At 38.6% G+C, this 144,179-nt stretch overlaps 22 non-coding genes across 22 annotated transcripts; 18 read left to right on the forward strand and 4 right to left on the reverse strand.

The window, feature by feature from the left end:
• The first annotated feature begins 2,097 nt into the window (after nt 1–2,097).
• On the forward strand, nt 2,098–2,171 carry TRNAS-ACU (transfer RNA serine (anticodon ACU)). The gene has a single exon. It is a non-coding gene; the product is annotated as a tRNA-Ser (tRNA).
• A 5,740-nt stretch (nt 2,172–7,911) lies between these two features.
• On the forward strand, nt 7,912–7,985 carry TRNAS-ACU (transfer RNA serine (anticodon ACU)). Its single transcript has one exon. It is a non-coding gene; the product is annotated as a tRNA-Ser (tRNA).
• Nucleotides 7,986–20,754: 12,769 nt separating this feature from the next.
• TRNAS-ACU (transfer RNA serine (anticodon ACU)) lies at nt 20,755–20,828 on the forward strand. The gene has a single exon. It is a non-coding gene; the product is annotated as a tRNA-Ser (tRNA).
• An 11,584-nt stretch (nt 20,829–32,412) lies between these two features.
• On the forward strand, nt 32,413–32,486 carry TRNAS-ACU (transfer RNA serine (anticodon ACU)). Its single transcript has one exon. It is a non-coding gene; the product is annotated as a tRNA-Ser (tRNA).
• A 2,264-nt stretch (nt 32,487–34,750) lies between these two features.
• Nucleotides 34,751–34,824, forward strand: TRNAS-ACU (transfer RNA serine (anticodon ACU)). The gene has a single exon. It is a non-coding gene; the product is annotated as a tRNA-Ser (tRNA).
• Nucleotides 34,825–37,091: 2,267 nt separating this feature from the next.
• On the forward strand, nt 37,092–37,165 carry TRNAS-ACU (transfer RNA serine (anticodon ACU)). The gene has a single exon. It is a non-coding gene; the product is annotated as a tRNA-Ser (tRNA).
• Nucleotides 37,166–42,936: 5,771 nt separating this feature from the next.
• Nucleotides 42,937–43,010, forward strand: TRNAS-ACU (transfer RNA serine (anticodon ACU)). The gene has a single exon. It is a non-coding gene; the product is annotated as a tRNA-Ser (tRNA).
• A 1,096-nt stretch (nt 43,011–44,106) lies between these two features.
• Nucleotides 44,107–44,180, forward strand: TRNAS-ACU (transfer RNA serine (anticodon ACU)). The gene has a single exon. It is a non-coding gene; the product is annotated as a tRNA-Ser (tRNA).
• A 2,264-nt stretch (nt 44,181–46,444) lies between these two features.
• On the forward strand, nt 46,445–46,518 carry TRNAS-ACU (transfer RNA serine (anticodon ACU)). Its single transcript has one exon. It is a non-coding gene; the product is annotated as a tRNA-Ser (tRNA).
• A 3,434-nt stretch (nt 46,519–49,952) lies between these two features.
• TRNAS-ACU (transfer RNA serine (anticodon ACU)) lies at nt 49,953–50,026 on the forward strand. The gene has a single exon. It is a non-coding gene; the product is annotated as a tRNA-Ser (tRNA).
• Nucleotides 50,027–53,455: 3,429 nt separating this feature from the next.
• TRNAS-ACU (transfer RNA serine (anticodon ACU)) lies at nt 53,456–53,529 on the forward strand. The gene has a single exon. It is a non-coding gene; the product is annotated as a tRNA-Ser (tRNA).
• Nucleotides 53,530–59,300: 5,771 nt separating this feature from the next.
• On the forward strand, nt 59,301–59,374 carry TRNAS-ACU (transfer RNA serine (anticodon ACU)). Its single transcript has one exon. It is a non-coding gene; the product is annotated as a tRNA-Ser (tRNA).
• A 3,433-nt stretch (nt 59,375–62,807) lies between these two features.
• On the forward strand, nt 62,808–62,881 carry TRNAS-ACU (transfer RNA serine (anticodon ACU)). Its single transcript has one exon. It is a non-coding gene; the product is annotated as a tRNA-Ser (tRNA).
• Nucleotides 62,882–66,315: 3,434 nt separating this feature from the next.
• On the forward strand, nt 66,316–66,389 carry TRNAS-ACU (transfer RNA serine (anticodon ACU)). The gene has a single exon. It is a non-coding gene; the product is annotated as a tRNA-Ser (tRNA).
• A 9,280-nt stretch (nt 66,390–75,669) lies between these two features.
• On the forward strand, nt 75,670–75,743 carry TRNAS-ACU (transfer RNA serine (anticodon ACU)). The gene has a single exon. It is a non-coding gene; the product is annotated as a tRNA-Ser (tRNA).
• Nucleotides 75,744–80,349: 4,606 nt separating this feature from the next.
• On the forward strand, nt 80,350–80,423 carry TRNAS-ACU (transfer RNA serine (anticodon ACU)). Its single transcript has one exon. It is a non-coding gene; the product is annotated as a tRNA-Ser (tRNA).
• An 11,598-nt stretch (nt 80,424–92,021) lies between these two features.
• TRNAS-ACU (transfer RNA serine (anticodon ACU)) lies at nt 92,022–92,095 on the forward strand. Its single transcript has one exon. It is a non-coding gene; the product is annotated as a tRNA-Ser (tRNA).
• Nucleotides 92,096–97,741: 5,646 nt separating this feature from the next.
• Nucleotides 97,742–97,815, reverse strand: TRNAS-ACU (transfer RNA serine (anticodon ACU)). Its single transcript has one exon. It is a non-coding gene; the product is annotated as a tRNA-Ser (tRNA).
• A 1,096-nt stretch (nt 97,816–98,911) lies between these two features.
• TRNAS-ACU (transfer RNA serine (anticodon ACU)) lies at nt 98,912–98,985 on the reverse strand. Its single transcript has one exon. It is a non-coding gene; the product is annotated as a tRNA-Ser (tRNA).
• A 1,096-nt stretch (nt 98,986–100,081) lies between these two features.
• TRNAS-ACU (transfer RNA serine (anticodon ACU)) lies at nt 100,082–100,155 on the reverse strand. Its single transcript has one exon. It is a non-coding gene; the product is annotated as a tRNA-Ser (tRNA).
• A 2,266-nt stretch (nt 100,156–102,421) lies between these two features.
• TRNAS-ACU (transfer RNA serine (anticodon ACU)) lies at nt 102,422–102,495 on the reverse strand. Its single transcript has one exon. It is a non-coding gene; the product is annotated as a tRNA-Ser (tRNA).
• An 11,508-nt stretch (nt 102,496–114,003) lies between these two features.
• LOC134951178 (U1 spliceosomal RNA) lies at nt 114,004–114,170 on the forward strand. Its single transcript, XR_010183966.1, has one exon. It is a non-coding gene; the product is annotated as a U1 spliceosomal RNA (small nuclear RNA).
• Nucleotides 114,171–144,179: the final 30,009 nt, after the last annotated feature.

The raw sequence follows: 144,179 nt of genomic DNA on the forward strand, positions 1-144,179 counted from the left end.
AGCAGATCCCTGCCTCACTGGCAGCAGCAGATCCCTGCCTCACTGGCAGCAGCAGATCCCTGCCTTACTGACAGCTGTATATAGGGCCTAATTCAGACCTGATCTCTGCTGTGCATATTCACACAACAGGAGATCAGGTCTGAAGTGTGTGTGTGTGCTGGTGCCGCAGTGCACCGGCACATGCCAGAGATGCGATCAGCATCTCTGCCCAGTGAGCGCCTCTGCCAACACATACTTATCTTGCATATGAGATCTCTTGATCATAAAGATAGTTCTCACAGGGTGAGGTTCATCCATTACATTTTAAAGTAGGAAGGTACAAATTACATATTCAAATTACATATATGTGCTGGATTCAAATGTTTTCCCCCCTTCCTTTCTCAATTGTGCCCATCAGCAGCTATTCTAATGTTGCTGCCAATGGGTGTGACACATTCATTTCTTCTGTGGGGTACACTGGACTCCACAAGGATTCACATTGGGGTGTAGAGTAGGATCTTGATCTGAGGCACCAACAGGCTCAAAGCTTTTGACTGTTCCCAAGATGCTCAGCGCCCCCTGCTCTATAACCTCGCTTCCATGAACAGGGAGCTCAGTTTGTAGTTGGTGCCTTCAGTAGCAGGCCACTTAACAGGGGGCTGCCTCAGGCAGCCTATTCTTAGCTATTAATTTTGACAAGAAAAGAAGAACTTTTTTTATAAGAATCTCCAAGGGCTGCAGCAGGCTAGGTCTAATAGACATCTTTACTGCAGCTCCATCACTCCAAGCGGCGCAGTATACTCCCGTGCCCTGGTTGCTGGGTCACTGCAGCGGAGGCTCCGGTTTCTTCCTAAGGTCAGTCACACACACACCGCCCTCCGGGATCACGAGGCCGCTGATGAAAGGGAGGTAAGGGGCTTCTGTGCCCACACTATACCGAGATCCAGCGTGGCTGTAGGGGGCGGGCCGTGTGCGCACTGGCGTGGACACTGATTACTGGGCAGCCGCTCCACTAGCCACCAGGGACAGTTAAGGAGCACAGCTCTGGGGGTTTTTCTCCTATATTAACCCCATTTTGTACTACCTGCACTGCATTGTGATAGGTAATAGAGCCTGATTCAGGTTGGATTGTAATCGCAAAGAGCTGCGCATTGGAAAATTCAGGGCTATGCCGTGTAGATGATGGCCTAACAGGAGGCTTTAAAATTTTCTTTCTAGTGTCCTTCGTTTGGAATTTTAAAGCCTCCTGTTAGGCCATCATCTACACGGCATAGCCCTGAATTTTCCAATGCGCAGCTCTTTGCAAAAGAGAGATATTGGCAAGGAAAAGCTGTCTTGTACCTTTGCATTTTTCTCCCAAACGAAGGACACTAGAAAGAAAATTTTAAAGCCTCCTGTTAGGCCATCATCTACACGGCATAGCCCTGAATTTTCCAATGCGCAGCTCTTTGCAAAAGAGAGATATTGGCAAGGAAAAGCTGTCTTGTACCATTGGATTTTTCTCCCAAACGAAGGACACTAGAAAGAAAATTTTAAAGCCTCCTGTTAGTGCTTCATCTACACGGTATAGCCCTGAATTTTCCAATGCGTAGCTCTTTGCAAAAGAGAGATATTGGCAAGGAAAAGCTGTCTTGTACCTTTGCATTTTTCTCCCAAACAAATGTAGTTTGTTTTTGTCAATTACCATTTTAATAATAGGGTAAAAAAAATTAAGTAGATTTTTGAAAGAAAACAATACTGTCAATATACTATTAAAACAAATTAAAATGGTAAAAGTTATTGTACTTTAAGAAAACATAAAAGAGCTAACATATCAATCCCAGTTTTGGATTACTTTAATTAACAAAAAAAATGCATATAGCAGAGGATAGTTTCAATCTGCCTACCTCTGGGTAATGGGCCCAGCATGCTTCCATTGCAGTACTCTGCTGCACATGTAAGTGCAAGAGATCCTAAAGCACTCACTCATCATGGGAAAGTACCAATGTGTTTCTTCGTTGGTTGATGGAAGAAACATCTTAAAAAAACTCTCCAGATTATTGACTTTTTAAAGTTTTTCTAGGAAAAGTTTTAGATGTATGCTTATTAGCCTTTGTCAGTAGGTACTTTTTGCGAAGTGTCTCTGTGGCGCAATCGGTTAGTGTGTCCGGCTACTAACCAAAAGGTTGGTGGTTCAATCCCACCCAGGGACGTAATTGACCTTGTTATCAGATTTTGGTGATCTTTAAGTAGACAAGTCAAAATTTCAAACCCCCTGTTATGGTGTAGGGTACCTAGCCTTTTCTGATGTAATCAGAGTTAGATTTGATTCAGTGATTTAATAAAAACAGCTAGGAAGCACAATTTAGCAGTGGGTTGCAGAGAAAAAGAAATATGCTGGCAAAAAAAATCCAATTGAGTGATTAAACAGCTCTTCATTTTCTGGCTTTATTTTTATGCTAACAAATTTGTTCTCTGAAAAGTGTCCACAAAGCCAAGTCTCTGATTAACACCTTTGTAGGGATGGTTTTTCACCTATTACTAAATTAAACTTGCTTCATTGGAAAGGCAGCAAGATGCATCCTCATTTCAATGTCTACTGAAATAATACAGGTTGACACCAGGAAACATTAACGCCACTGCATCCTTGCTGCTTTCTCATGTAGAAGTCTGTTTAATGTGAAAACAAGGTGATATCTAATTAGCACACAGGTAAGGAATTAAGAAAATCTTTATTTAAGGGTGAAGATGTTTCTCACAAAATCGTTGCCCCAATGCATCATTGAAATTCAAGCTGGAAAGATGATTTTAATATATCACTTGTACATTTTGTATTGCTCTTCTGGTGACAATGTAGTTTGTTTTTGTCAATTACCCTTTTAATAATAGGGTAAAGAAAATGAAGTGGATTTTTTAAAGAAAACTATACTGTCAATATACTATTAAAACAAATTAAAATGGTAAAAGTTATTGTACTTTAAGTAAAAATAAAAGAGCAAAAATATCAATCCCAGTTTTGATTACTTAAATTAACAAAAAAAAATGCATATAGCAAAGGATAGTTTCAATCTGCCTACCTCTGGGTTATGGGCCCAGCATGCTTCCATTGCAGTACTCTGCTGCACATGTAAGTGCAAGAGATCCTGAAGCACTCACTCATCATGGGAAAGTACCAATGTGTTTCTTCATTGGTTGATGGAAGAAACATCTTACAAAAACTCTCCAGATTATTGACTTTTTAAAGTTTTTCTAGGAAACGTTCTAGATGTATGCTTATTAGACTTTGTCAGTACATACTTTTTGCAAAGTGTCTCTGTGGCGCAATCGGTTAGTGTGTCCGGCTACTAACCAAAAGGTTAGTGGTTCAAGCCCAACCAGGGACGTAATTGACCTTGTTTACAGATTTTGGTGATCTTTAAGTAGACAAGTCAAAATTTCAAACCCCCTGTTATGGTGTAGGGTACCTGGCCTTCTCTGATGTAATCAGAGTTAGATTTGATTCAGTGATTTTATAAAAACAGCTAGGAAGCACAATTTAGCAGTGGGTTGCAGAGAAAAAGAAATATGCTGGCAAAAAAAATCCAATTGAGTGATTAAACAGCTCTTCATTTTCTGGCTTTATTTTTATGCTAACAAATTTGTTCTTTGAAAAGTGTCCACAAAGCCAAGTCTCTGATTAACACCTTTGTAGGGATGGTTTTTAACCTATTACTAAATTAAACTTGCTTCATTGGAAAGGCAGCAAGATGCATCCTCATTTCAATGTCTACTGAAATAATACAGGTTGACACCAGGAAACATTAACGCCACTGCATCCTTGCTGCTTTCTCATGTGGAAGTCTGTTTAATGTGAAAACAAGGTGATATCTAATTAGCACACAGGTAAGGAATTAAGAAAATCTTTATTTAAGGGTGAAAATGTTTCTCACAAAATCGTTGCCCCAATGCATCATTGAAATTCAAGCTGGAAAGATGATTTTAATATATCACTTGTACATTTTGTATTGCTCTTCTGGTGACAATGTAGTTTGTTTTTGTCAATTACCATTTTAATAATAGGGTAAAGAAAATTAAGTGGATTTTTGAAAGAAAACAATACTGTCAATATACTATTAAAACAAATTAAAATGGTAAAAGTTATTGTACTGTAAGTAAAAATAAAAGAGCCAACATATCAATCCCAGTTTTGGATTACTTTAATTAACAAAAAAAAATGCATATAGCAGAGGATAGTTTCAATCTGCCTACCTCTGGGTTATGTGCCCAGCATGCTTCCATTGCTGTACTCTGCTGCACATGTAAGTGCAATAGATCCTGAAGCACTCACTCATCATGGGAAAGTACCAATGTGTTTCTTCGTTGGTGGATGGAAGAAACATCTTACAAAAACTCTCCAGATTATTGACTTTTTAAAGTTTTTCTAGGAAACGTTTTAGATGAATGCTTATTAGCCTTTGTCAGTACGTACTTTTGCAAAGTGTCTCTGTGGCGCAATCAGTTAGTGTGTACGGCTATAAACCAAAAGGTTGGTGGTTCAATCCCACCCAGGGACGTAATTGACCTTGTTATCAGATTTTGGTGATCTTTAAGTAGACAAGTCAAAATTTCAAACCCCCTCTTATGGTGTAGGGTACCTGGCCTTCTCTGATGTAATCAGAGTTAGATTTGATTCAGTGATTTTATAAAAACAGCTAGGAAGCACAATTTAGCAGTGGGTTGCAGAGAAAAAGAAATATGCTGGCAAAAAAATCCAATTGAGTGATTAAACAGCTCTTCATTTTCTGGCTTTATTTTTATGCTAACAAATTTGTTCTCTGAAAAGTGTCCACAAAGCCAAGTCTCTGATTAACACCTTTGTAGGGATGGTTTTTCACCTATTACTAAATTAAATTTGCTTCATTGGAAAGGCAGCAAGATGCATCCTCATTTCAATGTCTACTGAAATAATACGGGTTGACACCAGGAAACATTAACGCCACTGCATCCTTGCTGCTTTCTCATGTGGAAGTCTGTTTAATGTGAAAACAAGGTGATATCTAATTAGCACACAGGTAAGGAATTAAGAAAATCTTTATTTAAGGGTGAAGATGTTTCTCACAAAATCGTTGCCCCAATGCATCATTGAAATTCAAGCTGGAAAGATGATTTTAATATATCACTTGTACATTTTGTATTGCTCTTCTGGTGACAATGTAGTTTGTTTTTGTCAATTACCCTTTTAATAATAGGGTAAAGAAAATTAAGTGGATTTAAACAAATTAAAATGGTAAAAGTTATTGTACTTCAAGTAAAAATAAAAGAGCAAAAATATCAATCCCAGTTTTGATTACTTAAATTAACAAAAAAAATGCATATAGCAAAGGATAGTTTCAATCTGCCTACCTCTGGGTTATGGGCCCAGCATGCTTCCATTGCAGTACTCTGCTGCACATGTAAGTGCAAGAGATCCTGAAGCACTCACTCATCATGGGAAAGTACCAATGTGTTTCTTCGTTGGTTGATGGAAGAAACATTTTACAAAAACTCTCCAGATTATTGACTTTTTAAAGTTTTTCTAGGAAACGTTCTAGATGTATGCTTATTAGTCTTTGTCAGTAGGGACTTTTTGTGAAGTATCTCTGTGGCGCAATGGGTTAGTGTGTCCGGCTACTAACCAAAAGGTTGGTGGTTCAATCCCACCCAGGGACGTAATTGACCTTGTGATCAGATTTTGGTGATCTTTAAGTAGACAAGTCAAAATTTCAAACCCCCTGTTATGGTGTAGGGTACTTGGCATTTTCTGATGTAATCAGAGTTAGATTTGATTCAGTGATATAATAAAAACAGCTAGGAAGCACAATTTAGCAGTGGGTTGCAGAGAAAAAGAAATATGCTGGCAAAAAAAATCCAATTGAGTGATTAAACAGCTCTTCATTTTCTGGCTTTATTTTTATGCTAACAAATTTGTTCTCTGAAAAGTGTCCACAAAGCCAAGTCTCTGATTAACACCTTTGTAGGGATGGTTTTTCACCTATTACTAAATTAAACTTGCTTCATTGGAAAGGCAGCAAGATGCATCCTCATTTCAATGTCTACTGAAATAATACAGGTTGACACCAGGAAACATTAACGCCACTGCATCCTTGCTGCTTTCTCATGTAGAAGTCTGTTTAATGTGAAAACAAGGTGATATCTAATTAGCACACAGGTAAGGAATTAAGAAAATCTTTATTTAAGGGTGAAGATGTTTCTCACAAAATCGTTGCCCCAATGCATCATTGAAATTCAAGCTGGAAAGATGATTTTAATATATCACTTGTACATTTTGTATTGCTCTTCTGGTGACAATGTAGTTTGTTTTTGTCAATTACCCTTTTAATAATAGGGTAAAGAAAATTAAGTGGATTTTTTAAAGAAAACTATACTGTCAATATACTATTAAAACAAATTAAAATGGTAAAAGTTATTGTACTTTAATGAAAAATAAAAGAGCAAAAATATCAATCCCAGTTTTGGATTACTTTAATTAACAAAAAAAATGCATATAGCAGAGGATAGTTTCAATCTGCCTACCTCTGGGTTATGGGCCCAGCATGCTTCCATTGCAGTACTCTGCTGCACATGTAAGTGCAAGAGATCCTGAAGCACTCACTCATCATGGGAAAGTACCAATGTGTTTCTTCGTTGGTGGATGGAAGAAACATCTTACAAAAACTCTCCAGATTATTGACTTTTTAAAGTTTTTCTAGGAAATGTTTTAGATGAATGCTTATTAGCCTTTGTCAGTATGTTCTTTTGCAAAGTGTCTCTGTGGTGCAATCAGTTAGTGTGTACGGCTATAAACCAGAAGGTTGGTGGTTCAATCACACCCAGGGACGTAATTGACCTTGTAATCAGATTTTGGTGATCTTTAAGTAGACAAGTCAAAATTTCAAATCCCCTTTTATGGTGTAGGGTACCTGGCCTTCTCTGATGTAATCAGAGTTAGATTTGATTCAGTGATTTTATAAAAACAGCTAGGAAGCACAATTTAGCAGTGGGTTGCAGAGAAAAAGAAATATGCTGGCAAAAAAATCCAATTGAGTGATTAAACAGCTCTTCATTTTCTGGCTTTATTTTTATGCTAACAAATTTGTTCTCTGAAAAGTGTCCACAAAGCCAAGTCTCTGATGAACACCTTTGTAAGGATGGTTTTTCACCTATTACTAAATTAAACTTGCTTCATTGGAAAGGCAGCAAGATGCATCCTCATTTCAATGTCTACTGAAATAATACAGGTTGACACCAGGAAACATTAACGCCAATGCATCCTTGCTGCTTTCTCATGTGGAAGTCTGTTTAATGTGAAAACAAGGTGATATCAAATTAGCACACAGGTAAGGAATTAAGAAAATCTTTATTTAAGGGTGAAGATGTTTCTCACAAAATCGTTGCCCCAATGCATCATTGAAATTCAAGCTGGAAAGATGATTTTAATATATCACTTGTACATTTTGTATTGCTCTTCTGGTGACAATGTAGTTTGTTTTTGTCAATTACCATTTTAATAATAGGGTAAAGAAAATTAAGTGGATTTTTGAAAGAAAACAATACTGTCAATATACTATTAAAACAAATTAAAATGGTAAAAGTTATTGTACTTTAAGTAAACATAAAATAGCTAACATATCAATCCCAGTTTTGGATTACTTTAATTAACAAAAAAAATGCATATAGCAGAGGATAGTTTCAATCTGCCTACCTCAGGGTAATGGGCCCAGCATGCTTCCATTGCAGTACTCTGCTGCACATGTAAGTGCAAGAGATCCTGAAGCACTCATCTCATCATGGGAAAGTACCAATGTGTTTCTTCGTTGGTTGAGTTAAGAAAATTCTTACAAAAACTCTCCAGATTATTGACTTTTTAAAGTTTTTCTAGGAAACGTTCTAGATGAATGCTTATTAGCCTTTGTCAGTATGTACTTTTTGCAAAGTGTCTCTGTGGCGCAATCGGTTAGTGTGTCTGGCTACTAACCAAAAGGTTGGTGGTTCAATCCCACCCAGGGACATAATTGACCTTGTGATCAGGTTTTGGTGATATTTAAGTAGACAAGTCAAAATTTCAAACCCCCTCTTATGGTGTAGGGTACCTGGCCTTCTCTGATGTAATCAGAGTTAGATTTGATTCAGTGATTTTATAAAAAACAGCTAGGAAGCACAATTTAGCAATGGGTTGCAGAGAAAAAAAATATGCTGGCAGAAAAATCCAATTGAGTGATTAAACAGCTCTTCATTTTCTGCCTTTATTTTTATGCTAACAAATTTGTTCTCTAAAAAGTATCCACAAAGCCAAGTCTCTGATTAACACCTTTGTAGGGATGGTTTTTCACCTATAACTAAATTAAACTTGCTTCATTGGAAAGGCAGCAAGATGCATCCTCATTTCAATGTCTACTGAAATAATACAGGTTGACACCAGGAAACATTAACGCCACTGCATCCTTGCTGCTTTCTCATGTAGAAGTCTGTTTAATGTGAAAACAAGGTGATATCTAATTAGCACACAGGTAAGGAATTAAGAAAATCTTTATTTAAGGGTGAAGATGTTTCTCACAAAATCGTTGCCCCAATGCATCATTGAAATTCAAGCTGGAAAGATGATTTTAATATATCACTTGTACATTTTGTATTGCTCTTCTGGTGACAATGTAGTTTGTTTTTGTCAATTACCATTTTAATAATAGGGTAAAGAAAATTAAGTGGATTTTTGAAAGAAAACAATACTGTCAATATACTATTAAAACAAATTAAAATGGTAAAAGTTATTGTACTTTAAGTAAAAATAAAAGAGCAAAAATATCAATCCCAGTTTTGATTACTTAAATTAACAAAAAAAATGCATATAGCAAAGGATAGTTTCAATCTGCCTACCTCTGGGTTATGGGCCCAGCATGCTTCCATTGCAGTACTCTGCTGCACATGTAAGTGCAAGAGATCCTGAAGCACTCACTCATCATGGGAAAGTACCAATGTGTTTCTTCGTTGGTTGATGGAAGAAACATCTTACAAAAACTCTCCAGCTTATTAACTTTTTAAAGTTTTTCTAGGAAACGTTCTAGATGTATGCTTATTAGCCTTTGTCAGTATACACTTTTTGCAAAGTGTCTCTGTGGCGCAATCGGGTAGTGTGTCTGGCTACTAACCAAAAGTTTGGTGGTTCAATCCCACCCAGGGAAGTAATTGAACTTGTTATCAGATTTTGGTGATCTTTAAGTAGACAAGTCAAAATTTCAAACCCCCTCTTATGGTGTAGGGTACCTGGCCTTCTCTGATGTAATCAGAGTTAGATTTGATTCAGTGATTTTATAAAAACAGCTAGGAAGCACAATTTAGCAGTGGGTTGCAGAGAAAAAGAAATATGCTGGCAAAAAAAATCCAATTGAGTGATTAAACAGCTCTTCATTTTCTGGCTTTATTTTTATGCTAACAAATTTGTTCTCTGAAAAGTGTCCACAAAGCCAAGTCTCTGATTAACACCTTTGTAGGGATTGTTTTTCACCTATTACTAAATTAAACTTGCTTCATTGGAAAGGCAGCAAGATGCATCCTCATTTCAATTTCTACTGAAATAATACAGGTTGACACCAGGAAACATTAACGCCACTGCATCCTTGCTGCTTTCTCATGTGGAAGTCTGTTTAATGTGAAAACAAGGTGATATCTAATTAGCACACAGGTAAGGAATTAAGAAAATCTTTATTTAAGGGTGAAGATGTTTCTCACAAAATCGTTGCCCCAATGCATCATTGAAATTCAAGCTGGAAAGATGATTTTAATATATCACTTGTACATTTTGTATTGCTCTTCTGGTGACAATGTAGTTTGTTTTTGTCAATTACCATTTTAATAATAGGGTAAAGAAAATTAAGTGGATTTTTGAAAGAAAACAATACTGTCAATATACTATTAAAACAAATTAAAATGGTAAAAGTTATTGTACTTTAAGTAAACATAAAATAGCTAACATATCAATACCAGTTTTGGATTACTTTAATTAACAAAAAAAATGCATATAGCAGAGGATAGTTTCAATCTGCCTACCTCTGGGTAATGGGCCCAGCATGCTTCCATTGCAGTACTCTGCTGCACATGTAAGTGCAAGAGATCCTGAAGCACTCACTCATCATGGGAAAGTACCAATTTGTTTCTTCGTTGGTTGATTTAAGAAAATTCTTACAAAAACTCTCCAGATTATTGACTTTTTAAAGTTTTTCTAGGAAATGTTCTAGATGAATGCTTATTAGCCTTTGTCAGTATGTACTTTTTGCAAAGTGTCACTGTGGCGCAATCGGTTAGTGTGTCCGGCTACTAACCAAAAGGTTGGTGGTTTAATACCACCCAGGGACATAATTGACCTTGTGATCAGGTTTTGGTGATATTTAAGTAGACAAGTCAAAATTTCAAACCCCCTCTTATGGTGTAGGGTACCTGGCCTTCTCTGATGTAATCAGAGTTAGATTTGATTCAGTGATTTTATAAAAAACAGCTAGGAAGCACAATTTAGCAATGGGTTGCAGAGAAAAAAAATATGCTGGCAGAAAAATCCAATTGAGTGATTAAACAGCTCTTCATTTTCTGCCTTTATTTTTATGCTAACAAATTTGTTCTCTAAAAAGTGTCCACAAAGCCAAGTCTCTGATTAACACCTTTGTAGGGATGGTTTTTCACCTATAACTAAATTAAACTTGCTTCATTGGAAAGGCAGCAAGATGCATCCTCATTTCAATGTCTACTGAAATAATACAGGTTGACACCAGGAAACATTAACGCCACTGCATCCTTGCTGCTTTCTCATGTAGAAGTCTGTTTAATGTGAAAACAAGGTGATATCTAATTAGCACACAGGTAAGGAATTAAGAAAATCTTTATTTAAGGGTGAAGATGTTTCTCACAAAATCGTTGCCCCAATGCATCATTGAAATTCAAGCTGGAAAGATGATTTTAATATATCACTTGTACATTTTGTATTGCTCTTCTGGTGACAATGTAGTTTGTTTTTGTCAATTACCATTTTAATAATAGGGTAAAGAAAATTAAGTGGATTTTTTAAAGAAAATAATACTTTCAATATACTATTAAAACAAATTAAAATGGTAAAAGTTATTGTACTTTAATGAAAAATAAAAGAGCAAAAATATCAATCCCAGTTTTGGATTACTTTAATTAACAAAAAAATATGCATATAGCAGAGGATAGTTTTAATCTGCCTACCTCTGGGTTATGGGCCCAGCATGCTTCCATTGCAGTACTTTGCTGCACATGTAAGTGCAAGAGATCCTGAAGCACTCACTCATCATGGGAAAGTACCAATGTGTTTCTTCGTTGGTGGATGGAAGAAACATCTTACAAAAACTCTCCAGATTATTGACTTTTTAAAGTTTTTCTAGGAAACGTTTTAGATGAATGCTTATTAGCCTTTGTCAGTATATGCTTTTGCAAAGTGTCTCTGTGGTGCAATCAGTTAGTGTGAACGGCTATAAACCAAAAGGTTGGTGGTTCAATCCCACCCAGAGACGTAATTGACCTTGTGATCAGATTTTGGTGATCTTTAAGTAGACAAGTCAACATTTCAAACCCCCTCTTATGGTGTAGGGTACCTGGCCTTCTCTGATGTAATCAGAGTTAGATTTGATTCAGTGATTTTATAAAAACAGCTAGGAAGCACAATTTAGCAGTGGGTTGCAGAGAAAAAGAAATATGCTGGCAAAAAAATCCAATTGAGTGATTAAACAGCTCTTAATTTTCTGGCTTTATTTTTATGCTAACAAATTTGTTCTCTGAAAAGTGTCCACAAAGCCAAGTCTCTGATTAACACCTTTGTAGGGATGGTTTTTCACCTATTACTAAATTAAATTTGCTTCATTGGAAAGGCAGCAAGATGCATCCTCATTTCAATGTCTACTGAAATAATACGGGTTGACACCAGGAAACATTAACGCCACTGCATCCTTGCTGCTTTCTCATGTGGAAGTCTGTTTAATGTGAAAACAAGGTGATATCTAATTAGCACACAGGTAAGGAATTAATAAAATCTTTATTTAAGGGTGAAGATGTTTCTCACAAAATCGTTGCCCCAATGCATCATTGAAATTCAAGCTGGAAAGATGATTTTAATATATCACTTGTACATTTTGTATTGCTCTTCTGGTGACAATGTAGTTTGTTTTTGTCAATTACCATTTTAATAATAGGGTAAAGAAAATTAAGTGGATTTTTGAAAGAAAACAATACTGTCAATATACTATTAAAACAAATTAAAATGGTAAAAGTTATTGTACTTTAAGTAAAAATAAAAGAGCAAAAATATCAATCCCAGTTTTGATTACTTAAATTAACAAAAAAAATGCATATAGCAAAGGATAGTTTCAATCTGCCTACCTCTGGGTTATGGGCCCAGCATGCTTCCATTGCAGTACTCTGCTGCACATGTAAGTGCAAGAGATCCTGAAGCACTCACTCATCATAGGAAAGTACCAATGTGTTTCTTCGTTGGTTGATGGAAGAAACATCTTACAAAAACTCTCCAGATTATTGACTTTTTAAAGTTTTTCTAGGAAACGTTCTAGATGTATGCTTATTAGCCTTTGTCAGTACGTACTTTTTACAAAGTGTCTCTGTGGCGCAATAGGTTAGTGTGTCTGGTTGGTGGTTCAATCCCACCCAGGGACGTAATTGACCTTGTTATCAGATTTTGGTGATCTTTAAGTAGACAAGTCAAAATTTCAAACCCCCTGTTATGGTGTAGGGTACCTGGCCTTCTCTGATGTAATCAGAGTTAGATTTGATTCAGTGATTTTATAAAAACAGATAGGAAGCACAATTTAGCAGTGGGTTGCAGAGAAAAAGAAATATGCTGGGAAAAAAATCCAATTGAGTGATTAAACAGCTCTTCATTTTCTGGCTTTATTTTTATGCTAACATATTTGTTCTCTGAAAAGTGTCCACAAAGCCAAGTCTCTGATTAACACCTTTGTAGGGATGGTTTTTCACCTATTACTAAATTAAACTTGCTTCATTGGAAAGGCAGCAAGATGCATCCTCATTTCAATTTCTACTGAAATAATACAGGTTGACACCAGGAAACATTAACGCCACTGCATCCTTGCTGCTTTCTCATGTGGAAGTCTGTTTAATGTGAAAACAAGGTGATATCTAATTAGCACACAGGTAAGGAATTAAGAAAATCTTTATTTAAGGGTGAAGATGTTTCTCACAAAATCGTTGCCCCAATGCATCATTGAAATTCAAGCTGGAAAGATGATTTTAATATATCACTTGTACATTTTGTATTGCTCTTCTGGTGACAATGTAGTTTGTTTTTGTCAATTACCCTTTTAATATTAGGGTAAAGAAAATTAAGTTGATTTTTTAAAGAAAACTATACTGTCAATATACTATTCAAACAAATTAAAATGGTAAAAGTTATTGTACTTCAAGTAAAAATAAAAGAGCAAAAATATCAATCCCAGTTTTGATTACTTAAATTAACAAAAAAAATGCATATAGCAAAGGATAGTTTCAATCTGCCTACCTCCGGGTTATGGGCCCAGCATGCTTCCGTTGCAGTACTCTGCTGCACATGTAAGTGCAAGAGATCCTGAAGCACTCACTCATCATGGGAAAGTACCAATGTGTTTCTTCGTTGGTTGATGGAAGAAACATTTTACAATAATTCTCCAGATTATTGACTTTTTAAAGTTTTTCTAGGAAACGTTCTAGATGTATGCTTATTAGCCTTTGTCAGTATGTACTTTTTGCGAAGTGTCTCTGTGGCGCAATCGGTTAGTGTGTCCGGCTACTAACCAAAAGGTTGGTGGTTCAATGCCACCCAGGGACGTAATTGACCTTGTTATCAGATTTTGGTGATCTTTAAGTAGACAAGTCAAAATTTCAAACCCCCTGTTATGATGTAGGGTACCTGGCCTTTTCTGATGTAATCAGAGTTAGATTTGATTCAGTGATTTAATAAAAACAGCTAGGAAGCACAATTTAGCAGTGGGTTGCAGAGAAAAAGAAATATGCTGGCAAAAAAAATCCAATTGAGTGATTAAACAGCTCTTCATTTTCTGGCTTTATTTTTATGCTAACAAATTTGTTCTCTGAAAAGTGTCCACAAAGCCAAGTCTCTGATTAACACCTTTGTAGGGATGGTTTTTCACCTATTACTAAATTAAACTTGCTTCATTGGAAAGGCAGCAAGATGCATCTTCATTTCAATGTCTACTGAAATAATACAGGTTGACACCAGGAAACATTACCGCCACTGCATCCTTGCTGCTTTCTCATGTAGAAGTCTGTTTAATGTGAAAACAAGGTGATATCTAATTAGCACACAGGTAAGGAATTAAGAAAATCTTTATTTAAGGGTGAAGATGTTTCTCACAAAATCGTTGCCCCAATGCATCATTGAAATTCAAGCTGGAAAGATGATTTTAATATATCACTTGTACATTTTGTATTGCTCTTCTGGTGACAATGTAGTTTGTTTTTGTCAATTACCATTTTAATAATAGGGTAAAGAAAATTAAGTGGATTTTTGAAAGAAAACAATACTGTCAATATACTATTAAAACAAATTAAAATGGTAAAAGTTATTGTACTTTAAGTAAAAATAAAAGAGCCAAAATATCAATCCCAGTTTTGGATTACTTTAATTAACAAAAAAAAATGCATATAGCAGAGAATAGTTTCAATCTGCTTACCACTGGGTTATGTGCCCAGCATGCTTCCATTGCTGTACTCTGCTGCACATGTAAGTGCAGTAGATCCTGAAGCACTCACTCATCATGGGAAAGTACCAATGTGTTTCTTCGTTGGTTGATGGAAGAAACATCTTACAAAAACTCTCCAGATTATTGATTTTTTAAAGTTTTTCTAGGAAACGTTTTAGATGAATGCTTATTAGCCTTTGTCAGTATGTCCTTTTGCAAAGTGTCTCTGTGGCGCAATCAGTTAGTGTGTATGGCTATTAACCAAAAGGTTGGTGGTTCAATCCCACCCAGGGACGTAATTGACCTTGTTATCAGATTTTGGTGATCTTTAAGTAGACAAGTCAAAATTTCAAACCCCCTCTTATGGTGTAGGGTACCTGGCCTTCTCTGATGTAATCAGAGTTAGATTTGATTCAGTGATTTTATAAAAACAGCTAGGAAGCACAATTTAGCAGTGGGTTGCAGAGAAAAAGAAATATGCTGGCAAAAAAATCCAATTGAGTGATTAAACAGCTCTTCATTTTCTGGCTTTATTTTTATGCTAACAAATTTGTTCTCTGAAAAGTGTCCACAAAGCCAAGTCTCTGATTAACACCTTTGTAGGGATGGTTTTTCACCTATTACTAAATTAAATTTGCTTCATTGGAAAGGCAGCAAGATGCATCCTCATTTCAATGTCTACTGAAATAATACGGGTTGACACCAGGAAACATTAACGCCACTGCATCCTTGCTGCTTTCTCATGTGGAAGTCTGTTTAATGTGAAAACAAGGTGATATCTAATTAGCACACAGGTAAGGAATTAAGAAAATCTTTATTTAAGGGTGAAGATGTTTCTCACAAAATCGTTGCCCCAATGCATCATTGAAATTCAAGCTGGAAAGATGATTTTAATATATCACTTGTACATTTTGTATTGCTCTTCTGGTGACAATGTAGTTTGTTTTTGTCAATTACCCTTTTAATAATAGGGTAAAGAAAATTAAGTGGATTTTTTAAAGAAAACTATACTGTCAATATACTATTAAAACAAATTAAAATGGTAAAAGTTATTGTACTTTAAGTAAAAATAAAAGAGCAAAAATATCAATCCCAGTTTTGATTACTTAAATTAACAAAAAAAAAATGCATATAGCAAAGGATAGTTTCAATCTGCCTACCTCTGGGTTATGGGCCCAGTATGCTTCCATTGCAGTACTCTGCTGCACATGTAAGTGCAAAAGATCCTGAAGCACTCACTCATCATGGGAAAGTACCAATGTGTTTCTTCTTTGGTTGATGGAAGAAACATCTTACAAAAACTCTCCAGATTATTGACTTTTTAAAGTTTTTCTAGGAAACGTTTTAGATGAATGCTTATTAGCCTTTGTCAGTATGGACTTTTGCAAAGTGTCTCTGTGGCGCAATCAGTTAGTGTGTATGGCTATTAACCAAAAGGTTGGTGGTTCAATCCCACCCAGGGACGTAATTGACCTTGTTATCAGATTTTGGTGATCTTTAAGTAGACAAGTCAAAATATCAAACCCCCTCTTATGGTGTAGGGTACCTGGCCTTCTCTGATGTAATCAGAGTTAGATTTGATTCAGTGATTTTATAAAAACAGCTAGGAAGCACAATTTAGCAGTGGGTTGCAGAGAAAAAGAAATATGCTGGCAAAAAAATCCAATTGAGTGATTAAACAGCTCTTCATTTTCTGGCTTTATTTTAATGCTAACAAATTTGTTCTCTGAAAAGTGTCCACAAAGCCAAGTCTCTGATTAACACCTTTGTAAGGATGGTTTTTCACCTATTACTAAATTAAACTTGCTTCTTTGGAAAGGCAGCAAGATGCATCCTCATTTCAATGTCTACTGAAATAATACAGGTTGACACCAGGAAACATTAACGCCACTGCATCCTTGCTGCTTTCTCATGTGGAAGTCTGTTTAATGTGAAAACAAGGTGATATCTAATTAGCACACAGGTAAGGAATTAAGAAAATCTTTATTTAAGGGTGAAAATGTTTCTCACAAAATCGTTGCCCCAATGCATCATTGAAATTCAAGCTGGAAAGATGATTTTAATATATCACTTGTACATTTTGTATTGCTCTTCTGGTGACAATGTAGTTTGTTTTTGTCAATTACCATTTTAATAATAGGGTAAAGAAAATTAAGTGGATTTTTAAAAGAAAACAATTCTTTCAATATACTATTAAAACAAATTAAAATGGTAAAAGTTATTGTACTTTAATGAAAAATAAAAGAGCAAAAATATCAATCCCAGTTTTGGATTACTTTAATTAACAAAAAAAATGCATATAGCAGAGGATAGTTTCAATCTGCCTACCTCTGGGTTATGGGCCCAGCATGCTTCCATTGCAGTACTCTGCTGCACATGTAAGTGCAAGAGATCCTGAAGCACTCACTCATCATGGGAAAGTACCAATGTGTTTCTTCGTTGGTGGATGGAAGAAACATCTTACAAAAACTCTCCAGATTATTGACTTTTTAAAGTTTTTCTAGGAAATGTTTTAGATGAATGCTTATTAGCCTTTGTCAGTATGTACTTTTGCAAAGTGTCTCTGTGGTGCAATCAGTTAGTGTGTACGGCTATAAACCAGAAGGTTGGTGGTTCAATCCCACCCAGGGACGTAATTGACCTTGTGAACAGATTTTGGTGATCTTTAAGTAGACAAGTCAAAATTTCAAATCCCCTCTTATGGTGTAGGGTACCTGGCCTTCTCTGATGTAATCAGAGTTAGATTTGATTCAGTGATTTTATAAAAACAGCTAGGAAGCACAATTTAGCAGTGGGTTGCAGAGAAAAAGAAATATGCTGGCAAAAAAATCCAATTGAGTGATTAAACAGCTCTTCATTTTCTGGCTTTATTTTTATGCTAACAAATTTGTTCTCTGAAAAGTGTCCACAAAGCCAAGTCTCTGATGAACACCTTTGTAAGGATGGTTTTTCACCTATTACTAAATTAAACTTGCTTCATTGGAAAGGCAGCAAGATGCATCCTCATTTCAATGTCTACTGAAATAATACAGGTTGACACCAGGAAACATTAACGCCAATGCATCCTTGCTGCTTTCTCATGTGGAAGTCTGTTTAATGTGAAAACAAGGTGATATCAAATTAGCACACAGGTAAGGAATTAAGAAAATCTTTATTTAAGGGTGAAGATGTTTCTCACAAAATCGTTGCCCCAATGCATCATTGAAATTCAAGCTGGAAAGATGATTTTAATATATCACTTGTACATTTTGTATTGCTCTTCTGGTGACAATGTAGTTTGTTTTTGTCAATTACCATTTTAATAATAGGGTAAAGAAAATTAAGTGGATTTTTGAAAGAAAACAATACTGTCAATATACTATTAAAACAAATTAAAATGGTAAAAGTTATTGTACTTTAAGTAAACATAAAATAGCTAACATATCAATCCCAGTTTTGGATTACTTTAATTAACAAAAAAAATGCATATAGCAGAGGATAGTTTCAATCTGCCTACCTCAGGGTAATGGGCCCAGCATGCTTCCATTGCAGTACTCTGCTGCACATGTAAGTGCAAGAGATCCTGAAGCACTCATCTCATCATGGGAAAGTACCAATGTGTTTCTTCGTTGGTTGAGTTAAGAAAATTCTTACAAAAACTCTCCAGATTATAGACTTTTTAAAGTTTTTCTAGGAAACGTTCTAGATGAATGCTTATTAGCCTTTGTCAGTATGTACTTTTTGCAAAGTGTCTCTGTGGCGCAATCGGTTAGTGTGTCTGGCTACTAACCAAAAGGTTGGTTGTTCAATCCCACCCAGGGACATAATTGACCTTGTGATCAGGTTTTGGTGATATTTAAGTAGACAAGTCAAAATTTCAAACCCCCTCTTATGGTGTAGGGTACCTGGCCTTCTCTGATGTAATCAGAGTTAGATTTGATTCAGTGATTTTATAAAAAACAGCTAGGAAGCACAATTTAGCAATGGGTTGCAGAGAAAAAAAATATGCTGGCAGAAAAATCCAATTGAGTGATTAAACAGCTCTTCATTTTCTGCCTTTATTTTTATGCTAACAAATTTGTTCTCTAAAAAGTATCCACAAAGCCAAGTCTCTGATTAACACCTTTGTAGGGATGGTTTTTCACCTATAACTAAATTAAACTTGCTTCATTGGAAAGGCAGCAAGATGCATCCTCATTTCAATGTCTACTGAAATAATACAGGTTGACACCAGGAAACATTAACGCCACTGCATCCTTGCTGCTTTCTCATGTAGAAGTCTGTTTAATGTGAAAACAAGGTGATATCTAATTAGCACACAGGTAAGGAATTAAGAAAATCTTTATTTAAGGGTGAAGATGTTTCTCACAAAATCGTTGCCCCAATGCATCATTGAAATTCAAGCTGGAAAGATGATTTTAATATATCACTTGTACATTTTGTATTGCTCTTCTGGTGACAATGTAGTTTGTTTTTGTCAATTACCCTTTTAATAATAGGGTAAAGAAAATTAAGTGGATTTTTTAAAGAAAACTATACTGTCAATATACTATTAAAACAAATTAAAATGGTAAAAGTTATTGTACTTTAATGAAAAATAAAAGAGCAAAAATATCAATCCCAGTTTTGATTACTTAAATTAACAAAAAAAATGCATATAGCAAAGGATAGTTTCAATCTGCCTACCTCTGGGTTATGGGCCCAGCATGCTTCCATTGCAGTACTCTGCTGCACATGTAAGTGCAAGAGATCCTGAAGCACTCACTCATCATGGGAAAGTACCAATGTGTTTCTTCGTTGGTTGATGGAAGAAACATCTTACAAAAACTCTCCAGCTTATTAACTTTTTAAAGTTTTTCTAGGAAACGTTCTAGATGTATGCTTATTAGCCTTTGTCAGTATATACTTTTTGCAAAGTGTCTCTGTGGCGCAATCGGGTAGTGTGTCTGGCTACTAACCAAAAGGTTGGTGGTTCAATCCCACCCAGGGAAGTAATTGAACTTGTTATCAGATTTTGGTGATCTTTAAGTAGACAAGTCAAAATTTCAAACCCCCTCTTATGGTGTAGGGTACCTGGCCTTCTCTGATGTAATCAGAGTTAGATTTGATTCAGTGATTTTATAAAAACAGCTAGGAAGCACAATTTAGCAGTGGGTTGCAGAGAAAAAGAAATATGCTGGCAAAAAAAATCCAATTGAGTGATTAAACAGCTCTTCATTTTCTGGCTTTATTTTTATGCTAACAAATTTGTTCTCTGAAAAGTGTCCACAAAGCCAAGTCTCTGATTAACACCTTTGTAGGGATGGTTTTTCACCTATTACTAAATTAAACTTGCTTCATTGGAAAGGCAGTAAGATGCATCCTCATTTCAATGTCTACTGAAATAATACAGGTTGACACCAGGAAACATTAACGCCACTGCATCCTTGCTGCTTTCTCATGTAGAAGTCTGTTTAATGTGAAAACAAGGTGATATCTAATTAGCACACAGGTAAGGAATTAAGAAAATCTTTATTTAAGGGTGAAGATGTTTCTCACAAAATCGTTGCCCCAATGCATCATTGAAATTCAAGCTGGAAAGATGATTTTAATATATCACTTGTACATTTTGTATTGCTCTTCTGGTGACAATGTAGTTTGTTTTTGTCAATTACCCTTTTAATAATAGGGTAAAGAAAATTAAGTGGATTTTTTAAAGAAAACTATACTGTCAATATACTATTAAAACAAATTAAAATGGTAAAAGTTATTGTACTTTAAGTAAAAATAAAAGAGCAAAAATATCAATCCCAGTTTTGATTACTTAAATTAACAAAAAAAAATGCATATAGCAAAGGATAGTTTCAATCTGCCTACCTCTGGGTTATGGGCCCAGCATGCTTCCATTGCAGTACTCTGCTGCACATGTAAGTGCAAGAGATCCTGAAGCACTCACTCATCATGGGAAAGTACCAATGTGTTTCTTCGTTGGTTGATGGAAGAAACATCTTACAAAAACTCTCCAGATTATTGACTTTTTAAAGTTTTTCTAGGAAACGTTCTAGATGTATGCTTATTAGCCTTTGTCAGTACGTACTTTTTACAAAGTGTCTCTGTGGCGCAATCGGTTAGTGTGTCTGGCTACTAACCAAAAGGTTGGTGGTTCAATCCCACCCAGGGACGTAATTGACCTTGTTATCAGATTTTGGTGATCTTTAAGTAGACAAGTCAAAATTTCAAACCCCCTGTTATGGTGTAGGGTACCTGGCCTTCTCTGATGTAATCAGAGTTAGATTTGATTCAGTGATTTTATAAAAACAGCTAGGAAGCACAATTTAGCAGTGGGTTGCAGAGAAAAAGAAATATACTGGAAAAAAAATCCAATTGAGTGATTAAACAGCTCTTCATTTTCTGGCTTTATTTTTATGCTAACAAATTTGTTCTCTGAAAAGTGTCCACAAAGCCAAGTCTCTGATTAACACCTTTGTAGGGATGGTTTTTCACCTATTACTAAATTAAACTTGCTTCATTGGAAAGGCAGCAAGATGCATCCTCATTTCAATTTCTACTGAAATAATACAGGTTGACACCAGGAAACATTAACGCCACTGCATCCTTGCTGCTTTCTCATGTGGAAGTCTGTTTAATGTGAAAACAAGGTGATATCTAATTAGCACACAGGTAAGGAATTAAGAAAATCTTTATTTAAGGGTGAAGATGTTTCTCACAAAATCGTTGCCCCAATGCATCATTGAAATTCAAGCTGGAAAGATGATTTTAATATATCACTTGTACATTTTGTATTGCTCTTCTGGTGACAATGTAGTTTGTTTTTGTCAATTACCATTTTAATAATAGGGTAAAGAAAATTAAGTGGATTGTTGAAAGAAAACAATACTGTCAATATACTATTAAAACAAATTAAAATGGTAAAAGTTATTGTACTTTAAGTAAACATAAAATAGCTAACATATCAATACCAGTTTTGGATTACTTTAATTAACAAAAAAAATGCATATAGCAGAGGATAGTTTCAATCTGCCTACCTCTGGGTAATGGGCCCAGCATGCTTCCATTGCAGTACTCTGCTGCACATGTAAGTGCAAGAGATCCTGAAGCACTCACTCATCATGGGAAAGTACCAATTTGTTTCTTCGTTGGTTGATTTAAGAAAATTCTTACAAAAACTCTCCAGATTATTGACTTTTTAAAGTTTTTCTAGGAAATGTTCTAGATGAATGCTTATTAGCCTTTGTCAGTATGTACTTTTTGCAAAGTGTCACTGTGGCGCAATCGGTTAGTGTGTCCGGCTACTAACCAAAAGGTTGGTGGTTTAATCCCACCCAGGGACATAATTGACCTTGTGATCAGGTTTTGGTGATATTTAAGTAGACAAGTCAAAATTTCAAACCCCCTCTTATGGTGTAGGGTACCTGGCCTTCTCTGATGTAATCAGAGTTAGATTTGATTCAGTGATTTTATAAAAAACAGCTAGGAAGCACAATTTAGCAATGGGTTGCAGAGAAAAAAAAATATGCTGGCAGAAAAATCCAATTGAGTGATTAAACAGCTCTTCATTTTCTGCCTTTATTTTTATGCTAACAAATTTGTTCTCTAAAAAGTGTCCACAAAGCCAAGTCTCTGATTAACACCTTTGTAGGGATGGTTTTTCACCTATAACTAAATTAAACTTGCTTCATTGGAAAGGCAGCAAGATGCATCCTCATTTCAATGTCTACTGAAATAATACAGGTTGACACCAGGAAACATTAACGCCACTGCATCCTTGCTGCTTTCTCATGTAGAAGTCTGTTTAATGTGAAAACAAGGTGATATCTAATTAGCACACAGGTAAGGAATTAAGAAAATCTTTATTTAAGGGTGAAGATGTTTCTCACAAAATCGTTGCCCCAATGCATCATTGAAATTCAAGCTGGAAAGATGATTTTAATATATCACTTGTACATTTTGTATTGCTCTTCTGGTGACAATGTAGTTTGTTTTTGTCAATTACCCTTTTAATAATAGGGTAAAGAAAATTAAGTGGATTTTTTAAAGAAAACTATACTGTCAATATACTATTAAAACAAATTAAAATGGTAAAAGTTATTGTACTTTAAGTAAAAATAAAAGAGCAAAAATATCAATCCCAGTTTTGATTACTTAAATTAACAAAAAAAAAATGCATATAGCAAAGGATAGTTTCAATCTGCCTACCTCTGGGTTATGGGCCCAGCATGCTTCCATTGCAGTACTCTGCTGCACATGTAAGTGCAAGAGATCCTGAAGCACTCACTCATCATGGGAAAGTACCAATGTGTTTCTTCGTTGGTTGATGGAAGAAACATCTTACAAAAACTCTCCAGATTATTGACTTTTTAAAGTTTTTCTAGTAAACGTTTTAGATGAATGCTTATTAGCCTTTGTCAGTATATACTTTTGCAAAGTGTCTCTGTGGCGCAATCAGTTAGTGTGTATGGCTATTAACCAAAAGGTTGGTGGTTCAATCCCACCCAGGGATGTAATTGACCTTGTTATCAGATTTTGGTGATCTTTAAGTAGACAAGTCAAAATTTCAAACCCCCTCTTATGGTGTAGGGTACCTGGCCTTCTCTGATGTAATCAGAGTTAGATTTGATTCAGTGATTTTATAAAAACAGCTAGGAAGCACAATTTAGCAGTGGGTTGCAGAGAAAAAGAAATATGCTGGCAAAAAAATCCAATTGAGTGATTAAACAGCTCTTCATTTTCTGGCTTTATTTTTATGCTAACAAATTTGTTCTCTGAAAAGTGTCCACAAAGCCAAGTCTCTGATTAACACCTTTGTAAGGATGGTTTTTCACCTATTACTAAATTAAACTTGCTTCATTGGAAAGGCAGCAAGATGCATCCTCATTTCAATGTCTACTGAAATAATACAGGTTGACACCAGGAAACATTATCGCCACTGCATCCTTGCTGCTTTCTCATGTGGAAGTCTGTTTAATGTGAAAACAAGGTGATATCTAATTAGCACACAGGTAAGGAATTAAGAAAATCTTTATTTAAGGGTGAAGATGTTTCTCACAAAATCGTTGCCCCAATGCATCATTGAAATTCAAGCTGGAAAGATGATTTTAATATATCACTTGTACATTTTGTATTGCTCTTCTGGTGACAATGTAGTTTGTTTTTGTCAATTACCATTTTAATAATAGGGTAAAGAAAATTAAGTGGATTTTTTAAAGAAAATAATACTTTCAATATACTATTAAAACAAATTAAAATGGTAAAAGTTATTGTACTTTAATGAAAAATAAAAGAGCAAAAATATCAATCCCAGTTTTGGATTACTTTAATTAACAAAAAAATATGCATATAGCAGAGGATAGTTTTAATCTGCCTACGTCTGGGTTATGGGCCCAGCATGCTTCCATTGCAGTACTTTGCTGCACATGTAAGTGCAAGAGATCCTGAAGCACTCACTCATCATGGGAAAGTACCAATGTGTTTCTTCGTTGGTGGATGGAAGAAACATCTTACAAAAACTCTCCAGATTATTGACTTTTTAAAGTTTTTCTAGGAAACGTTTTAGATGAATGCTTATTAGCCTTTGTCAGTATATACTTTTGCAAAGTGTCTCTGTGGCGCAATCAGTTAGTGTGAACGGCTATAAACCAAAAGGTTGGTGGTTCAATCCCACCCAGGGACGTAATTGACCTTGTGATCAGATTTTGGTGATCTTTAAGTAGACAAGTCAAAATTTCAAACCCCCTGTTATGGTGTAGGGTACCTGGCCTTTTCTGATGTAATCAGAGTTAGATTTGATTCAGTGATTTAATAAAAACAGCTAGGAAGCACAATTTAGCAGTGGGTTGCAGAGAAAAAGAAATATGCTGGCAAAAAAATCCAATTGAGTGATTAAACAGCTCTTCATTTTCTGGCTTTATTTTTATGCTAACAAATTTGTTCTCTGAAAAGTGTCCACAAAGCCAAGTCTCTGATTAACACCTTTGTAGGGATGGTTTTTCACCTATTACTAAATTTAACTTGCTTCATTGGAAAGGCAGCAAGATGCATCTTCATTTCAATGTCTACTGAAATAATACAGGTTGACACCAGGAAACATTACCGCCACTGCATCCTTGCTGCTTTCTCATGTAGAAGTCTGTTTAATGTGAAAACAAGGTGATATCTAATTAGCACACAGGTAAGGAATTAAGAAAATCTTTATTTAAGGGTGAAGATGTTTCTCACAAAATCGTTGCCCCAATGCATCATTGAAATTCAAGCTGGAAAGATGATTTTAATATATCACTTGTACATTTTGTATTGCTCTTCTGGTGACAATGTAGTTTGTTTTTGTCAATTACCATTTTAATAATAGGGTAAAGAAAATTAAGTGGATTTTTGAAAGAAAACAATACTGTCAATATACTATTAAAACAAATTAAAATGGTAAAAGTTATTGTACTTTAAGTAAAAATAAAAGAGCCAAAATATCAATCCCAGTTTTGGATTACTTTAATTAACAAAAAAAAAATGCATATAGCAGAGAATAGTTTCAATCTGCTTACCTCTGGGTTATGTGCCCAGCATGCTTCCATTGCTGTACTCTGCTGCACATGTAAGTGCAGTAGATCCTGAAGCACTCACTCATCATGGGAAAGTACCAATGTGTTTCTTCGTTGGTTGATGGAAGAAACATCTTACAAAAACTCTCCAGATTATTGACTTTTTAAAGTTTTTCTAGGAAACGTTTTAGATGAATGCTTATTAGCCTTTGTCAGTATGTACTTTTGCAAAGTGTCTCTGTGGCGCAATCAGTTAGTGTGTATGGCTATTAACCAAAAGGTTGGTGGTTCAATCCCACCCAGGGACGTAATTGACCTTGTTATCAGATTTTGGTGATCTTTAAGTAGACAAGTCAAAATTTCAAACCCCCTCTTATGGTGTAGGGTACCTGGCCTTCTCTGATGTAATCAGAGTTAGATTTGATTCAGTGATTTTATAAAAACAGCTAGGAAGCACAATTTAGCAGTGGGTTGCAGAGAAAAAGAAATATGCTGGCAAAAAAATCCAATTGAGTGATTAAACAGCTCTTCATTTTCTGGCTTTATTTTTATGCTAACAAATTTGTTCTCTGAAAAGTGTCCACAAAGCCAAGTCTCTGATTAACACCTTTGTAGGGATGGTTTTTCACCTATTACTAAATTAAATTTGCTTCATTGGAAAGGCAGCAAGATGCATCCTCATTTCAATGTCTACTGAAATAATACGGGTTGACACCAGGAAACATTAACGCCACTGCATCCTTGCTGCTTTCTCATGTGGAAGTCTGTTTAATGTGAAAACAAGGTGATATCTAATTAGCACACAGGTAAGGAATTAAGAAAATCTTTATTTAAGGGTGAAGATGTTTCTCACAAAATCGTTGCCCCAATGCATCATTGAAATTCAAGCTGGAAAGATGATTTTAATATATCACTTGTACATTTTGTATTGCTCTTCTGGTGACAATGTAGTTTGTTTTTGTCAATTACCCTTTTAATAATAGGGTAAAGAAAATTAAGTGGATTTAAACAAATTAAAATGGTAAAAGTTATTGTACTTCAAGTAAAAATAAAAGAGCAAAAATATCAATCCCAGTTTTGATTACTTAAATTAACAAAAAAAATGCATATAGCAAAGGATAGTTTCAATCTGCCTACCTCTGGGTTATGGGCCCAGCATGCTTCCATTGCAGTACTCTGCTGCACATGTAAGTGCAAGAGATCCTGAAGCACTCACTCATCATGGGAAAGTACCAATGTGTTTCTTCGTTGGTTGATGGAAGAAACATTTTACAAAAACTCTCCAGATTATTGACTTTTTAAAGTTTTTCTAGGAAACGTTCTAGATGTATGCTTATTAGCCTTTGTCAGTAGGGACTTTTTGTGAAGTATCTCTGTGGCGCAATGGGTTAGTGTGTCCGGCTACTAACCAAAAGGTTGGTGGTTCAATCGCACCCAGGGACGTAATTGACCTTGTGATCAGATTTTGGTGATCTTTAAGTAGACAAGTCAAAATTTCAAACCCCCTGTTATGGTGTAGGGTACTTGGCCTTTTCTGATGTAATCAGAGTTAGATTTGATTCAGTGATATAATAAAAACAGCTAGGAAGCACAATTTAGCAGTGGGTTGCAGAGAAAAAGAAATATGCTGGCAAAAAAATCCAATTGAGTGATTAAACAGCTCTTCATTTTCTGGCTTTATTTTTATGCTAACAAATTTGTTCTCTGAAAAGTATCCACAAAGCCAAGTCTCTGATTAACACCTTTGTAGGGATGGTTTTTCACCTATTACTAAATTAAACTTGCTTCATTGGAAAGGCAGCAAGATGCATCCTCATTTCAATGTCTACTGAAATAATACAGGTTGACACCAGGAAACATTAACGCCACTGCATCCTTGCTGCTTTCTCATGTAGAAGTCTGTTTAATGTGAAAACAAGGTGATATCTAATTAGCACACAGGTAAGGAATTAAGAAAATCTTTATTTAAGGGTGAAGATGTTTCTCACAAAATCGTTGCCCCAATGCATCATTGAAATTCAAGCTGGAAAGATGATTTTAATATATCACTTGTACATTTTGTATTGCTCTTCTGGTGACAATGTAGTTTGTTTTTGTCAATTACCCTTTTAATAATAGGGTAAAGAAAATTAAGTGGATTTTTTAAAGAAAACTATACTGTCAATATACTATTAAAACAAATTAAAATGGTAAAAGTTATTGTACTTTAAGTAAAAATAAAAGAGCAAAAATATCAATCCCAGTTTTGATTACTTAAATTAACAAAAAAAAAATGCATATAGCAAAGGATAGTTTCAATCTGCCTACCTCTGGGTTATGGGCCCAGTATGCTTCCATTGCAGTACTCTGCTGCACATGTAAGTGCAAGAGATCCTGAAGCACTCACTCATCATGGGAAAGTACCAATGTGTTTCTTCTTTGGTTGATGGAAGAAACATCTTACAAAAACTCTCCAGATTATTGACTTTTTAAAGTTTTTCTAGGAAACGTTTTAGATGAATGCTTATTAGCCTTTGTCAGTATGGACTTTTGCAAAGTGTCTCTGTGGCGCAATCAGTTAGTGTGTATGGCTATTAACCAAAAGGTTGGTGGTTCAATCCCACCCAGGGGCGTAATTGACCTTGTTATCAGATTTTGGTGATCTTAAAGTAGACAAGTCAAAATATCAAACCCCCTCTTATGGTGTAGGGTACCTGGCCTTCTCTGATGTAATCAGAGTTAGATTTGATTCAGTGATTTTATAAAAACAGCTAGGAAGCACAATTTAGCAGTGGGTTGCAGAGAAAAAGAAATATGCTGGCAAAAAAATCCAATTGAGTGATTAAACAGCTCTTCATTTTCTGGCTTTATTTTTATGCTAACAAATTTGTTCTCTGAAAAGTATCCACAAAGCCAAGTCTCTGATTAACACCTTTGTAAGGATGGTTTTTCACCTATTACTAAACTAAACTTGCTTCATTGGAAAGGCAGCAAGATGCATCCTCATTTCAATGTCTACTGAAATAATACAGGTTGACACCAGGAAACATTAACGCCACTGCATCCTTGCTGCTTTCTCATGTAGAAGTCTGTTTAATGTGAAAACAAGGTGATATCTAATTAGCACACAGGTAAGGAATTAAGAAAATCTTTATTTAAGGGTGAAGATGTTTCTCACAAAATCGTTGCCCCAATGCATCATTGAAATTCAAGCTGGAAAGATGATTTTAATATATCACTTGTACATTTTGTATTGCTCTTCTGGTGACAATGTAGTTTGTTTTTGTCAATTACCCTTTTAATAATAGGGTAAAGAAAATTAAGTGGATTTTTTAAAGAAAACTATACTGTCAATATACTATTAAAACAAATTAAAATGGTAAAAGTTATTGTACTTTAAGTAAAAATAAAAGAGCAAAAATATCAATCCCAGTTTTGATTACTTAAATTAACAAAAAAAAATGCATATAGCAAAGGATAGTTTCAATCTGCCTACCTCTGGGTTATGGGCCCAGTATGCTTCCATTGCAGTACTCTGCTGCACATGTAAGTGCAAGAGATCCTGAAGCACTCACTCATCATGGGAAAGTACCAATGTGTTTCTTCTTTGGTTGATGGAAGAAACATCTTACAAAAACTCTCCAGATTATTGACTTTTTAAAGTTTTTCTAGGAAACGTTTTAGATGAATGCTTATTAGCCTTTGTCAGTATGGACTTTTGCAAAGTGTCTCTGTGGCGCAATCAGTTAGTGTGTATGGCTATTAACCAAAAGGTTGGTGGTTCAATCCCACCCAGGGGTGTAATTGACCTTGTTATCAGATTTTGGTGATCTTAAAGTAGACAAGTCAAAATATCAAACCCCCTCTTATGGTGTAGGGTACCTGGCCTTCTCTGATGTAATCAGAGTTAGATTTGATTCAGTGATTTTATAAAAACAGCTAGGAAGCACAATTTAGCAGTGGGTTGCAGAGAAAAAGAAATATGCTGGCAAAAAAATCCAATTGAGTGATTAAACAGCTCTTCATTTTCTGGGTTTATTTTTATGCTAACAAATTTGTTCTCTGAAAAGTGTCCACAAAGCCAAGTCTCTGATTAACACCTTTGTAAGGATGGTTTTTCACCTATTACTAAATTAAACTTGCTTCATTGGAAAGGCAGCAAGATGCATCCTCATTTCAATGTCTACTGAAATAATACAGGTTGACACCAGGAAACATTAACGCCACTGCATCCTTGCTGCTTTCTCATGTGGAAGTCTGTTTAATGTGAAAACAAGGTGATATCTAATTAGCACACAGGTAAGGAATTAAGAAAATCTTTATTTAAGGGTGAAAATGTTTCTCACAAAATCGTTGCCCCAATGCATCATTGAAATTCAAGCTGGAAAGATGATTTTAATATATCACTTGTACATTTTGTATTGCTCTTCTGGTGACAATGTAGTTTGTTTTTGTCAATTACCATTTTAATAATAGGGTAAAGAAAATTAAGTGGATTTTTAAAAGAAAACAATTCTTTCAATATACTATTAAAACAAATTAAAATGGTAAAAGTTATTGTACTTTAATGAAAAATAAAAGAGCAAAAATATCAATCCCAGTTTTGGATTACTTTAATTAACAAAAAAAATGCATATAGCAGAGGATAGTTTTAATCTGCCTACCTCTGGGTTATGGGCCCAGCATGCTTCCATTGCAGTACTCTGCTGCACATGTAAGTGCAAGAGATCCTGAAGCACTCACTCATCATGGGAAAGTACCAATGTGTTTCTTCGTTGGTGGATGGAAGAAACATCTTACAAAAACTCTCCAGATTATTGACTTTTTAAAGTTTTTCTAGGAAATATTTTAGATGAATGCTTATTAGCCTTTGTCAGTATGTACTTTTGCAAAGTGTCTCTGTGGTGCAATCAGTTAGTGTGTACGGCTATAAACCAGAAGGTTGGTGGTTCAATTCCACCCAGGGACGTAATTGACCTTGTGATCAGATTTTGGTGATCTTTAAGTAGACAAGTCAAAATTTCAAATCCCCTCTTATGGTGTAGGGTACCTGGCCTTCTCTGATGTAATCAGAGTTAGATTTGATTCAGTGATTTTATAAAAACAGCTAGGAAGCACAATTTAGCAGTGGGTTGCAGAGAAAAAGAAATATGCTGGCAAAAAAATCCAATTGAGTGATTAAACAGCTCTTCATTTTCTGGCTTTATTTTTATGCTAACAAATTTGTTCTCTGAAAAGTGTCCACAAAGCCAAGTCTCTGATGAACACCTTTGTAAGGATGGTTTTTCACCTATTACTAAATTAAACTTGCTTCATTGGAAAGGCAGCAAGATGCATCCTCATTTCAATGTCTACTGAAATAATACAGGTTGACACCAGGAAACATTAACGCCAATGCATCCTTGCTGCTTTCTCATGTGGAAGTCTGTTTAATGTGAAAACAAGGTGATATCAAATTAGCACACAGGTAAGGAATTAAGAAAATCTTTATTTAAGGGTGAAGATGTTTCTCACAAAATCGTTGCCCCAATGCATCATTGAAATTCAAGCTGGAAAGATGATTTTAATATATCACTTGTACATTTTGTATTGCTCTTCTGGTGACAATGTAGTTTGTTTTTGTCAATTACCATTTTAATAATAGGGTAAAGAAAATTAAGTGGATTTTTGAAAGAAAACAATACTGTCAATATACTATTAAAACAAATTAAAATGGTAAAAGTTATTGTACTTTAAGTAAACATAAAATAGCTAACATATCAATCCCAGTTTTGGATTACTTTAATTAACAAAAAAAATGCATATAGCAGAGGATAGTTTCAATCTGCCTACCTCAGGGTAATGGGCCCAGCATGCTTCCATTGCAGTACTCTGCTGCACATGTAAGTGCAAGAGATCCTGAAGCACTCATCTCATCATGGGAAAGTACCAATGTGTTTCTTCGTTGGTTGATGGAAGAAACATCTTACAAAAACTCTCCAGCTTATTAACTTTTTAAAGTTTTTCTAGGAAACGTTCTAGATGTATGCTTATTAGCCTTTGTCAGTATATACTTTTTGCAAAGTGTCTCTGTGGCGCAATCGGGTAGTGTGTCTGCCTACTAACCAAAAGGTTGGTGGTTCAATCCCACCCAGGGAAGTAATTGAACTTGTTATCAGATTTTGGTGATCTTTAAGTAGACAAGTCAAAATTTCAAACCCCCTCTTATGGTGTAGGGTACCTGGCCTTCTCTGATGTAATCAGAGTTAGATTTGATTCAGTGATTTTATAAAAACAGCTAGGAAGCACAATTTAGCAGTGGGTTGCAGAGAAAAAGAAATTTGCTGGCAAAAAAAATCCAATTGAGTGATTAAACAGCTCTTCATTTTCTGGCTTTATTTTTATGCTAACAAATTTGTTCTCTGAAAAGTGTCCACAAAGCCAAGTCTCTGATTAACACCTTTGTAGGGATGGTTTTTCACCTATTACTAAATTAAACTTGCTTCATTGGAAAGGCAGTAAGATGCATCCTCATTTCAATGTCTACTGAAATAATACAGGTTGACACCAGGAAACATTAACGCCACTGCATCCTTGCTGCTTTCTCATGTAGAAGTCTGTTTAATGTGAAAACAAGGTGATATCTAATTAGCACACAGGTAAGGAATTAAGAAAATCTTTATTTAAGGGTGAAGATGTTTCTCACAAAATCGTTGCCCCAATGCATCATTGAAATTCAAGCTGGAAAGATGATTTTAATATATCACTTGTACATTTTGTATTGCTCTTCTGGTGACAATGTAGTTTGTTTGTGTCAATTACCCTTTTAATAATAGGGTAAAGAAAATTAAGTGGATTTTTTAAAGAAAACTATACTGTCAATATACTATTAAAACAAATTAAAATGGTAAAAGTTATTGTACTTTAAGTAAAAATAAAAGAGCAAAAATATCAATCCCAGTTTTGATTACTTAAATTAACAAAAAAAAATGCATATAGCAAAGGATAGTTTCAATCTGCCTACCTCTGGGTTATGGGCCCAGCATGCTTCCATTGCAGTACTCTGCTGCACATGTAAGTGCAAGAGATCCTGAAGCACTCACTCATCATGGGAAAGTACCAATGTGTTTCTTCGTTGGTTGATGGAAGAAACATCTTACAAAAACTCTCCAGATTATTGACTTTTTAAAGTTTTTCTAGGAAACGTTCTAGATGTATGCTTATTAGCCTTTGTCAGTACGTACTTTTTACAAAGTGTCTCTGTGGCGCAATCGGTTAGTGTGTCTGGCTACTAACCAAAAGGTTGGTGGTTCAATCCCACCCAGGGACGTAATTGACCTTGTTATCAGATTTTGGTGATCTTTAAGTAGACAAGTCAAAATTTCAAACCCCCTGTTATGGTGTAGGGTACCTGGCCTTCTCTGATGTAATCAGAGTTAGATTTGATTCAGTGATTTTATAAAAACAGCTAGGAAGCACAATTTAGCAGTGGGTTGCAGAGAAAAAGAAATATGCTGGAAAAAAAATCCAATTGAGTGATTAAACAGCTCTTCATTTTCTGGCTTTATTTTTATGCTAACAAATTTGTTCTCTGAAAAGTGTCCACAAAGCCAAGTCTCTGATTAACACCTTTGTAGGGATGGTTTTTCACCTATTACTAAATTAAACTTGCTTCATTGGAAAGGCAGCAAGATGCATCCTCATTTCAATTTCTACTGAAATAATACAGGTTGACACCAGGAAACATTAACGCCACTGCATCCTTGCTGCTTTCTCATGTGGAAGTCTGTTTAATGTGAAAACAAGGTGATATCTAATTAGCACACAGGTAAGGAATTAAGAAAATCTTTATTTAAGGGTGAAGATGTTTCTCACAAAATCGTTGCCCCAATGCATCATTGAAATTCAAGCTGGAAAGATGATTTTAATATATCACTTGTACATTTTGTATTGCTCTTCTGGTGACAATGTAGTTTGTTTTTGTCAATTACCATTTTAATAATAGGGTAAAGAAAATTAAGTGGATTTTTGAAAGAAAACAATACTGTCAATATACTATTAAAACAAATTAAAATGGTAAAAGTTATTGTACTTTAAGTAAACACAAAATAGCTAACATATCAATACCAGTTTTGGATTACTTTAATTAACAAAAAAAATGCATATAGCAGAGGATAGTTTCAATCTGCCTACCTCTGGGTAATGGGCCCAGCATGCTTCCATTGCAGTACTCTGCTGCACATGTAAGTGCAAGAGATCCTGAAGCACTCACTCATCATGGGAAAGTACCAATTTGTTTCTTCGTTGGTTGATTTAAGAAAATTCTTACAAAAACTCTCCAGATTATTGACTTTTTAAAGTTTTTCTAGGAAATGTTCTAGATGAATGCTTATTAGCCTTTGTCAGTATGTACTTTTCGCAAAGTGTCACTGTGGCGCAATCGGTTAGTGTGTCCGGCTACTAACCAAAAGGTTGGTGGTTTAATCCCACCCAGGGACATAATTGACCTTGTGATCAGGTTTTGGTGATATTTAAGTAGACAAGTCAAAATTTTAAACCCCCTCTTATGGTGTAGGGTACCTGGCCTTCTCTGATGTAATCAGAGTTAGATTTGATTCAGTGATTTTATAAAAAACAGCTAGGAAGCACAATTTAGCAATGGGTTGCAGAGAAAAAAAATATGCTGGCAGAAAAATCCAATAGAGTGATTAAACAGCTCTTCATTTTCTGGCTTTATTTTTATGCTAACAAATTTGTTCTCTGAAAAGTGTCCACAAAGCCAAGTCTCTGATTAACACCTTTGTAGGGATGGTTTTTCACCTATTACTAAATTAAACTTGCTTCATTGGAAAGGCAGCAAGATGCATCCTCATTTCAATTTCTACTGAAATAATACAGGTTGACACCAGGAAACATTAACGCCACTGCATCCTTGCTGCTTTCTCATGTGGAAGTCTGTTTAATGTGAAAACAAGGTGATATCTAATTAGCACACAGGTAAGGAATTAAGAAAATCTTTATTTAAGGGTGAAGATGTTTCTCACAAAATCGTTGCCCCAATGCATCATTGAAATTCAAGCTGGAAAGATGATTTTAATATATCACTTGTACATTTTGTATTGCTCTTCTGGTGACAATGTAGTTTGTTTTTGTCAATTACCCTTTTAATATTAGGGTAAAGAAAATTAAGTTGATTTTTTAAAGAAAACTATACTGTCAATATACTATTCAAACAAATTAAAATGGTAAAAGTTATTGTACTTCAAGTAAAAATAAAAGAGCAAAAATATCAATCCCAGTTTTGATTACTTAAATTAACAAAAAAAAATGCATATAGCAAAGGATAGTTTCAATCTGCCTACCTCCGGGTTATGGGCCCAGCATGCTTCCGTTGCAGTACTCTGCTGCACATGTAAGTGCAAGAGATCCTGAAGCACTTACTCATCATGGGAAAGTACCAATGTGTTTCTTCGTTGGTTGATGGAAGAAACATTTTACAATAATTCTCCAGATTATTGACTTTTTAAAGTTTTTCTAGGAAACGTTCTAGATGTATGCTTATTAGCCTTTGTCAGTATATACTTTTCGCGAAGTGTCTCTGTGGCGCAATCGGTTAGTGTGTCCGGCTACTAACCAAAAGGTTGGTGGTTCAATCCCACCCAGGGACGTAATTGACCTTGTTATCAGATTTTGGTGATCTTTAAGTAGACAAGTCAAAATTTCAAACCCCCTGTTATGGTGTAGGGTACCTGGCCTGTTCTGATGTAATCAGAGTTAGATTTGATTCAGTGATTTAATAAAAACAGCTAGGAAGCACAATTTAGCAGTGGGTTGCAGAGAAAAAGAAATATGCTGGCAAAAAAAATCCAATTGAGTGATTAAACAGTTCTTCATTTTCTGGCTTTATTTTTATGCTAACAAATTTGTTCTCTGAAAAGTGTCCACAAAGCCAAGTCTCTGATTAACACCTTTGTAGGGATGGTTTTTCACCTATTACTAAATTAAACTTGCTTCATTGGAAAGGCAGCAAGATGCATCTTCATTTCAATGTCTACTGAAATAATACAGGTTGACACCAGGAAACATTACCGCCACTGCATCCTTGCTGCTTTCTCATGTAGAAGTCTGTTTAATGTGAAAACAAGGTGATATCTAATTAGCACACAGGTAAGGAATTAAGAAAATCTTTATTTAAGGGTGAAGATGTTTCTCACAAAATCGTTGCCCCAATGCATCATTGAAATTCAAGCTGGAAAGATGATTTTAATATATCACTTGTACATTTTGTATTGCTCTTCTGGTGACAATGTAGTTTGTTTTTGTCAATTACCATTTTAATAATAGGGTAAAGAAAATTAAGTGGATTTTTGAAAGAAAACAATACTGTCAATATACTATTAAAACAAATTAAAATGGTAAAAGTTATTGTACTTTAAGTAAAAATAAAAGAACCAAAATATCAATCCCAGTTTTGGATTACTTTAATTAACAAAAAAAAATGCATATAGCAGAGGATAGTTTCAATCTGCCTACCTCTGGGTTATGGGCCCAGCATGCTTCCATTGCAGTACTCTGCTGCACATGTAAGTGCAAGAGATCCTGAAGCACTCACTCATCATGGGAAAGTACCAATGTGTTTCTTCGTTGGTTGATGGAAGAAACATCTTACAAAAACTCTCCAGCTTATTAACTTTTTAAAGTTTTTCTAGGAAACGTTCTAGATGTATGCTTATTAGCCTTTGTCAGTATATACTTTTTGCAAAGTGTCTCTGTGGCGCAATCGGGTAGTGTGTCTGCCTACTAACCAAAAGGTTGGTGGTTCAATCCCACCCAGGGAAGTAATTGAACTTGTTATCAGATTTTGGTGATCTTTAAGTAGACAAGTCAAAATTTCAAACCCCCTCTTATGGTGTAGGGTACCTGGCCTTCTCTGATGTAATCAGAGTTAGATTTGATTCAGTGATTTTATAAAAACAGCTAGGAAGCACAATTTAGCAGTGGGTTGCAGAGAAAAAGAAATTTGCTGGCAAAAAAAATCCAATTGAGTGATTAAACAGCTCTTCATTTTCTGGCTTTATTTTTATGCTAACAAATTTGTTCTCTGAAAAGTGTCCACAAAGCCAAGTCTCTGATTAACACCTTTGTAGGGATGGTTTTTCACCTATTACTAAATTAAACTTGCTTCATTGGAAAGGCAGTAAGATGCATCCTCATTTCAATGTCTACTGAAATAATACAGGTTGACACCAGGAAACATTAACGCCACTGCATCCTTGCTGCTTTCTCATGTAGAAGTCTGTTTAATGTGAAAACAAGGTGATATCTAATTAGCACACAGGTAAGGAATTAAGAAAATCTTTATTTAAGGGTGAAGATGTTTCTCACAAAATCGTTGCCCCAATGCATCATTGAAATTCAAGCTGGAAAGATGATTTTAATATATCACTTGTACATTTTGTATTGCTCTTCTGGTGACAATGTAGTTTGTTTGTGTCAATTACCCTTTTAATAATAGGGTAAAGAAAATTAAGTGGATTTTTTAAAGAAAACTATACTGTCAATATACTATTAAAACAAATTAAAATGGTAAAAGTTATTGTACTTTAAGTAAAAATAAAAGAGCAAAAATATCAATCCCAGTTTTGATTACTTAAAAAAACAAAAAAAAATGCATATAGCAAAGGATAGTTTCAATCTGCCTACCTCTGGGTTATGGGCCCAGCATGCTTCCATTGCAGTACTCTGCTGCACATGTAAGTGCAAGAGATCCTGAAGCACTCACTCATCATGGGAAAGTACCAATGTGTTTCTTCGTTGGTTGATGGAAGAAACATCTTACAAAAACTCTCCAGATTATTGACTTTTTAAAGTTTTTCTAGGAAACGTTCTAGATGTATGCTTATTAGCCTTTGTCAGTACGTACTTTTTACAAAGTGTCTCTGTGGCGCAATCGGTTAGTGTGTCTGGCTACTAACCAAAAGGTTGGTGGTTCAATCCCACCCAGGGACGTAATTGACCTTGTTATCAGATTTTGGTGATCTTTAAGTAGACAAGTCAAAATTTCAAACCCCCTGTTATGGTGTAGGGTACCTGGCCTTCTCTGATGTAATCAGAGTTAGATTTGATTCAGTGATTTTATAAAAACAGCTAGGAAGCACAATTTAGCAGTGGGTTGCAGAGAAAAAGAAATATGCTGGAAAAAAAATCCAATTGAGTGATTAAACAGCTCTTCATTTTCTGGCTTTATTTTTATGCTAACAAATTTGTTCTCTGAAAAGTGTCCACAAAGCCAAGTCTCTGATTAACACCTTTGTAGGGATGGTTTTTCACCTATTACTAAATTAAACTTGCTTCATTGGAAAGGCAGCAAGATGCATCCTCATTTCAATTTCTACTGAAATAATACAGGTTGACACCAGGAAACATTAACGCCACTGCATCCTTGCTGCTTTCTCATGTGGAAGTCTGTTTAATGTGAAAACAAGGTGATATCTAATTAGCACACAGGTAAGGAATTAAGAAAATCTTTATTTAAGGGTGAAGATGTTTCTCACAAAATCGTTGCCCCAATGCATCATTGAAATTCAAGCTGGAAAGATGATTTTAATATATCACTTGTACATTTTGTATTGCTCTTCTGGTGACAATGTAGTTTGTTTTTGTCAATTACCATTTTAATAATAGGGTAAAGAAAATTAAGTGGATTTTTGAAAGAAAACAATACTGTCAATATACTATTAAAACAAATTAAAATGGTAAAAGTTATTGTACTTTAAGTAAACATAAAATAGCTAACATATCAATACCAGTTTTGGATTACTTTAATTAACAAAAAAAATGCATATAGCAGAGGATAGTTTCAATCTGCCTACCTCTGGGTAATGGGCCCAGCATGCTTCCATTGCAGTACTCTGCTGCACATGTAAGTGCAAGAGATCCTGAAGCACTCACTCATCATGGGAAAGTACCAATTTGTTTCTTCGTTGGTTGATTTAAGAAAATTCTTACAAAAACTCTCCAGATTATTGACTTTTTAAAGTTTTTCTAGGAAATGTTCTAGATGAATGCTTATTAGCCTTTGTCAGTATGTACTTTTCGCGAAGTGTCACTGTGGCGCAATCGGTTAGTGTGTCCGGCTACTAACCAAAAGGTTGGTGGTTTAATCCCACCCAGGGACATAATTGACCTTGTGATCAGGTTTTGGTGATATTTAAGTAGACAAGTCAAAATTTTAAACCCCCTCTTATGGTGTAGGGTACCTGGCCTTCTCTGATGTAATCAGAGTTAGATTTGATTCAGTGATTTTATAAAAAACAGCTAGGAAGCACAATTTAGCAATGGGTTGCAGAGAAAAAAAATATGCTGGCAGAAAAATCCAATAGAGTGATTAAACAGCTCTTCATTTTCTGGCTTTATTTTTATGCTAACAAATTTGTTCTCTGAAAAGTGTCCACAAAGCCAAGTCTCTGATTAACACCTTTGTAGGGATGGTTTTTCACCTATTACTAAATTAAACTTGCTTCATTGGAAAGGCAGCAAGATGCATCCTCATTTCAATTTCTACTGAAATAATACAGGTTGACACCAGGAAACATTAACGCCACTGCATCCTTGCTGCTTTCTCATGTGGAAGTCTGTTTAATGTGAAAACAAGGTGATATCTAATTAGCACACAGGTAAGGAATTAAGAAAATCTTTATTTAAGGGTGAAGATGTTTCTCACAAAATCGTTGCCCCAATGCATCATTGAAATTCAAGCTGGAAAGATGATTTTAATATATCACTTGTACATTTTGTATTGCTCTTCTGGTGACAATGTAGTTTGTTTTTGTCAATTACCCTTTTAATATTAGGGTAAAGAAAATTAAGTTGATTTTTTAAAGAAAACTATACTGTCAATATACTATTCAAACAAATTAAAATGGTAAAAGTTATTGTACTTCAAGTAAAAATAAAAGAGCAAAAATATCAATCCCAGTTTTGATTACTTAAATTAACAAAAAAAATGCATATAGCAAAGGATAGTTTCAATCTGCCTACCTCCGGGTTATGGGCCCAGCATGCTTCCGTTGCAGTACTCTGCTGCACATGTAAGTGCAAGAGATCCTGAAGCACTCACTCATCATGGGAAAGTACCAATGTGTTTCTTCGTTGGTTGATGGAAGAAACATTTTACAATAATTCTCCAGATTATTGACTTTTTAAAGTTTTTCTAGGAAACGTTCTAGATGTATGCTTATTAGCCTTTGTCAGTATATACTTTTCGCGAAGTGTCTCTGTGGCGCAATCGGTTAGTGTGTCCAGCTACTAACCAAAAGGTTGGTGGTTCAATCCCACCCAGGGACGTAATTGACCTTGTTATCAGATTTTGGTGATCTTTAAGTAGACAAGTCAAAATTTCAAACCCCCTGTTATGGTGTAGGGTACCTGGCCTGTTCTGATGTAATCAGAGTTAGATTTGATTCAGTGATTTAATAAAAACAGCTAGGAAGCACAATTTAGCAGTGGGTTGCAGAGAAAAAGAAATATGCTGGCAAAAAAAATCCAATTGAGTGATTAAACAGTTCTTCATTTTCTGGCTTTATTTTTATGCTAACAAATTTGTTCTCTGAAAAGTGTCCACAAAGCCAAGTCTCTGATTAACACCTTTGTAGGGATGGTTTTTCACCTATTACTAAATTAAACTTGCTTCATTGGAAAGGCAGCAAGATGCATCTTCATTTCAATGTCTACTGAAATAATACAGGTTGACACCAGGAAACATTACCGCCACTGCATCCTTGCTGCTTTCTCATGTAGAAGTCTGTTTAATGTGAAAACAAGGTGATATCTAATTAGCACACAGGTAAGGAATTAAGAAAATCTTTATTTAAGGGTGAAGATGTTTCTCACAAAATCGTTGCCCCAATGCATCATTGAAATTCAAGCTGGAAAGATGATTTTAATATATCACTTGTACATTTTGTATTGCTCTTCTGGTGACAATGTAGTTTGTTTTTGTCAATTACCATTTTAATAATAGGGTAAAGAAAATTAAGTGGATTTTTGAAAGAAAACAATACTGTCAATATACTATTAAAACAAATTAAAATGGTAAAAGTTATTGTACTTTAAGTAAAAATAAAAGAGCCAAAATATCAATCCCAGTTTTGGATTACTTTAATTAACAAAAAAAAAATGCATATAGCAGAGAATAGTTTCAATCTGCTTACCTCTGGGTTATGTGCCCAGCATGCTTCCATTGCTGTACTCTGCTGCACATGTAAGTGCAGTAGATCCTGAAGCACTCACTCATCATGGGAAAGTACCAATGTGTTTCTTCGTTGGTTGATGGAAGAAACATCTTACAAAAACTCTCCAGATTATTGACTTTTTAAAGTTTTTCTAGGAAACGTTTTAGATGAATGCTTATTAGCCTTTGTCAGTATGTACTTTTGCAAAGTGTCTCTGTGGTGCAATCAGTTAGTGTGTATGGCTATTAACCAAAAGGTTGGTGGTTCAATCCCACCCAGGGACGTAATTGACCTTGTTATCAGATTTTGGTGATCTTTAAGTAGACAAGTCAAAATTTAAAACCCCCTCTTATGGTGTAGGGTACCTGGCCTTCTCTGATGTAATCAGAGTTAGATTTGATTCAGTGATTTTATAAAAACAGCTAGGAAGCACAATTTAGCAGTGGGTTGCAGAGAAAAAGAAATATGCTGGCAAAAAAATCCAATTGAGTGATTAAACAGCTCTTAATTTTCTGGCTTTATTTTTATGCTAACAAATTTGTTCTCTGAAAAGTGTCCACAAAGCCAAGTCTCTGATTAACACCTTTGTAAGGATGGTTTTTCACCTATTACTAAATTAAATTTGCTTAATTGGAAAGGCAGCAAGATGCATCCTCATTTCAATGTCTACTGAAATAATACAGGTTGACACCAGGAAACATTAACGCCACTGCATCCTTGCTGCTTTCTCATATAGAAGTCTGTTTAATGTGAAAACAAGGTGATATCTAATTAGCACACAGGTAAGGAATTAAGAAAATCTTTATTTAAGGGTGAAGATGTTTCTCACAAAATCGTTGCCCCAATGCATCATTGAAATTCAAGCTGGAAAGATGATTTTAATATATCACTTGTACATTTTGTATTGCTCTTCTGGTGACAATGTAGTTTGTTTTTGTCAATTACCATTTTAATAATAGGGTAAAGAAAATTAAGTGGATTTTTTAAAGAAAATAATACTTTCAATATACTATTAAAACAAATTAAAATGGTAAAAGTTATTGTACTTTAATGAAAAATAAAAGAGCAAAAATATCAATCCCAGTTTTGGATTACTTTAATTAACAAAAAAATATGCATATAGCAGAGGATAGTTTTAATCTGCCTACCTCTGGGTTATGGGCCCAGCATGCTTCCATTGCAGTACTTTGCTGCACATGTAAGTGCAAGAGATCCTGAAGCACTCACTCATCATGGGAAAGTACCAATGTGTTTCTTCGTTGGTGGATGGAAGAAACATCTTACAAAAACTCTCCAGATTATTGACTTTTTAAAGTTTTTCTAGGAAACGTTTTAGATGAATGCTTATTAGCCTTTGTCAGTATATACTTTTGCAAAGTGTCTCTGTGGCGCAATCAGTTAGTGTAAACGGCTATAAACCAAAAGGTTGGTGGTTCAATCCCACCCAGGGACGTAATTGACCTTGTGATCAGATTTTGGTGATCTTTAAGTAGACAAGTCAACATTTCAAGCCCCCTCTTATGGTGTAGGGTACCTGGCCTTCTCTGATGTAATCAGAGTTAGATTTGATTCAGTGATTTTATAAAAACAGCTAGGAAGCACAATTTAGCAGTGGGTTGCAGAGAAAAAGAAATATGCTGGCAAAAAAATCCAATTGAGTGATTAAACAGCTCTTAATTTTCTGGCTTTATTTTTATGCTAACAAATTTGTTCTCTGAAAAGTGTCCACAAAGCCAAGTCTCTGATTAACACCTTTGTAAGGATGGTTTTTCACCTATTACTAAATTAAATTTGCTTAATTGGAAAGGCAGCAAGATGCATCCTCATTTCAATGTCTACTGAAATAATACGGGTTGACACCAGGAAACATTAACGCCACTGCATCCTTGCTGCTTTCTCATGTGGAAGTCTGTTTAATGTGAAAACAAGGTGATATCTAATTAGCACACAGGTAAGGAATTAAGAAAATCTTTATTTAAGGGTGAAGATGTTTCTCACAAAATCGTTGCCCCAATGCATCATTGAAATTCAAGCTGGAAAGATGATTTTAATATATCACTTGTACATTTTGTATTGCTCTTCTGGTGACAATGTAGTTTGTTTTTGTCAATTACCATTTTAATAATAGGGTAAAGAAAATTAAGTGGATTTTTGAAAGAAAACAATACTGTCAATATACTATTAAAACAAATTAAAATGGTAAAAGTTATTGTACTTTAAGTAAAAATAAAAGAGCAAAAATATCAATCCCAGTTTTGATTACTTAAATTAACAAAAAAAATGCATATAGCAAAGGATAGTTTCAATCTGCCTACCTCTGGGTTATGGGCCCAGCATGCTTCCATTGCAGTACTCTGCTGCACATGTAAGTGCAAGAGATCCTGAAGCACTCACTCATCATGGGAAAGTACCAATGTGTTTCTTCGTTGGTTGATGGAAGAAACATTTTACAATAATTCTCCAGATTATTGACTTTTTAAAGTTTTTCTAGGAAACGTTCTAGATGTATGCTTATTAGCCTTTGTCAGTATATACTTTTCGCGAAGTGTCTCTGTGGCGCAATCGGTTAGTGTGTCCGGCTACTAACCAAAAGGTTGGTGGTTCAATCCCACCCAGGGACGTAATTGACCTTGTTATCAGATTTTGGTGATCTTTAAGTAGACAAGTCAAAATTTCAAACCCCCTGTTATGGTGTAGGGTACCTGGCCTGTTCTGATGTAATCAGAGTTAGATTTGATTCAGTGATTTAATAAAAACAGCTAGGAAGCACAATTTAGCAGTGGGTTGCAGAGAAAAAGAAATATACTGGCAAAAAAAATCCAATTGAGTGATTAAACAGTTCTTCATTTTCTGGCTTTATTTTTATGCTAACAAATTTGTTCTCTGAAAAGTGTCCACAAAGCCAAGTCTCTGATTAACACCTTTGTAGGGATGGTTTTTCACCTATTACTAAATTAAACTTGCTTCATTGGAAAGGCAGCAAGATGCATCTTCATTTCAATGTCTACTGAAATAATACAGGTTGACACCAGGAAACATTACCGCCACTGCATCCTTGCTGCTTTCTCATGTAGAAGTCTGTTTAATGTGAAAACAAGGTGATATCTAATTAGCACACAGGTAAGGAATTAAGAAAATCTTTATTTAAGGGTGAAGATGTTTCTCACAAAATCGTTGCCCCAATGCATCATTGAAATTCAAGCTGGAAAGATGATTTTAATATATCACTTGTACATTTTGTATTGCTCTTCTGGTGACAATGTAGTTTGTTTGTGTCAATTACCCTTTTAATAATAGGGTAAAGAAAATTAAGTGGATTTTTTAAAGAAAACTATACTGTCAATATACTATTAAAACAAATTAAAATGGTAAAAGTTATTGTACTTTAAGTAAAAATAAAAGAGCAAAAATATCAATCCCAGTTTTGATTACTTAAATTAACAAAAAAAAATGCATATAGCAAAGGATAGTTTCAATCTGCCTACCTCTGGGTTATGGGCCCAGCATGCTTCCATTGCAGTACTCTGCTGCACATGTAAGTGCAAGAGATCCTGAAGCACTCACTCATCATGGGAAAGTACCAATGTGTTTCTTCGTTGGTTGATGGAAGAAACATCTTACAAAAACTCTCCAGATTATTGACTTTTTAAAGTTTTTCTAGGAAATGTTCTAGATGTATGCTTATTAGCCTTTGTCAGTACGTACTTTTTACAAAGTGTCTCTGTGGCGCAATCGGTTAGTGTGTCTGGCTACTAACCAAAAGGTTGGTGGTTCAATCCCACCCAGGGACGTAATTGACCTTGTTATCAGATTTTGGTGATCTTTAAGTAGACAAGTCAAAATTTCAAACCCCCTGTTATGGTGTAGGGTACCTGGCCTTCTCTGATGTAATCAGAGTTAGATTTGATTCAGTGATTTTATAAAAACAGCTAGGAAGCACAATTTAGCAGTGGGTTGCAGAGAAAAAGAAATATGCTGGAAAAAAAATCCAATTGAGTGATTAAACAGCTCTTCATTTTCTGGCTTTATTTTTATGCTAACAAATTTGTTCTCTGAAAAGTGTCCACAAAGCCAAGTCTCTGATTAACACCTTTGTAGGGATGGTTTTTCACCTATTACTAAATTAAACTTGCTTCATTGGAAAGGCAGCAAGATGCATCCTCATTTCAATTTCTACTGAAATAATACAGGTTGACACCAGGAAACATTAACGCCACTGCATCCTTGCTGCTTTCTCATGTGGAAGTCTGTTTAATGTGAAAACAAGGTGATATCTAATTAGCACACAGGTAAGGAATTAAGAAAATCTTTATTTAAGGGTGAAGATGTTTCTCACAAAATCGTTGCCCCAATGCATCATTGAAATTCAAGCTGGAAAGATGATTTTAATATATCACTTGTACATTTTGTATTGCTCTTCTGGTGACAATGTAGTTTGTTTTTGTCAATTACCATTTTAATAATAGGGTAAAGAAAATTAAGTGGATTTTTGAAAGAAAACAATACTGTCAATATACTATTAAAACAAATTAAAATGGTAAAAGTTATTGTACTTTAAGTAAACATAAAATAGCTAACATATCAATACCAGTTTTGGATTACTTTAATTAACAAAAAAAATGCATATAGCAGAGGATAGTTTCAATCTGCCTACCTCTGGGTAATGGGCCCAGCATGCTTCCATTGCAGTACTCTGCTGCACATGTAAGTGCAAGAGATCCTGAAGCACTCACTCATCATGGGAAAGTACCAATTTGTTTCTTCGTTGGTTGATTTAAGAAAATTCTTACAAAAACTCTCCAGATTATTGACTTTTTAAAGTTTTTCTAGGAAATGTTCTAGATGAATGCTTATTAGCCTTTGTCAGTATGTACTTTTCGCAAAGTGTCACTGTGGCGCAATCGGTTAGTGTGTCCGGCTACTAACCAAAAGGTTGGTGGTTTTAATCCCACCCAGGGACATAATTGACCTTGTGATCAGGTTTTGGTGATATTTAAGTAGACAAGTCAAAATTTTAAACCCCCTCTTATGGTGTAGGGTACCTGGCCTTCTCTGATGTAATCAGAGTTAGATTTGATTCAGTGATTTTATAAAAAACAGCTAGGAAGCACAATTTAGCAATGGGTTGCAGAGAAAAAAAATATGCTGGCAGAAAAATCCAATAGAGTGATTAAACAGCTCTTCATTTTCTGGCTTTATTTTTATGCTAACAAATTTGTTCTCTGAAAAGTGTCCACAAAGCCAAGTCTCTGATTAACACCTTTGTAGGGATGGTTTTTCACCTATTACTAAATTAAACTTGCTTCATTGGAAAGGCAGCAAGATGCATCCTCATTTCAATTTCTACTGAAATAATACAGGTTGACACCAGGAAACATTAACGCCACTGCATCCTTGCTGCTTTCTCATGTGGAAGTCTGTTTAATGTGAAAACAAGGTGATATCTAATTAGCACACAGGTAAGGAATTAAGAAAATCTTTATTTAAGGGTGAAGATGTTTCTCACAAAATCGTTGCCCCAATGCATCATTGAAATTCAAGCTGGAAAGATGATTTTAATATATCACTTGTACATTTTGTATTGCTCTTCTGGTGACAATGTAGTTTGTTTTTGTCAATTACCCTTTTAATATTAGGGTAAAGAAAATTAAGTTGATTTTTTAAAGAAAACTATACTGTCAATATACTATTCAAACAAATTAAAATGGTAAAAGTTATTGTACTTCAAGTAAAAATAAAAGAGCAAAAATATCAATCCCAGTTTTGATTACTTAAATTAACAAAAAAAATGCATATAGCAAAGGATAGTTTCAATCTGCCTACCTCCGGGTTATGGGCCCAGCATGCTTCCGTTGCAGTACTCTGCTGCACATGTAAGTGCAAGAGATCCTGAAGCACTCACTCATCATGGGAAAGTACCAATGTGTTTCTTCGTTGGTTGATGGAAGAAACATTTTACAATAATTCTCCAGATTATTGACTTTTTAAAGTTTTTCTAGGAAACGTTCTAGATGTATGCTTATTAGCCTTTGTCAGTATATACTTTTCGCGAAGTGTCTCTGTGGCGCAATCGGTTAGTGTGTCCGGCTACTAACCAAAAGGTTGGTGGTTCAATCCCACCCAGGGACGTAATTGACCTTGTTATCAGATTTTGGTGATCTTTAAGTAGACAAGTCAAAATTTCAAACCCCCTGTTATGGTGTAGGGTACCTGGCCTTTTCTGATGTAATCAGAGTTAGATTTGATTCAGTGATTTAATAAAAACAGCTAGGAAGCACAATTTAGCAGTGGGTTGCAGAGAAAAAGAAATATGCTGGCAAAAAAAATCCAATTGAGTGATTAAACAGTTCTTCATTTTCTGGCTTTATTTTTATGCTAACAAATTTGTTCTCTGAAAAGTGTCCACAAAGCCAAGTCTCTGATTAACACCTTTGTAGGGATGGTTTTTCACCTATTACTAAATTAAACTTGCTTCATTGGAAAGGCAGCAAGATGCATCTTCATTTCAATGTCTACTGAAATAATACAGGTTGACACCAGGAAACATTACCGCCACTGCATCCTTGCTGCTTTCTCATGTAGAAGTCTGTTTAATGTGAAAACAAGGTGATATCTAATTAGCACACAGGTAAGGAATTAAGAAAATCTTTATTTAAGGGTGAAGATGTTTCTCACAAAATCGTTGCCCCAATGCATCATTGAAATTCAAGCTGGAAAGATGATTTTAATATATCACTTGTACATTTTGTATTGCTCTTCTGGTGACAATGTAGTTTGTTTTTGTCAATTACCATTTTAATAATAGGGTAAAGAAAATTAAGTGGATTTTTGAAAGAAAACAATACTGTCAATATACTATTAAAACAAATTAAAATGGTAAAAGTTATTGTACTTTAAGTAAAAATAAAAGAGCCAAAATATCAATCCCAGTTTTGGATTACTTTAATTAACAAAAAAAAAATGCATATAGCAGAGAATAGTTTCAATCTGCTTACCTCTGGGTTATGTGCCCAGCATGCTTCCATTGCTGTACTCTGCTGCACATGTAAGTGCAGTAGATCCTGAAGCACTCACTCATCATGGGAAAGTACCAATGTGTTTCTTCGTTGGTTGATGGAAGAAACATCTTACAAAAACTCTCCAGATTATTGACTTTTTAAAGTTTTTCTAGGAAACGTTTTAGATGAATGCTTATTAGCCTTTGTCAGTATGTACTTTTGCAAAGTGTCTCTGTGGCGCAATCAGTTAGTGTGTATGGCTATTAACCAAAAGGTTGGTGGTTCAATCCCACCCAGGGACGTAATTGACCTTGTTATCAGATTTTGGTGATCTTTAAGTAGACAAGTCAAAATTTCAAACCCCCTCTTATGGTGTAGGGTACCTGGCCTTCTCTGATGTAATCAGAGTTAGATTTGATTCAGTGATTTTATAAAAACAGCTAGGAAGCACAATTTAGCAGTGGGTTGCAGAGAAAAAGAAATATGCTGGCAAAAAAATCCAATTGAGTGATTAAACAGCTCTTCATTTTGTGGCTTTATTTTTATGCTAACAAATTTGTTCTCTGAAAAGTGTCCACAAAGCCAAGTCTCTGATTAACACCTTTGTAAGGATGGTTTTTCACCTATTACTAAATTAAACTTGCTTCATTGGAAAGGCAGCAAGATGCATCCTCATTTCAATGTCTACTGAAATAATACAGGTTGACACCAGGAAACATTATCGCCACTGCATCCTTGCTGCTTTCTCATGTGGAAGTCTGTTTAATGTGAAAACAAGGTGATATCTAATTAGCACACAGGTAAGGAATTAAGAAAATCTTTATTTAAGGGTGAAGATGTTTCTCACAAAATCGTTGCCCCAATGCATCATTGAAATTCAAGCTGGAAAGATGATTTTAATATATCACTTGTACATTTTGTATTGCTCTTCTGGTGACAATGTAGTTTGTTTTTGTCAATTACCATTTTAATAATAGGGTAAAGAAAATTAAGTGGATTTTTTAAAGAAAATAATACTTTCAATATACTATTAAAACAAATTAAAATGGTAAAAGTTATTGTACTTTAATGAAAAATAAAAGAGCAAAAATATCAATCCCAGTTTTGGATTACTTTAATTAACAAAAAAATATGCATATAGCAGAGGATAGTTTTAATCTGCCTACCTCTGGGTTATGGGCCCAGCATGCTTCCATTGCAGTACTTTGCTGCACATGTAAGTGCAAGAGATCCTGAAGCACTCACTCATCATGGGAAAGTACCAATGTGTTTCTTCGTTGGTGGATGGAAGAAACATCTTACAAAAACTCTCCAGATTATTGACTTTTTAAAGTTTTTCTAGGAAACGTTTTAGATGAATGCTTATTAGCCTTTGTCAGTATATACTTTTGCAAAGTGTCTCTGTGGCGCAATCAGTTAGTGTAAACGGCTATAAACCAAAAGGTTGGTGGTTCAATCCCACCCAGGGACGTAATTGACCTTGTGATCAGATTTTGGTGATCTTTAAGTAGACAAGTCAACATTTCAAGCCCCCTCTTATGGTGTAGGGTACCTGGCCTTCTCTGATGTAATCAGAGTTAGATTTGATTCAGTGATTTTATAAAAACAGCTAGGAAGCACAATTTAGCAGTGGGTTGCAGAGAAAAAGAAATATGCTGGCAAAAAAATCCAATTGAGTGATTAAACAGCTCTTAATTTTCTGGCTTTATTTTTATGCTAACAAATTTGTTCTCTGAAAAGTGTCCACAAAGCCAAGTCTCTGATTAACACCTTTGTAAGGATGGTTTTTCACCTATTACTAAATTAAATTTGCTTAATTGGAAAGGCAGCAAGATGCATCCTCATTTCAATGTCTACTGAAATAATACGGGTTGACACCAGGAAACATTAACGCCACTGCATCCTTGCTGCTTTCTCATGTGGAAGTCTGTTTAATGTGAAAACAAGGTGATATCTAATTAGCACACAGGTAAGGAATTAAGAAAATCTTTATTTAAGGGTGAAGATGTTTCTCACAAAATCGTTGCCCCAATGCATCATTGAAATTCAAGCTGGAAAGATGATTTTAATATATCACTTGTACATTTTGTATTGCTCTTCTGGTGACAATGTAGTTTGTTTTTGTCAATTACCATTTTAATAATAGGGTAAAGAAAATTAAGTGGATTTTTGAAAGAAAACAATACTGTCAATATACTATTAAAACAAATTAAAATGGTAAAAGTTATTGTACTTTAAGTAAAAATAAAAGAGCAAAAATATCAATCCCAGTTTTGATTACTTAAATTAACAAAAAAAATGCATATAGCAAAGGATAGTTTCAATCTGCCTACCTCTGGGTTATGGGCCCAGCATGCTTCCATTGCAGTACTCTGCTGCACATGTAAGTGCAAGAGATCCTGAAGCACTCACTCATCATAGGAAAGTACCAATGTGTTTCTTCGTTGGTTGATGGAAGAAACATCTTACAAAAACTCTCCAGATTATTGACTTTTTAAAGTTTTTCTAGGAAACGTTCTAGATGTATGCTTATTAGCCTTTGTCAGTATGTACTTTTTGCGAAGTGTCTCTGTGGCGCAATCGGTTAGTGTGTCCGGCTACTAACCAAAAGGTTGGTGGTTCAATCCCACCCAGGGACGTAATTGACCTTGTTATCAGATTTTGGTGATCTTTAAGTAGACAAGTCAAAATTTCAAACCCCCTGTTATGGTGTAGGGTACCTGGCCTTTTCTGATGTAATCAGAGTTAGATTTGATTCAGTGATTTAATAAAAACAGCTAGGAAGCACAATTTAGCAGTGGGTTGCAGAGAAAAAGAAATATGCTGGCAAAAAAAATCCAATTGAGTGATTAAACAGCTCTTCATTTTCTGGCTTTATTTTTATGCTAACAAATTTGTTCTCTGAAAAGTGTCCACAAAGCCAAGTCTCTGATTAACACCTTTGTAGGGATGGTTTTTCACCTATTACTAAATTAAACTTGCTTCATTGGAAAGGCAGCAAGATGCATCTTCATTTCAATGTCTACTGAAATAATACAGGTTGACACCAGGAAACATTACCGCCACTGCATCCTTGCTGCTTTCTCATGTAGAAGTCTGTTTAATGTGAAAACAAGGTGATATCTAATTAGCACACAGGTAAGGAATTAAGAAAATCTTTATTTAAGGGTGAAGATGTTTCTCACAAAATCGTTGCCCCAATGCATCATTGAAATTCAAGCTGGAAAGATGATTTTAATATATCACTTGTACATTTTGTATTGCTCTTCTGGTGACAATGTAGTTTGTTTTTGTCAATTACCATTTTAATAATAGGGTAAAGAAAATTAAGTGGATTTTTGAAAGAAAACAATACTGTCAATATACTATTAAAACAAATTAAAATGGTAAAAGTTGTTGTACTTTAAGTAAAAATAAAAGAGCCAAAATATCAATCCCAGTTTTGGATTACTTTAATTAACAAAAAAAAATGCATATAGCAGAGGATAGTTTCAATCTGCTTACCTCTGGGTTATGTGCCCAGCATGCTTCCATTGCTGTACTCTGCTGCACATGTAAGTGCAGTAGATCCTGAAGCACTCACTCATCATGGGAAAGTACCAATGTGTTTCTTCGTTGGTTGATGGAAGAAACATCTTACAAAAACTCTCCAGATTATTGACTTTTTAAAGTTTTTCTAGGAAACGTTTTAGATGAATGCTTATTAGCCTTTGTCAGTATGTAATTTTGCAAAGTGTCTCTGTGGCGCAATCAGTTAGTGTGTATGGCTATTAACCAAAAGGTTGGTGGTTCAATCCCACCCAGGGACGTAATTGACCTTGTTATCAGATTTTGGTGATCTTTAAGTAGACAAGTCAAAATTTCAAACCCCCTCTTATGGTGTAGGGTACCTGGCCTTCTCTGATGTAATCAGAGTTAGATTTGATTCAGTGATTTTATAAAAACAGCTAGGAAGCACAATTTAGCAGTGGGTTGCAGAGAAAAAGAAATATGCTGGCAAAAAAATCCAATTGAGTGATTAAACAGCTCTTCATTTTCTGGCTTTATTTTTATGCTAACAAATTTGTTCTCTGAAAAGTGTCCACAAAGCCAAGTCTCTGATTAACACCTTTGTAAGGATGGTTTTTCACCTATTACTAAATTAAACTTGCTTCATTGGAAAGGCAGCAAGATGCATCCTCATTTCAATGTCTACTGAAAAAATACAGGTTGACACCAGGAAACATTATCGCCACTGCATCCTTGCTGCTTTCTCATGTGGAAGTCTGTTTAATGTGAAAACAAGGTGATATCTAATTAGCACACAGGTAAGGAATTAAGAAAATCTTTATTTAAGGGTGAAGATGTTTCTCACAAAATCGTTGCCCCAATGCATCATTGAAATTCAAGCTGGAAAGATGATTTTAATATATCACTTGTACATTTTGTATTGCTCTTCTGGTGACAATGTAGTTTGTTTTTGTCAATTACCCTTTTAATAATAGGGTAAAGAAAATTAAGTGGATTTTTTAAAGAAAACTATACTGTCAATATACTATTAAAACAAATTAAAATGGTAAAAGTTATTGTACTTTAAGTAAAAATAAAAGAGCAAAAATATCAATCCCAGTTTTGATTACTTAAATTAACAAAAAAAATGCATATAGCAAAGGATAGTTTCAATCTGCCTACCTCTAGGTTATGGGCCCAGCATGCTTCCATTGCAGTACTCTGCTGCACATGTAAGTGCAAGAGATCCTGAAGCACTCACTCATCATGGGAAAGTACCAATGTGTTTCTTCGTTGGTTGATGGAAGAAACATCTTACAAAAACTCTCCAGATTACTGACTTTTTAAAGTTTTTCTAGGAAACGTTCTAGATGTATGCTTATTAGCCATTGTCAGTATGTACTTTTTGCAAAGTGTCTCTGTGGCGCAATTGGTTAGTGTGTCCTACTACTAACCAAAAGTTTGGTGGTTCAATCCCACCCAGGGACGTAATTGACCTTGTTATCAGATTTTGGTGATCTTTAAGTAGACAAGTCAAAATTTCAAACCCCCTGTTATGGTGTAGGGTACCTGGCCTTTTCTGATGTAATCAGAGTTAGATTTGATTCAGTGATTTAATAAAAACAGCTAGGAAGCACAATTTAGCAGTGGGTTGCAGAGTAAAAGAAATATGCTGGCAAAAAAAATCCGATTGATTAAACAGCTCTTCATTTTCTGGCTTTATTTTTATGCTAACAAATTTGTTCTCTGAAAAGTGTCCACAAAGCCAAGTCTCTGATTAACACCTTTGTAGGGATGGTTTTTCACCTATTACTAAATTAAACTTGCTTCATTGGAAAGGCAGCAAGATGCATCCTCATTTCAATGTCTACTGAAATAATACAGGTTGACACCAGGAAACATTACCGCCACTGCATCCTTGCTGCTTTCTCATGTAGAAGTCTGTTTAATGTGAAAACAAGGTGATATCTAATTAGCACACAGGTAAGGAATTAAGAAAATCTTTATTTAAGGGTGAAGATGTTTCTCACAAAATCGTTGCCCCAATGCATCATTGAAATTCAAGCTGGAAAGATGATTTTAATATATCACTTGTACATTTTGTATTGCTCTTCTGGTGACAATGTAGTTTGTTTTTGTCAATTACCCTTTTAATAATAGGGTAAAGAAAATTAAGTGGATTTTTTAAAGAAAACTATACTGTCAATATACTATTAAAACAAATTAAAATGGTAAAAGTTATTGTACTTTAAGTAAAAATAAAAGAGCAAAAATATCAATCCCAGTTTTGATTACTTAAATTAACAAAAAAAATGCATATAGCAAAGGATAGTTTCAATCTGCCTACCTCTGGGTTATGGGCCCAGCATGCTTCCATTGCAGTACTCTGCTGCACATGTAAGTGCAAGAGATCCTGAAGCACTCACTCATCATGGGAAAGTACCAATGTGTTTCTTCGTTGGTTGATGGAAGAAACATCTTACAAAAACTCTCCAGATTATTGACTTTTTAAAGTTTTTCTAGGAAACGTTCTAGATGTATGCTTATTAGCCTTTGTCAGTATGTACTTTTTGCAAAGTGTCTCTGTGGCGCAATCGGTTAGTGTGTCCGGCTACTAACCAAAAGGTTGGTGGTTCAATCCCACCCAGGGACGTAATTGACCTTGTTATCAGATTTTGGTGATCTTTAAGTAGACAAGTCAAAATTTCAAACCCCCTGTTATGGTGTAGGGTACCTGGCCTTTTCTGATGTAATCAGAGTTAGATTTGATTCAGTGATTTAATAAAAACAGCTAGGAAGCACAATTTAGCAGTGGGTTGCAGAGTAAAAGAAATATGCTGGCAAAAAAAATCCAATTGAGTGATTAAACAGCTCTTCATTTTCTGGCTTTATTTTTATGCTAACAAATTTGTTCTCTGAAAAGTGTCCACAAAGCCAAGTCTCTGATTAACACCTTTGTAGGGATGGTTTTTCACCTATTACTAAATTAAACTTGCTTCATTGGAAAGGCAGCAAGATGCATCTTCATTTCAATGTCTACTGAAATAATACAGGTTGACACCAGGAAACATTACCGCCACTGCATCCTTGCTGCTTTCTCATGTAGAAGTCTGTTTAATGTGAAAACAAGGTGATATCTAATTAGCACACAGGTAAGGAATTAAGAAAATCTTTATTTAAGGGTGAAGATGTTTCTCACAAAATCGTTGCCCCAATGCATCATTGAAATTCAAGCTGGAAAGATGATTTTAATATATCACTTGTACATTTTGTATTGCTCTTCTGGTGACAATGTAGTTTGTTTTTGTCAATTACCATTTTAATAATAGGGTAAAGAAAATTAAGTGGATTTTTGAAAGAAAACAATACTGTCAATATACTATTAAAACAAATTAAAATGGTAAAAGTTATTGTACTTTAAGTAAAAATAAAAGAGCCAAAATATCAATCCCAGTTTTGAATTACTTTAATTAACAAAAAAAAATGCATATAGCAGAGGATAGTTTCAATCTGCTTACCTCTGGGTTATGTGCCCAGCATGCTTCCATTGCTGTACTCTGCTGCACATGTAAGTGCAGTAGATCCTGAAACACTCACTCATCATGGGAAAGTACCAATGTGTTTCTTCGTTGGTTGATGGAAGAAACATCTTACAAAAACTCTCCAGATTATTGACTTTTTAAAGTTTTTCTAGGAAACGTTTTAGATGAATGCTTATTAGCCTTTGTCAGTATGTACTTTTGCAAAGTGTCTCTGTGGCGCAATCAGTTAGTGTGTATGGCTATTAACCAAAAGGTTGGTGGTTCAATCCCACCCAGGGACGTAATTGACCTTGTTATCAGATTTTGGTGATCTTTAAGTAGACAAGTCAAAATTTCAAACCCCCTCTTATGGTGTAGGGTACCTGGCCTTCTCTGATGTAATCAGAGTTAGATTTGATTCAGTGATTTTATAAAAACAGCTAGGAAGCACAATTTAGCAGTGGGTTGCAGAGAAAAAGAAATATGCTGGCAAAAAAATCAAATTGAGTGATTAAACAGCTCTTCATTTTCTGGCTTTATTTTTATGCTAACAAATTTGTTCTCTGAAAAGTGTCCACAAAGCCAAGTCTCTGATTAACACCTTTGTAAGGATGGTTTTTCACCTATTACTAAATTAAACTTGCTTCATTGGAAAGGCAGCAAGATGCATCCTCATTTCAATGTCTACTGAAATAATACAGGTTGACACCAGGAAACATTATCGCCACTGCATCCTTGCTGCTTTCTCATGTGGAAGTCTGTTTAATGTGAAAACAAGGTGATATCTAATTAGCACACAGGTAAGGAATTAAGAAAATCTTTATTTAAGGGTGAAGATGTTTCTCACAAAATCGTTGCCCCAATGCATCATTGAAATTCAAGCTGGAAAGATGATTTTAATATATCACTTGTACATTTTGTATTGCTCTTCTGGTGACAATGTAGTTTGTTTTTGTCAATTACCATTTTAATAATAGGGTAAAGAAAATTAAGTGGATTTTTTAAAGAAAATAATACTTTCAATATACTATTAAAACAAATTAAAATGGTAAAAGTTATTGTACTTTAATGAAAAATAAAAGAGCAAAAATATCAATCCCAGTTTTGGATTACTTTAATTAACAAAAAAATATGCATATAGCAGAGGATAGTTTTAATCTGCCTACCTCTGGGTTATGGGCCCAGCATGCTTCCATTGCAGTACTTTGCTGCACATGTAAGTGCAAGAGATCCTGAAGCACTCACTCATCATGGGAAAGTACCAATGTGTTTCTTCGTTGGTGGATGGAAGAAACATCTTACAAAAACTCTCCAGATTATTGACTTTTTAAAGTTTTTCTAGGAAACGTTTTAGATGAATGCTTATTAGCCTTTGTCAGTATATACTTTTGCAAAGTGTCTCTGTGGCGCAATCAGTTAGTGTAAACGGCTATAAACCAAAAGGTTGGTGGTTCAATCCCACCCAGGGACGTAATTGACCTTGTGATCAGATTTTGGTGATCTTTAAGTAGACAAGTCAACATTTCAAGCCCCCTCTTATGGTGTAGGGTACCTGGCCTTCTCTGATGTAATCAGAGTTAGATTTGATTCAGTGATTTTATAAAAACAGCTAGGAAGCACAATTTAGCAGTGGGTTGCAGAGAAAAAGAAATATGCTGGCAAAAAAATCCAATTGAGTGATTAAACAGCTCTTAATTTTCTGGCTTTATTTTTATGCTAACAAATTTGTTCTCTGAAAAGTGTCCACAAAGCCAAGTCTCTGATTAACACCTTTGTAAGGATGGTTTTTCACCTATTACTAAATTAAATTTGCTTAATTGGAAAGGCAGCAAGATGCATCCTCATTTCAATGTCTACTGAAATAATACGGGTTGACACCAGGAAACATTAACGCCACTGCATCCTTGCTGCTTTCTCATGTGGAAGTCTGTTTAATGTGAAAACAAGGTGATATCTAATTAGCACACAGGTAAGGAATTAAGAAAATCTTTATTTAAGGGTGAAGATGTTTCTCACAAAATCGTTGCCCCAATGCATCATTGAAATTCAAGCTGGAAAGATGATTTTAATATATCACTTGTACATTTTGTATTGCTCTTCTGGTGACAATGTAGTTTGTTTTTGTCAATTACCATTTTAATAATAGGGTAAAGAAAATTAAGTGGATTTTTGAAAGAAAACAATACTGTCAATATACTATTAAAACAAATTAAAATGGTAAAAGTTGTTGTACTTTAAGTAAAAATAAAAGAGCCAAAATATCAATCCCAGTTTTGGATTACTTTAATTAACAAAAAAAAATGCATATAGCAGAGGATAGTTTCAATCTGCTTACCTCTGGGTTATGTGCCCAGCATGCTTCCATTGCTGTACTCTGCTGCACATGTAAGTGCAGTAGATCCTGAAGCACTCACTCATCATGGGAAAGTACCAATGTGTTTCTTCGTTGGTTGATGGAAGAAACATCTTACAAAAACTCTCCAGATTATTGACTTTTTAAAGTTTTTCTAGGAAACGTTTTAGATGAATGCTTATTAGCCTTTGTCAGTATGTAATTTTGCAAAGTGTCTCTGTGGCGCAATCAGTTAGTGTGTATGGCTATTAACCAAAAGGTTGGTGGTTCAATCCCACCCAGGGACGTAATTGACCTTGTTATCAGATTTTGGTGATCTTTAAGTAGACAAGTCAAAATTTCAAACCCCCTCTTATGGTGTAGGGTACCTGGCCTTCTCTGATGTAATCAGAGTTAGATTTGATTCAGTGATTTTATAAAAACAGCTAGGAAGCACAATTTAGCAGTGGGTTGCAGAGAAAAAGAAATATGCTGGCAAAAAAATCCAATTGAGTGATTAAACAGCTCTTCATTTTCTGGCTTTATTTTTATGCTAACAAATTTGTTCTCTGAAAAGTGTCCACAAAGCCAAGTCTCTGATTAACACCTTTGTAAGGATGGTTTTTCACCTATTACTAAATTAAACTTGCTTCATTGGAAAGGCAGCAAGATGCATCCTCATTTCAATGTCTACTGAAAAAATACAGGTTGACACCAGGAAACATTATCGCCACTGCATCCTTGCTGCTTTCTCATGTGGAAGTCTGTTTAATGTGAAAACAAGGTGATATCTAATTAGCACACAGGTAAGGAATTAAGAAAATCTTTATTTAAGGGTGAAGATGTTTCTCACAAAATCGTTGCCCCAATGCATCATTGAAATTCAAGCTGGAAAGATGATTTTAATATATCACTTGTACATTTTGTATTGCTCTTCTGGTGACAATGTAGTTTGTTTTTGTCAATTACCCTTTTAATAATAGGGTAAAGAAAATTAAGTGGATTTTTTAAAGAAAACTATACTGTCAATATACTATTAAAACAAATTAAAATGGTAAAAGTTATTGTACTTTAAGTAAAAATAAAAGAGCAAAAATATCAATCCCAGTTTTGATTACTTAAATTAACAAAAAAAATGCATATAGCAAAGGATAGTTTCAATCTGCCTACCTCTAGGTTATGGGCCCAGCATGCTTCCATTGCAGTACTCTGCTGCACATGTAAGTGCAAGAGATCCTGAAGCACTCACTCATCATGGGAAAGTACCAATGTGTTTCTTCGTTGGTTGATGGAAGAAACATCTTACAAAAACTCTCCAGATTACTGACTTTTTAAAGTTTTTCTAGGAAACGTTCTAGATGTATGCTTATTAGCCATTGTCAGTATGTACTTTTTGCAAAGTGTCTCTGTGGCGCAATTGGTTAGTGTGTCCGGCTACTAACCAAAAGTTTGGTGGTTCAATCCCACCCAGGGACGTAATTGACCTTGTTATCAGATTTTGGTGATCTTTAAGTAGACAAGTCAAAATTTCAAACCCCCTGTTATGGTGTAGGGTACCTGGCCTTTTCTGATGTAATCAGAGTTAGATTTGATTCAGTGATTTAATAAAAACAGCTAGGAAGCACAATTTAGCAGTGGGTTGCAGAGTAAAAGAAATATGCTGGCAAAAAAAATCCAATTGATTGATTAAACAGCTCTTCATTTTCTGGCTTTATTTTTATGCTAACAAATTTGTTCTCTGAAAAGTGTCCACAAAGCCAAGTCTCTGATTAACACCTTTGTAGGGATGGTTTTTCACCTATTACTAAATTAAACTTGCTTCATTGGAAAGGCAGCAAGATGCATCCTCATTTCAATGTCTACTGAAATAATACAGGTTGACACCAGGAAACATTACCGCCACTGCATCCTTGCTGCTTTCTCATGTAGAAGTCTGTTTAATGTGAAAACAAGGTGATATCTAATTAGCACACAGGTAAGGAATTAAGAAAATCTTTATTTAAGGGTGAAGATGTTTCTCACAAAATCGTTGCCCCAATGCATCATTGAAATTCAAGCTGGAAAGATGATTTTAATATATCACTTGTACATTTTGTATTGCTCTTCTGGTGACAATGTAGTTTGTTTTTGTCAATTACCCTTTTAATAATAGGGTAAAGAAAATTAAGTGGATTTTTTAAAGAAAACTATACTGTCAATATACTATTAAAACAAATTAAAATGGTAAAAGTTATTGTACTTTAAGTAAAAATAAAAGAGCAAAAATATCAATCCCAGTTTTTATTACTTAAATTAACAAAAAAAATGCATATAGCAAAGGATAGTTTCAATCTGCCTACCTCTGGGTTATGGGCCCAGCATGCTTCCATTGCAGTACTCTGCTGCACATGTAAGTGCAAGAGATCCTGAAGCACTCACTCATCATGGGAAAGTACCAATGTGTTTCTTCGTTGGTTGATGGAAGAAACATCTTACAAAAACTCTCCAGATTATTGACTTTTTAAAGTTTTTCTAGGAAACGTTCTAGATGTATGCTTATTAGCCTTTGTCAGTATGTACTTTTTGCAAAGTGTCTCTGTGGCGCAATCGGTTAGTGTGTCCGGCTACTAACCAAAAGGTTGGTGGTTCGATCCCACCCAGGGACGTAATCGACCTTGTTATCAGATTTTGGTGATCTTTAAGTAGACAAGTCAAAATTTCAAACCCCCTGTTATGGTGTAGGGTACCTGGCCTTTTCTGATGTAATCAGAGTTAGATTTGATTCAGTGATTTAATAAAAACAGCTAGGAAGCACAATTTAGCAGTGGGTTGCAGAGTAAAAGAAATATGCTGGCAAAAAAAATCCAATTGAGTGATTAAACAGCTCTTAATTTTCTGGCTTTATTTTTATGCTAACAAATTTGTTCTCTGAAAAGTGTCCACAAAGCCAAGTCTCTGATTAACACCTTTGTAAGGATGGTTTTTCACCTATTACTAAATTAAATTTGCTTAATTGGAAAGGCAGCAAGATGCATCCTCATTTCAATGTCTACTGAAATAATACGGGTTGACACCAGGAAACATTAACGCCACTGCATCCTTGCTGCTTTCTCATGTGGAAGTCTGTTTAATGTGAAAACAAGGTGATATCTAATTAGCACACAGGTAAGGAATTAAGAAAATCTTTATTTAAGGGTGAAGATGTTTCTCACAAAATCGTTGCCCCAATGCATCATTGAAATTCAAGCTGGAAAGATGATTTTAATATATCACTTGTACATTTTGTATTGCTCTTCTGGTGACAATGTAGTTTGTTTTTGTCAATTACCATTTTAATAATAGGGTAAAGAAAATTAAGTGGATTTTTGAAAGAAAACAATACTGTCAATATACTATTAAAACAAATTAAAATGGTAAAAGTTGTTGTACTTTAAGTAAAAATAAAAGAGCCAAAATATCAATCCCAGTTTTGGATTACTTTAATTAACAAAAAAAAATGCATATAGCAGAGGATAGTTTCAATCTGCTTACCTCTGGGTTATGTGCCCAGCATGCTTCCATTGCTGTACTCTGCTGCACATGTAAGTGCAGTAGATCCTGAAGCACTCACTCATCATGGGAAAGTACCAATGTGTTTCTTCGTTGGTTGATGGAAGAAACATCTTACAAAAACTCTCCAGATTATTGACTTTTTAAAGTTTTTCTAGGAAACGTTTTAGATGAATGCTTATTAGCCTTTGTCAGTATGTAATTTTGCAAAGTGTCTCTGTGGCGCAATCAGTTAGTGTGTATGGCTATTAACCAAAAGGTTGGTGGTTCAATCCCACCCAGGGACGTAATTGACCTTGTTATCAGATTTTGGTGATCTTTAAGTAGACAAGTCAAAATTTCAAACCCCCTCTTATGGTGTAGGGTACCTGGCCTTCTCTGATGTAATCAGAGTTAGATTTGATTCAGTGATTTTATAAAAACAGCTAGGAAGCACAATTTAGCAGTGGGTTGCAGAGAAAAAGAAATATGCTGGCAAAAAAATCCAATTGAGTGATTAAACAGCTCTTCATTTTCTGGCTTTATTTTTATGCTAACAAATTTGTTCTCTGAAAAGTGTCCACAAAGCCAAGTCTCTGATTAACACCTTTGTAAGGATGGTTTTTCACCTATTACTAAATTAAACTTGCTTCATTGGAAAGGCAGCAAGATGCATCCTCATTTCAATGTCTACTGAAAAAATACAGGTTGACACCAGGAAACATTATCGCCACTGCATCCTTGCTGCTTTCTCATGTGGAAGTCTGTTTAATGTGAAAACAAGGTGATATCTAATTAGCACACAGGTAAGGAATTAAGAAAATCTTTATTTAAGGGTGAAGATGTTTCTCACAAAATCGTTGCCCCAATGCATCATTGAAATTCAAGCTGGAAAGATGATTTTAATATATCACTTGTACATTTTGTATTGCTCTTCTGGTGACAATGTAGTTTGTTTTTGTCAATTACCCTTTTAATAATAGGGTAAAGAAAATTAAGTGGATTTTTTAAAGAAAACTATACTGTCAATATACTATTAAAACAAATTAAAATGGTAAAAGTTATTGTACTTTAAGTAAAAATAAAAGAGCAAAAATATCAATCCCAGTTTTGATTACTTAAATTAACAAAAAAAATGCATATAGCAAAGGATAGTTTCAATCTGCCTACCTCTAGGTTATGGGCCCAGCATGCTTCCATTGCAGTACTCTGCTGCACATGTAAGTGCAAGAGATCCTGAAGCACTCACTCATCATGGGAAAGTACCAATGTGTTTCTTCGTTGGTTGATGGAAGAAACATCTTACAAAAACTCTCCAGATTACTGACTTTTTAAAGTTTTTCTAGGAAACGTTCTAGATGTATGCTTATTAGCCATTGTCAGTATGTACTTTTTGCAAAGTGTCTCTGTGGCGCAATTGGTTAGTGTGTCCGGCTACTAACCAAAAGTTTGGTGGTTCAATCCCACCCAGGGACGTAATTGACCTTGTTATCAGATTTTGGTGATCTTTAAGTAGACAAGTCAAAATTTCAAACCCCCTGTTATGGTGTAGGGTACCTGGCCTTTTCTGATGTAATCAGAGTTAGATTTGATTCAGTGATTTAATAAAAACAGCTAGGAAGCACAATTTAGCAGTGGGTTGCAGAGTAAAAGAAATATGCTGGCAAAAAAAATCCAATTGATTGATTAAACAGCTCTTCATTTTCTGGCTTTATTTTTATGCTAACAAATTTGTTCTCTGAAAAGTGTCCACAAAGCCAAGTCTCTGATTAACACCTTTGTAGGGATGGTTTTTCACCTATTACTAAATTAAACTTGCTTCATTGGAAAGGCAGCAAGATGCATCCTCATTTCAATGTCTACTGAAATAATACAGGTTGACACCAGGAAACATTACCGCCACTGCATCCTTGCTGCTTTCTCATGTAGAAGTCTGTTTAATGTGAAAACAAGGTGATATCTAATTAGCACACAGGTAAGGAATTAAGAAAATCTTTATTTAAGGGTGAAGATGTTTCTCACAAAATCGTTGCCCCAATGCATCATTGAAATTCAAGCTGGAAAGATGATTTTAATATATCACTTGTACATTTTGTATTGCTCTTCTGGTGACAATGTAGTTTGTTTTTGTCAATTACCCTTTTAATAATAGGGTAAAGAAAATTAAGTGGATTTTTTAAAGAAAACTATACTGTCAATATACTATTAAAACAAATTAAAATGGTAAAAGTTATTGTACTTTAAGTAAAAATAAAAGAGCAAAAATATCAATCCCAGTTTTTATTACTTAAATTAACAAAAAAAATGCATATAGCAAAGGATAGTTTCAATCTGCCTACCTCTGGGTTATGGGCCCAGCATGCTTCCATTGCAGTACTCTGCTGCACATGTAAGTGCAAGAGATCCTGAAGCACTCACTCATCATGGGAAAGTACCAATGTGTTTCTTCGTTGGTTGATGGAAGAAACATCTTACAAAAACTCTCCAGATTATTGACTTTTTAAAGTTTTTCTAGGAAACGTTCTAGATGTATGCTTATTAGCCTTTGTCAGTATGTACTTTTTGCAAAGTGTCTCTGTGGCGCAATCGGTTAGTGTGTCCGGCTACTAACCAAAAGGTTGGTGGTTCGATCCCACCCAGGGACGTAATCGACCTTGTTATCAGATTTTGGTGATCTTTAAGTAGACAAGTCAAAATTTCAAACCCCCTGTTATGGTGTAGGGTACCTGGCCTTTTCTGATGTAATCAGAGTTAGATTTGATTCAGTGATTTAATAAAAACAGCTAGGAAGCACAATTTAGCAGTGGGTTGCAGAGTAAAAGAAATATGCTGGCAAAAAAAATCCAATTGAGTGATTAAACAGCTCTTCATTTTCTGGCTTTATTTTTATGCTAACAAATTTGTTCTCTGAAAAGTGTCCACAAAGCCAAGTCTCTGATTAACACCTTTGTAGGGATGGTTTTTCACCTATTACTAAATTAAACTTGCTTCATTGGAAAGGCAGCAAGATGCATCTTCATTTCAATGTCTACTGAAATAATACAGGTTGACACCAGGAAACATTACCGCCACTGCATCCTTGCTGCTTTCTCATGTAGAAGTCTGTTTAATGTGAAAACAAGGTGATATCTAATTAGCACACAGGTAAGGAATTAAGAAAATCTTTATTTAAGGGTGAAGATGTTTCTCACAAAATCGTTGCCCCAATGCATCATTGAAATTCAAGCTGGAAAGATGATTTTAATATATCACTTGTACATTTTGTATTGCTCTTCTGGTGACAATGTAGTTTGTTTTTGTCAATTACCATTTTAATAATAGGGTAAAGAAAATTAAGTGGATTTTTGAAAGAAAACAATACTGTCAATATACTATTAAAACAAATTAAAATGGTAAAAGTTATTGTACTTTAAGTAAAAATAAAAGAGCCAAAATATCAATCCCAGTTTTGGATTACTTTAATTAACAAAAAAAAATGCATATAGCAGAGGATAGTTTCAATCTGCTTACCTCTGGGTTATGTGCCCAGCATGCTTCCATTGCTGTACTCTGCTGCACATGTAAGTGCAGTAGATCCTGAAACACTCACTCATCATGGGAAAGTACCAATGTGTTTCTTCGTTGGTTGATGGAAGAAACATCTTACAAAAACTCTCCAGATTATTGACTTTTTAAAGTTTTTCTAGGAAACGTTTTAGATGAATGCTTATTAGCCTTTGTCAGTATGTACTTTTGCAAAGTGTCTCTGTGGCGCAATCAGTTAGTGTGTATGGCTATTAACCAAAAGGTTGGTGGTTCAATCCCACCCAGGGACGTAATTGACCTTGTTATCAGATTTTGGTGATCTTTAAGTAGACAAGTCAAAATTTCAAACCCCCTCTTATGGTGTAGGGTACCTGGCCTTCTCTGATGTAATCAGAGTTAGATTTGATTCAGTGATTTTATAAAAACAGCTAGGAAGCACAATTTAGCAGTGGGTTGCAGAGAAAAAGAAATATGCTGGCAAAAAAATCCAATTGAGTGATTAAACAGCTCTTCATTTTCTGGCTTTATTTTTATGCTAACAAATTTGTTCTCTGAAAAGTATCCACAAAGCCAAGTCTCTGATTAACACCTTTGTAAGGATGGTTTTTCACCTATTACTAAATTAAACTTGCTTCATTGGAAAGGCAGCAAGATGCATCCTCATTTCAATGTCTACTGAAATAATACAGGTTGACACCAGGAAACATTATCGCCACTGCATCCTTGCTGCTTTCTCATGTGGAAGTCTGTTTAATGTGAAAACAAGGTGATATCTAATTAGCACACAGGTAAGGAATTAAGAAAATCTTTATTTAAGGGTGAAGATGTTTCTCACAAAATCGTTGCCCCAATGCATCATTGTAATTCAAGCTGGAAAGATGATTTTAATATATCACTTGTACATTTTGTATTGCTCTTCTGGTGACAATGTAGTTTGTTTTTGTCAATTACCATTTTAATAATAGGGTAAAGAAAATTAAGTGGATTTTTTAAAGAAAATAATACTTTCAATATACTATTAAAACAAATTAAAATGGTAAAAGTTATTGTACTTTAATGAAAAATAAAAGAGCAAAAATATCAATCCCAGTTTTGGATTAGTTTAATTAACAAAAAAAATATGCATATAGCAGAGGATAGTTTTAATCTGCCTACCTCTGGGTTATGGGCCCAGCATGCTTCCATTGCAGTACTTTGCTGCACATGTAAGTGCAAGAGATCCTGAAGCACTCACTCATCATGGGAAAGTACCAATGTGTTTCTTCGTTGGTGGATGGAAGAAACATCTTACAAAAACTCTCCATATTATTGACTTTTTAAAGTTTTTCTAGGAAACGTTTTAGATGAATGCTTATTAGCCTTTGTCAGTATATACTTTCGCAAAGTGTCTCTGTGGCGCAATCAGTTAGTGTGAATGGCTATAAACCAAAAGGTTGGTGGTTCAATCCCACCCAGGGACGTAATTGACCTTGTGATCAGATTTTGGTGATCTTTAAGTAGACAAGTCAACATTTCAAACCCCCTCTTATGGTGTAGGGTACCTGGCCTTCTCTGATGTAATCAGAGTTAGATTTGATTCAGTGATTTTATAAAAACAGCTAGGAAGCACAATTTAGCAGTGGGTTGCAGAGAAAAAGAAATATGCTGGCAAAAAAATCCAATTGAGTGATTAAACAGCTCTTAATTTTCTGGCTTTATTTTTATGCTAACAAATTTGTTCTCTGAAAAGTGTCCACAAAGCCAAGTCTCTGATTAACACCTTTGTAGGGATGGTTTTTCACCTATTACTAAATTAAATTTGCTTCATTGGAAAGGCAGCAAGATGCATCCTCATTTCAATGTCTACTGAAATAATACGGGTTGACACCAGGAAACATTAACGCCACTGCATCCTTGCTGCTTTCTCATGTGGAAGTCTGTTTAATGTGAAAACAAGGTGATATCTAATTAGCACACAGGTAAGGAATTAAGAAAATCTTTATTTAAGGGTGAAGATGTTTCTCACAAAATCGTTGCCCCAATGCATCATTGAAATTCAAGCTGGAAAGATGATTTTAATATATCACTTGTACATTTTGTATTGCTCTTCTGGTGACAATGTAGTTTGTTTTTGTCAATTACCATTTTAATAATAGGGTAAAGAAAATTAAGTGGATTTTTGAAAGAAAACAATACTGTCAATATACTATTAAAACAAATTAAAATGGTAAAAGTTATTGTACTTTAAGTAAAAATAAAAGAGCAAAAATATCAATCCCAGTTTTGATTACTTAAATTAACAAAAAAAATGCATATAGCAAAGGATAGTTTCAATCTGCCTACCTCTGGGTTATGGGCCCAGCATGCTTCCATTGCAGTACTCTGCTGCACATGTAAGTGCAAGAGATCCTGAAGCACTCACTCATCATAGGAAAGTACCAATGTGTTTCTTCGTTGGTTGATGGAAGAAACATCTTACAAAAACTCTCCAGATTATTGACTTTTTAAAGTTTTTCTAGGAAACGTTCTAGATGTATGCTTATTAGCCTTTGTCAGTATGTACTTTTTGCAAAGTGTCTCTGTGGCGCAATCGGTTAGTGTGTCCGGCTACTAACCAAAAGGTTGGTGGTTCAATCCCACCCAGGGACGTAATTGACCTTGTTATCAGATTTTGGTGATCTTTAAGTAGACAAGTCAAAATTTCAAACCCCCTGTTATGGTGTAGGGTACCTGGCCTTTTCTGATGTAATCAGAGTTAGATTTGATTCAGTGATTTAATAAAAACAGCTAGGAAGCACAATTTAGCAGTGGGTTGCAGAGAAAAAGAAATATGCTGGCAAAAAAAATCCAATTGAGTGATTAAACAGCTCTTCATTTTCTGGCTTTATTTTTATGCTAACAAATTTGTTCTCTGAAAAGTGTCCACAAAGCCAAGTCTCTGATTAACACCTTTGTAGGGATGGTTTTTCACCTATTACTAAATTAAACTTGCTTCATTGGAAAGGCAGCAAGATGCATCTTCATTTCAATGTCTACTGAAATAATACAGGTTGACACCAGGAAACATTACCGCCACTGCATCCTTGCTGCTTTCTCATGTAGAAGTCTGTTTAATGTGAAAACAAGGTGATATCTAATTAGCACACAGGTAAGGAATTAAGAAAATCTTTATTTAAGGGTGAAGATGTTTCTCACAAAATCGTTGCCCCAATGCATCATTGAAATTCTAGCTGGAAAGATGATTTTAATATATCACTTGTACATTTTGTATTGCTCTTCTGGTGACAATGTAGTTTGTTTTTGTCAATTACCATTTTAATAATAGGGTAAAGAAAATTAAGTGGATTTTTGAAAGAAAACAATACTGTCAATATACTATTAAAACAAATTAAAATGGTAAAAGTTATTGTACTTTAAGTAAAAATAAAAGAGCCAAAATATCAATCCCAGTTTTGGATTACTTTAATTAACAAAAAAAAATGCATATAGCAGAGGATAGTTTCAATCTGCTTACCTCTGGGTTATGTGCCCAGCATGCTTCCATTGCTGTACTCTGCTGCACATGTAAGTGCAGTAGATCCTGAAGCACTCACTCATCATGGGAAAGTACCAATGTGTTTCTTCGTTGGTTGATGGAAGAAACATCTTACAAAAACTCTCCAGATTATTGACTTTTTAAAGTTTTTCTAGGAAACGTTTTAGATGAATGCTTATTAGCCTTTGTCAGTATGTACTTTTGCAAAGTGTCTCTGTGGCGCAATCAGTTAGTGTGTATGGCTATTAACCAAAAGGTTGGTGGTTCAATCCCACCCAGGGACGTAATTGACCTTGTTATCAGATTTTGGTGATCTTTAAGTAGACAAGTCAAAATTTCAAACCCCCTCTTATGGTGTAGGGTACCTGGCCTTCTCTGATGTAATCAGAGTTAGATTTGATTCAGTGATTTTATAAAAACAGCTAGGAAGCACAATTTAGCAGTGGGTTGCAGAGAAAAAGAAATATGCTGGCAAAAAAATCCAATTGAGTGATTAAACAGCTCTTCATTTTCTGGCTTTATTTTTATGCTAACAAATTTGTTCTCTGAAAAGTGTCCACAAAGCCAAGTCTCTGATTAACACCTTTGTAAGGATGGTTTTTCACCTATTACTAAATTAAACTTGCTTCATTGGAAAGGCAGCAAGATGCATCCTCATTTCAATGTCTACTGAAATAATACAGGTTGACACCAGGAAACATTATCGCCACTGCATCCTTGCTGCTTTCTCATGTGGAAGTCTGTTTAATGTGAAAACAAGGTGATATCTAATTAGCACGCAGGTAAGGAATTAAGAAAATCTTTATTTAAGGGTGAAGATGTTTCTCACAAAATCGTTGCCCCAATGCATCATTGAAATTCAAGCTGGAAAGATGATTTTAATATATCACTTGTACATTTTGTATTGCTCTTCTGGTGACAATGTAGTTTGTTTTTGTCAATTACCATTTTAATAATAGGGTAAAGAAAATTAAGTGGATTTTTTAAAGAAAATAATACTTTCAATATACTATTAAAACAAATTAAAATGGTAAAAGTTATTGTACTTTAATGAAAAATAAAAGAGCAAAAATATCAATCCCAGTTTTGGATTACTTTAATTAACAAAAAAATATGCATATAGCAGAGGATAGTTTTAATCTGCCTACCTCTGGGTTATGGGCCCAGCATGCTTCCATTGCAGTACTTTGCTGCACATGTAAGTGCAAGAGATCCTGAAGCACTCACTCATCATGGGAAAGTACCAATGTGTTTCTTCGTTGGTGGATGGAAGAAACATCTTACAAAAACTCTCCAGATTATTGACTTTTTAAAGTTTTTCTAGGAAACGTTTTAGATGAATGCTTATTAGCCTTTGTCAGTATATACTTTTGCAAAGTGTCTCTGTGGCGCAATCAGTTAGTGTGAACGGCTATAAACCAAAAGGTTGGTGGTTCAATCCCACCCAGGGACATAATTGACCTTGTGATCAGATTTTGGTGATCTTTAAGTAGACAAGTCAACATTTCAAACCCCCTCTTATGGTGTAGGGTACCTGGCCTTCTCTGATGTAATCAGAGTTAGATTTGATTCAGTGATTTTATAAAAACAGCTAGGAAGCACAATTTAGCAGTGGGTTGCAGAGAAAAAGAAATATGCTGGCAAAAAAATCCAATTGAGTGATTAAACAGCTCTTAATTTTCTGGCTTTATTTTTATGCTAACAAATTTGTTCTCTGAAAAGTGTCCACAAAGCCAAGTCTCTGATTAACACCTTTGTAGGGATGGTTTTTCACCTATTACTAAATTAAATTTGCTTCATTGGAAAGGCAGCAAGATGCATCCTCATTTCAATGTCTACTGAAATAATACGGGTTGACACCAGGAAACATTAACGCCACTGCATCCTTGCTGCTTTCTCATGTGGAAGTCTGTTTAATGTGAAAACAAGGTGATATCTAATTAGCACACAGGTAAGGAATTAAGAAAATCTTTATTTAAGGGTGAAGATGTTTCTCACAAAATCGTTGCCCCAATGCATCATTGAAATTCAAGCTGGAAAGATGATTTTAATATATCACTTGTACATTTTGTATTGCTCTTCTGGTGACAATGTAGTTTGTTTTTGTCAATTACCATTTTAATAATAGGGTAAAGAAAATTAAGTGGATTTTTGAAAGAAAACAATACTGTCAATATACTATTAAAACAAATTAAAATGGTAAAAGTTATTGTACTTTAAGTAAAAATAAAAGAGCAAAAATATCAATCCCAGTTTTGATTACTTAAATTAACAAAAAAAATGCATATAGCAAAGGATAGTTTCAATCTGCCTACCTCTGGGTTATGGGCCCAGCATGCTTCCATTGCAGTACTCTGCTGCACATGTAAGTGCAAGAGATCCTGAAGCACTCACTCATCATAGGAAAGTACCAATGTGTTTCTTCGTTGGTTGATGGAAGAAACATCTTACAAAAACTCTCCAGATTATTGACTTTTTAAAGTTTTTCTAGGAAACGTTCTAGATGTATGCTTATTAGCCTTTGTCAGTATGTACTTTTTGCAAAGTGTCTCTGTTGCGCAATCGGTTAGTGTGTCCGGCTACTAACCAAAAGGTTGGTGGTTCAATCCCACCCAGGGACGTAATTGACCTTGTTATCAGATTTTGGTGATCTTTAAGTAGACAAGTCAAAATTTCAAACCCCCTGTTATGGTGTAGGGTACCTGGCCTTTTCTGATGTAATCAGAGTTAGATTTGATTCAGTGATTTAATAAAAACAGCTAGGAAGCACAATTTAGCAGTGGGTTGCAGAGAAAAAGAAATATGCTGGCAAAAAAAATCCAATTGAGTGATTAAACAGCTCTTCATTTTCTGGCTTTATTTTTATGCTAACAAATTTGTTCTCTGAAAAGTGTCCACAAAGCCAAGTCTCTGATTAACACCATTGTAGGGATGGTTTTTCACCTATTACTAAATTAAACTTGCTTCATTGGAAAGGCAGCAAGATGCATCTTCATTTCAATGTCTACTGAAATAATACAGGTTGACACCAGGAAACATTACCGCCACTGCATCCTTGCTGCTTTCTCATGTAGAAGTCTGTTTAATGTGAAAACAAGGTGATATCTAATTAGCACACAGGTAAGGAATTAAGAAAATCTTTATTTAAGGGTGAAGATGTTTCTCACAAAATCGTTGCCCCAATGCATCATTGAAATTCAAGCTGGAAAGATGATTTTAATATATCACTTGTACATTTTGTATTGCTCTTCTGGTGACAATGTAGTTTGTTTTTGTCAATTACCATTTTAATAATAGGGTAAAGAAAATTAAGTGGATTTTTGAAAGAAAACAATACTGTCAATATACTATTAAAACAAATTAAAATGGTAAAAGTTATTGTACTTTAAGTAAAAATAAAAGAGCCAAAATATCAATCCCAGTTTTGGATTACTTTAATTAACAAAAAAAAATGCATATAGCAGAGGATAGTTTCAATCTGCTTACCTCTGGGTTATGTGCCCAGCATGCTTCCATTGCTGTACTCTGCTGCACATGTAAGTGCAGTAGATCCTGAAGCACTCACTCATCATGGGAAAGTACCAATGTGTTTCTTCGTTGGTTGATGGAAGAAACATCTTACAAAAACTCTCCAGATTATTGACTTTTTAAAGTTTTTCTAGGAAACGTTTTAGATGAATACTTATTAGCCTTTGTCAGTAAGTACTTTTGCAAAGTGTCTCTGTGGGGCAATCAGTTAGTGTGTATGGCTATTAACCAAAAGGTTGGTGGTTCAATCCCACCCAGGGACGTAATTAACGTTGTTATCAGATTTTGGTGATCTTTAAGTAGACAAGTCAAAATTTCAAACCCCCTCTTATGGTGTAGGGTACCTGGCCTTCTCTGATGTAATCAGAGTTAGATTTGATTCAGTGATTTTATAAAAACAGCTAGGAAGCACAATTTAGCAGTGGGTTGCAGAGAAAAAGAAATATGCTGGCAAAAAAATCCAATTGAGTGATTAAACAGCTCTTCATTTTCTGGCTTTATTTTTATGCTAACAAATTTGTTCTCTGAAAAGTGTCCACAAAGCCAAGTCTCTGATTAACACCTTTGTAAGGATGGTTTTTCACCTATTACTAAATTAAACTTGCTTCATTGGAAAGGCAGCAAGATGCATCCTCATTTCAATGTCTACTGAAATAATACAGGTTGACACCAGGAAACATTATCGCCACTGCATCCTTGCTGCTTTCTCATGTGGAAGTCTGTTTAATGTGAAAACAAGGTGATATCTAATTAGCACACAGGTAAGGAATTAAGAAAATCTTTATTTAAGGGTGAAGATGTTTCTCACAAAATCGTTGCCCCAATGCATCATTGAAATTCAAGCTGGAAAGATGATTTTAATATATCACTTGTACATTTTGTATTGCTCTTCTGGTGACAATGTAGTTTGTTTTTGTCAATTACCATTTTAATAATAGGGTAAAGAAAATTAAGTGGATTTTTTAAAGAAAATAATACTTTCAATATACTATTAAAACAAATTAAAATGGTAAAAGTTATTGTACTTTAATGAAAAATAAAAGAGCAAAAATATCAATCCCAGTTTTGGATTACTTTAATTAACAAAAAAATATGCATATAGCAGAGGATAGTTTTAATCTGCCTACCTCTGGGTTATGGGCCCAGCATGCTTCCATTGCAGTACTTTGCTGCACATGTAAGTGCAAGAGATCCTGAAGCACTCACTCATCATGGGAAAGTACCAATGTGTTTCTTCGTTGGTGGATGGAAGAAACATCTTACAAAAACTCTCCAGATTATTGACTTTTTAAAGTTTTTCTAGGAAACGTTTTAGATGAATGCTTATTAGCCTTTGTCAGTATATACTTTTGCAAAGTGTCTCTGTGGCGCAATCAGTTAGTGTGAACGGCTATAAACCAAGAGGTTGGTGGTTCAATCCCACCCAGGGACATAATTGACCTTGTGATCAGATTTTGGTGATCTTTAAGTAGACAAGTCAACATTTCAAACCCCCTCTTATGGTGTAGGGTACCTGGCCTTCTCTGATGTAATCAGAGTTAGATTTGATTCAGTGATTTTATAAAAACAGCTAGGAAGCACAATTTAGCAGTGGGTTGCAGAGAAAAAGAAATATGCTGGCAAAAAAATCCAATTGAGTGATTAAACAGCTCTTAATTTTCTGGCTTTATTTTTATGCTAACAAATTTGTTCTCTGAAAAGTGTCCACAAAGCCAAGTCTCTGATTAACACCTTTGTAGGGATGGTTTTTCACCTATTACTAAATTAAATTTGCTTCATTGGAAAGGCAGCAAGATGCATCCTCATTTCAATGTCTACTGAAATAATACGGGTTGACACCAGGAAACATTAACGCCACTGCATCCTTGCTGCTTTCTCATGTGGAAGTCTGTTTAATGTGAAAACAAGGTGATATCTAATTAGCACACAGGTAAGGAATTAAGAAAATCTTTATTTAAGGGTGAAGATGTTTCTCACAAAATCGTTGCCCCAATGCATCATTGAAATTCAAGCTGGAAAGATGATTTTAATATATCACTTGTACATTTTGTATTGCTCTTCTGGTGACAATGTAGTTTGTTTTTGTCAATTACCCTTTTAATAATAGGGTAAAGAAAATTAAGTTGATTTTTTAAAGAAAACTATACTGTCAATATACTATTCAAACAAATTAAAATGGTAAAAGTTATTGTACTTCAAGTAAAAATAAAAGAGCAAAAATATCAATCCCAGTTTTGATTACTTAAATTAACAAAAAAAATGCATATAGCAAAGGATAGTTTCAATCTGCCTACCTCCGGGTTATGGGCCCAGCATGCTTCCATTGCAGTACTCTGCTGCACATGTAAGTGCAAGAGATCCTGAAGCACTCACTCATCATGGGAAAGTACCAATGTGTTTCTTCGTTGGTTGATGGAAGAAACATTTTACAAAAATTCTCCAGATTATTGACTTTTTAAAGTTTTTCTAGGAAACGTTCTAGATGTATGCTTATTAGCCTTTGTCAGTATGTACTTTTTGCGAAGTGTCTCTGTGGCGCAATTGGTTAGTGTGTCCGGCTACTAACCAAAAGGTTGGTGGTTCAATCCCACCCAGGGATGTAATTGACCTTGTTATCAGATTTTGGTGATCTTTAAGTAGACAAGTCAAAATTTCAAACCCCCTGTTATGGTGTAGGGTACCTGGCCTTTTCTGATGTAATCAGAGTTAGATTTGATTCAGTGATTTAATTAAAACAGCTAGGAAGCACAATTTAGCAGTGGGTTGCAGAGAAAAAGAAATATGCTGGCAAAAAAAATCCAATTGAGTGATTAAACAGCTCTTCATTTTCTGGCTTTATTTTTATGCTAACAAATTTGTTCTCTGAAAAGTGTCCACAAAGCCAAGTCTCTGATTAACACCTTTGTAGGGATGGTTTTTCACCTATTACTAAATTAAACTTGCTTCATTGGAAAGGCAGCAAGATGCATCTTCATTTCAATGTCTACTGAAATAATACAGGTTGACACCAGGAAACATTACTGCCACTGCATCCTTGCTGCTTTCTCATGTAGAAGTCTGTTTAATGTGAAAACAAGGTGATATCTAATTAGCACACAGGTAAGGAATTAAGAAAATCTTTATTTAAGGGTGAAGATGTTTCTCACAAAATCGTTGCCCCAATGCATCATTGAAATTCAAGCTGGAAAGATGATTTTAATATATCACTTGTACATTTTGTATTGCTCTTCTGGTGACAATGTAGTTTGTTTTTGTCAATTACCATTTTAATAATAGGGTAAAGAAAATTAAGTGGATTTTTTAAAGAAAATAATACTTTCAATATACTATTAAAACAAATTAAAATGGTAAAAGTTATTGTACTTTAATGAAAAATAAAAGAGCAAAAATATCAATCCCAGTTTTGGATTACTTTAATTAACAAAAAAATATGCATATAGCAGAGGATAGTTTTAATCTGCCTACCTCTGGGTTATGGGCCCAGCATGCTTCCATTGCAGTACTTTGCTGCACATGTAAGTGCAAGAGATCCTGAAGCACTCACTCATCATGGGAAAGTACCAATGTGTTTCTTCGTTGGTGGATGGAAGAAACATCTTACAAAAACTCTCCAGATTATTGACTTTTTAAAGTTTTTCTAGGAAACGTTTTAGATGAATGCTTATTAGCCTTTGTCAGTATATACTTTTGCAAAATGTCTCTGTGGCGCAATCAGTTAGTGTGAACGGCTATAAACCAAAAGGTTGGTGGTTCAATCCCACCCAGGGACGTAATTGACCTTGTGATCAGATTTTGGTGATCTTTAAGTAGACAAGTCAACATTTCAAACCCCCTCTTATGGTGTAGGGTACCTGGCCTTCTCTGATGTAATCAGAGTTAGATTTGATTCAGTGATTTTATAAAAACAGCTAGGAAGCACAATTTAGCAGTGGGTTGCAGAGAAAAAGAAATATGCTGGCAAAAAAATCCAATTGAGTGATTAAACAGCTCTTAATTTTCTGGCTTTATTTTTATGCTAACAAATTTGTTCTCTGAAAAGTGTCCACAAAGCCAAGTCTCTGATTAACACCTTTGTAGGGATGGTTTTTCACCTAATACTAAATTAAATTTGCTTCATTGGAAAGGCAGCAAGATGCATCCTCATTTCAATGTCTACTGAAATAATACGGGTTGACACCAGGAAACATTAACGCCACTGCATCCTTGCTGCTTTCTCATGTGGAAGTCTGTTTAATGTGAAAACAAGGTGATATCTAATTAGCACACAGGTAAGGAATTAAGAAAATCTTTATTTAAGGGTGAAGATGTTTCTCACAAAATCGTTGCCCCAATGCATCATTGAAATTCAAGCTGGAAAGATGATTTTAATATATCACTTGTACATTTTGTATTGCTCTTCTGGTGACAATGTAGTTTGTTTTTGTCAATTACCCTTTTAATAATAGGGTAAAGAAAATTAAGTTGATTTTTTAAAGAAAACTATACTGTCAATATACTATTCAAACAAATTAAAATGGTAAAAGTTATTGTACTTCAAGTAAAAATAAAAGAGCAAAAATATCAATCCCAGTTTTGATTACTTAAATTAACAAAAAAAATGCATATAGCAAAGGATAGTTTCAATCTGCCTACCTCCGGGTTATGGGCCCAGCATGCTTCCATTGCAGTACTCTGCTGCACATGTAAGTGCAAGAGATCCTGAAGCACTCACTCATCATGGGAAAGTACCAATGTGTTTCTTCGTTGGTTGATGGAAGAAACATTTTACAAAAATTCTCCAGATTATTGACTTTTTAAAGTTTTTCTAGGAAACGTTCTAGATGTATGCTTATTAGCCTTTGTCAGTATGTACTGTTTACGAAAAGTGTCTCTGTGGCGCAATCGGTTAGTGTGTCCGGCTACTAACCAAAAGGTTGGTGGTTCAATCCCACCCAGGGACGTAATTGACCTTGTTACCAGATTTTGGTGATCTTTAAGTAGACAAGTCAAAATTTCAAACCCCCTGTTATGGTGTAGGGTACCTGGCCTTTTCTGATGTAATCAGAGTTAGATTTGATTCAGTGATTTAATAAAAACAGCTAGGAAGCACAATTTAGCAGTGGGTTGCAGAGAAAAAGAAATATGCTGGCAAAAAAAATCCAATTGAGTGATTAAACAGCTCTTCATTTTCTGGCTTTATTTTTATGCTAACAAATTTGTTCTCTGAAAAGTGTCCACAAAGCCAAGTCTCTGATTAACACCTTTGTAGGGATGGTTTTTCACCTATTACTAAATTAAACTTGCTTCATTGGAAAGGCAGCAAGATGCATCTTCATTTCAATGTCTACTGAAATAATACAGGTTGACACCAGGAAACATTACCGCCACTGCATCCTTGCTGCTTTCTCATGTAGAAGTCTGTTTAATGTGAAAACAAGGTGATATCTAATTAGCACACAGGTAAGGAATTAAGAAAATCTTTATTTAAGGGTGAAGATGTTTCTCACAAAATCGTTGCCCCAATGCATCATTGAAATTCAAGCTGGAAAGATGATTTTAATATATCACTTGTACATTTTGTATTGCTCTTCTGGTGACAATGTAGTTTGTTTTTGTCAATTACCATTTTAATAATAGGGTAAAGAAAATTAAGTGGATTTTTTAAAGAAAATAATACTTTCAATATACTATTAAAACAAATTAAAATGGTAAAAGTTATTGTACTTTAATGAAAAATAAAAGAGCAAAAATATCAATCCCAGTTTTGGATTACTTTAATTAACAAAAAAATATGCATATAGCAGAGGATAGTTTTAATCTGCCTACCTCTGGGTTATGGGCCCAGCATGCTTCCATTGCAGTACTTTGCTGCACATGTAAGTGCAAGAGATCCTGAAGCACTCACTCATCATGGGAAAGTACCAATGTGTTTCTTCGTTGGTGGATGGAAGAAACATCTTACAAAAACTCTCCAGATTATTGACTTTTTAAAGTTTTTCTAGGAAACGTTTTAGATGAATGCTTATTAGCCTTTGTCAGTATATACTTTTGCAAAATGTCTCTGTGGCGCAATCAGTTAGTGTGAACGGCTATAAACCAAAAGGTTGGTGGTTCAATCCCACCCAGGGACGTAATTGACCTTGTGATCAGATTTTGGTGATCTTTAAGTAGACAAGTCAACATTTCAAACCCCCTCTTATGGTGTAGGGTACCTGGCCTTCTCTGATGTAATCAGAGTTAGATTTGATTCAGTGATTTTATAAAAACAGCTAGGAAGCACAATTTAGCAGTGGGTTGCAGAGAAAAAGAAATATGCTGGCAAAAAAATCCAATTGAGTGATTAAACAGCTCTTAATTTTCTGGCTTTATTTTTATGCTAACAAATTTGTTCTCTGAAAAGTGTCCACAAAGCCAAGTCTCTGATTAACACCTTTGTAGGGATGGTTTTTCACCTAATACTAAATTAAATTTGCTTCATTGGAAAGGCAGCAAGATGCATCCTCATTTCAATGTCTACTGAAATAATACGGGTTGACACCAGGAAACATTAACGCCACTGCATCCTTGCTGCTTTCTCATGTGGAAGTCTGTTTAATGTGAAAACAAGGTGATATCTAATTAGCACACAGGTAAGGAATTAAGAAAATCTTTATTTAAGGGTGAAGATGTTTCTCACAAAATCGTTGCCCCAATGCATCATTGAAATTCAAGCTGGAAAGATGATTTTAATATATCACTTGTACATTTTGTATTGCTCTTCTGGTGACAATGTAGTTTGTTTTTGTCAATTACCATTTAAATAATAGGGTAAAGAAAATTAAGTGGATTTTTGAAAGAAAACAATACTGTCAATATACTATTAAAACAAATTAAAATGGTAAAAGTTATTGTACTTTAAGTAAAAATAAAAGAGCAAAAATATCAATCCCAGTTTTGTTTACTTAAATTAACAAAAAAAATGCATATAGCAAAGGATAGTTTCAATCTGCCTACCTCTGGGTTATGGGCCCAGCATGCTTCCATTGCAGTACTCTGCTGCACATGTAAGTGCAAGAGATCCTGAAGCACTCACTCATCATAGGAAAGTACCAATGTGTTTCTTCGTTGGTTGATGGAAGAAACATCTTACAAAAACTCTCCAGATTATTGACTTTTTAAAGTTTTTCTAGGAAACGTTCTAGATGTATGCTTATTAGCCTTTGTCAGTACGTACTTTTTACAAAGTGTCTCTGTGGCGCAATCTGTTAGTGTGTATGGTTACTAACCAAAAGGTTGGTGGTTCAATCCCACCCAGGGACGTAATTGACCTTGTTATCAGATTTTGGTGATCTTTAAGTAGACAAGTCAAAATTTCAAATCACCTGTTATGGTGTAGGGTACCTGGCCTTCTCTGATGTAATCAGAGTTAGATTTGATTCATTGATTTTATAAAAACAGCTAGGAAGCACAATTTAGCAGTGGGTTGCAGAGAAAAAGAAATATGCTGGCAAAAAAAAACCCAATTGAGTGATTAAACAGCTCTTCATTTTCTGGCTTTATTTTTATGCTAACAAATTTGTTCTCTGAAAAGTGTCCACAAAGCCAAGTCTCTGATTAACACCTTTGTAGGGATGGTTTTTCACCTATTACTAAATTAAACTTGCTTCATTGGAAAGGCAGCAAGATGCATCCTCATTTCAATGTCTACTGAAATAATACAGGTTGACACCAGGAAACATTAACGCCACTGCATCCTTGCTGCTTTCTCATATAGAAGTCTGTTTAATGTGAAAACAAGGTGATATCTAATTAGCACACAGGTAAGGAATTAAGAAAATCTTTATTTAAGGGTGAAGATGTTTCTCACAAAATCGTTGCCCCAATGCATCATTGAAATTCAAGCTGGAAAGATGATTTTAATATATCACTTGTACATTTTGTATTGCTCTTCTGGTGACAATGTAGTTTGTTTTTGTCAATTACCATTTTAATAATAGGGTAAAGAAAATTAAGTGGATTTTTTAAAGAAAATAATACTTTCAATATACTATTAAAACAAATTAAAATGGTAAAAGTTATTGTACTTTAATGAAAAATAAAAGAGCAAAAATATCAATCCCAGTTTTGGATTACTTTAATTAACAAAAAAATATGCATATAGCAGAGGATAGTTTTAATCTGCCTACCTCTGGGTTATGGGCCCAGCATGCTTCCATTGCAGTACTCTGCTGCACATGTAAGTGCAAGAGATCCTGAAGCACTCAGTCATCATGGGAAAGTACCAATGTGTTTCTTTGTTGGTTTATGGAAGAAACATCTTACAAAAACTCTCCAGATTATTGACTTTTTAAAGTTTTTCTAGGAAACGTTCTAGATGTATGCTTATTAGCCTTTGTCAGTATGTACTTTTTGCAAAGTGTCTCTGTGGCGCAATCAGTTAGTGTGTCCGGCTACTAACCAAAAGGTTGGTGGTTCAGTCCCAACCAGGGACGTAATTGACCTTGTTATCAGATTTTGGTGATCTTTAAGTAGACAAGTCAAAATTTCAAACCCCCTGTTATGGTGTAAGGTACCTGGCCTTCTCTGATGTAATCAGAGTTAGATTTGATTCATTGATTTTATAAAAACAGCTAGGAAGCACAATTTAGCAGTGGGTTGCAGAGAAAAAGAAATATGCTGGCAAAAAAAAATCCAATTGAGTGATTAAACAGCTCTTCATTTTCTGGCTTTATTTTTATGCTAACAAATTTGTTCTCTGAAAAGTGTCCACAAAGCCAAGTCTCTGATTAACACCTTTGTAGGGATGGTTTTTCACCTATTACTAAATTAAACTTGCTTCATTGGAAAGGCAGCAAGATGCATCCTCATTTCAATGTCTACTGAAATAATACAGGTTGACACCAGGAAACATTAACGCCACTGCATCCTTGCTGCTTTCTCATGTAGAAGTCTGTTTAATGTGAAAACAAGGTGATATCTAATTAGCACACAGGTAAGGAATTAAGAAAATCTTTATTTAAGGGTGAAGATGTTTCTCACAAAATCGTTGCCCCAATGCATCATTGAAATTCAAGCTGGAAAGATGATTTTAATATATCACTTGTACATTTTGTATTGCTCTTCTGGTGACAATGTAGTTTGTTTTTGTCAATTACCCTTTTAATAATAGGGTAAAGAAAATTAAGTGGATTTTTTAAAGAAAACTATACTGTCAATATACTATTAAAACAAATTAAAATGGTAAAAGTTATTGTACTTTAAGTAAAAATAAAAGAGCAAAAATATCAATCCCAGTTTTGATTACTTAAATTAACAAAAAAAATGGATATAGCAAAGGATAGTTTCAATCTGCCTACCTCTGGGTTATGGGCCCAGCATGCTTCCATTGCAGTACACTGCTGCACATGTAAGTGCAAGAGATCCTGAAGCACTCAGTCATCATGGGAAAGTACCAATGTGTTTCTTCGTTGGTTGATGGAAGAAACATCTTACAAAAACTCTCCAGATTATTGACTTTTTAAAGTTTTTCTAGGAAACGTTCTAGATGTATGCTTATTAGCCTTTGTCAGTAAGTTCTTTTTGCAAAGGGTCTCTGTGGCGCAATCGGTTAGTGTGTCCGGCTACTAACCAAAAGGTTGGTGGTTCAATCCCACCCAGGGACGTAATTGACCTTGTTATCAGATTTTGGTGATCTTTAAGTAGACAAGTCAAAATTTCAAACCCCCTGTTATGGTGTAGAGTACCTGGCCTTCTCTGATGTAATCAGAGTTAGATTTGATTCATTGATTTTATAAAAACAGCTAGGAAGCACAATTTAGCAGTGGGTTGCAGAGAAAAAGAAATATGCTGGCAAAAAAAAATCCAATTGAGTGATTAAACAGCTCTTCATTTTCTGGCTTTATTTTTATGCTAACAAATTTGTTCTCTGAAAAATGTCCACAAAGCCAAGTCTCTGATTAACACCTTTGTAGGGATGGTTTTTCACCTATTACTAAATTAAACTTGCTTCATTGGAAAGGCAGCAAGATGCATCCTCATTTCAATGTCTACTGAAATAATACAGGTTGACACCAGGAAACATTAACGCCACTGCATCCTTGCTGCTTTCTCATGTGGAAGTCTGTTTAATGTGAAAACAAGGTGATATCTAATTAGCACACAGGTAAGGAATTAAGAAAATCTTTATTTAAGGGTGAAGATGTTTCTCACAAAATCGTTGCCCCAATGCATCATTGAAATTCAAGCTGGAAAGATGATTTTAATATATCACTTGTACATTTTGTATTGCTCTTCTGGTGACAATGTAGTTTGTTTTTGTCAATTACCCTTTTAATAATAGGGTAAAGAAAATTAAGTGGATTTTTTAAAGAAAACTATACTGTCAATATACTATTAAAACAAATTAAAATGGTAAAAGTTATTGTACTTTAAGTAAAAATAAAAGAGCAAAAATATCAATCCCAGTTTTGATTACTTAAATTAACAAAAAAAAATGCATATAGCAAAGGATAGTTTCAATCTGCCTACCTCTGGGTTATGGGCCCAGCATGCTTCCATTGCAGTACACTGCTGCACATGTAAGTGCAAGAGATCCTGAAGCACTCAGTCATCATGGGAAAGTACCAATGTGTTTCTTCGTTGGTTGATGGAAGAAACATCTTACAAAAACTCTCCAGATTATTGACTTTTTAAAGTTTTTCTAGGAAACGTTCTAGATGTATGCTTATTAGCCTTTGTCAGTATGGTCTTTTTGCAAAGTGTCTCTGTGGCGCAATCGGTTAATGTGTCCTGCTACTAACCAAAAGGTTGGTGGTTCAATCCCACCCAGGGACGTAATTGACCTTGTTATCAGATTTTGGTGATCTTTAAGTAGACAAGTCAAAATTTCAAACCTCCTGTTATGGTGTAGGGTACCTGGCCTTCTCTGATGTAATCAGAGTTAGATTTGATTAATTGATTTTATAAAAACAGCTAGGAAGCACAATTTAGCAGTGGGTTGCAGAGAAAAAGAAATATGCTGGCAAAAAAAAACCCAATTGAGTGATTAAACAGCTCTTCATTTTCTGGCTTTATTTTTATGCTAACAAATTTGTTCTCTGAAAAGTGTCCACAAAGCCAAGTCTCTGATTAACACCTTTGTAGGGATGGTTTTTCACCTATTACTAAATTAAACTTGCTTCATTGGAAAGGCAGCAAGATGCATCCTCATTTCAATGTCTACTGAAATAATACAGGTTGACACCAGGAAACATTAACGCCACTGCATCCTTGCTGCTTTCTCATATAGAAGTCTGTTTAATGTGAAAACAAGGTGATATCTAATTAGCACACAGGTAAGGAATTAAGAAAATCTTTATTTAAGGGTGAAGATGTTTCTCACAAAATCGTTGCCCCAATGCATCATTGAAATTCAAGCTGGAAAGATGATTTTAATATATCACTTGTACATTTTGTATTGCTCTTCTGGTGACAATGTAGTTTGTTTTTGTCAATTACCCTTTTAATAATAGGGTAAAGAAAATTAAGTGGATTTTTTAAAGAAAACTATACTGTCAATATACTATTAAAACAAATTAAAATGGTAAAAGTTATTGTACTTTAAGTAAAAATAAAAGAGCAAAAATATCAATCCCAGTTTTGATTACTTAAATTAACAAAAAAAAATGCATATAGCAAAGGATAGTTTCAATCTGCCTACCTCTGGGTTATGGGCCCAGCATGCTTCCATTGCAGTACTCTGCTGCACATGTAAGTGCAAGAGATCCTGAAGCACTCAGTCATCATGGGAAAGTACCAATGTGTTTCTTTGTTGGTTGATGGAAGAAACATCTTACAAAAACTCTCCAGATTATTGACTTTTTAAAGTTTTTCTAGGAAACGTTCTAGATGTATGCTTATTAGCCTTTGTCAGTATGTTCTTTTTGCAAAGTGTCTCTGTGGCGCAATCAGTTAGTGTGTCCGGCTACTAACCAAAAGGTTGGTGGTTCAATCCCAACCAGGGACGTAATTGACCTTGTTATCAGATTTTGGTGATCTTTAAGTAGACAAGTCAAAATTTCAAACCCCTTGTTATGGTGTAGGGTACCTGGCCTTCTCTGATGTAATCAGAGTTAGATTTGATTCATTGATTTTATAAAAACAGCTAGGAAGCACAATTTAGCAGTGGGTTGCAGAGAAAAAGAAATATGCTGGCAAAAAAAAATCCAATTGAGTGATTAAACAGCTCTTCATTTTCTGGCTTTATTTTTATGCTAACAAATTTGTTCTCTGAAAAGTGTCCACAAAGCCAAGTCTCTGATTAACACCTTTGTAGGGATGGTTTTTCACCTATTACTAAATTAAACTTGCTTCATTGGAAAGGCAGCAAGATGCATCCTCATTTCAATGTCTACTGAAATAATACAGGTTGACACCAGGAAACATTAACGCCACTGCATCCTTGCTGCTTTCTCATGTAGAAGTCTGTTTAATGTGAAAACAAGGTGATATCTAATTAGCACACAGGTAAGGAATTAAGAAAATCTTTATTTAAGGGTGAAGATGTTTCTCACAAAATCGTTGCCCCAATGCATCATTGAAATTCAAGCTGGAAAGATGATTTTAATATATCACTTGTACATTTTGTATTGCTCTTCTGGTGACAATGTAGTTTGTTTTTGTCAATTACCCTTTTAATAATAGGGTAAAGAAAATTAAGTGGATTTTTTAAAGAAAACTATACTGTCAATATACTATTAAAACAAATTAAAATGGTAAAAGTTATTGTACTTTAAGTAAAAATAAAAGAGCAAAAATATCAATCCCAGTTTTGATTACTTAAATTAACAAAAAAAAATGCATATAGCAAAGGATAGTTTCAATCTGCCTACCTCTGGGTTATGGGCCCAGCATGCTTCCATTGCAGTACTCTGCTGCACATGTAAGTGCAAGAGATCCTGAAGCACTCACTCATCATGGGAAAGTACCAATGTGTTTCTTCATTGGTTGATGGAAGAAACATCTTACAAAAACTCTCCAGATTATTGACTTTTTAAAGTTTTTCTAGGAAACGTTCTAGATGTATGCTTATTAGACTTTGTCAGTATGAACTTTTTGCAAAGTGTCTCTGTGGCGCAATCGGTTAGTGTGTCCGGCTACTAACCAAAAGGTTGGTGGTTCAATCCCAACCAGGGACGTAATTGACCTTGTTATCAGATTTTGGTGATCTTTAAGTAGACAAGTCAAAATTTCAAACCCCCTGTTATGGTGTAGGGTACCTGGCCTTCTCTGATGTAATCAGAGTTAGATTTGATTCAGTGATTTTATAAAATTAGCTAGGAAGCACAATTTAGCAGTGGGTTGCAGAGAAAAAGAAATATGCTGGCAAAAAAAATCCAATTGAGTGATTAAACAGCTCTTCATTTTCTGGCTTTATTTTTATGCTAACAAATTTGTTCTCTGAAAAGTGTCCACAAAGCCAAGTCTCTGATTAACACCTTTGTAGGGATGGTTTTTCACCTATTACTAAATTAAACTTGCTTCATTGGAAAGGCAGCAAGATGCATCCTCAATTCAATGTCTACTGAAATAATACAGGTTGACACCAGGAAACATTAACGCCACTGTATCCTTGCTGCTTTCTCATGTGGAAGTCTGTTTAATGTGAAAACAAGGTGATATCTAATTAGCACACAGGTAAGGAATTAAGAAAATCTTTATTTAAGGGTGAAGATGTTTCTCACAAAATCGTTGCCCCAATGCATCATTGAAATTCAAGCTGGAAAGATGATTTTAATATATCACTTGTACATTTTGTATTGCTCTTCTGGTGACAATGTAGTTTGTTTTTGTCAATTACCATTTTAATAATAGGGTAAAGAATATTAAGTGGATTTTTGAAAGAAAACAATACTGTCAATATACTATTAAAACAAATTAAAATGGTAAAAGTTATTGTACTTTAAGTAAAAATAAAAGAGCCAAAATATCAATCCCAGTTTTGGATTACTTTAATTAACAAAAAAAAAATGCATATAGCAGAGGATAGTTTCAATCTGCCTACCGCTGGGTTATGGGCCCAGCATGCTTCCATTGCTGTACTCTGCTGCACATGTAAGTGCAAGAGATCCTGAAGCACTCACTCATCATGGGAAAGTACCAATGTGTTTCTTCGTTGGTTGATGGAAGAAACATTTTACAAAAACTCTCCAGATTATTGACTTTTTAAAGTTTTTCTAGGAAACGTTTTAGATGAATGCTTATTAGCCTTTGTCAGTATATACTTTTGCAAAGTGTCTTTGTGGCGCAATCAGTTAGTGTGCACGGCTAATAACCAAAAGGTTGGTGGTTCAATCCCACCCAGGGACGTAATTGACCTTGTTATCAGATTTTGGTGATCTTTAAGTAGACAAGTAAAAATTTCAAACCCCCTGTTCTGGTGTAGGGTACCTGGCCTTCTCTGATGTAATCAGAGTTAGATTTGATTCAGTGATTTTATAAAAACAGCTAGGAAGCACAATTTAGCAGTGGGTTGCAGAGAAAAAGAAATATGCTGGCAAAAAAAAAATCCAATTGAGTGATTAAACAGCTCTTAATTTTCTGGCTTTATTTTTATGCTAACAAATTTGTTCTCTGAAAAGTGTCCACAAAGCCAAGTCTCTGATTAACACCTTTGTAAGGATGGTTTTTAACCTATTACTAAATTAAATTGCTTCATTGGAAAGGCAGCAAGATGCATCCTCATTTCAATGTCTACTGAAATAATACAGGTTGACACCAGGAAACATTAACGCCACTGCATCCTTGCTGCTTTCTCATGTAGAAGTCTGTTTAATGTGAAAACAAGGTGATATCTAATTAGCACACAGGTAAGGAATTAAGAAAATCTTTATTTAAGGGTGAAAATGTTTCTCACAAAATCGTTGCCCCAATGCATCATTGAAATTCAAGCTGGAAAGATGATTTTAATATATCACTTGTACATTTTGTATTGCTCTTCTGGTGACAATGTAGTTTGTTTTTGTCAATTACCATTTTAATAATAGGGTAAAGAAAATTAAGTGGATTTTTAAAAGAAAACAATACTTTCAATATACTATTAAAACAAATTAAAATGGTAAAAGTTATTGTACTTTAATGAAAAATAAAAGAGCAAAAATATCAATCCCAGTTTTGGATTACTTTAATTAACAAAAAAAATGCATATAGCAGAGGATAGTTTTAATCTGCCTACCTCTGGGTTATGGGCCCAGCATGCTTCCATTGCAGTACTCTGCTGCACATGTAAGTGCAAGAGATCCTGAAGCACTCACTCATCATGGGAAAGTACCAATGTGTTTCTTCGTTGGTGGATGGAAGAAACATCTTACAAAAACTCTCCAGATTATTGACTTTTTAAAGTTTTTCTAGGAAACGTTTTAGATGAATGCTTATTAGCCTTTGTCAGTATGTACTTTTGCAAAGTGTCTCTGTGGCGCAATCAGTTAGTGTGTACGGCTATAAACCAAAAGGTTGGTGGTTCAATCCCACCCAGGGACGTAATTGACCTTGTTGTCAGATTTTGGTGATCTTTAAGTAGACAAGTCAAAATTTCAAATCCCCTCTTATGGTGTAGGGTACCTGGCCTTCTCTGATGTAATCAGAGTTAGATTTGATTCAGTGATTTTATAAAAACAGCTAGGAAGCACAATTTAGCAGTGGGTTGCAGAGAAAAAGAAATATGCTGGCAAAAAAATCCAATTGAGTGATTAAACAGCTCTTCATTTTCTGGCTTTATTTTTATGCTAACAAATATGTTCTCTGAAAAGTGTCCACAAAGCCAAGTCTCTGATGAACACCTTTGTAAGGATGGTTTTTCACCTATAACTAAATTAAACTTGCTTCATTGGAAAGGCAGCAAGATGCATCCTCATTTCAATGTCTACTGAAATAATACAGGTTGACACCAGGAAACATTAACGCCAATGCATCCTTGCTGCTTTCTCATGTGGAAGACTGTTTAATGTGAAAACAAGGTGATATCTAATTAGCACACAGGTAAGGAATTAAGAAAATCTTTATTTAAGGGTGAAAATGTTTCTCACAAAATCGTTGCCCCAATGCATCATTGAAATTCAAGCTGGAAAGATGATTTTAATATATCACTTGTACATTTTGTATTGCTCTTCTGGTGACAATGTAGTTTGTTTTTGTCAATTACCATTTTAATATTAGGGTAAAGAAAATTAAGTGGATTTTTGAAAGAAAACAATACTGTCAATATACTATTAAAACAAATTAAAATGGTAAAAGTTATTGTACTGTAAGTAAAAATAAAAGAGCCAACATATCAATCCCAGTTTTGGATTACTTTAATTGACAAAAAAAAATGCATATAGCAGAGGATAGTTTCAATCTGCCTACCTCTGGGTTATGTGCCCAGCATGCTTCCATTGCTGTACTCTGCTGCACATGTAAGTGCAATAGATCCTGAAGCACTCACTCATGATGGGAAAGTACCAATGTGTTTCTTCGTTGGTTGATGGAAGAAACATCTTACAAAAACTCTCCAGATTATTGACTTTTTAAAGTTTTTCTAGGAAACGTTTTAGATGAATGCTTATTAGCCTTTGTCAGTATGTACTTTTGCAAAGTGTCTCTGTGGCGCAATCAGTAAGTGTGTATGGTTATTAACCAAAAGGTTGGTGGTTCAATCCCACCCTGGCACGTAATTGACCTTGTTATCAGATTTTGGTGATCTTTAAGTAGACAAGTCAAAATTTCAGTCCCCCTCTTATGGTGTAGGGTACCTGGCCTTCTCTGATGTAATCAGAGTTAGATTTGATTCAGTGATTTTATAAAAACAGCTAGGAAGCACAATTTAGCAGTGGGTTACAGAGAAAAAGAAATATGCTGGCAAAAAAATCCAATTGAGTGATTAAACAGCTCTTCATTTTCTGGCTTTATTTTTATGCTAACAAATTTGTTCTCTGAAAAGTGTCCACAAAGCCAAGTCTCTGATTAACACCTTTGTAAGGATGGTTTTTCACCTATTACTAAATTAAACTTGCTTCATTGGAAAGGCAGCAAGATGCATCCTCATTTCAATGTATACTGAAATAATACAGGTTGACACCAGGAAACATTAACGCCACGTGGAAGTCTGTTTAATGTGAAAACAAGGTGATATCTAATTAGCACACAGGTAAGGAATTAAGAAAATCTTTATTTAAGGGTGAAAATGTTTCTCACAAAATCGTTGCCCCAATGCATCATTGAAATTCAAGCTGGAAAGATGATTTTAATATATCACTTGTACATTTTGTATTGCTCTTCTGGTGACAATGTAGTTTGTTTTTGTCAATTACCATTTTAATAATAGGGTAAAGAAAATTAAGTGGATTTTTAAAAGAAAACAATACTTTCAATATACTATTAAAACAAATTAAAATGGTAAAAGTTATTGTACTTTAATGAAAAATAAAAGAGCAAAAATATCAATCCCAGTTTTGGATTACTTTAATTAACAAAAAAAATGCATATAGCAGAGGATAGTTTTAATCTGCCTACCTCTGGGTTATGGGCCCAGCATGCTTCCATTGCAGTACTCTGCTGCACATGTAAGTGCAAGAGATCCTGAAGCACTCACTCATCATGGGAAAGTACCAATGTGTTTCTTCGTTGGTGGATGGAAGAAACATCTTACAAAAACTCTCCAGATTATTGACTTTTTAAAGTTTTTCTAGGAAACGTTTTAGATGAATGCTTATTAGCCTTTGTCAGTATGTACTTTTGCAAAGTGTCTCTGTGGCGCAATCAGTTAGTGTGTACGGCTGTAAACCAAAAGGTTGGTGGTTCAATCCCACCCAGGGACGTAATTGACCTTGTTATCAGATTTTGGTGATCTTTAAGTAGACAAGTCAAAATTTCAAATCCCCTCTTATGGTGTAGGGTACCTGGCCTTCTCTGATGTAATCAGAGTTAGATTTGATTCAGTGATTTTATAAAAACAGCTAGGAAGCACAATTTAGCAGTTGGTTGCAGAGAAAAAGAAATATGCTGGCAAAAAAATCCAATTGAGTGATTAAACAGCTCTTCATTTTCTGGCTTTATTTTTATGCTAACAAATATGTTCTCTGAAAAGTGTCCACAAAGCCAAGTCTCTGATGAACACCTTTGTAAGGATGGTTTTTCACCTATTACTAAATTAAACTTGCTTCATTGGAAAGGCAGCAAGATGCATCCTCATTTCAATGTCTACTGAAATAATACAGGTTGACACCAGGAAACATTAACGCCAATGCATCCTTGCTGCTTTCTCATGTGGAAGACTGTTTAATGTGAAAACAAGGTGATATCTAATTAGCACACAGGTAAGGAATTAAGAAAATCTTTATTTAAGGGTGAAGATGTTTCTCACAAAATCGTTGCCCCAATGCATCATTGAAATTCAAGCTGGAAAGATGATTTTAATATATCACTTGTACATTTTGTATTGCTCTTCTGGTGACAATGTAGTTTGTTTTTGTCAATTACCATTTTAATAATAGGGTAAAGAAAATTAAGTGGATTTTTGAAAGAAAACAATACTGTCAATATACTATTAAAACAAATTAAAATGGTAAAAGTTATTGTACTTTAAGTAAACATAAAATAGCTAACATATCAATCTCAGTTTTGGATTACTTTAACAAAAAAAATGCATATAGCAGAGGATAGTTTCAATCTGCCTACCTCTGGGTAATGGGCCCAGCATGCTTCCATTGCAGTACTCTGCTGCACATGTAAGTGCAAGAGATCCTGAAGCACTCACTCATCATGGGAAAGTACCAATGTGTTTCTTCGTTGGTTGATTTAAGAAAATTCTTACAAAAACTCTCCAGATTATTGACTTTTTAAAGTTTTTCTAGGAAACGTTCTAGATTAATGCTTATTAGCCTTTGTCAGTATGTAGTTTTCGCAAAGTGTCTCTGTGGCGCAATCGGTTAGTGTGTCCGGCTACTACCCAAAAGGTTGGTGGTTCAATCCCACCCAGGGACGTAATTGACCTTGTTATCAGATTTTGGTGATCTTTAAGTAGACAAGTCAAAATTTCAATCCCCCTCTTATGGTGTAGGGTACCTGGCCTTCTCTGATGTAATCAGAGTTAGATTTGATTCAGTGATTTTATAAAAACAGCTAGGAAGCACAATTTAGCAGTGGGTTACAGAGAAAAAGAAATATGCTGGCAAAAAAATCCAATTGAGTGATTAAACAGCTCTTCATTTTCTGGCTTTATTTTTATGCTAACAAATTTGTTCTCTGAAAAGTGTCCACAAAGCCAAGTCTCTGATTAACACCTTTGTAAGGATGGTTTTTCACCTATTACTAAATTAAACTTGCTTCATTGGAAAGGCAGCAAGATGCATCCTCATTTCAATGTCTACTGAAATAATACAGGTTGACACCAGGAAACATTAACGCCACTGCATCCTTGCTGCTTTCTCATGTGGAAGTCTGTTTAATGTGAAAACAAGGTGATATCTAATTAGCACACAGGTAAGGAATTAAGAAAATCTTTATTTAAGGGTGAAAATGTTTCTCACAAAATCGTTGCCCCAATGCATCTTTGAAATTCAAGCTGGAAAGATGATTTTAATATATCACTTGTACATTTTGTATTGCTCTTCTGGTGACAATGTAGTTTGTTTTTGTCAATTACCATTTTAATAATAGGGTAAAGAAAATTAAGTGGATTTTTAAAAGAAAACAATACTTTCAATATACTATTAAAACAAATTAAAATGGTAAAAGTTATTGTACTTTAATGAAAAATAAAAGAGCAAAAATATCAATCCCAGTTTTGGATTACTTTAATTAACAAAAAAAATGCATATAGCAGAGGATAGTTTTAATCTGCCTACCTCTGGGTTATGGGCCCAGCATGCTTCCATTGCAGTACTCTGCTGCACATGTAAGTGCAAGAGATCCTGAAGCACTCACTCATCATGGGAAAGTACAAATGTGTTTCTTCGTTGGTGGATGGAAGAAACATCTTACAAAAACTCTCCAGATTATTGACTTTTTAAAGTTTTTCTAGGAAACGTTTTAGATGAATGCTTATTAGCCTTTGTCAGTATGTACTTTTGCAAAGTGTCTCTGTGGTGCAATCAGTTAGTGTGTACGGCTATAAACCAAAAGGTTGGTGGTTCAATCCCACCCAAGGACGTAGTTGACCTTGTTGTCAGATTTTGGTGATCTTTAAGTAGACAAGTCAAAATTTCAAACCCCATCTTATGGTGTAGGGTACCTGGCCTTCTCTGATGTAATCAGAGTTAGATTTGATTCAGTGATTTTATAAAAACAGCTAGGAAGCACAATTTAGCAGTGGGTTGCAGAGAAAAAGAAATATGCTGGCAAAAAAATCCAATTGAGTGATTAAACAGCTCTTAATTTTCTGGCTTTTATTTTTATGCCAACAAATTTGTTCTCTGAAAAGTGTCCACAAAGCCAAGTCTCTGATTAACACCTTTGTAGGGATGGTTTTTCACCTATTACTAAATTAAATTTGCTTCATTGGAAAGGCAGCAAGATGCATCCTCATTTCAATGTCTACTGAAATAATACGATTTGACACCAGGAAACATTAACGCCACAGCATCCTTGCTGCTTTCTCATGTGGAAGTCTGTTTAATGTGAAAACAAGGTGATATCTAATTAGCACACAGGTAAGGAATTAAGAAAATCTTTATTTAAGGGTGAAGATGTTTCTCACAAAATCGTTGCCCCAATGCATCATTGAAATTCAAGCTGGAAAGATGATTTTAATATATCACTTGTACATTTTGTATTGCTCTTCTGGTGACAATGTAGTTTGTTTTTGTCAATTACCCTTTTAATAATAGGGTAAAGAAAATTAAGTGGATTTTTGAAAGAAAACTATACTGTCAATATACTATTAAAACAAATTAAAATGGTAAAAGTTATTGTACTTTAAGTAAAAATAAAAGAGCAAAAATATCAATCCCAGTTTTGATTACTTAAATTAACAAAAAAAAATGCATATAGCAAAGGATAGTTTCAATCTGCCTACCTCTGGGTTATGGGCCCAGCATGCTTCCATTGCAGTACTCTGCTGCACATGTAAGTGCAAGAGATCCTGAAGCACTCAGTCATCATGGGAAAGTACCAATGTGTTTCTTCGTTGGTTGATGGAAGAAACATCTTAGAAAAACTCTCCAGATTATTGACTTTTTAAAGTTTTTCTAGGAAACGTTCTAGATGTATGCTTATTAGCCTTTGTCAGTATGGACTTTTTGCAAAGTGTCTCTGTGGCGCAATCGGTTAGTGTGTCTGGCTACTAACCAAATGGTAGGTGGTTCAATCCCACCCAGGGACGTAATTGACCTTGTTATCAGATTTTGGTGATCTTTAAGTAGACAAGTCAAAATTTCAAACCCCCTGTTCTGGTGTAGGGTACCTCGCCTGCTCTGATGTAATCAGAGTTAGATTTGATTCATTGATTTTATAAAAACAGCTAGGAAGCACAATTTAGCAGTGGGTTGCAGAGAAAAAGAAATATGCTGGCAAAAAAAATCCAATTGAGTGATTAAACAGCTCTTCATTTTCTGGCTTTATTTTTATGCTAACAAATTTGTTCTCTGAAAAGTGTCCACAAAGCCAAGTCTCTGATTAACACCTTTGTAGGGATGGTTTTTCACCTATTACTAAATTAAACTTGCTTCATTGGAAAGGCAGCAAGATGCATCCTCATTTCAATGTCTACTGAAATAATACAGGTTGACACCAGGAAACATTAACGCCACTGCATCCTTGCTGCTTTCTCATGTAGAAGTCTGTTTAATGTGAAAACAAGGTGATATCTAATTAGCACACAGGTAAGGAATTAAGAAAATCTTTATTTAAGGGTGAAGATGTTTCTCACAAAATCGTTGCCCCAATGCATCATTGAAATTCAAGCTGGAAAGATGATTTTAATATATCACTTGTACATTTTGTATTGCTCTTCTGGTGACAATGTAGTTTGTTTTTGTCAATTACCCTTTTAATAATAGGGTAAAGAAAATTAAGTGGATTTTTTAAAGAAAACTATACTGTCAATATACTATTAAAACAAATTAAAATGGTAAAAGTTATTGTACTTTAAGTAAAAATAAAAGAGCAAAAATATCAATCCCAGTTTTGATTACTTAAATTAACAAAAAAAATGCATATAGCAAAGGATAGTTTCAATCTGCCTACCTCTGGGTTATGGGCCCAGCATGCTTCCATTGCAGTACTCTGCTGCACATGTAAGTGCAAGAGATCCTGAAGCACTCACTCATCATGGGAAAGTACCAATGTGTTTCTTCGTTGGTTGATGGAAGAAACATCTTACAAAAACTCTCCAGATTATTGACTTTTTAAAGTTTTTCTAGGAAACGTTCTAGATGTATGCTTATTAGCCTTTGTCAGTATGTAATTTTTACAAAGTTTCTCTGTGGCGCAATCGGTTAGTGTGTCTGGCTACTAACCAAAAGGTTGGTGGTTCAATCCCATCCAGGGACGTAATTGACCTTGTTATCAGATTTTGGTGATCTTTAAGTAGACAAGTCAAAATTTCAAACCCCCTGTTATGGTGTAGGGTACCTGGCCTTCTCTGATGTAATCAGAGTTAGATTTGATTCAGTGATTTTATAAAAACAGATAGGAAGCACAATTTAGCAGTGGGTTGCAGAGAAAAAGAAATATGCTGGCAAAAAAAATCCAATTGAGTGATTAAACAGCTCTTCATTTTCTGGCTTTATTTTTATGCTAACAAATTTGTTCACTGAAAAGTGTCCACAAAGCCAAGTCTCTGATTAACACCTTTGTAAGGATGGTTTTTAACCTATTACTAAATTAAACTTGCTTCATTGGAAAGGCATCAAGATGCATCCTCATTTCAATTTCTACTGAAATAATACAGGTTGACACCAGGAAACATTAACGCCACTGCATCCTTGCTGCTTTCTCATGTGGAAGTCTGTTTAATGTGAAAACAAGGTGATATCTAATTAGCACACAGGTAAGGAATTAAGAAAATCTTTATTTAAGGGTGAAAATGTTTCTCACAAAATCGTTGCCCCAATGCATCATTGAAATTCAAGCTGGAAAGATGATTTTAATATATCACTTGTACATTTTGTATTGCTCTTCTGGTGACAATGTAGTTTGTTTTTGTCAATTACCATTTTAATAATAGGGTAAAGAAAATTAAGTGGATTTTTGAAAGAAAACAATACTGTCTATATACTATTAAAACAAATTAAAATGGTAAAAGTTATTGTACTGTAAGTAAAAATAAAAGAGCCAACATATCAATCCCAGTTTTGGATTACTTTAATTAACAAAAAAAATGCATATAGCAGAGGATAGTTTCAATCTGCCTACCTCTGGGTTATGTGCCCAGCATGCTTCCATTGCTGTACTCTGCTGCACATGTAAGTGCAATAGATCCTGAAGCACTCACTCATCATGGGAAAGTACCAATGTGTGTCTTCGTTGGTTGATGAAAGAAACATCTTACAAAAACTCTCCAGATTATTGACTTTTTAAAGTTTTTCTAGGAAACGTTTTAGATGAATGCTTATTAGCCTTTGTCAGTAGGGACTTTTGCAAAGTGTCTCTGTGGCGCAAACAGTTAGTGTGTATGGCTATTAACCAAAAGATTGGTGGTTCAATCCCACCCAGGGACGTAATTGACCTTGTTATCAGATTTTGGTGATCTTTAAGTAGACAAGTCAAAATTTCAAACCCCCTCTTATGGTGTAGGGTACCTGGCCTTCTCTGATGTAATCAGTTAGATTTGATTCAGTGATTTTATAAAAACAGCTAGGAAGCACAATTTAGCAGTGGGTTGCAGAGAAAAAGAAATATGCTGGCAAAAAAATCCAATTGAGTGATTAAACAGCTCTTCATTTTCTGGCTTTATTTTTATGCTAACAAATTTGTTCTCTGAAAAGTGTCCACAAAGCCAAGTCTCTGATTAACACCTTTGTAAGGATGGTTTTTCACCTATTACTAAATTAAACTTGCTTCATTGGAAAGGCAGCAAGATGCATCCTCATTTCAATGTCTACTGAAATAATACAGGTTGACACCAGGAAACATTAACGCCACTGCATCCTTGCTGCTTTCTCATGTGGAAGTCTGTTTAATGTGAAAACAAGGTGATATCTAATTAGCACACAGGTAAGGAATTAAGAAAATCTTTATTTAAGGGTGAAGATGTTTCTCACAAAATCGTTGCCCCAATGCATCATTGAAATTCAAGCTGGAAAGATGATTTTAATATATCACTTGTACATTTTGTATTGCTCTTCTGGTGACAATGTAGTTTGTTTTTGTCAATTACCATTTTAATAATAGGGTAAAGAAAATTAAGTGGATTTTTGAAAGAAAACAATACTGTCAATATACTATTAAAACAAATTAAAATGGTAAAAGTTATTGTACTTTAAGTAAAAATAAAAGAGCCAAAATATCAATCCCAGTTTTGGATTACTTTAATTAACAAAAAAAAATGCATATAGCAGAGGATAGTTTCAATCTGCCTACCGCTGGGTTATGGGCCCAGCATGCTTCCATTGCTGTACTCTGCTGCACATGTAAGTGCAAGAGATCCTGAAGCACTCACTCATCATTGGAAAGTACCAATGTGTTTCTTCGTTGGTTGATGGAAGAAACATCTTACAAAAACTCTCCAGATTATTGACTTTTTAAAGTTTTTCTAGGAAACGTTTTAGATGAATGCTTATTAGCCTTTGTCAGTATGAACTTTTGCAAAGTGTCTCTGTGGCGCAATCAGATAGTGTGCATGGCTATTAACCAAAAGGTTGGTGGTTCAATCCCACCCAGGGACGTAATTGACCTTGTTATCAGATTTTGGTGATCTTTAAGTAGACAAGTCAAAATTTCAAACCCCCTGTTCTGGTGTAGGGTACCTGGCCTTCTCTGATGTAATCAGAGTTAGATTTGATTCAGTGATTTTATAAAAACAGCTAGGAAGCACAATTTAGCAGTGGGTTGCAGAGAAAAAGAAATATGCTGGCAAAAAAAATCCAATTGAGTGATTAAACAGCTCTTAATTTTCTAGCTTTATTTTTATGCTAACAAATTTGTTCTCTGAAAAGTGTCCACAAAGCCAAGTCTCTGATTAACACCTTTGTAAGGATGGTTTTTAACCTATTACTAAATTAAACTTGCTTCATTGGAAAGGCAGCAAGATGCATCCTCATTTCAATGTCTACTGAAATAATACAGGTTGACACCAGGAAACATTAACGCCACTGCATCCTTGCTGCTTTCTCATGTGGAAGTCTGTTTAATGTGAAAACAAGGTGATATCTAATTAGCACACAGGTAAGGAATTAAGAAAATCTTTATTTAAGGGTGAAAATGTTTCTCACAAAATCGTTGCGACAATGCATCATTGAAATTCAAGCTGGAAAGATGATTTTAATATATCACTTGTACATTTTGTATTGCTCTTCTGGTGACAATGTAGTTTGTTTTTGTCAATTACCATTTTAATAATAGGGTAAAGAAAATTAAGTGGATTTTTGAAAGAAAACAATACTGTCAATATACTATTAAAACAAATTAAAATGGTAAAAGTTATTGTACTGTAAGTAAAAATAAAAGAGCCAACATATCAATCCCAGTTTTGGATTACTTTAATTAACAAAAAAAAAATGCATATAGCAGAGGATAGTTTCAATCTGCCTACCTCTGGGTTATGTGCCCAGCATGCTTCCATTGCTGTACTCTGCTGCACATGTAAGTGCAAGAGATCCTGAAGCACTCACTCATCATGGGAAAGTACCAATGTGTTTCTTCGTTGGTTGATGGAAGAAACATCTTACAAAAACTCTCCAGATTATTGAATTTTTAAAGTTTTTCTAGGAAACGTTTTAGATGAATGCTTATTAGCCTTTGTCAGTATGTACTTTTGCAAAGTGTCTCTGTGGCGCAATCAGTTAGTGTGTACGGCTATTAACCAAAAGGTTGGTGGTTCAATCCCACCCAGGGATGTAATTGACCTTGTTATCAGATTTTGGTGATCTTTAAGTAGACAAGTCAAAATTTCAAACCCCCTCTTATGGTGTAGGGTACCTGGCCTTCTCTGATGTAATCAGAGTTAGATTTGATTCAGTGATTTTATAAAAACAGCTAGGAAGCACAATTTAGCAGTGGGTTGCAGAGAAAAAGAAATATGCTGGCAAAAAAATCCAATTGAGTGATTAAACAGCTCTTCATTTTCTGGCTTTATTTTTACGCCACTGCATTTAATAATAGGGTAAAGAAAATCCACTTAATTTTCTTTACCCTATTATTAAAAGGGTAATTGACAAAAACAAACTACATTGTCACCAGAAGAGCAATACAAAATGTACAAGTGATATATTAAAATCATCTTTTCAGCTTGAATTTCAATGATGCATTGGGGCAACGATTTTGTGAGAAACATCTTCACCCTTAAATAAAGATTTTCTTAATTCCTTACCTGTGTGCTAATTAGATATCACCTTGTTTTCACATTAAACAGACTTCTACATGAGAAAGCAGCAAGGATGCAGTGGCGTTAATGTTTCCTGGTGTCAACCTGTATTATTTCAGTAGACATTGAAATGAGGATGCATCTTACTGCCTTTCCAATGAAGCAAGTTTAATTTAGTAATAGGTGAAAAACCATCCCTACAAAGGTGTTAATCAGAGACTTGGCTTTGTGGACACTTTTCAGAGAACAAATTTGTTAGCATAAAAATAAAGCCAGAAAATGAAGAGCTGTTTAATCACTCAATTGGATTTTTTTGCCAGCATATTTCTTTTTCTCTGCAACCCACTGCTAAATTGTGCTTCCTAGCTGTTTTTATAAAATCACTGAATCAAATCTAACTCTGATTACATCAGAGAAGGCCAGGTACCCTACACCATAAGAGGGGGTTTGAAATTTTGACTTGTCTAATTAAAGATCACCAAAATCTGATAACAAGTTCAATTACGTCCCTGGGTGGGATTGAACCACCAACCTTTTGGTTAGTAGCCGGACACACTAACCGATTGCGCCACAGAGACACTTTGCAAAAAGTATCTACTGACAAAGGCTAATAAGCATACATCTAGAACGTTTCCTAGAAAAACTTTAAAAATTCAATCATCTGGAGAGTTTTTGTAAGATGTTTCTTCCATCAACCAACGAAGAAACACATTGGTACTTTCCCATGATGAGTGAGTGCTTCAGGATCTCTTGCACTTACATGTGCAGCAGAGTACTGCAATGGAAGCATGCTGGGCCCATAACCCAGAGGTAGGCAGATTGAAACTATCCTTTGCTATATGCATTTTTTTTTGTTAATTTAAGTAATCAAAACTGGGATTGATATTTTTGCTCTTTTATTTTTACTTAAAGTACAATAACTTTTACCATTTTAATTTGTTTTAATAGTATAATGACAGTATAGTTTTCTTTAAAAAATCCACTTAATTTTCTTTACCCTATTATTAAAAGGGTAATTGACAAAAACAAACTACATTGTCACCAGAAGAGCAATACAAAATGTACAAGTGATATATTAAAATATATCTTTCCAGCTTGAATTTCAATGATGCAATGGGGCAACGATTTTGTGAGAAACATCTTCACCCTTAAATAAAGATTTTCTTAATTCCTTACCTGTGTGCTAATTAGATATCACCTTGTTTTCACATTAAACAGACTTCTACATGAGAAAGCAGCAAGGATGCAGTGGCGTTAATGTTTCCTGGTGTCAACCTGTATTATTTCAGTAGACATTGAAATGAGGATGCATCTTACTGCCTTTCCAATGAAGCAAGTTTAATTTAGTAATAGGTGAAAAACCATCCCTACAAAGGTGTTAATCAGAGACTTGGCTTTGTGGACACTTTTCAGAGAACAAATTTGTTAGCATAAAAATAAAGCCAGAAAATGAAGAGCTGTTTAATCACTCAATTGGATTTTTTTTCCAGCATATTTCTTTTTCTCTGCAACCCACTGCTAAATTGTGCTTCCTATCTGTTTTTATAAAATCACTGAATCAAATCTAACTCTGATTACATCAGAGAAGGCCAGGTACCCTACAACATAACAGGGGGTTTGAAATTTTGACTTGTCTACTTAAAGATCACCAAAATCTGATAACAAGGTCAATTACGTCCCTGGGTGGGATTGAACCACCAACCTTTTGGTTAGTAGCCAGACACACTAACCGATTGCGCCACAGAGACACTTTGTAAAAAATGCGTACTGACAAAGGCTAATAAGCATACATCTAGAACGTTTCCTAGAAAAACTTTAAAAAGTCCATAATCTGGAGAGTTTTTGTAAGATGTTTCTTCCATCAACCAACGAAGAAACACATTGGTACTTTCCCATGATGAGTGAGTGCTTCAGGATCTCTTGCACTTACATGTGCAGCAGAGTACTGCAATGGAAGCATGCTGGGCCCATAACCCAGAGGTAGGCAGATTGAAACTATCCTTTGCTATATGCATTTTTTTTGTTAATTTAAGTAATCAAAACTGGGATTGATATTTTTGCTCTTTTATTTTTACTTAAAGTACAATAACTTTTACCATTTTAATTTGTTTTAATAGTATATTGACAGTATAGTTTTCTTTAAAAAAATCCACTTAATTTTCTTTACCCTATTATTAAAAGGGTAATTGACAAAAACAAACTACATTGTCACCAGAAGAGCAATACAAAATGTACAAGTGATATATTAAAATCATCTTTCCAGCTTGAATTTCAATGATGCATTGGGGCAACGATTTTGTGAGAAACATCTTCACCCTTAAATAAAGATTTTCTTAATTCCTTACCTGTGTGCTAATTAGATATCACCTTGTTTTCACATTAAACAGACTTCTACATGAGAAAGCAGCAAGGATGCAGTGGCGTTAATGTTTCCTGGTGTCAACCTGTATTATTTCAGTAGACATTGAAATGAGGATGCATCTTACTGCCTTTCCAATGAAGCAAGTTTAATTTAGTAATAGGTGAAAAACCATCCCTACAAAGGTGTTAATCAGAGACTTGGCTTTGTGGACACTTTTCAGAGAACAAATTTGTTAGCATAAAAATAAAGCCAGAAAATGAAGAGCTGTTTAATCACTCAATTGGATTTTTTTTGCCAGCATATTTCTTTTTCTCTGCAACCCACTGCTAATTTGTGCTTCCTAGCTGTTTTTATAAAATCACTGAATCAAATCTAACTCTGATTACATCAGAGAAGGCCAGGTACCCTACACCATAAGAGGGGGTTTGAAATTTTGACTTGTCTACTTAAAGATCACCAAAATCTGATAACAAGTTCAATTACGTCCCTGGGTGGGATTGAACCACCAACCTTTTGGTTAGTAGCCGGACACACTAACCGATTGCGCCACAGAGACACTTTGCAAAAAGTATATTCTGACAAAGGCTAATAAGCATACATCTAGAACGTTTCCTAGAAAAACTTTAAAAAGTCAATAATCTGGAGAGTTTTTGTAAGATGTTTCTTCCATCAACCAACGAAGAAACACATTGGTACTTTCCCATGATGAGTGAGTGCTTCAGGATCTCTTGCACTTACATGTGCAGCAGAGTACAGCAATGGAAGCATGCTGGGCCCATAACCCAGCGGTAGGCAGATTGAAACTATCCTCTGCTATATGCATTTTTTTTTGTTAATTAAAGTAATCCAAAACTGGGATTGATATTTTGGCTCTTTTATTTTTACTTAAAGTACAATAACTTTTACCATTTTAATTTGTTTTAATAGTATATTGACAGTATTGTTTTCTTTCAAAAATCCACTTAATTTTCTTTACCCTATTATTAAAATGGTAATTGACAAAAACAAACTACATTGTCACCAGAAGAGCAATACAAAATGTACAAGTGATATATTAAAATCATCTTTCCAGCTTGAATTTCAATGATGCATTGGGGCAACGATTTTGTGAGAAACATCTTCACCCTTAAATAAAGATTTTCTTAATTCCTTACCTGTGTGCTAATTAGATATCACCTTGTTTTCACATTAAACAGACTTCCACATGAGAAAGCAGCAAGGATACAGTGGCGTTAATGTTTCCTGGTGTCAACCTGTATTATTTCAGTAGACATTGAAATGAGGATGCATCTTGCTGCCTTTCCAATGAAGCAAGTTTAATTTAGTAATAGGTGAAAAACCATCCCTACAAAGGTGTTAATCAGAGACTTGGCTTTGTGGACACTTTTCAAAGAACAAATTTGTTAGCATAAAAATAAAGCCAGAAAATGAAGAGCTGTTTAATCACTCAATTGGATTTTTTTTGCCAGCATATTTCTTTTTCTCTGCAACCCACTGCTAAATTGTGCTTCCTAGCTGTTTTTATTAAATCACTGAATCAAATCTAACTCTGATTACATCAGAGAAGGCCAGGTACCCTACACCATAACAGGGGGTTTGAAATTTTGACTTGTCTACTTAAAGATCACCAAAATCTGATAACAAGGTCAATTACGTCCCTGGTTGGGATTGAACCACTGACCTTTTGGTTAGTAGCCGGACACACTAACCGATTGCGCCACAGAGACACTTTGCAAAAAGTACCTACTGACAAAGTCTAATAAGCATACATCTAGAACGTTTCCTAGAAAAACTTTAAAAAGTCAATAATCTGGAGAGTTTTTGTAAGATGTTTCTTCCATCAACCAATGAAGAAACACATTGGTACTTTCCCATGATGAGTGAGTGCTTCAGGATCTCTTGCACTTACATGTGCAGCAGAGTACTGCAATGGAAGCATGCTGGGCCCATAACCCAGAGGTAGGCAGATTGAAACTATCCTTTGCTATATGCATTTTTTTTGTTAATTTAAGTAATCAAAACTGGGATTGATATTTTTGCTCTTTTATTTTTACTTAAAGTACAATAACTTTTACCATTTTAATTTGTTTTAATAGTATATTGACAGTATTGTTTTCTTTAAAAAATCCACTTAATTTTCTTTACCCTATTATTAAAAGGGTAATTGACAAAAACAAACTACATTGTCACCAGAAGAGCAATACAAAATGTACAAGTGATATATTAAAATCATCTTTCCAGCTTGAATTTCAATGATGCATTGGGGCAACGATTTTGTGAGAAACATCTTCACCCTTAAATAAAGATTTTCTTAATTCCTTACCTGTGTGCTAATTAGATATTACCTTGTTTTCACATTAAACAGACTTCTACATGAGAAAGCAGCAAGGATGCAGTGGCGTTAATGTTTCCTGGTGTCAACCTGTATTATTTCAGTAGACATTGAAATGAGGATGCATCTTGCTGCCTTTCCAATGAAGCAAGTTTAATTTAGTAATAGGTGAAAAACCATCCCTACAAAGGTGTTAATCAGAGACTTGGCTTTGTGGACACTTTTCAGAGAACAAATTTGTTAGCATAAAAATAAAGCCAGAAAATGAAGAGCTGTTTAATCACTCAATTGGATTTTTTTTGCCAGCATATTTCTTTTTCTCTGCAACCCACTGCTAAATTGTGCTTCCTAGCTGTTTTTATTAAATCACTGAATCAAATCTAACTCTGATTACATCAGAAAAGGCCAGGTACCCTACACCATAACAGGGGGTTTGAAATTTTGACTTGTCTACTTAAAGATCACCAAAATCTGATAACAAGGTCAATTACGTCCCTGGGTGGGATTGAACCACCAACCTTTTGGTTAGTAGCCGGACACACTAACCGATTGCGCCACAGAGACACTTCGCGAAAAGTACATACTGACAAAGGCTAATAAGCATACATCTAAAACTTTTCCTAGAAAAACTTTAAAAAGTCAATAATCTGGAGAGTTTTTTTAAGATGTTTCTTCCATCAACCAACGAAGAAACACATTGGTACTTTCCCATGATAAGTGAGTGCTTTAGGATCTCTTGCACTTACATGTGCAGCAGAGTACTGCAATGGAAGCATGCTGGGCCCATTACCCAGAGGTAGGCAGATTGAAACTATCCTCTGCTATATGCATTTTTTTTGTTAATTAAAGTAATCCAAAACTGGGATTGATATGTTAGCTCTTTTATGTTTTCTTAAAGTACAATAACTTTTACCATTTTAATTTGTTTTAATAGTGTATTGACAGTATTGTTTTCTTTCAAAAATCTACTTAATTTTTTTTACCCTATTATTAAAATGGTAATTGACAAAAACAAACTACATTTGTTTGGGAGAAAAATGCAAAGGTACAAGACAGCTTTTCCTTGCCAATATCTCTCTTTTGCAAAGAGCTACGCATTGGAAAATTCAGGGCTATACCGTGTAGATGAAGCACTAACAGGAGGCTTTAAAATTTATATTCTAGTGTCCTTCGTTTGGGAGAAAAATCCAATGGTACAAGACAGCTTTTCCTTGCCAATATCTCTCTTTTGCAAAGAGCTGCGCATTGGAAAATTCAGGGCTATGCCGTGTAGATGATGGCCTAACAGGAGGCTTTAAAATTTTCTTTCTAGTGTCCTTCGTTTGGGAGAAAAATGCAAAGGTACAAGACAGCTTTTCCTTGCCAATATCTCTCTTTTGCAAAGAGCTGCGCATTGGAAAATTCAGGGCTATGCCGTGTAGATGATGGCCTAACAGGAGGCTTTAAAATTCCAAACGAAGGACACTAGAAAGAAAATTTTAAAGCCTCCTGTTAGGCCATCATCTACACGGCATAGCCCTGAATTTTCCAATGCGCAGCTCTTTGCGATTACAATCCAACCTGAATCAGGCTCTATTACCTATCACAATGCACTGCAGGTAGTACAAAATGGGGTTAATATAGGAGAAAAACCCCCAGAGCTGTGCTCCTTAACTGTCCCTGGTGGCTAGTGGAGCGGCTGCCCAGTAATCAGTGTCCACGCCAGTGCGCACACGGCCCGCCCCCTACAGCCACGCTGGATCTCGGTATAGTGTGGGCACAGAAGCCCCTTACCTCCCTTTCATCAGCGGCCTCGTGATCCCGGAGGGCGGTGTGTGTGTGTGACTGACCTTAGGAAGAAACCGGAGCCTCCGCTGCAGTGACCCAGCAACCAGGGCACGGGAGTATACTGCGCCGCTGGGAGTGATGGAGCTGCAGTAAAGATGTCTATTAGACCTAGCCTGCTGCAGCCCTTATAGATTCTTATAAAAAAAGTTCTTCTTTTCTTGTCAAAATTAATAGCTAAGAATAGGCTGCCTGAGGCAGCCCCCTGTTAAGTGGCCTGCTACTGAAGGCACCAACTACAAACTGAGCTCCCTGTTCATGGAAGCGAGGTTATAGAGCAGGGGGCGCTGAGCATCTTGGGAACAGTCAAAAGCTTTGAGCCTGTTGGTGCCTCAGATCAAGATCCTACTCTACACCCCAATGTGAATCCTTGTGGAGTCCAGTGTACCCCACAGAAGAAATGAATGTGTCACACCCATTGGCAGCAACATTAGAATAGCTGCTGATGGGCACAATTGAGAAAGGAAGGGGGGGAAACATTTGAATCCAGCACATATATGTAATTTGAATATGTAATTTGTACCTTCCTACTTTAAAATGTAATGGATGAACCTCACCCTGTGAGAACTATCTTTATGATCAAGAGATCTCATATGCAAGATAAGTATGTGTTGGCAGAGGCGCTCACTGGGCAGAGATGCTGATCGCATCTCTGGCATGTGCCGGTGCACTGCGGCACCAGCACACACACACACTGCAGACCTGATCTCCTGTTGTGTGAATATGCACAGCAGAGATCAGGTCTGAATTAGGCCCTATATACAGCTGTCAGTAAGGCAGGGATCTGCTGCTGCCAGTGAGGCAGGGATCTGCTGCTGCCAGTGAGGCAGGGATCTGCTGCTGCCAGTGAGGCAGGGATGTGCTGCTGTCAGTGAAGCAGTGATCTGCTGCTGTCAGTGAGGCAGTGATCTGCTGCTGTCAGTAAGGCAGGGATGTGCTGCTATAAGTGAGGCAGGGATGTGCTGCTGTCAGTGAAGCAGGGATGTGCTGCTGTCAGCAAGGCAGTGATCTGCTGCCCACTATCTCCCTATCACCCCTGCCTGAGTCACACACTTTCCCTGTCACCCCTGCCCCAGTTACCCACTATCTCCCAGTCACCGCTGCCTCAGTTAACCACTATACCTGCGACCCCTGCCTCAGTCACCCACTATACCAGTCACCCCTGCTTTAGTCACCCACTATCTCTGTCACCCCGGCCTCAGTCACCCACTATCTCCCACTCATACATGCTTCAGTCACCCACTATCTCCCAGTCATCCCTGCCTCAGTCACCTACTGACACCAGTGCAGACATTTCTGCTGCGGCCTCTCCACTCTCCAGCGTGAACGTCCTGACGACTGAGGAAATCCGCTTCCCAGTTGAGGACTCCGGGAATGAACACTGCCGATATTGCTGGCAGATGACGTTCTACCCAACTGAGGATTTTTGATACTTCCAGCTTTGCTATGCAATTTCGAGTGCCGCCTTGATGATTTGTGTACACTACCGTGGTGGCGTTGTCCAATTGTACTTGAACAGGCCTGTTCTGTACTAGAGGCAGGGCCAGTGTCAATGAATTGAACACTGCCTGCAATTCCAGAATGTTTATCGGGAGGAGAGATTCCTCCCTGGTCCACCGATGGTGAAGGGTCGTCATCACGGCCATGACCTTGGTGAATTTCCGAGGTGCCGTGGCCAAACCAGAAGGCAGGACCTGAAATCCAAAAACTAACCAGGCACAACACTGCTTAGCTTCCAACATCAGATGAGATTGGACATATCCAGTGTGATGCGGCTGTAGATGATTTTTGCTGTTTCTAACTTCTACTTCTAACTACTGGTACATCAATGAATAAGTTTCAAAATAGAATGCATCAAGAGAACGGTGTTGGTAGTATAAAACTACCTACAGCACCTGGTATTCCCAGGTGGTCTCACATCCAAGAACAAACCAGGCCTAAAATCAGGTGATATTGGGCATATACAGTGTGGTGTGGCTGTAGATGAGCTTAGTGGTTTCTGTTAGAGTTCTTCTACTTCTAACTACTCGTACATAAATGAGTAAGCGGACGATTTATTAAACCTGGTGAAATGATAATTTGCATGGTGATAAAGTACCAGCCAATCAGCTCCTAATTGCCATGTCACAGGCTGGGTTTGAAAAATGACAGTTAGGAGCTGACTGGCTGGTACTTTATCACCTTGCACTTTATCAGTTCACCAGGCTTAATAGATCTGCCCCAATGTTTCAAAATGGAATGCATCAAGAGAACGGTGTTAGTATTGTAAAAATACACACCGCCCCTGGTATTTCCTGGTGGTCTCCCATCCAAGTACTAAAACCAGGACCAACACTGCTCAGCTTCCATGATCAGGAGAGATTGGGCAAATCCAGTGTGCTGTGGCTGTAGATGAGCTGGTGGTTTTTATTACAGCTCTTCTACTTCTAACTTCTGGTACATAAAAGAATACATGTAAAAATTAAATGTACCAAGAAAATGGTGTTGGTAGTTTAAAAACACCTAAAGAATCTGATACTACCAAGCAGTCTCCCATCCATGTATTAACAAAGTCCAATACTGCTTTGCTTCAAAAATCAAATGAGATTGGGCATATCCAGTGTGGTGTGGCTTTAGATAAGCTTTGTGGTTTCTGTTAGAGCTCTTCTACTTCTAACTACTGGTACATTAATGAATATGTATAAGGTTGTAGTTTATCCAATATGCCTTTACTACCTTACCTTTCAACCCCCCCTCCCCTCTTCTCCTTATAGCTTCCTTAGTTCTCTCCTCCTCATGTGTGCGTTATTTGTTTTCTCATACGTCCTAGATGATGCTGGGGTCACATTAAGAACCTTGGGGTATAGACTGGATCCGCAGGAGACATGGGCACTTTAAGACTTTCAAAGGGTGTGAACTGTCTCCTCCCTCTATGCCCCTCCTCCAGACTCCAGTTTTAGTATTGTGCGCAGTGATACTGGATGCACTACAGGGGAGCTCTACTGAGTTTCTCTGAAAAGACTTGTTAGTTTTTTTTATTTTCAGGGAGGCTGCTGGCAACAGTCTCCCTGCTTCGTGGGACTTAGGGGAGAGAAGTATGACCAACTTCTAGTGAGTTCAATAGCTCTGCTTCAGGCTGACAGGACACCATTAGCTCCTGAGGGTGCTGATCGCTGGGTACGCCTAGATGCACACTCCCGCAGCCTGCCGTCACCCCCTTACAGAGCCAGAAGACAGGTGAGTAGCAGAAGAACAGAAGACTTCTTCTCCAGTGATGGCATTCTGAGGTACCGAGCAGCGAGCGGAACGCTGCGCGCCATGCTCCCACACAAACACAGGCACTGCAGGGTGCAGGGCACGGGGGGGGGGGGCACCCTGGGCAGCATAAATTCCTCACAAAAGGCTGGAAAAAGTGGACATTAGTGCCTGGGCACTGTCCTTACCCCGCTAGCGTAATTAATTATTTCTGAGCAGGACAGATACGCGCCATTACAGTAGCGGGGCTTCTTCCTCACCTCACCAGAACATCTTTAGAGCATTACAAGTCTATCACTATAGAGTTTATTATTTCCCAGACTGTGTACTTTTGGCGCTGGATTGTGAGCTGAAAAATCCTCTGTGTCCCTCTGACAGATTTACTGACGGTCTGTCCCCCATAAGCCGATGTGTCTGTGGGTACTTGGTACATGTGTGTCAACATGTCGATGGCTGAATGTTTTTCCCAAGAGGAAACTATATTAGGAATGCAGACATATGATGGTGGCCCTGTTGGCACCACCAATAACTGACTGGGTAAAAGTTTCAGTAATATCAGAGTAAGGTTGGATAAATCTGTGTCCCAGACACAGACGTAGAGAATAGATGTGATGTTCATGGCTATGTTTCTTTTCCCTCAGGCCCCGCGGGGTCGCAAAAATGTTATTTTGCCCAGTTACTACACACTGATACTGACACGGATACTGATTCCTATGTCGACCATAATGTTTCCTGATTAGATCCAATATTGGCAAGGAGCATTCAGTACATGATTGTGGATATTAAGGACATATTAAAATCACTGAAGACCCTGCTGTTCCTGAGAAAGGGGTCTATATGTATGTATATATAGATATATAATGAAAGCTGATGTAACGTTCCTCCATCTCTGTTTGAGAAAGTCTGGGCCAGCTCGACAAGATGGTTTCAAATCCCCAAAAGGATTCTGGTTGTTTATTCATTTCCCGCCGCGGACAGAATAAAGTGGGAGTCACCCCCTGTTCTGCACGGGGCCCTGTCACAAATCCAGCGGATCGTATGCAGGAAGCTACATTATTTCTAGTTATGTAACCAAGGGTACATTACTTAGACCTGCCATTACATGTGCATGGGTGAGTAGTAGTATTCAAGAATTGGTCGAATACCTTGTCATCCGATATAGATACCTTGGAGAGATGGGATACTCCTTACGTTGTATCATATCAAGGACACTGCAGCATACTTACGTGAGACTGCAAGGGATATAGGACTCTTGAGTTCACGGGCCAATTTCATGGCAGTCTCGGATAGGAGGGCATTGTGGATTCACCAAGAGAATGCTGATGCTGACTCCAAGAAGAAAGGGAGTCCCTTCCCTATGAAGGTGAAGCGTTGTTTGGTGACTGCCTAGTTAATTTGATCTCGGCAGCTCCCGCAGGTAAGTCAACCTTCTTGCCCTATGTTCCCTCCCAACGGATGAAGACGCATCATTATCTGATGCAGTCATTTCGGCCCAATAGATATGCAAGAAGTTAAGATTCCCCTTTCTTTGCAGGTAGAGGAAGGGGAAGAGGGAAGAGGTCTGCATCCTCTTCAAGATCGCAGGAGCAGAGATCATCCTCTGCTTCTGCCAAATCCACCGCATGACGCTGGGGCTCTCTTGCAGGAGCCCGCATCAGTGGGGGCACGTCTAAAACTCTTCAGTCAGTTCTGGATTCATTCGGACATGGACTCGTGTGTTTTACAAATAGTGTCCCAAGGGTACAAACTGGGGTTTCAAGACGTTCCCCCTCACCGATTGTTCAAATCGGCTTTAGTCAGCAGGGAGAAGGTTTTTATTCAAGCCTCTTCGTGGTCCCTAAGCCGGACAGCTCAGTCAGACCAATCTGAAATCTGAAATCCCTCAATTTCTACCTAAGGAAATTAAATTTCAAGATGGAATCTCTCAGTGCAGTGATCTCCAGTCCGGAGGAAGGAGATTTCATGGTTTTGGTAGACATAAAGGATGCCTACTTACATGTTCCCATTTAGCCTCTGCATCAAGCTACCTGAGGTTTGCAATTCAGTATTGTCATTACCAATTTCAGACATTGCCGTTTGGTCTGTCCACGGCTCTGAGGATTTTCACCAGGGTGATCGCAAGCAAGGAGTAACAATTATCCCGTACTTGGATGATCTTTTGATAAAGGCGAAATCCAGGGACCAGTTAGTGCAAAACATTGCACTCTCCCTGACAGTTCTTCAACAACATAGTTGGCTCCTAAACTTGCCAAAATCGCAGTTGGTCCCAATGACGCGGTTGTTGTTTTTGGGAGTGATACTGGACACAGAAGAGGTTTTCTTCCAGTGGAAAGGCTCTGGAGATCCAGAGTCTGGTCAAACAAATTCTGAAACCAGCAAGAGTGTTAATCCATCAATGCATTTGGTTGCTGGGTAAGATGGTTGCGGCCTACGAGCCCATTCAGTTTGGCTGGTTCCATGCCAGAGTGTTCCAGTGGGACCTGTTGGACAAGTGGTCCGGATCCCACCTACACACGCACCGGAGGATAATCCTGTCTTCCAAGACCAGAATCTCACTCCATTGGTGGCTGCACAGTTCTCACCTCCTAGAGGGGCGAAGGTTCGGGATCCAGGACTGGATCCTAGGGACCATGGATGCAACCCTCCGAGGCAGGGGAGCAGTCACACAGGGGGAAAACGTCCAAGGAAGATGGTCAAGTCGGGAAAGTTGTCTCCACATAAATGTTCTGGAGTTAAGGGCCATTTAATAACTGCAGACACAGTACGCACTGGGACGGGTGCCCAGCATCCTCTACGGAATAAGAGAAAAGGATTTACCTGTAGGTATTAAAATCCTATTTTCTCTAACGTCCTAGAGGATGCTGGGGACTCCGTAAGGACCATGGGGATAGACGGCTCCGCAGGAGACATGGGCACTTTAAGAAAGACTTTAGTTCTGGGTGTGCACTGGCTCCTCCCTCTATGCCCCTCCTCCATACCTCAGTTTGATACTGTGCCCAGTGGAGACTGGGTGCTTTTCAGGAGCTCTCCTGAGCTTTCTGACAGAAAGTATTTTGTTAGGTTTTTAATTTTCAGGGAGCACTGCTGGCAACAGACTCCCTGCATCGAGGGACTGAGGGGAGAGAAGCAGCCCTACTCTCCGAGTTGCAAGGTCCTGCTTCTTAAGCTACTGGACACCATTAGCTCCAAAGGGATTAGCTCCAAAGGGATTGGTACGCAGGATCTCACCCTCGCCGTCCGTCCCAGAGCCGCGCCGCCGTCCCCCTCGCAGAGCCGGAAGATAGAAGCCGGGTGAGTATGAGAAGAAAAGAAGACTTCAGAGGCGGCAAAGGACTTCATGATCTTCATTGAGGTAACGCACAGCACTGCAGCTGTGCGCCATTGCTCCCATACACCTCACATACTCCGGTCACTGTAAGGGTGCAGGGCGCAGGGGGGGCGCCCTGGGCTGCAATATAAACCTCTTTTTGGCAGAAATATAACATATATACAGCTGGGCACTGTATATATGTATGAGCCCCCGCCAATTGTACAGTTTAAGCAGGACAGAAGCCCGCCGCCGAGGGGGCGGGGCTTCTCCCTCAGCACTCACCAGCACCATTTTTTCTCCACAGCACCGCTGAGAGGAAGCTCCCCGGACTCTCCCCTGCTTATACCACGGTAGACAAGAGGGTTGAAAAGAGAGGGGGGGGCACATAATTTGGCGCAAATTACTTACAGCAGCGCTACTGTGCAAACATTAAGTTACTGTGCTATTCCTGGGTTATATAGCGCTGGGGTATGTGCTGGCATACTCTCTCTCTGTCTCTCCAAAGGGCAGAGCCGGCCATAGGCATAGGCAAACTAGGCAATTGCCTAGGGCATTTGATATGCCTAGGGGCATCAGCAACTTCTGCTGATTAAAATGATATGCGGCATGCCTATATTCTGTGTGTAGCATTTCATATGCAGATACAGCCACAGTCTCACACAGTATATAGGCGTGCTGCATATCATTTTAATCGGCAGAAGCTGCGTGTGCATCCTAACAACATAGCAATGCAAATAAGATGCATTTTAATAAAAAAAAGGTGCCCCAACGTTAGCATTGAGGCAAGATTTATGAGGACACATCTGTATCCAAGCAGAGGCAGAGGTCACAGTGTTAGTGGCAGTGTGAGTGCTGTGTGCATGTGAGTGGGTTGATTGTGCAGTAGTGTTCGGAATATGAGTAAGGAGCATTATGTGTGTCATGTAAAAATGCATTAATAATGTGCAACATATGGGTAAGGGGCACTATGTGTGTCATTATGTGTATAAGGGCATTAATAATGTGCGGCATATGTGTAAGGGACATTGGTGGTCATTTCGAGTTGTTCGCTCTGTAATTTTCTTCGCATCGCAGCGATTTTCCGCTAATTGCGCATGCGCAAGGGTGGTCATTCCGAGTTGTTCGCTCGGTAATTTTCTTCGCATCGCAGCGATTTTCAGCTAATTGCGCATGCGCAATGTTCGCTCTGCGACTGCGCAAAGTAAATTTGCTATGCAGTTAGGTATTTTACTCACGGCATTAGGAGGTTTTTTCTTTGTTCTGCTGATCGTAGTGTGATTGACAGGAAGTGGGTGTTTCTGGGCGGAAACTGGCCGTTTTATGGGTGTGTGTGAAAAAACGCTGCCGTTTCTGGGTAAAACGCGGGAGTGTCTGAAGAAACGGGGGAGTGTCTGGGCGAACGCTGGGTGTGTTTGTGACGTCAAACCAGGAACGAAACTGACTGAACTGATCACAGTTGTCGAGTAAGTCTGGAGCTACTCAGAAACTGCTAAGAAGTGTCTATTCGCAATTCTGCTAATCTTTCGTTCGCAATTTTGATAAGCTAAGATTCACTCCCAGTAGGCGGCGGCTTAACGTGTGCAATGCTGCTAAAAGCAGCTTGCGAGCTAACAACTCGGAATGAGGGCCATTATGTGTAAAAGGGCATTAATAAAGGTTGTCATAATGTGTAAGACGCATTATGTTTATAAGGACATTAGTGATGTGTCTCATATGTGTAAGGGGCATTACTGTGTGGAATTATGTGTATAAATGCATTACTAATGTGTGGCATTATGTGTATAAGGTGCTCTAATATGTAGCGTTGCGTATAGAAAGGGCATTTACTGTGTCGTCTAATGTGAATAAAGAGCAATAGGGTGTGGTGTAATGTAAATAAGGAGCAATTCAGTGTGATGTAATGTGAATAAGGAGCACTACTGTGAGAAGTAACGTTTATAAGGTAAAGTAATACTACTGTGGGATGTAATGTGAATTATGGACACTATCGCGTGATCAAATGTGAATAAAATTGCAGTACTGTGTGGCGGAATTTTAATTGGGGGTACTATTGTGAGGACATGCCCATTGCCAGCAAAAACACACCCCTTTTTGGACTGTGCGCCAAATGTGCGAACTGTTCCTGTTTAAAATATAGGGGGTACAAACACCAAAATAAGTACTGTTATGGGTGAGGGTTGATGGTGCTGGGAAAGAGGTGCAAGGTCAGAGGCGGAACCAGCGGTGGTGCTAGGGGGCACCAGGCAAAATCTTGCCTAGGGCATCATATTGGTTAGGGCCAGCTCTGCCAAAGGGCCTTGTGGGGGAAATGTCTTCAGTAAAAGCATTCCCTGTGTGTGTGGTGTGTCGGTACGCGTGTGTCGACATGTCTGAGGAAGAAGGCTATATTAGAGAGGAGCGGGAGCAAATGAATGTGGTGTCTCCGCCGACACCTGATTGGATGGATATGTGGAAAGTTTTAAATGCTAGTGTAAACTCATTGCACAAAAGATTAGACAAGGCTGAAGCTTTGGGACAGTCAGGGTCTCAACCCATGCCTGATCCTATGTCGCAGGGACTGTCAGGGTCTCATAAGTGCCCACTATCCAGATTGTTGACACAGATACCGACACGGATTCTGACTCCAGTGTCGATTACGATGATGCAAAGTTACAGCCAAAATTGGCAAAATACATTTGATATATGATTATGGCAATAAAAGATGTTTTGCACATCACAGAGGAGCCCCCTATCCCTGACAAGAGGGTACATATGTACAAGGGAAAGAAGCCTGAGGTAACCTTTTCCCCTCACACGAGCTGAACGAGTTATGTGAAAAAGCTTGGGAATCTCCTGCAGATTTCCAAAAGGATTCTTATGGCGTATCCTTTCCCATCAACGGATAGGTTACGATGGGAATCCTCCCCTTGGGTGGACAAAGCATTAACACGCTTATCCAAGAAGTTAGCCCTCCCGTCCCAGGATACGGCTACCCTCAAAGAGTCTGCTGACCGCAAACAGGAGATTACCCTGAAGTCCATTTATACACATTCAGGTACCTTACTCAGACCGGCAATTGCGTCGGCCTGGGTGTGTATGTGTAGTGCTGTAGCGGCATGGACGGATACTCTAGATAAGGATACTATTTTATTGCCCCTGGGGCATATAAGAGATGCTGTCCTATATATGTGTGTATGCAAACTACAGGTGGTGCTGCATGGCTCACACCCTTTTACTTGTCTTGTAGAGCAACTCTGGAGCTGTTACTGGGTCCAGCTGCTGCAAGAAATCAGCTTGAATGCTTCAGGGGCTGGGGCATGGCCAACATGAGCCCCACACTGATGGGGGTGTATAAAGCGATCTAGGGGTCATCCAAGCGCAACCCCACAAAGGCCGCCATGCCCTGCGTGACCATTTTCTCTTTTCATATGCAGACGAGGGTTGCAGCCAACTATACCCATTGCTTGGATGACATCACCATATGCGAATCCATCTGCTGCAGGCCTTCCCCCAGGAATGCTTGCACTAGTTGTTGCATTTGGTTTGTTGTTTGGGGGGTGCTTCAGTATTAGGCAGCCTTCTGCCCTCACACATTCGTCTGAAAATGTGTTCTCCCTGCAGTTGTTGTCCCCAGATGAGAGTTCCCTTGTGCTGCCTCAGTTGAATCTCCTTTACTTGACGGAGGTGTGCCTGAGCAGCGGCCCTCCCCAGCCCTATCTCAAATCATACTTATTTTGCTTAGGTGATACCATGGTCATGAAGATTGTTTTCCCAGGGTGAGGTTCATTCATTGCATTCTGGGTATGCTGACCTCTGTGATTTCCCCAAATGTGGGAATCTCGACTGCATAATTTGTGGTAGGGGGGGGGGACTGCATTTGTGCTTTCCCCTGGTTGGCTCTGGTATAATTTAGATCTCATTGTCTCAGGTCTCTCTCCCGCCTAGTTTGCTGTCTGTTTCCACTTCTCTTTTCTTGAGCCCCTCCCTTCTATGCCCTTGCGCACTATCCTGACTTCTCCCGTCTGCTTACTTTGTGCCTTCCAACGCACAATGCGAACTACAGGTGGTGTTGCAGGGCCCACACCCTTTTATTTGCATTACAGAGCAGCTCTGGAGCTGTTACAGTGCCCAGCTGCTGCAAGAAATCAGCTTGAATGCTTCAGGGGCTGGGGCATGGCCAACATGAGCCCCACACCAAAGGAGGGTGGGGGGTGTTCAATGCGAACTAGGGGTCATCCAAGCGCCCCTTTTCTCTTTTCATATGCAGATGAGGGTTCCAGCCAACTTTGGCCCACTGCTTGGATGACATCACCGTATGCAAATCCGTCTGCTGCAGACCTTTCCCCAGGAATGCTTGTACTAGTTGTTGCATATGGTTTGATGTTTGAGGGTGCTTCAGTATTAGGCAGCCTTCCGCCCTCTCATTTTCATCTGAAAAGATGTGGTCTCCCTGCAGTTGTTGTCCCCAGACAAGAGTTCCCTTGTGCTTCCTCAGTTGAATCTCCTTAACTTGACGGTGGTGTGCTCGAGCAGCCGCCCTCCACAGCCCTATCCCAACACATGCTTTTCTTGCGTATGAGATCTCTTGATCATGAAGATAGTTCTCACAGGGTGAGGTTCATCCATTACATTTTAAAGTAGGAAGGTACAAATTACATATTCAAATTACATATATGTGCTGGATTCAAATGTTTTCCCCCCTTCCTTTCTCAATTGTGCCCATCAGCAGCTATTCTAATGTTGCTGCCAATGGGTGTGACACATTCATTTCTTCTGTGGGGTACACTGGACTCCACAAGGATTCACATTGGGGTGTAGAGTAGGATCTTGATCTGAGGCACCAACAGGCTCAAAGCTTTTGACTGTTCCCAAGATGCTCAGCGCCCCCTGCTCTATAACCTCGCTTCCATGAACAGGGAGCTCAGTTTGTAGTTGGTGCCTTCAGTAGCAGGCCACTTAACAGGGGGCTGCCTCAGGCAGCCTATTCTTAGCTATTAATTTTGACAAGAAAAGAAGAACTTTTTTTATAAGAATCTACAAGGGCTGCAGCAGGTTAGGTCTAATAGACATCTTTACTGCAGCTCCATCACTCCCAGCGGCGCAGTATACTCCCGTGCCCTGGTTGCTGGGTCACTGCAGCGGAGGCTCCGGTTTCTTCCTAAGGTCAGTCACACACACACCGCCCTCCGGGATCACGAGGCCGCTGATGAAAGGGAGGTAAGGGACTTCTGTGCCCACACTATACCGTGATCCAGCGTGGCTGTAGGGGGTGGGCCATGTGCGCACTGGCGTGGACACTGATTACTGGGCAGCCGCTCCACTAGCCACCAGGGACAGTTAAGGAGCACAGCTCTGGGGGTTTTTTCTCTTATATTAACCCCATTTTGTACTACCCGCAGTGCATTGTGATAGGTAATAGAGCCTGATTCAGGTTGGATTGCAATCGCAATAAGCAATCCAACTGCAAAAATTGCTAAGAGCATACGCATGCGCCTGCATTTTCTGCGGCACCCCGCAGATAATGCGATCGCTTCTGACTGTCAATCGGTGCTGGGGGGGGGGGGGGGCAGCAACAATCCATTTCCAAGTCGGAGATGGAGCGGTGCATGGGCAGGGCTACAAAATGGGGTCGGCAACGGAGAAACAGGAGGCGTGGTCAGAGCTGCTGCATGACATCACATGCAGCAGCTGCGATCACAAAAATGGTGGCGGCTTCCTGCGCACACATACAGTCTGCACCAACAGGAGGCTAACCCATTTTTTATGATCACGCTGAACTGCACTGAGACTGCAATTTCAGCGTGGTCAAGAAGGGAGGCGGCATGCTGGGTGGCCCCAGCATGCGAACCAAAGGATTGCAAATTCTGTTACTTAGCAGAATTTGCAATCCTTACTGAATTAGGCCCATTGATTACAAAATGTATTTGTAAATATTTGAAGTTTTTCTTCAGGGACTAACACAAAAGATGCTTGGGGCTACTAACACATGGGTAAGCCACGTAAAGCTTCCCATGGGTCAGTGGCATCACAACGGGGTTGCGGCCCACACCCGAGTGTCACCCGCCAAGGGGGGTGACACCAAAGTGCCGGCTCCTCTTCAGTGACAGAATATGGGTGTTTCACTGTAACATTACGTGCAACACCCAGTTTCTGTCACTGTGCAGGAGCCAGCACCACTCACACACTAGTCCCCGGGTGCAGCACTCAACCCCCGGGATACCCGGAGCAACAAAATGGAGATTCAGGAAAACAGGCCACACCCCTACCTATGAGACCATGCCTCCTTTTTACCATTGCGCTGCTTATCTGCGCGCACTGCATTACAATCTCCCTCGCTGCCTCTCTGGGTGTCACCAATGATAGTGACACCTTTGCCATGCTTGTAGCAGCTGGTCCTAAGATCTACACCTCCAGCCCTGAGTGTTTGCCCTTGTGACTTGTTGATCATCATAGCGAAGCAGATTCTTACAGAAAACTGCAGGGGCTTAGATTGAAAAGAAAAACATTGACGAACCCATCATTTCAGCAACAGGGTCTGCCACACGGCTGACTGAAATGACTGGTTGGTTTGGGTCCCCACCAAAAAAGAAGCAATCAATCTCTCCTTGCACAAACTGGCTCTACAGAGGCAAGATGTCCACCTCATCATCCTCCGATTCCTCACCCCTTTCACTGTGTACATCGCCCCCCTCACATATTATTAATTCGTCCCCACTGGAATCCACCATCTCAGATCCCTGTGTACTTTCTGGAGGCAATTGCTGGTAAATGTCTCCACGGAGGAATTGATTATAATTCATTTTGATGATCATCATCTTCTCCACATTTTCTGGAAGTAACCTCGTACGCCGATTGCTGACAAGGTGAGCGGCTGCACTAAACACTCTTTTGGAGTACACACTGGAGGGAGGGCAACTTAGGTAGAATAAAGCCAGTTTGTGCAAGGGCCTCCAAATTGCCTCTTTTTCCTGCCAGTATACATACGGACTGTCTGACGTGCCTACCTGGATGCGGTCACTCATATAATCCTCCACCATTCTTTCAAAGGTGACAGAATCATATGTAGTGACAGTAGACGACATGTCAGTAATCGTTGCCAGGTCCTTCAGTCCGGACCAGATGTCAGCACTCACTCCAAACTGCCCTGCATCACCGCCAGCGGGTGGGCTCGGAATTCTTAGCCTTTTCCTTGCACCCCCAGTTGCGGGAGAATGTGAAGGAGGAGCTGTTGACGGGTCACGTTCCGCTTGACTTGACAATTTTCTCACCAGCAGGTCTTTGAACCTCTGCAGACTTGTGTCTGCCGGAAAGAGAGATACAATGTAGGTTTTAAATCTAGGATCGAGCACGGTGGCCAAAATGTATTGCTCTGATTTCAACAGATTGAATCCTGGTTAAGCGAATTAAGGGCTCCATCCACAAGTCCCACATGCCTAGCGGAATCGCTCTGTTTTAGCTCCTCCTTCAATGTCTCCAGCTTCTTCTGCAAAAGCCAGGCAGTGTCTGAACTGACTTCACGTGTGGCAAGTTCAAAGGGTTGCAGAACCTTACACAACGTTGAAATCATTCTCCACTGCGCTTGAGTCAGGTGCATTCCCCCTCCTTTGTCTATATCGTGGGTAGATGTATAGGCTTGAATGGCCTTTTGCTGCTCCTCCATCCTCTGAAGCATATAGAGGGTTGAATTCCACCTCGTTACCACCTCTTGCTTCAGAGGATGGCAGGGCAGGTGCAGGAATGTTTGGTGGTGCTCCAGTCTTCGGCACGCGGTGGCTGAATGCAGAAAGTGGCCCGCAATTCTTCGGGCCACCGACAGCATCTCTTGCACGCCCCTGTCGTTTTTTTAAATAATTCTGCACCACCAAATTCAATGTATGTGCAAAACATGGGACGTGCTGGAATTTGCCCAGATGTAATGCACGCACAATATTGGTGGCATTGTCCGATGTCACAAATCCCCAGGAGAGTCCAATTGGGGTAAGCCATTCTGCGATGATGTTCCTCAGTTTCCGTAAGAGGTTGTCAGCTGTGTGCCTCTTATGGAAAGCGGTGATACAAAGCGTAGTCTGCCTAGGAACGAGTTGGCATTTGCGAGATGCTGCTACTGGTGCCGCCGCTGCTGTTCTTGCTGCGGGAGGCAATACATCTACCCAGTGGGCTGTCACAGTCATATAGTCCTGAGTCTGCCCTGCTCCACTTAACCACGGACATGTGGACTAGTGGACCTTGGGTACAACTGCATTTTTTAGGACACTGGTGACTCTTTTTCTGAGGTCTGTGTACATTTTCGGTATCGCCTGCCTAGAGAAATGGAACCTAGATGGCATTTGGTACCGGGGACACAGTACCTCAATCAAGTCTCTAGTTGCCTCTGAATTAACGATGGATACCGGAACCACGTTTCTCACCACCCAGGCTGACAAGACCTGAGTTATCCGCTTTGCAGCAGGATGACTGCTGTGATATTTCATCTTCCTCGCAAAGGACTGTTGGACAGTCAATTGCCTACTGGAAGTAGTACAAGTGGTCTTCCGACTTCCCCTCTGGGATGACGATCGACTCCCAGCAGCAACAACAGCAGCGCCAGCAGCAGTAGGCGTTACACTCAAGGATGCATCGGAGGAATCCCAGGCAGGAGAGGACTCGTCAGACTTGCCAGTGACATGGCCTGCAGGACTATTGGCTTTCCTGTCTAAGGAGGAAATTGACACTGAGGGAGTTGGTGGTGTGGTTTGCAGGAGCTTGGTTACAAGAGGAAGGGATTTAGTGGTCAGTGGACTGCTTCCGCTGTCATCCAAAGTTTTTGAACTTGTCACTGACTTATGATTAATGCGCTGCAGGTGACGTATAAGGGAGGATGTTCTGAGGTGGTTAACGTCCTTACCCCTACTTATTACAGCTTGACAAAGGCAACACACGGCTTGACACCTGTTGTCCGCATTTGTGTACAGGATGCATACCTTCATGTCCCCATTTATCCATCTCATCAGGCGTACCTCAGATTTGCGGTACAGGATTGTCATTGCCAATTTCAGACGTTGCTGTTTGGTCTCTCCACGGCCCAGAGAATTTTCACCAAGGTAATGGCGGAAATGATGGTTCTCCTGCGTAAGCAAGGTGTCACAATTATCCCGTACTTGAGCGATCTCATAAAAGCGAGATCAAGAGAGCAGTTGCTGAACAGCGTATCACTTTCACTGAAAGTGTTACAGCAACACGGCTGGATTTTCAATATCCCAAAGTCGCAGTTGGTTTCTACGACTCGTCTGTCTTTCTTGGGCATGATTCTGGACACAGACCAGAAGAGAGTTTATCTCCCGATAGGAAAGGCCCAGGAACTCATGACTCTTGTCAGGAACCTATTGAAACCAAAACTTGTGTCAGTGCATCACTGCACTCGAGTCCTGGGAAAGATGGTGGCATCATACGAAGCCATTCCATTCGGCAGGTTCCATGCGAGGACTTTCCAATGGGACCTACTGGACAAGTGGTCTGGGTCACATTTGCAGATGCATTGGTTGATCACCCTGTCCCCCAGGGTCAGGGTATCACTCCTGTGGTGGCTGCAGAGTGCTCACCTTCTCGAGTGACGCAGATTCGGCATTCAGGACTGGATCCTGGTGACCACAGAGGCAAGCCTCCAAGGTTGGGGAGCAGTCACACAGGGAAGAAATATCCAAGGTCTTTGGTCAAGTCAAGAGACTTGTCTTCACATCAACATCCTGAAACTAGGGGCCATATACAATGCCCTACGTCAAGCGGAGACCTTACTTCGCGACCAACCGGTTCTGATCCAGTCAGACAACGTCACCGCAGTGGCTCATGTAAACCGCCAAGGCGGCACAAGGAGCAGAGTGGCGATGGCACAAGCCACCAGAATTCTTCGCTGGGTGGAGAATCACGCAAGCGCACTGTCAGCAGTGTTCATTCTGGGAGTGGACAACTGGGAAGCAGACTTCCTCAGCAGACACGACCTACATCCGGGAGAGTGGGGACTTCATCAGGAAGTCTTTGCACAGATTACAAGTCGGTGGGAACTGCCACAGATAGACATGATGGCGTCCCGGCTCAACAAAAAGCTACAGAGGTATTGCGCAAGGTCAAGAGACCCTCAGGCAGTAGCTGTAGACACCCTAGTGACACCGTGGGTGTTCCGGCCGGTCTATGTATTTCCTCCTCTTCCTCTCATACCCAAGGTGTTAAGGATAATAAGACAAAGAGGAGTGAGAACAATCCTCATTGTTCCAGATTGGCCACGGAGGACCTGGTATCCGGATCTGCAGGAAATGCTCACAGAAGATCCGTGGCCTCTTCCTCTAAGACAGGACCTGTTGCATCAGGGGCCCTGTCTGTTCCAAGACTTACCGCGGCTGCGTTTGACGGCATGGCGGTTGAATGCCGGATCCTAGCAGTGAAAGGCATTCCGGTTGAGGTCATCCCTACGCTGATAAAGGCTAGGAAGGATGTAACGTCAAAACATTACACCGTATATGGTGAAATTATGTTTCTTGGTGTGAGGCCAGGAATGCTCCTACGGAAGAATTCCATCTGGGCCGTTTCCTTCACTTCCTACAAACTGGAGTGAATTTGGGCCTAAAATTAGGCTCTATTAAGGTCCAGATTTCGGCCTTATCCATTTTCTTTCAAAAAGAATTGGTTTCTCTTCCAGAAGTTCAGACTTTTGTAAAAGGAGTGCTGCATATTCAGCCTCCTTTTGTGCCTCCGGTGGCACCTTGGGACCTTAACGTGGTGTTAAGTTTTCTAAAATCACACTGGTTTGAACCACTTAAAACGGTGGAGTTAAAATATCTCACATGGAAGGTGGTCATGTTATTAGCCTTGGCTTCGGCTAGGCGAGTGTCGGAATTAGCGGCTTTGTCACATAAAAGCCCATATTTGGTGTACCATGTGGATAGAGCGGAATTGCGGACCCGTCCTCAATTCCTACCAAAAGTGGTCTCTTCTTTTCACATGAACCAACCTATTGTGGTGCCTTTGGCTACGCGTGACTTGGAGGATTCCGAGTTACTTGATGTGGTCAGGGCTTTGAAAATTTACGTGGCCAGGACGGCTAGAGTCAGGAAAACTGAAGCGCTGTTTGTCCTGTATGCAACCAACAAGATTGGTGCCCCTGCTTCAAAGCAGGCTATTGCTCGCTGGATTTGTAACACGATTCAGCAAGCGCATTCTATGGCTGGATTGCAGTTACCGAAATCGGTCTAGGCCCATTCCACGAGGAAAGTGGGCTCTTCTTGGGCGGCTGCCCGAGGGGTCTCGGCACTACAGCTGTGTCGAGCTGCTACTTGGTCAGGTTCAAACACCTTTTCAAAATACTATAAGTTTGATACCCTGGCTGAGGAGGAACTCATGTTTGCTCAATCGGTGCTGCAGAGTCATCCGCACTCTCCCGCCCGTTTTGGAGCTTTGGTATAATCCCCATGGTCCTTACGGAGTCCCCAGCATCCTCTAGGATGTTAGAGAAAATAAGATTTTAAACCTACCGGTAAATCTTTTTCTCGTAGTCCGTAGAGGATGCTGGGTGACCGTCCCAAGTGCGGACTACTTCTGCAATACTTGTATATAGTTATTGCTTCAATAAGGGTTATGTTAGAGTTGCATCAATCCTGCACTGATGCTACAGTATGTTGTTTTTTCGTACTCATAACTGGGTAGTTTATCACAAGTTATACGGTGTGATTGGTGTGGCTGGTATGAATCTTGCCCTGGATTAACAAAATCCTTTCCTCATACTGTCAGTCTCCTCTGGGCACAGTTTCTCTAACTGTGGCATAGAGGGGCATAGAGGGAGGAGCCAGTGCACACCCAGAACTAAAGTCTTTCTTAAAGTGCCCATGTCTCCTGCGGAGCCCGTCTATCCCCATGGTCCTTACGGAGTCCCCAGCATCCTCTACGGACTACGAGAAAAAGATTTACCGGTAGGTTTAAAATCTTATTTTCTACTTTATTCTTTTCTATCCTAGTTTATTACGACCAACTTTCATCCAAGGAGTTTGATATTCTACTACCTGCATGCAATTTAAATTGCTTAAATTGTTTATATGGTTGATTTGTCCTTCACAATCCATAATCTGCAACTTGGATGTACTTGTGTCATTGAAAATCTTATAATAAAAATGTTTATATATTGAAAAAAAAAGTTATAAGACATATGCCTACCTACTAAATGGGGTAAAATTAGGGGATTCTGTACTGGAAAAGGACTTAGGTGTCCTCATAGATAGCAAGCTAAGCAGTAGTACCCAAAGTAGGACTGCAGCAAAGAAGGCTAATAAGATATTAGCATGCATAAAACGGGGTATTGATGCTAGGGACGAGAGTATTATACTCCCGTTATATAAATCACTAGTGAGGCCACACCTTGAATACTGTGTACAGTTCTGGGCACCGTACTACAAAAAGGATATCCTGGAGCTTGAAAAGGTACAGAGGAGGGTGACCAAACTAATTAAGGGCATGGAGATGATGGCATACAAGGAAAGGCTTGAAAGACTAGGCATGTTTACATTGGAAAAGCGGAGACTAAGAGGGGATATGATCAACATCTACAAATATATAAGGGGACAATACACAGAGCTTGCGTGGGACCTGTTTCTGGTTAGATCAACACAGAGGACTCGTGGACACTTGCTCAGGTTAGAGGAGAGGAGATTCCACACAATACAGCGTAAAGGCTTTTTCACGGTAAGGACAATACGTGTTTGGAATTCCCTGCCCGAGGGAGTTGTAATGGCGGAATCTGTCAACACCTTTAAGAATGGGTTAGATAAATTCCTATTGGATAAGGATATCCAGGGGTATGGTGCATAGTCATGCATTATAATTACTATAAATAGGGATAAAATGCAATGGCTGACAGCAGCATCAGTCAGACATTTTAGTAAAATCATCATGCATAGGACACCACAAATAGGTTGAACTCGATGGACAATTGTCTTTTTTCAACCTCAGATACTATGTTACTATGTTACTATGTAATATTTGAAGAAACAAAATAAAATAAAGCTATGTATTGGGTTTCACTAACAAGCACATTGGAAGACTTGACTACTGTTAAAAGACATGCATTACATGGTATAGAGCCACAAACCACAATGTAGTAAAATAAAAACAAACTTACATGTGTATCAAACCTATGTGAGGCTTACATTGATAGTGCAAGATCAACACTCTATCAACTGTGCAAACTAGACTGCACATAAATGCCATAAAATTTATCTGAGATTTTAGTAAATAAGGCCTGTTGCTGTCCGGGTCACACAGCCGTCACGGCCCCGCCCCCATACGGTCCGGTCATGTCTGCGTTGTCCTGACTGTGCCCCCAAAATGGCGGCACAACGCCGCTGGCCCGACTCCTCCTGCCCAGTGACCGCCTCTACCTGTCAATCAGGCAGAGGCGCTCACTGGGCAGAGATGCTGATCGCATCTCTGGCATGTGCCGGTGCACTGTGGCACCAGCACACACGCACTTCAGACCTGATCTCCTGTTGTGTGAATATGCACAGCAGGGATCAGGTCTTAATTAGGCCCTATATACAGCTGTCAGTAAAGCAGGGATGTGCTGCTGCCAGTGAGGCAGGGATGTTCTGCTGTCAGTGAAGCAGTGATGTGCTGCTGTCAGTGAAGCAGTGATGTGCTGCTGTCAGCGAGGCAGTGATGTGCTGCTGTCAGCGAGGCAGGGATGTGCTGCTATAAGTGAGGCAGGGATGTGCTGCCGTCAATGAGGCAGGGATGTGCTGCCGTCAATGTTGCAGGGATGTGTCGCTGTCAACGTTGCAGGGATGTGCTGCTGTCAGTGAAGCAGGAATGTGCTGCTGCAGTGAGGCAGAGATATGCTGCCCACTATCTCCCTATCACCCCTGCCTGAGTCGCACACTTTCTCTGTCACCCCTGCCTCAGTTACCCACTATCTCCCAGTCACCGCTGCCTCAGTCAACCACTATACCTGCGACCCCTGCCTCAGTCTCTTACTGTCCCTGTCACCCCTGCCACAGTCATCCACTATCTCCCTATCATCCCTGCCTTATTCATTTATTATCCCTGTCACCCACTTTCTTCCCATACTTACCCAACCCCTTCCTATCACCCCTCCCTCAGTAACCAACTATCTCCCTGTCACCCCTGCCTAAGTCACCCACTATCACTGTCACCCCTGCATCAGTCACCCACTATCTCCCAGTCACCCCGGCTTCAGTCACCCACTATATCCCACTCATACATGCTTCAGTCACCCACTATCTCAGAGTCATCCCTGCCTCAGTCACCTACTGACACCAGTGCAGATATTTCTGCTGCAGCCTCTCCACTCTCCAGCGTGAACGTCCTGACGACTGAGGAAATCCGCTTCCCAGTTGAGGACTCCGGGAATGAACACTGCCGATATTGCTGGCAGATGACGTTCTACCCAACTGAGGATTTTTTTATACTTCCAGCTTTGCCATGCAGTTTCGAGTGCCGACTTGATGATTTGTGTACACTACCGTGGTGGCGTTGTCCGATTGTACTTGAACAGGCCTGTTCTGTACTAGAGGCAGGGCCAGTATCAATTAATTGAACACTGCCCGCAATTCCAGAATGTTTATCGGGAGGAGAGATTCCTCCCTGGTCCACCGATGGTGAAGGGTCGTCATCACGGCCATGACCTTGGTGAATTTCCGAGGTGCCGTGGCCAAACCAGAAGGCAGGACCTGAAATCCAAAAACTAACCAGGCACAACACTGCTTAGCTTCCAACATCAGATGAGATTGGACATATCCAGTGTGATGCGGCTGTAGATGATTTTTGCTGTTTCTAACTTCTACATCAATGAATAAGTTTCAAAATAGAATGCATCAAGAGAACGGTGTTGGTAGTATAAAACTACCTACATCACCTGGTATTCCCAGGTGGTCTCACATCCAAGAACAAACCAGGCCTAAGATCAGGTGATATTGGGCATATACAGTGTGGTGTGGCTGTAGATGAGCTTAGTGGTTTCTGTTAGAGTTCTTCTACTTCTAACTACTAGTACATAAATGAATAAGCGGCCGATTTATTAAACCTGGTGGAATGATAATTTGCATGGTGATAAAGTACCAGCCAATCAGCTCCTAATTGCCATGTCACAGGCTGGGTTTGAAAAATGACAGTTAGGAGCTGACTGGCTGGTACTTTATCACCTTGCACTTTATCAGTTCACCAGGCTTAATAGATCTGCCCCAATGTTTCAAAATGGAATGCATCAAGAGAACGGTGTTGGTATTGTAAAAATACACACAGCTCCTGGTATTTCCTGGTGGTCTCCCATCCAAGTACTAAAACCAGGACCAACACTGCTCAGCTTCCATGATCAGGAGAGATTGGGCAAATCCAGTGTGCTGTGGCTGTAGATGAGCTGGTGGTTTCTGTTAGAGCTTTTCTACTTCTAACTTCTGGTACATAAAAGAATACATGTAAAAATTAAATGTACCAAGAAAAGGGTGTTGGTAGTTTAAAAACACCTAAAGAATCTGATAATACATGGATGGGAGACTGCTTGGTAGTAACAAAGTCCAATACTGCTTTGCTTCAAAGATCAAATGAGATTGGGCATATCCAGTGTGGTGTGGCTTTAGATAAGCTTTGTGGTTTCTGTTAGAGCTCTTCTACTTCTAACTACTGGTACATTAATGAATATGTATAAGGTTGTAGTTTATCCAATATGCCTTTACTACCTTACCTTACCCCCCCCCCTCCCCTCCCCTCCTTATAGCTTCCTTTGTTCTCTCCTCGTGTGTGCGTTATTTGTTTTCTCATACGTCCTAGAGGATGCTGGGATCACATTAAGAACCATGGGGTATAGATGGGATCCGCAGGAGACATGGGCACTTTAAGACTTTCAAAGGGTGTGAACTGTCTCCTCCCTCTATGCCCCTCCTCCAGACTCCAGTTTTAGAATTGTGCCCAGTGAGACTGGATGCACTACAGGGGAGCTCTACTGAGTTTCTCTGAAAAGACTTATGTTAGTTTTTCTTATTTTCAGGGAGGCTGCTGGCAACAGTCTCCCTGCTTCGTGGGACTTAGGGGAGAGAAGTATGACCAACTTCTAGTGAGTTCAATGGCTCTACTTCTGGCTGACAGGACACCATTAGCTCCTGAGGGTGCTGATCGCTGGGTACGCCTAGATGCCCACTCCCGTAGCCTGCCATCACCCCCTTACAGAGCCAGAAGTCAGAAGACAGGCGAGTAGCAGAAGAACAGATGGCATTCTGAGGTACCACGCAGCGAGCGGAATGCTGTGCGCCATGCTCCCACACAAACACAGGCACTGCAGGGTGCAGGGCGTTGGGGGGGGGGGGCACCCTGGGCAGCATAAATTCCTCACAAAAGGCTGGCAAAAGTGGACATTAGTGCCTGGGCACTGTCCTTACCCCACCAGCGTAATTAATTATTTGTTTCTGAGCGGGACAGAAGCGTGCCATTACAGCGGCGGGGCTTCTTCCTCACCTCACCAGCACATCTATAGAGCGTTACAAGTCTATCACTATAGAGTTTATTATTTCCCAGACTGTGTACTTTTGACGCTGGGTTGTGAGCTGAAAAATCCCATCTGTCCCTCTGACAGATTTACTGTAGGTCTATCCCCCATAAGCCGATGTGTCTGTGGGTACTTGGTACATGTGTGTCAACATGTCGGTGGCTGAATGTTTTTCCCAAGAGGAAACTATATTAGGAATGCAGACATATGATGGTGGCCCTGTTGGCACCACCAATAACTGACTGGGTGAAAGTTTCAGTAATATCAGAGTGAGGTTGGATAAATCTGTGTCCCAGACACAGACGTAGAGAAAAGATGTGATGTTCATGGCTATGCTTCTTTTCCCTCAGGCCCCGCAAAAATGTTATTTTGCCCAGTTACTACACACTGATACTGACTCGGATACTGATTCCTATGTCGACCATAATATTTCCTGATTAGATCCAATATTGGCAAGGAGCATTCAGTACATGATTGTGGATATTAAGGACATATTAACATCACTGAGGACCCTGCTGTTCCTGACAAAGGGGTCTATATGTATGTATATATAGATATATAATGAAAGCTGATGTAACGTTCCTCCATCTCTGTTTGAGAAAGTCTGGGCCAGCTCGACAAGATGGTTTCAAATCCCCAAAAGGTTTCCGGTTGTTTATTCATTTCCTGCCGCGGACAGAATAAAGTGGGAATCACCCCCTGTTCTGCATGGGGCCCTGTCACAAATCCAGCGGATCGTATGCAGGAAGCTACATTATTTCTAGTTATGTAACCACGGGTACATTACTTAGACCTGCCATTACATGCGCATGGGTGAGTAGTAGTATTCAAGAATTGGTCGAATACCTTGTCATCCGATATAGATATCCTGGAGACATGGGATGCTCCTTACGTTGGATCATAACAAGGACACTGCAGCATACTTACGACTGCAAGGGATATAGGACTCTTGAGTTCACGGGCCAATTTCATGGCAGTCTCGGATAGGAGGGCATTGTGGATTCACCAAGGGAATGCTGATGCTGACTCCAAGAAGAAAGGGAGTCTCTTCCCTATGAAGGTGAAGCCTTGTTTGGCGACGGCCTAGTTAATTTGATCTCGGCAGCTCCCGCAGGTAAGTCAACCTTCTTGCCCTATGTTCCCTCTCAACGGATGAAGACGCATCATTATCTAACGCAGTCATTTTGGCCCAATAGATATGCAAGAAGTTAAGATTCCCCTTTCTTTGCAGGTAGAGGAAGGAGAAGAGGGAAGAGGTCTGTAGCCTCTTCAAGATCGCAGGAGCAGAGATCGTCCTCTGCTTCTGCCAAATCCACTGCATGACGCTGGGGCTCTCTTGCAGGAGCCCACACCAGTGGGGGCACGTCTAAAACACTTCAGTCAGTTCTGGATTAATTTGGACCTGGACTCGTGGGTTTTACAAATAGTGTCCCAAGGGTACAAACTGGGGTTTCAAGACGTTCCCCCTCACCGATTGTTCAAATCGGCCTTAGTCAGCAGGGAGAAGGCTTTTATTCAAGCCTCTTCGTGGTCCCGAAGCCGGAAGGCTCAGTCAGACCAATCTGAAATCTGAAATCCCTCAATTTCTACCTAAAGAAATTCAATTTCAAGATGGAATCTCTCAGGGTAGGGATCTCCAGTCCGGAGGAAGGAGATTTCATGGTTTTGGTAGACATAAGGATGCCTACTTACATGTTCCGTTTAGCCACTGCATCAAGCTACCTGAGGTTTGCAATTCAGTATTGTCATTACCAATTTCAGACGTTGCCGTTTGGTCTGTCCACGGCTCCGAGGATTTTCACCAATGTGATGGCGGAAATGATGGTTCTCCTTCGCAAGCAAGGAGTCACAATTATCCCGTACTTGGATGATCTCTTGATAAAGGCGAGATCCAGGGACCAGTTGTTGCAAAACATTGCACTCTCCCTGACAGTTCTTCAACAACATGGTTGGCTCCTAAACTTGCCAAAATCGCAGTTGGTCCCAATGACGCGGTTGTTGTTTTTGGGAGTGATACTGGACACAGAAGAGGTTTTCTTCCAGTGGAAAGGCTATGGAGATCCAGAGTCTGGTCAAACAAATTCTGAAACCAGCAAGAGTGTTAATCCATCAATGCATTCGGTTGCTGGGGAAGATGGTTGCGGCCTACGAGGCCATTCAGTTTGGCAGGTTCCATGCTAGAGTGTTCCAGTGGGACCTGTTGGACAAGTGGTCCGGATCCCACCTACACATGCACCGGAGGATAATCCTATCTTCCAAGACCAGAATATCACTCCATTGGCGGCTGCACAGTTCTCACCTCCTAGAGGGGCGATGGTTCGGGATCCAGGACTGGATCCTAGGGACCACGGATGCAACCCTCCGAGGCTGGGGAGCAGTCACACAGGGGGAAAACATCCAAGGAAGATGGTCAAGTCGGGAAAGTTGTCTCCACATAAATGTTCTGGAGTTAAGGGCCATTTAATAACTGCAGACACAGTACGCACTGGGACGGGTGCCCTGCATCCTCTACGGACTAAGAGAAAAGGATTTACCGGTAGGTATTAAAATCCTATTTTCTCTAACGTCCTAGAGGATGCTGGGGACTCTGTAAGGACCATGGGGATAGACGGGCTCCGCAGGAGACATGGGCACTTTAAGAAAGACTTTAGTTCTGGGTGTGCAGTGGCTCCTCCCTCTATGCCCCTCCTCCATACCTCAGTTTGATACTGTGCCCAGTGGAAACTGTGTGCTTTTCAGGAGCTCTCCTGAGCTTTCTGACAGAAAGTATTTTGTTAGGTTTTTAATTTTCAGGGAGCACTGCTGGCAACAGACTCCCTGCATCGAGGGACTGAGGGGAGAGAAGCAGCCCTACTCTCTGAGTTGCAAGGTCCTGCTTCTTAGGCTACTGGACACCATTAGCTCCAGCGGGATTGGTACGCAGGATCTCACCCTCGCCGTCCGTCCCAGAGCCGCGCCGCCGTCCCCCTCGCAGAGCCGGAAGATAGAAGCCGGGTGAGTATGAGAAGAAAAGAGACTTCAGCGGTGGCAGAAGACTTCATGATCTTCACTGAAGTAACGCACAGCACTGCAGCTGTGCGCCATTGCTCCCATACACCTCACATACTCTGGTCACTGTAAGGGTGCAGGGCGCCCTGGGCAGCAATATAAACCTCTTTTTGCCAAAAATATAACATATATACAGCTGAGCACTGTATATATGTATGAGCCCCCGCCAATTTTACAGTTTAAGCGGGACAGAAGCCCGCCGCCGAGGGGGCGGTGCTTCTCCCTCAGCACTCACCAGCGCCATTTTTTCTCCACAGCACCGCTGAGGCAGCTCCCCAGACTCTCGCCTGCTGAAACCACGGTAGACAAGAGGGTTGAAAAGAGGGGGGGGGGGGCACATAATTCGGCGCAAATTACATACAGCAGCACTACTGGGCAAACATTAAGTTACTGTGTTATTCCTGGGTTATATAGCGCTGGGGTGTGTGCTGGCATACTCTCTCTCTCTCTGTCTCTCCAAAGGGCCTTGTGGGGAAACTGTTTTCAGAAAAAGCATTCCCTGTGTGTGTGGTGTGTCGGTACACGTGTGTCGACATGTCTGAGGAAGAAGGCTATATTAGAGAGGAGCGGGAGCAAATTAATGTGGTGTCTCTGCGACAGCTGATTGGATGGATATGTGGAATGTTTTAAATGCTAGTGTAAACTCAGTGCACAAAAGATTAGACAAGGCTGAAGCTTTGGGACAGTCAGGGTCTCAACCCATGCCTGATCCTATGTCGCAGGGACTGTCAGGGTCTCATAAGCGCCCACTATCCCAGATTGTTGACACAGATACTGACACGGATTCTGACTCCAGTGTCGATTACGATGATGCAAAGTTACAGCCAAAATTGGCAAAATCCATTCGATATAGGATTATGGCAATAAAAGATGTTTTGCACATCACAGAGGAACCCCCTGTCCCTGACAAGAGGGTACATAAGTACAAGGGAAAGAAGCCTGAGGTAACCTTTCCCCCCTCACACGAGCTGAACGAGTTATGTGAAAAAGCTTGGGAATCTCAAGATAAAAGACTGCAGATTTCCAAAAGGATTCTTATGGCGTATCCTTTCCCATCAATGGATAGGTTAAGATGGGAATCCTCCCCTAGGGTGGACAAAGCATTAACACACTTATCCAAGAAGGTAGCCCTCCCGTCCCAGGATACGGCTACCCTCAAAGAGTCTGCTAACCGCAAACAGGAGATAACCCTGAAGTCCATTTATACACATTCGGGTACCTTACTCAGATCGGCAATTGCGTCGGCCTGGGTGTGTAGTGCTGTAGCAGCATGGACGGATACCTTATCTGAGGGGATGGATACCCTAGATAAGGATACTATTTTATTGACCCTGGGGCATATAAGAGATGCTGTCCTATATGTGTGTATGCAAAGTACAGGTGGTGCTGCAGGGCTCACACCCTTTTACTTGTCTTGTAGAGCAACTCTGGAGCTGTTATTGGATCCATCTGCTGCAGGCCTTCCCCCAGGAATGCTTGCACTAGTTGTTGCATTTGGTTTGTTGTTTGGGGGTGCTTCAGTATTAGGCAGCCTTCTGCCCTCCCACATTCATCTGAAAATGTGTTCTCCCTGCAGTTGTTGTCCCCAGATGAGAGTTCCCTTGTGCTTCCTCAGTTGAATCTCCTTAACTTGACGGGGGTGTGCCCGAGCAGCCGCCCTCCACAGCCCTATCCCAACACATACTTATCTTGCATATGAGATCTCTTGATCATGAAGATAGTTCTCACAGGGTGAGGTTCATCCATTACATTTTAAAGTAGGAAGGTACAAATTACATATTCGAATTACATATATGTGCTGGATTCAAATGTTTTCCCCCCTTCCTTTCTCAATTGTGCCCATCAGCAGCTATTCTTATGTTGCTGCCAATGGTTGTGACACATTTTTTTCTTCTGTGGGGTACACTGGACTCCACAAGGATTCATATTGGGGTGTAGAGTAGGATCTTGATCTGAGGCACCAACAAGCTCAAAGCTTTTGACTGTTCACAAGATACTCAGCGCCCCCTCCTCTATAACCTCGCTTCCATGAACAGGGAGCTCAGTTTGTAGTTGGTGCCTTCAGTAGCAGGCCACTTAACAGGGGGCTGCCTCAGGCAGCCTATTCTTAGCTATTAATTTTGACAAGAAAAGAAGAACTTTTTTAATAAGAATCTACAAGGGCTGCAGCAGGCTAGGTCTAATAGACATATTTACTGCAGCTCCATCACTCCCAGCGGCACAGTATACTCCAGTGCCCCGGTTGCTGGGTCACTGCAGCGGAGGCTCCGGTTTCTTCCTAAGGTCAGTCACACACACACCGCCCTCCGGGATCACGAGGCCGCTGATGAAAGGGTGGTAAGGGGCTTCTGTGCCCACTTTATACCGTGATCCAGCGTGGCTGTAGGGGGCGGGCCGTGTGCGCACTGGCGTGGACACTGATTACTGGGCAGCTGCTCCACTAGCCACCAGGGACAGTTAAGGAGCACAGCTCTGGGGGTTTTTCTCCTATATTAACCCCATTTTGTACTACCCGCAGTGCATTGTGATAGGTAATAGGGCCTGATTCAGGTTGGATTGCAATCGCAATAAGCAATCCAACTGCAAAAATTGCTAAGAGCATACGCATCCGCCTGCAGATAATGCGATCGCCTCTGCCTGTCAATCGGTGCAGGGGGGGGGGGAGGGGGGTCAACAACACTCCATTTCCAAGTCGGAGATGGAGCGGTGCGGGGGCAGGGTTTTCAATATTGGGTCGGCAACGGAGAAACAGGAGGCGTGGTCAGAGCGGCTGCATGACATCACATGGGCCGGACTCCGCCAGTGGAGCCCCAGCGTCATGCAGTAGATTTTGTAGAGGCCGGGGAGGACTTCTGTTCCTGGGAGCTAGCTGTGTTGTGCATCTTTTTTCCTCTGCCCCTACCTCTGGCAAGAAAGGACGCACCTCGCACTTTCTTGTTTCTTTGTGACCGAAAGGACTGCATTTGATAATGCAGAGCTTTCTTATGCTGTGAGGGAACATAAGGTAAAAAATTTGATTTTCCAGCTGTAGCTGTGCGTGTTAATGCTTTGTCCATCCTAGGGGAGGATTCCCATCGTAACCTATCCGTTGATGGGAAAGGATACGCCATAAGAATCCTTTTGGAAATCTGCAGTCTTTTATCTGGAGATTCCCAAGCTTTTTCACATAACTCGTTCAGCTCGTGTGAGGGGGGAAAGGTTACCTCAGGCTTCTTTCCCTTGTACATATGTACCCTCTTGTCAGGGACAGGGGGTTCCTCTGTGATGTGCAAAACATCTTTTATTGCCATAATCCTATATCGAATGGATTTTGCCAATTTTGGCTGTAACTTTGCATCAACGTAATCGACACTGGAGTCAGAATCCGTGTCGGTATCTGTGTCAACAATCTGGGATAGTGGGCACTTATGAGACCCTGACAGTCCCTGCGACATAGGATCAGGGATGGGTTGAGACCCTGACTGTCCCAAAGCTTCAGCCTTGTCTAATCTTTTGTGCAATGAGTTTACACTAGCATTTAAAACATTCCACATATCCATCCAATCAGGTGTCGGCGGAGACACCACATTCATTTGCTCCCGCTCCTCTCTAATATAGCCTTCTTCCTCAGACATGTCGACACACGTGTACCGACACACCACACACACACAGGGAATGCTTTTTCTGAAGACAGTTTCCCCACAAGGCCCATTGGAGAGACAGAGAGAGAGAGTATGCCAGCACACACCCCAGCGCTATATAACCCAGGAATAACACAGTAACTTAATGTTTGTCCAGTAGCGCTGCTGTATGTCATTTGCGCCGAATTATGTGCCCCCCCTCTCTTTTCAACCCTCTTGTCTACCATGGTATAAGGAGGGGAGAGTCCGGGCAGCTTCCTCTCAGCGGTGCTGTGGAGAAAAAATGGCGCTGGTGAGTGCTGAGGGAGAAGCCCCGCCCCCTCGGCAGCGGGCTTCTGTCCCGCTTAAACTGTAAAATTGGCAGGGGCTCATACATATACAGTGCCCAGCTGTATATATGTTATATTTTTGCCAAAAAGAGGTTTATATTGCTGCCCAGGGCGCCCCCCCTGCGCCCTGCACCCTTACAGTGACCGGAGTATGTGAGGTGTATGGGAGCAATGGTGCACAGCTGCAGTGCTGTGCGTTACCTCAGTGAAGATTATGAACTCTTCTGCCGCCTCTGAAGTCTTCTTTTCTTCTCATACTCACCCTGCTTCTATCTTCTGAATCTGCAAGGGGGACGGCGGCGCGGCTCTGGGACGGACGGCGAGGGTGAGATCCTGCATACCAATCCCTCTGGAGCTAATGGTGTCCAGTAGCCTAAGAAGCAGGACCTTGCAACTCAGAGAGTAGGGCTGCTTCTCTCCCCTCAGTCCCTCGATGCAGGGAGTCTGTTGCCAGCAGTGCTCCCTGAAAATTAAAAACCTAACAAAATACTTTCTGTCAGAAAGCTCAGGAGAGCTCCTGAAAAGCACCCAGTCTCAACTGGGCACAGTATCAAACTGAGGTATGGAGGAGGGGCATAGAGGGAGGAGCCAGTGCACACCCAGAACTAAAGTCTTTCTTAAAGTGCCCATGTCTCCTGCGGAGCCCGTCTATCCCCATAGTCCTTACGGAGTCCCCAGCATACTCTAGGACATTAGAGAAACTAGAATTTTAATACCTACCGGTAAATCCTTTTCTCTTAGTCCGTAGAGGATGCTGGGCACCCGTCCCAGTGTGTACTGTGTCTGCTGTTATTAAATGGCCCTTAACTCCAGAACATTTATGTGGAGACAACTTTCCTGACTTGACCATCTTCCTTGGACGTTTTCCCCCTGTGTGACTGCTCCCCACCTCGAAAGGGTTGCATCCGTGGTCCCTAGGATCCAGTCCTGGATCCCGAACCATCGCCCCTCTAGGAGGTGAGAACTGTGCAGCCACCAATGGAGTGAGATTCTGGTCTTGGAAGACAGGATTATCCTCCGGTGCATGTGTAAGTGGGATCCGGACCACTTGTCCAACAGGTCCCACTGGAACACTCTTGCATGGAACCTGCCAAACTGAATGGCCTCGTAGGCCAAAACCATTTTCCCCAGCAACCGAATGCATTGATGGATTAACACTCTTGCTGGTTTCAGAATTTGTTTGACCAGACTCTGGATCTCCATAGCCTTTCCACTGGAGGAAAACCTCTTCTGTGTCCAGTATCACTCCCAAAAACAACAACCGCGTCATTGGGACCAACTGCGATTTTGGCAAGTTTAGGAGCCAACCATGTTGTTGAAGAACTGTCAGGGAGAGTGCAATGTTTTGCACCAACTGGTCCCTGGATCTCGCCTTTATCAGGAGAACATCCAAGTACGGGATAATTGTGACTCCTTGCTTGCGAAGGAGAACCATCATTTCCGCCATCACCCTGGTGAAAATCCTCGGAGCCGTGGACAGACCAAATGGCAACGTCTGAAATTAGTAATGACAATCCTGAATTGCAAACCTCAGGTAGCTTGATGCAGTGGCTAAATGGGAACATGTAAGTAGGCATCCTTTAAGTTTACCAAAACCATGAAATCTCCTTCCTCCGGACTGGAGATCACTACCGTGAGAGATTCCATCTTGAAATTGAATTTCTTTAGGTAGAAATTGAGGGATTTCAGATTTCAGATTGGTCTGACTGAGCCGTCCGGCTTCGGGACCACGAAGCGGCTTGAATAAAAACCTTCTCCCTGCTGACTAAGGCTGATTTGAACAATCGGTGAGGGGGAACGTCTTGAAACCCCAGTTTGTACCCTTGGGACACTATTTATAAAACCCACGAGTCCAGGTCCGAATGAATCCAGAACTGACTGAAGAGTTTTAGACGTGCCCCCACTGGTGCGGGCTCCTGCAAGAAAGCCCTAGCGTCATGCAGTGGATTTGGCAGAAGCAGAGGACAATCTCTGCTCCTGCAATCTTGAAGAGGCTACAGACCTCTTCCCTCTTCTCCTTCCTCTACCTGCAAAGAAAGGGGAATCTTAACTTCTTGCATATCTATTGGGCCGAAATGACTGCATCAGATAATGATGCGTCTTTATCCGTTGAGAGGGAACATAGGCCCTCATTCCGAGTTGTTCGCTCGGTATTTTTCATCGCATCGCAGTGAAAATCCGCTTAGTACGCATGCGCAAAGTTCGCACTGCGACTGCGCCAAGTAACTTTACTATGAAGAAAGTATTTTTACTCACGGCTTTTTCTTCGCTCCGGCGATCGTAATGTGATTGACAGGAAATGGGTGTTACTGGGCGGAAACACGGCGTTTCAGGGGCGTGTGGCTGAAAACGCTACCGTTTCCGGAAAAAACGCAGGAGTGGCCGGAGAAACGGTGGGAGTGCCTGGGCGAACGCTGGGTGTGTTTGTGACGTCAACCAGGAACGACAAGCACTGAAATGATCGCACAGGCAGAGTAAGTCTGGAGCTACTCAGAAACTGCTAAGTAGTTAGTAATCGCATTATTGCGAAAACATCGGTCGCAATTTTAAGAAGCTAAGATTCACTCCCAGTAGGCGGCGGCTTAGCGTGTGTAACTCTGCTAAATTCGCCTTGCGACCGATCAACTCGGAATGAGGGCCATAGTGCAAGAAGGTTGACTTACCTGCGGGAGCTGCCGAGATCAAATTAACTAGGCCGTCGCCAAACAAGGCTTCACCTTCATAGGGAAGAGACTCCCTTTCTTCTTGGAGTCAGTATCAGCATTTCCTTGGTGAATCCAGATATACAGGGAATGGGGGGAAGGGGATGTGTTCTGCACCAGCTATTAAATTCTAAATATTTGTATGAAGAGGCCCCAATAAATGTCCATCAGTTATATTAAATATTAATTGTAGGACGTTCGGGGGTGCTACCAGAGACAAGTAATGTTATGCAGGAAAGGAGAAGAGAAAAGAATGTCTCTTTTGCTGGCGCACAAATGATGATTTAAAAATTAACTTTTAATAAATTCGTTAAAATTGTCTAAACACGAAATAAAGTACAATAAGTTTGTATAATGTAATTACCATATATAATAAATGGAAATACATTTATTAATATCAAGGTTCGCTACCTGTGTTGTGTCTTTATTATTGATCCAAATTGACTATATCAATTAGTCTGATACTGAATTACTGGACACTATGTAATATTAGTTGAATGTATATTAGTAATTCACTTGACAAATGTCAGAACCTGGCAATAGTTCTACATATCATACACTTACAGCACTCTTTCCACAATATTTTCCCTTTATTCCAGATCAAATGGTATAATCCCCCACAGTAATTATTCCTGTTGTAGTATAGTACAGTATGGTTGCTGGGGACGTCTTTAATGAAAAGAGAGGGAACATCTAATGTGTCTCCTTATGTGTAAAATACTTGCAAGCTAAGTGCTATGAATAGCATCAGCATGTAGATAAATGCTGAGTGTTAGGTGAGTAATGCAGATAAATAGGGATATCTAATAATTCTATAGAATAGTGGGTGAATTATTAGATATCCCTATTTATCTGCACCTCTAAGCGCACTATTTGACTGTCCACACCCTGCTGTGCCTATTACCCATCTCCTCCACCACCCTCAACACTGACCCACACATCATTCACCCACAAAGATACAATAAAGGTAGTTTGGATAAATTAGCTAAATGAAATGGATTTAACCAATTTATCTAAATGACCATTTTTGGATGTTTTCCAGTGTTTGGGAGCAAATGGTCAATTGTCATTTGCTGCCACATATTAGCATAATTTTGTTTCAACTAGAAAAAAAAATTGGACAGATAATCTAAGTGTGGATCCAGTTTAATGCTGATTTCAGAGCCAACTATAGACTTGATTGAGGTACTGTGTCCCCGGTACCAAATACCAATTAAAATAATATTGTGAGGTGTGAGGTGTTCAAAAAAGACTGAAAATGAGTGGAAATTATGGTTATTGAGGTTAATAATACTATGGGATCAAAATGACCCCCAAATTCTATGATTTAAGCTGTTTTTTAGGGTTTTTTGAAAAAAACACCCGAATCCAAAACACACCCGAATCCGACAAAAAAATTTCGGTGAGGTTTTGCCAAAACGCGTCCGAACCCAAAACACGGCCGCGGAACCGAACCCAAAACCAAAACCCGAAAAATTTCCGGTGCACATCACTACTTAATTAGAACTTCGGTCAATGTGAATTAATTATTGGACTCAACCATGGTTATCCTTAAAACCCAGGGGTCTATTTAAGATCGATCTTAATCGATGTTGGGCTTCCAGGTTGAAAAAAACACACATTTACTAACATTTTAAAATTTATATAAAAAATCATCTGTTCGTAAATGCAGTGCACATGGTTTTGCCCAACTGCTAACAAAATTCCTGCTGCGATCAACTTGGAATTACCCCCATCGATTGATGTTTTCACACTGCTCGTTCCAACCCCAAAAACTATGAAGAGGATGGGGGCATGTGCCTACATTTTCTCCGGGTGCCCCGCAGAAAATGCGAATGCCTCTGCCTGTCAATCAATAGAGGGCGTACCTTCGCAGGTATATCGCGATCATGAGCCATGTCTCCCATTTTTGTCATTATAGGTGCTCTGTGAGCTGCTGACCATGCCCCAGCCCCTCTGTCTCCCGTGAATAGACATTGGGGCTTATTCAGACCAGATCGCTTCAATTTATTTTCACCCAGCGGGCAATCAGGTCTGCACTGCACATGCGTATGCGCCACAATGCGTAGGTGCACAAGAAGATTGACAAGAAGAGGGTGTTTGTGTGGGTGGCAACTGAATGTTTCTAGGGAGTGTCCGGAAAAACACTGGAGGGACCCGGCGTTTTGTGGGAGGATTTGTGACGTCACCTCAATGGCTGAGTAAGTGCTGAGCTGTGCAGCTCTTGTGCACATGTGATCACACACCTGCACAGCAAATTTTCCCTTCCGCTGTAGGCGGCAACCACCTGATCACAGGGATGCAAAAAACACACCCTAGCGATCAGGTCTGAATTACCCACAATGTGCATATTTGCAGAGTAACAAGCTACAGGGAGCCTTCCACCCCCCCCCCCTCCCTTCCCCATGACTATGGGACACTGGGGGGGGGGGTTATTTGGGTTAGCTGGACATTCCCAAAAAAAGTGACTGTCCTGCAAAAATTGGGTTAGTTGGGAGGTATGTGCAAATACATTTATTGTTTTGCATGCAGGGTAAATACTGGCTTCTTTGACATTTAGCCACAAATGCTGCACAGTTGAATTACAGTATTACACTGCAATTAACAGTTATGCTAGGACATTCCTTCTCCCAAAATCTACCTCTCTCTGCGTGTTACATCTGTCCCACAGTGGCGTGCGGTGAGGTCAGTGGCTAGTGAGGCACTACAGCCATAATGTCCGCCGAATCCTGCCGATGACCCTTAGCCAATGCCCGCTACTGCCTCTGAGCCGAAACCCACTGCCACCGCCAATGGCTTACAAACTCTCCCACAATCAACTGACCCAGCCCTCCACCACTAATTTCTATCTCAGTCCGATGCCGCCAATGCCCGCTGCCTGCCTGCTCATTGTTCTTGTGATATATTATAAATTTTTAAAGAAAAAAAATGAGTGTTTGGGACTGGGAAGGGTGAGGGAGGAGGACATGAATGCAATTTTGTTGTCCAGGGCTTCCATTAACTTAAAGGAGAAGGGTCTGAATGGGTTAAAAAAAATGTGTGAGGTCCCCCCTCCTTAGTATAACCAGCCTCTTTGAGCCGGTCCTGGTTATTTAAATACTGGGGGAAAAATTGGACAGAGGTTCCCCGTATTTAGACAACCAGCACCGGGCTCTTAGACGGGTCCTGGTTCCAAAAATACGTGGGACAAAATATGTAGGGGTCCCCCATATTTTTAAAACCAGCACCGGGCTCCACTAGCCAGAGAGATAATGCCACAGCCAGGGGACACTTTTATGTAGGTCCCTGCGGCCCTGGCATTACCCCTCCAACTAGTCACCCCTGGCCGGGGTTCCCTGGAGGAGTGGGGATCCCTTAAATCAAGAGGTTCCTCCCCTCGAGGCACCCAAGGGCCAGGGGTGAAGCCCGAGGCTGTCCCCAGCACCCCTGGGTGGTGGGTGCCGGGCTGATAGCCATATGTGTAAAAAAAGAATATTGATTTTTTGTTGTGGAACTACAAGGCCCAGCAAGCCTCCCCCACTTGCTGGTACTTGGAGAACCTCAAGTACCAGCAGGCGGGGAAATAACGGGCTCGCTGGTACCTGTAGTTCTACAACAACAAAAAATACCCAAATAAAAACACAAACACACACACCGTGACAGTAAAATTATTGAGACAGGCTGTAGCATGTGGATGCATGTAACCCTATAAAAGTGATGGATTGGGTGACTATTACAATACCCACTGTTGCTGTCTGAAAAATGATGGATATATAGATTGCTCTGCCGAGATATGTTTTTTTTCTAAAATGCACCACAGGTATGGATGGATAGTATACTTGACGACACAGAGGTAGGTAGAGCAGTGGCCTACTGTACCGTACTGCTATATATTATATTATTTATTATTATTATCCTTTATTTATATGGCGCCACAAGGGTTCCGCAGCACCAAATTACAGAGTACATAAACAAATAATCAAACAGGAAAACAGCAACTTACAGTTGATGACAATATAGGACAAGTACAGGGTAAATAAACATAGCTACATCAGCAGATGACACTGGAATAAGTATCAGGTGGCAGAAGACTGCTGGATTTGGTGCAGCTGAAGATTATTAAAGTAAGAAAAGAGTAAGCACATGAGGGAAGAGGGCCCTGCTCATGAGAGCTTACATTCTAAAGGGGAGGGGTAGACAGACAGGGGTGAGACAGATGGGGTACATAGAGAGCGTGGAACAGAGGTTTAGGATGAGATTTGGCTGGGTTTGGTGAAGAAGTGGGTCTTGAGAGCCCATTTGAAGTTTTGTAAAGAGGTGGAGAGTCTGAGGGGGAGAGGTAGGGAATTCCAGAGAAGTGGTGCAGCACGTGAAAAATCTTGGAGGTAGGAGTGGGAGGAAGTAATCCGTAGGCCGGAGAGTCGGCGTGCATTAGCAGAGCGAAGAGGACGGGTGGGAGTGTAAAGCGAGATAAGATCAGAGATGTAGATGGGAGAGGAGTGGGTGAGGGTTTTGTAAGCAAGTGTGAGAAGCTTGAAATGGATTCTGAAAGGGAAGGGGAGCCAGTGAAGGACTAGTAAGAGAGGAGAGGTGGACGTAGTGCATTTGGTGAGGAAAATGAGCCGGGCAGCAGCATTGAGGATAGATTGGAGTGGAGAGAGGTATTTGTCAGGAATGCCAGTCAGGAGGAGATTACAGTAGTCCATTCTGGAGATGACCAGTGAGTGGATAAGAGTCTTAGTAGCATCCTGGGTCAGAAAGGGTCTGATCCTGGAAATATTTTTTAGATGAAAACGGCAGGTTTGTGAGAGGTGCTGAATGTGTGGTTTGAAGGAGAGGGAGGAGTCAAGGATTACTCCAAGACAGCGCACTTGGGGGGTAGAGGAGATAGTAGTGCCATCAATAGATAATGAGATTGTAGGAGGTGAGGTTATGCGGGAGGGAGGGAAGATGATCAGCTCGGTCTTAGACATGTTAAGTTTAAGAAAGCGCTGGGACATCCAGGAAGAGATAGCAGAGAGACAGTTGGAGATACGAGTGAGGAGAGTAGGGGAGAGGTCTGCAGAGGAAAGATAGATTTGAGTGTCATCAGCATAGAGATGATATTGGAAACCAAAAGAACTAATGAGCTTACCTAGTGAGGACGTATAGAGAGAGAAGAGGACCAAGGACAGAACCTTGGGGTACCCCTACAGTTAGTGGAAGTGAGGGGGAGGTGGAGTCATGAGAGGAGACAGAGAATGAACGGTCAGAAAGGTAGGACGACAACCAAGAGAGGGCAGTGTTACGCAGACCAATGGAGTGAAGGATTTGCAGTAGGAGAGGATGGTCCACAGTGTCAAAAGCAGCAGAGAGATCAAGTAGAATAAGTAGAGAGTAGTGTCCCTTAGATTTAGCAGCATGGAGGTCATTGCATACTTTTGTAAGGGCAGTTTCAGTGGAGTGGAGAGGACGGAAGCCAGACTGGAATGGGTCAAGCAGTGAGTGTGAGGAAAGAAAGGAAGTAAGGCGGTTGTAGACAATACGCTCAAGGAGTTTGGAGGCAAAAGGGAGAAGAGAGATGGGTCGGTAGTTGGAGAGAGTGTTTGGATCAAGGGTAGGTTTTTTTAAGAATAGGAGAGATGAGAGCGTGCTTGAAGGCAGAGGGGACAGTGCCTGATGAGAGGGAGAGATTGAGAAGGTGGGAAAGATGGGAACAAGCAGAAGAAGAGATGTGGCAGAGGAGGCGGGAGGGGATAGGGTCAAGTGGGGAGGTGGTGAGGGGACAGGAACGAATGAGGGCCATGACTTCCTCTCCAGATGCATGGGAGAAAGATGACAGAGTTGGTGCGAGGGATGGGGAGGGTTGGTAAGGGATGGGAGAAGGCTGGTTACTGATAGTCTGGTGTGATGTGATGTCCTGACGTATGGAGTCAATTTTGGATGTGAAGTAAGTGGCAAAGTCAAGAGCAGAGAGTGAGGAAGGGAGACGAGGTGGAGGTGGGCAGAGGAGTGAGTTGAGAGTGGCAAAGAGGCGCCGGGGGTTGGAAGACTGGGAGGAGATGAGGTTCTTGAAGTATGACTGTTTAGCAAGAGAAAGGGCAGCACTGAAGGATGAGAGCATAAGTTTGAAATGGAGGAAGTCTGCCTTAGAGCGTGATTTCCTCCAGTGTCGCTCAGCAGTACGTGAGCATTTTTGCAGATATCTGGTGCATTTGGTGTGCCAGGGTTGAGGTGTTAATTTGCGAGGGTGAACAGTGGTTGGTGGAGCAACAGAGTCAAGAGCAGAAGTAAGGGAAGCATTGTATGTGGAAGTGGCTTGTTCAGGGCATGAGAGAGAGAGAGAGAATAGGAGAGAGAAGTGAGTCAAACAGGGAGGAAAGGAATGTGGTGTCAATAGCTTCAATGTTACGCTTAGTGATGGTAGCCTTAGGAGGTTGAGATGGGGAAGTCGAGAGAGATAGGTTGAAGGAGAGCAGGTGGTGGTCAGAGAGGGGAAATGGGGAGTTGGAAAAATCAGAAATATCACAGCGGTGAGTGAAGACCAGATCCAGTGAGCTCCCATTCACATGGGAGGGTGAGGAGGTCCACTGGGAGAGACCAAGTGAAGAGGTGAGGTTAAGGAGTTTAGAGGCAGGGGATTGTGTGGGGATGTCAATAGGGATGTTGAAATCGCCTAGGATAATGGTGGGAATGTCAGAAGAGAGGAAGTGAGGAAGCAAGGAAGCAAAGTTGTCGATGAATTTGGAAGCAGTGCCAGGGGGGCGGTAAATGACAGCTACTCTAAGATGGACTGGTTGGAAGAGGCATATGGCGTGGACCTCAAATGTAGAGAATATAAGGGATGGTTCTGGTGGTATGAGTTGGTAGGAGTAACTAGAAGGTAAAAGGACCCCAACACCACCCCCATGGCGACCCCCAGGTCGGGGTGTGTGTGTGAATGTAAGGCCTCCAGCAGAGAGAGCAGCAGCAGAAGTAGTGTCAGAGGGCGTAATCCAAGTTTCAGTAATGGCTAGTAGGTGTAGGGAGTTGGAAATGAAAAGGTCATGAGTGGGGACCAGTTTGTTATAAACAGATCTGGCATTCCAGAGGGCACAGGATAGGGGGTATGAGTTTGTGGGAGAGATGTGAATTAGATTTTCAGGGTTGCTGTAGCGATGAGGTGGGATTAACTTTGAGGGCAGGGATGATGAGAGAGTAGTGATGGTACGGGTGCCTGAGCTAGGAGGGGAAACTGCAGGAGGTGGGCAGGGAGGGAGGTCAGTGTGATGTGGATGGGGGTGTGGGGAGGTGACAGGGAAGGGAGAGAGGGAGCAGGGCTGAGTTGTGGGGTAGCAGGACCATGGGGCAGAGGTGAATGAAAGTGGGGTAACAGGAAAGGTGGGGGAAGGAAACAGAGGGATGGAGGGGAGACAGAGGAGGGGAGAGAGGAGGAGGTGGAGGAGACTAGGGGGGAAGGCTAAAGATACATTATTAGGTAGACACTGAGTGATGTGGGGAGTATAAGAAAACCTTGACATAGTGTTAAGTAGGTAAATAGGTTGTCAAAGTCAGAAAAATATCACGATGCACACTGCCATATTTGCACCTCATATGTGTCCCTGCTGCGCATGCGTGCGCTCTCCCGTGCGTGCGCATACTCGCTGTTGCGGGCACCTGCAGGCGCACGGTGTGCGCATTTACGGTAGAGATTGTATGCGTCTAGCGGGCGACTCGTTCATAACATATTTT

This window comes from Pseudophryne corroboree, chromosome 8 (genome assembly GCF_028390025.1).
Source record: "Pseudophryne corroboree isolate aPseCor3 chromosome 8, aPseCor3.hap2, whole genome shotgun sequence".
NCBI lineage: Eukaryota > Metazoa > Chordata > Amphibia > Anura > Myobatrachidae > Pseudophryne > Pseudophryne corroboree.